Here is a 139,827-nt window from a genome sequence, read left to right as displayed (position 1 = left end):
AACTCCATAATCACCCAAAAGTGAGCTGGTAATGATAGTAATGTGGCAAGTGTAATGAAAGGCCAGGGCAACTAGGAACACCAGTTAAAAGAAGGGTTGAAACTAATGACCATGGGGTCAAGGCCGAAGAGTAAAGCAAATGAATCTGGGAAGGGCCTGAGATTCTGGGAGAAGACAGATGGGTCAGCTGGCAGTATCTCTCTCTTTCTGTCTTGTTGCTAAGCTTGAGAATGGTAGGAGTCACATCTGATGTTCACAGTTGTCTGCTTGATGTCTGACACAGTGTCCAGCACATGGTGCCTTTGCTCTTACCTTCCCTTTGCCTGGAACACTGTTACCCCATGTTATCAGTCAGGATTCTCTAGAGAAACACAGCCAGTAGGAAATGTGTGTGTGTGTGTGTATGTATACACACATATATGTATATATTAATGAGTATACATACATATATGTATACTCACTATATATATGCATGTATACAGTATACACATACATATATGCACATATGGTAGCACATACACACATATATAAGGTATACTAAGAGATTTGTTTCAAGGAATTGGCTTCTGTAATTGTGGCAAGTCTGAAATCTGTAGGCAGGTTGGAAACTTAAGTGGGAGCTAATGTTGCAGTCTTGGGGCAAAACTTCTATCTTGGGGAAACCTCAGTTTTGCTTTTAAGGCCTTTCAAGTGATTGGATGAGGCCCACCCACATTATGGAGGGTAGTCTCCCCCTTACAGCTTGTAGATGTTAACCACAGCTCCAAAATAGCTTCACAGCAACATCTAGGTGAGTGTTTGATTAAATAGCTGGGTACTATATCCCAGCCAAGTTGACACATAAAACTGACCATCATATCCTGGAAAGTCTTTGCTCAATATTATGTTTTCATAACATTTAAAATTGCAGTCCTTCACACACACAGCCTTACATTCCCCACTCTTCTCTTCTTTTTCTAATGTTTCCCTTAGTACCTATTATCTTTGATCCATTGCCCTATTTTTGATTTCTTATGTTTACTGTCTTTCTGCCCCTTGTAGAATATAAGCTCCACAGGGCAGGGATTTTTGTGTGTGTTGTTTACTGATGTATCCTCAGCACGTTGAATGGTACCTAATGCACAGTAGGCCCTCAATAAATCTTTGTGAATGACTGAAGGAATTTTGAAGGTGGCTACTCAGTAAATACTTGTGGAATACATGGAGGGTTTCATCCTGAAGTATTCCTGAACAGACTCTCTTGAAGGGTGGAAGGATAGTAGATTGCAGGAAAAAAAGGAATAATTTCAGAGTTCATATCTAGGAGGTGGAAGAAGCAGCAGATCAGGGTGTGCATTCCCTTTGCCCTGTTACTTAGCTGTGTGACTTTGGGCAGGTTATCTAATGTCTCTGGGTCTCAGTTTCTTCATTGGTAAACTGAGAATAATAATACTTAGTACACAGGGTTCCAATAATGAAGAATTGATGTAATAATAGGTTTAGCCTAGGACCTGCCACATAGTGAGCAGTAAGAGGTAGCTGTTGTCAATATCATCATTATTATTCAATATCAAAGTGGAGACATTAATAAGAATCATTGAAGTAGACTAAAAGTAAAATTATTGGAATTTAAAAGACGAAGGGCCTGTGAGGTTGGGATGCTAAAGTCTGCAGTGATGTTAATACACAAGTTTGGGTCTTGCAGAGAGGGGCATAGTTCACTTTAGGTCAGGGTCCTTTAATTTTGTTTCAAAACAGAATGAACATCTTTCAGTGTATGCAGCCTAGAAAACAGATTAATTGACACCAAACCCTTCAGTTTGCCCCAGGCTGCCATTTTAACTGCAGGGCTAATTGGTTCCAGGTCAGAGGTCCCATTCATTTGCTTCCTACTGACACTTGAGAGAAAAATGTACATTTTTGCTGCTGACGTTTTGCTCACCAGAATTCTTTTGTTTTCTCCTGAGGTTCTTGCTTTGGGCAACAAGAGAGATGGTAGATTCCAAAACAGCTTTCTATCTACCCTGACCCAACTCCACCATAATTATTACCTTATACAGCTAACAGGCGTTTTTAAAAAGATCCAAAGGAATACATTGAACCCAGTGCATGTCTTGTGGCTTACCTATTGATACAAACAGAATTTCTAGTTTTGGTCCCCTCTGATAAAACATAATAGTTTTCCCGATATGTGGGTTGTGTGTTCGTCAGAAAAATACTAATTTTGAAAAACACAGTGTGGACCTGGTCATTCTGTGACATCATGTCTGATTTTAGCTTCTTGGGAGGAAATATTTATAGTCACGAAGACAAGTAGATTTCATGTAGAAGAAAGATGAAGGCCGGATGTTTGAGGTTTTTCTTCTGGTCTTTCTGCTTCCCATAGTATCTGACTACAGCTACAACGTTTCATGTTTGTTTAAGGAGTGGGCAGATTGTGAAAAAATAGACAGTTGGCTGCAGCATTCTGAGCTATGTTTTTGCTTCTTGATTTCTGCTTTGCTCCGTTGTTATAAGAAATAAACGGGAGTGAGAGCCACGTTTAAGAATGATAGATTCTTTCAGCAGTTCTTTTTTTGACCCAAGGTCATTTCTTCACATAGAGGACTGTGGAATTTGGAGTAACATTTTTTTTGAGTGTCATCCAGTTGTGGATGGCTGGACTTTGGTGGGGAATAGTGGTCACCTTGACCTTCCTTCAAGATTACAAGATAATTTCTTGTCTAACTGTTAGGGGTGGGTCAAAAAAGGATCACTGTTCTGTGCTGCTTCCCAAGTGAAAAAAAAAAAAAAACCCACTGATATAAATGGAGTTCCTCCTTGCTTTCCTGTGTATTTTGTTTGAGACATGCTCATAATAGAGAATCAAAACAGTACTTTCACATTTATTATTTTCAAATTAAGGATAATCAAATGTCAGTTTAATTCAATGTCAAATTAAGACTGATTGATGTCCTGTCCAAAGCATTAGCATATCTTGATAAATCCTTTTCTAATAGGAATAACTTTGGATGAGATTGGGTGGGACTTAACACTTTGTTTTGTTTTCGTGGTAGGTTGTCCATATCTGTATCCTTTCTGATAACTAAAGCACCTAGCAGAGATGGAAGCCTCACCTCCTGAGTTAACCTTGTTTCAAAGCCTCAGGCCTTTCACTGCATAATCCCAGGAGGTGTCATTCACATCAAACTGTGAGTTTTTTTCAAGGAGGGGACCTTGATGACTTATTTCCATCATTTTCCTAAAAGGTGGATAATTGATGTTCTATTTTTACCTTGTTCTTTTCATTCCTGAGATATGACAGTTGTGGTCACTTTTTGAGTGAAATTGGGATTGAGTTCCTATGGTTCCCTCCACTTTCCAGGGACACTCTGGCTCTGAGTGTTTGTTCTTACCCGACTCACTATCTCAGCCTCCATGGAAGGACCCTTTGTTTTATCTTGCCAGATTTTCACCAGACATCTTTTTTTCGAACTCTTGCTTCCTTTCCTGTGTGTGGTTCCCCTCACCTTTCCAACTCACATGGAGTCCAAGGTTTTACTTCTTGGGCCTCTTTTCATTTAGGCTCTCCAAGGAAATTAAAATTTTTGTCTTTAGCATACAGGGCAGTTTAGCCTTACATGCCTACCTCATATTTGGACTTTATGTTTGCATATCCAAAAATCATATTAACGTGTCCTGCTCGCCAAGGTTCATCTACCCGTCAGTACTGACAAGAGTTTCAAAATTTTGAGTCTTTTCTTCCTTCTCTATCATTTATTTTAAGTGGATACGAGTCTTACTTTCTAGCTGATATGAATTATAGTTCCTTAAAAATAAGACAAGTAATTTTTTAAATTTAAAGTACTTTTTTTAACCCAGCTAGATAGATTATCCTGTTCATTATTTAACTTGATAAATAAATACTGGACCCCTATTAGGTCCCGGGCAAAGATAATAGGTATGGGAATATAACAGTGAACAGGACACAAGAAAAGGCCCTTCCCTCATAAAGTTTACATTCTAGTGAGAGACATACAATAAACACATTTACAGATTATATAATGACGGGCAATGGTAAAGGATTAGAAAATGATGGTACTGTTATTTTTGATAGGATGCCTAGGGAAAGTCTTTTAGAGAAAGTGTCGGGTTCCAGAATAAAGTGAGGAAATGAGCCACACAAAGATCTTGGAGAAGAACATTCCAGAGAAGGACATAGCAAATCCAAAGGCCTGAAGCTGGAGGGAGCTGTGGAACAGCAGGGAGGGCAGAGTGACTGGCACACATGAGAGATGGCAAGAGTGCTGGGTGAAGACACTGCAGAGGAAACCAAGGGCCAGATCATATAGAGTCTTGTAGTCTAAGGAAGGACTTTGGATTTTATTTTAAGTGTGATGGGAAGCCATTGGAGAGTTTTGTGCAGGCGAGTAACAAGATGTGGCTTATACTCCGTATTTTACTTTTGTTGAGATGTATTTCATATATGGTAAAACCTACCCTTGTAAAGTGTACGATTCAGTGGTTTTCATACAGTCACGTGATTGTGCGACCTCCGCCACTATATTATTCCAGAATCTTCTGTCATCCCCCAGAGAAACCTCTTAGCAGTGCCGGTGAGCAGTCACTCCCCATTCTCCTCCCCCGGGCCCTCGAAACCCCTAACCTACTTCCTGTCTCTATGGATTTACTGATTCTGGACATTTCACAAAGGAATCGTATAACATGTGGTGTTTTGTGTCTGGCTTCTTTCACTTAGCATAATGTTTTCAAGGTTCACTCATGTTATAGCATGTACCAGTATTTCATTCCCTTTTACAGCTGAATAGTATTCTATTATATGGATATACCACATTTCATTTATCCAGTGATGGATATTTGGGTTGTTTCCACTTTTGGGCAATTATGAATAAAGTTGCTATGAGCATTTGGGTATAAGTTTTTGTGTGGATGTGTGTTTTCACTTCTCCTGGATAATATAACTAGGAGTGGAATTGTTGGATCGTGTGGTGACTCCATACTTAACGTCTTAAGGAACTGCCAGACTGTTTTCCATAGCAGCTGTGTGAGGGTTCTCATCCTCACCAATACTTATTATTTTCTTTCTTTTGATTATAGTCATCTAGTGTGTGTTAAATGGTATCCTATTATGGTTTGAGTTGCATTTCCCTAATAAGTATGAAAAATGAAGTTGCGCTTCTTTTCATATGCTTATTGGTCATTTGTTTATCTTCTTTGGAGAAACGTCTATTCAAATGTTTTGCCCATTTTTTAATTGGATTATGTCTTTTTATTGTTGAGTTTTGTCCTTTATATATTCTCAATAATAGACCCTTGTCAGACATGTGATCTGCAGGGTTTTTCTCCCCGTTTTGTAGGTTGTCTTTTCACTGCCTTGGTAGTATATATTGAAGCAAGTTTTTAATTTTGTTAAGTCCAACTTATTTATTTTTTCTTTGATTGCTTGTGCTTTTGGTTTCCTACCCAAGAAACCATTGTCTAACCCAGGGACATGAAGATTTATATCTACGTTTCTTTCTAAGAGTTTTATAGTTTTAGTTTTCATATTTAGATCTTTGATCCATTTTGAAGTAACTTTTGTAAATAGTGTGAGGTAGGGCCCAAATACATTCTTTTGCACATAGATATCCAGTTGTTCCAGCATCATTTATTTAAAAAACTATTTCTGGGAATTCCCTGGCAGTCCAGTGGGTTGGACTCGGCACTTTCACTGCTGTGGGTCCAGGTTCAATCCCTGGTCGGGGAACTAAGACCCCACAAGCCACACGGTATGGCCAAAAAAAAAATAAAAATAGGGGCTTCCCTGGTGGCGCAGTGGTTGAGAGTCCACCTGCCGATGCTGGGGACACGGGTTCTTGCCCCGGTCTGGGAAGATCCCACATGCCACGGAGAGGCTAGGCCCATGAGCCATGGCTGCTGAGCCTGTGCATCCGGAGCCTGTGCTCCGCAACAGGAGAGGCCACAACAGTGAGAGGCCCGCGTACTGCAAAAAATAAAAAAATAAATAAAAAGGCTGTTTCCCAAATTGAATTATCTTAGCACCCTTGGCAAAAGTCAATTGATCATTGATGTGTGGGTTTATTTCTGGATTCTTACTCTCTTCCATTGAGCTATATATTATCCTTATGCCAGGGCCACACAGTCTTGAAAACTGTAGTTTTGTAATATGTTTTAAAATTGGGACATATGAGCCTTCCAACTTTGTTCTTCTTTTTCAACATTTTTTTGGCTATTTTGAGTCCCTTGAAATTCCACATGTATTTTAGAATCACCTCATCAATTTCTGTAAAAAAGCCAACTAGGATGACTTATGCTTTAAAAGTAACACTATGGAGAACATACTGTAGAGAAACCAGTTAAGAGGTTACTTTTAGTAGTCCAGGTGAAGGATGATATTGGCTTGGAGTGGGGTGTTAGCTGTAGAATTGATAAGTGGTTAGAGTTTGAAGGTATGACTCTCTGGGTTTGTAGATGGATTGTGGTGTGAGAGAAAGAGAGGAACTGGGGGTGATTAAAGGTTTTGATATAGGCAACTGAGTGAACACTTTTGCCATTTACTGATATGGGGAACCCTCATGAAAGAGAGCAGGTTAGAGGACAGAAAATCAAGACTTTGCTTTTTACATGCAAGTCGGAGATGCCTATTAGAAATCCTTATAGAACTGTCAAGTAAAAAATTATATGTGTATAATTCTGGAAGAGATCAGAGCGGTAATATAAGTGAGTGTGCAGATAGTATTCGATATCTTGGGACTGAATGAAGTGATTAAAGGAAGGAGTATGAATAGAGAAAAGAAGAGTTCTGAAGATGGATTGCAGTGTTCCCCAACTTTGAGAGGTTGGAAAAAGGAAGAAGGTCCAATAAAAGAGATGCAGATAGCTGCAAAACCAGGAGAGTGTGTGTGTGGTATCTTGGATGTGAAGGGGAAAAAGATGGAGGAAGTGATTAATTGTGTCACAAGCTGTGAGCATGGGTAAAATGAGGACTGAGAGTCGTGTGTTGGAGTTCACCAAAGAACTTGATTCAGCAGTGTTGGGGATAAGAGTTTGGAGTGAGTTTGAGAAAGAATGGGAAGGAATGAAGTGGAAATGGAAAACTCTTTCAAGGAGTCTCTCTCCCCCCCCACTTTTTTTTCTTAATTTGTTTTACTTACAGACACTTTCATGAACAAAAGTAGCAGGAAGGGAGACTTTCACTTCTAGCCAAGATGGAATAACAGGGACCATTTTTACTTTCCTGCATGAAACAATTTAAAAATGGACAAAATATATGAAAGAGTGGTTTGAAAGACTTTGGGCAACAGGCAACAAAAGACAATGATGCCTGAGAGGCAAGAAAAAAAATGAGTGAGACATATGACTGCTACAGCTTACTGCCTTAAGAGAGTTTTCGGGTCTCAGCACAGGGAGGGGGACAGAGCCTGGTGGACTCCATGAGTTGAGGAGATAGAGCTGAGAGTCTAGGGAGACCAAGGTGGCTGGAGGTCACAAGACAGAGTACTGGAGAGAAGAGAGCACTGAGAGAGAATTTCAAAGATCTGCAGATGGTCCCTCTTGATTTTTTATCCGAATACTCATCTGAATATGGTCCCTCTAAAATGATTAGCAGAAACAGTGTCTGGTGCTCACACAGTATTGGTAACAGTGCCTTTTTCCTCTATCCACAGTGGAAAACAGCAAGATTCACATGGCATTTGGTACTGTACCCAGAAGTTTTTGCCTCAGTAATGAGACTAATTAGCCATAGTTGGAACATTTCTGTGCTCTTGCCTGACAAGAACAAGATCTTAAAGGCAAGATCCAAAAAGATCAAATCATTTCCAAGTATCTTAACATCGCAGGACAAAGCTCAAGAATACTTACAGGAACACTTTTTGTCATATTCAGCATTGTACTGAAGGTTGTAGAAACAAAACTGTCTTTATTTGCATGTGACATGCTTAACTATATTATCTCTGTTGCACTACTCACCTTTGCCATTGTAGTGCCAAAGCAGCCATAGACAATATATAACCAAATGAGCATGTCTGTATTTCAGTAAAACTTCACTTAAAAAACAAGCGTCAGACCACACGTGGCCCATGGGCCGTAGTTTGCAACCCTTGGTCTATGTAGAAAATCTCTTGGAATCTACAAAAAAGTTACTAGAACTAGTGAAGTTAGAAAGGTTGCAGGATACAAGACCAATACACAGAAACCAATTTTGTTTACATACATGAACAATGAACAATCAGAAATTGAAATTTTAAAATAACAATTCCATTTATAATAGCATCAAAAATATAAAATATTTTGGGATAAATCTGAAAAAGATGTGGAATATCTGTACACTGAAAACTATAAGACATTGCTGAGAGGAAGACCTAAGTGTGTGGAGGATCCTTATTCAATGGCATACATATATATGACTCAATATCGTTAAGATGTTAATCTCCTCAAATTGGTCTATAGATTTAACACAATCCAGATTACAATCTCAACAGGCTTTTTTGTAGAAATTGAAAAATTGGTTCTAAAATTCATGTGGAAATGAAAGGACCTAAAACAATCAAAACAACTTTTATAAAGAAGAATGAAGTTGGAGGCCTAACGCTACTTGATTTCAAGGTTTATTATAAAGGTACAGTAATCAGGACAGTGTAATATTGTCATAGACAGAGACAAATAGATCAGTGGAGCAGAATAAAGATACCAGAAGTATTGCCACAGACATATGAACAATTGAATTTTCAACAAAGGTGCAAAGGGAATTCTGTGAAGAAAGGATGGTTTTTCCAGCCAGTGGTGCTGGAACAATTAGATACCAAAAAAAAAAGAAAAGAAAAGAGAAAGACTTCAATCCATATACCTCACACAATATACAAAAATTAACTCAAATGGATTATAGACAAATATGAAACCTAAAACTATGAAATTTCTAGACGAAAACATAGGATAAAACATTTATGACATTGAATTTGGCACAGATTTCTTAAATACAACACCTAAAGTACAATGCATAAAAAAATTATAAATTGTACTTATCAAAATTTAGATTTCTGCTCTTTAAAAGACACTGTCAAGAGAATGAAAAGACTGCGATAAAATATTTGTAAATTATGTCCAAGAAAGGATATATATCCAGGATATTAAAAAAAAAACTCTCAAAACTCAACAAAAAGAAACCAACTCAATAAAAAATGGGCAAAGATTTGAACAGACGCTTCACCGAAAAAAAGTTTCTGGACGGCAAACAAGCACATGAAAAGATGCTCAACTTCATTCGTCAGTAGGAGCGTGCAAATTAAAACCACAATGAGAAACCACAACTATTGGAATGGTAAAAAAAATAAAATCTGATTACATCCCAAGTGTTGATTAGGATGTGGAGGGTCTGGAACTCTCCTACACTGCTGGTGGGGATGTAAAATTGTACAAACAACCTGGAAACAATTTTGCATTTGTTTTGAAATGATCCAGCCATTCCATCTAGGTATTTACCCAGGACAAATGAAAGCATATCTCTATACAAAGATTTGTACATGAATGTTTATGGTAGCTTTATTTGTAATAGCCCTAAACTGGAAGTAACCCAAGCGTCCATCAACAGGTAAACGGATAAACCGTGGTATAAATAAATAATACTCAGCAATAAAAAGGAATGAAACATTTGTACATGTTGCAACATGGATGAATCTCACAAGTATTAAGCTATGTGAAAGAAGACAGACCAAAAAAAAGGAGTACATATTGTATGATTTCATTTATAAGAATTCTGGGAAACGCAAATGAATACATAGTGACAGAATGAAATCAGTGGTTGCCGGGAGTAAGGGGTGGGAGGGAAGGGATTTCCAAGGGGCATGAGGCAACTTTCAAGGGTGATATGTTCACTATCTTGAATGTGGTGAGGGTTTCATGGGTATATACATATGCCCACTGTACATTATTAAATCGTACATATGAAATACATACAGTTTACTGTGTGCCAATTATAGCTTCAGTAATTTTCAGGATTCTGCTATTCTCTTTCAGGGAGTTTGGGGGTAAAGGGGAATCAAGAAATGCGGCGTACTTAGAAGGGGATATGGGATCAAGCATGGATTTTGGTTTTTTATTAAGTTGGGCTATGTTATAGCATGTTTATATTCTGATGAGGGGAGAGGACAAACAGATGCAAAAGTAAGAGGAACTGACAGAATCCTTGAGTGGGCAGGAAAGTCTGGGCTGGTATCCTGTGTGCGAAGGAGGCATGGGCCTTGGAGAAGAGGACAGCTCATCCACAACGGGAGTAAAGACAAAGGCAAGAGTGAGGCTTGCTTGATGCGCCACACTGGCTCTTTGTTAGTAATGATGATAATATCAACAATTACAACAATGAGAACAGTTAGTAGGCGCTGTATTCATTAATAAAATGAGTCACACAAATTCCGCAGTAATTGATTTTCTTTGATGATGTTTTCAACCAGGACACAAATGAGCATCTTGTTGGTACAGATTTCTGGGTGTCTCCAGCTGAGAAGGGATAATAATGCCTGCAACTCCAGCTCTCCTTTGAAGCAATGCTCATTTGGTCTGAATTGGAGTAATCAATTGATAGAGAGAATGGAAAGCCCTCTGCCTGTGTATTCAGTGTAAAATTTTACTGCCATTCAAGTTTTTCAGTGTTAGTAATAATTTTATAAACGAAAACCTCTGTTCTCCTGTCCCCTTGTCGCTACCATCACCGTCACTCCCAGAACCATTGCAGCAAAACTAGCAGTAGCTACCAAAGTGGTGCTAGACACGAAACGACTATCTCACTGCATCTTCGCACCAGCCCTGTGGGGCAGATGTACCATGAGCCCCTGTTAATAGTTGTGGAAAATGAGTCTCACAGAGGTTAGATTATTGCCTGAGGTCACATCTCCGAAGTAGCAGCCAGAATTAAAATCCAAGTCCGTATGACCCCAAAATCCTTGCTCTTAACAAGAATTGTATGCTGTACTTACCTCCCCTTCTGAATGAGAAGTTTCACTGGCAAGAGTAGATTATATGGAATTTCCCTCCAATTCTTATTCATTGCAGGGACCACCTTTTGACAATAATAAAGGAACTCAGATGAATGAAAATAATTCATTTTCAACATCCTGCCTCAGCAACTGTTTTCATCTTTCTCCATTTCCTTTCGATCCTTATCCATGTGTACATATTTCACATAGTTGTAGATGCAATGTTATATTCTGCTTTTATGGTTAATGTTATACCAGGCATTTTTCTTGTTGCTCTTTAGTCTTTAATGGATACATAATATTCCACTTTGTTAATGTGCCGTGATTTAATTAACCAAATCCCCTTGATGAACAAAAGTTGTTCCCAGTTTTTCAGTTTTATAAACTATGCAAACTGATTTATCCCCCATCTTTTGTAATTTTTTTCAAAAGAATAAATTCCAAAGAATGAGATTACCAAACAAGAATTTGAACATGTTTATGTCTTTGGTACTTTAAAAGAGAGTGAAATTAGGAAAGTTTGTACCTTGGATGATGGTAGATAAATTTCATAACTGGCACAAACAGATGAATAGTTTAATTATTGTTCAGGAAGACCAAAATTGAAGACAAATGGGGAGTGACTGCTCAAGGGTACAGGCTTTCTTTTTGAGGTGATGCAATGTTCTGGAATTAGATAGTAGCGATGGTTGCACGGCTTTGGGAATATACTGAAAACTGAATTGTATGTATACTTGAGAGGGGTGAATTTTTATGATATGTGAATTTTATCTCAATAAAGCAGATATAAAAAATTAAAGACAGTTTCAGATATTCCGAGTAATTGTTTCAGCCCTTGCTAAATTACTATCAGAGTGTCCTGTATTTGTTTTTATATTTGGAAGCAGCGTTTCACAGTGCTTAAGATCATCAGACTGCCAAATGGCATCACCACTTAGCAGCTGCGTGACCCCTGGTGAGTGCTGTAGGTTGCATCCTCCGGAAGCCTATCCCGAGACCGAGTTTGGGGTGCAGGATGTTTATGAAGGATCAGGACTTAGGAGGGCAAGGCAAGAGCAAGACTGGCTGGAGGAAGGGATGGAAGTGAGATGCAGGTCTGACACAGCCTCAGCCAACCCCGACTGTCAGTGTCCTGCACTGGACTGAAATGGCCAGGCCTTTTTTACAGGGAACTTGTGCAGAGGTTTGGTGTGTGCTGCTCCAGAGGGGGAGGGCTTCAGGCCAGGGGTGCGCTGCACCTGCGGCCGACTCTGAAGGAGCTGATAGCAGAAGGCTGACCACTCTGCTTCCCGCAGGTGGGCAGCAAGACCGGACACCTGGGTGCAACATCTCCGTGTCAATCACAAGAAATTGCTTTAACCTCTTTTGCCTCAATTTCTTCACCTGTTAAACTGAGATAATAATACTATCTACCTGTTAGGATTGTTAGAGAACTAAATGAGGCAACACATAGGGGACACTTAGAACAGTGCTTGTCATAAGTGTTCAAAAAATACTAGCGGTTATTATTTTATTATTCTATCATTATTTATAATACTATATATTATTAAATATAATTTATAAATATAATTTTATAATAATAAAATTATTAAATATAATATATAAATACTATCTAAGTATATTTGTTACTGTTGTTATTAATGTTATTAATATAGTCAGTTTTTAAGAATTGTAATGTAGCATATACCCTGAGAAGGCTCTGAAGACCTCTTTTATTTTTTTATTTTTAAAAATTTATTTATTTAGTTTTGGCTGCGTTGGGTCTTCGTTGCTGCGCGCAGGCTTTTTCTAGTTGCGGTGAGCGTGGGCTACTCTTCGTTGCAGTGCGCGGGCTTCTCATTGCAGTGTCTTCTCTTGCTGCAGAGCACCGGCTCTAGGTGCGCGGGCTTCAGTAGTTGCAGCACGTGGCCTCAGTAGTTGTGGCTCGCGGGCTCTAGAGAGCAGGCTCAGTAGTTGTGGCCCGTGGGCTTAGTTGCTCTGTGCGTGTGGGATCTTCCTGGACCAGGAATCGAACCTGTGTCCCCTACACTGGCAGGCGGATTCTTAACCACTGTACCACCAGGGAAGTCCCTGAAGACCTCTTTTAAATAGACCTTATTTTTTAAAGCAGTTTTAGGGTCACAGCAAAATTGGGCAGAAAGTACAGAGAGTCTGCCCCCCAACACACGTACAGCCTCTCCTACGATTCTGAAGGCTTCTGAGGAATGACATCTTTCTGAGATGGCTTATGTATATTTTGAGGCCGGGCTGGGCAGGCCTCTCATACTACAAAGAATGAGTTGAATGATGTTCTGAAAGCTTCTCTGCCCAAGATTTCCCTGTGATCTGTCTCCTTCCGACTGATATTTCTAACCCATTCAGTCATTCTTGGTTGTTAACACCTCCACTGGTGAGATGGGTTACTGGATCCTTCCTGCTCTGGTAGTTAGCTGAGAGCGGAACCTCATGTGAGGGAAATGAGTTCTGATAAACAGTTGTGGAATGGGGGAGCTCCCCAGTGCAGGGGCTCAAGGGCAGTGGGCCTGGATGTTGCACACAGCAAAGTCTGTGCATTTGTGGGGAGGGCAGCATGAACCCATGGGTTCCCTGCTTGTGGTTTGGGGCGGGTGTGGGGAATCGGGAGAGGAAGACAGATGCTCGGAAAGGGAGGAGGAGGGTAAGAGGAGCCTTTGCTTAGTCACAGCTTTACCAAGGGCTGACCCTTGGGTACAGCTCTGCTAGAGGAAGAACGGAAAGACAGCTTAGATTTTTTTACTTTTTAATTTTGGAATCGATTTCAATTTTATCCACATTGTGTAGGAGAAAATTTCTAAGTGTTGAAGTAGCTTTGCTTTGAAAAAAGAATCATCCTACAGGTAAATGGACTTTGTATGAATGTTAATAAATTCATGTAACCAGCTGCACAGTCAGCATACAGAACAATTCTACCATCACATAAAATTCCCTGTGCTGTATCTCTGTACTAACACTCACCTCTGGCAGCCATTGATCTGTTCTTCAACACCATAGTTTGAGACAGCTCTGCTTTGAATAATTTTGCCTTTTATCCTCATGGAGTTTGCGAAAACTGTGGGTTTTTGGGTCAGAGAGAAATGTTACCTCTTCCATTACTAAGTATGTGATTTGGGGAGGTTAACTTAATGAGACATGAAAAGAAGAGGTAACATATTTATAAGGTCCTGCCCGCTGAGGATAAGTCTGTCTTTGCCATCTTGGTATCTTTGCCTTACTCAACAGATCAGAGTGAAGTTAATGGCTGGTGGCGTGGGGATGGGGTGGTCTGGACTAAATGAGATAATATATGTGAAGTACTTACAACACTGGTTGTCATATAAGAAACGTTCAAAAAATACTAGCTGTTATAATTTCATTATTATTCTGATGAAAAATACAGTCGGTTTTGTCCAGACTGCTGAAGAGTTGTGATGTAGCATATACACCAAGAAGGCTCTGAAGATGTTTTTAAAATACTGAGTTTATTTTTTAGAGCAGTTTTAGGTTCACAGCAAAACTGATTTACAATGAACAGGTAGAAAGTTACTTAAGTAAAGAAGATAAAGGGTTTGGGAGATGAAATGAGATGGGCAAAAAGTAAAAGATCCAGCATAGGGTGTGTTTGAAGAGAGAGATTTGTTCTGTTTTGGGGGGACGGGGTTGAGACATGGAAAAAAAATGATTGGATGTAGTTGAATGCTGTGATCAGTAGGGCTTTTTTGCTGGATGAGGAGGATGTTATAGACATTTTGTTGTGTATTATAAAGGAAAATTTCTATGGCATTTTCAAAAGATGATATAAAGTTTTAAGTTGCTTTTAAATTATTTTTGGATATAATTTACTTATGTGTTCTGTTTTTTGTTTTTTTTTTTTTTTTTTTTTTGCGGTGCGCGGGCCTCTCACTGCTGTGGCCTCTCCCGTTGCGGAGCACAGGCTCCGGACGTGCAGGCTCAGCGGCCATGGCTCACGGGCCCAGCCGCTCCGCGGCATGTGGGATCCTCCCGGACCGGGGCATGAACCCGCGTCCCCTGCATCGGCAGGCGGACTCTCAACCACTGCGCCGCCAGGGAAGCCCTGTCTTCTGTTTTTGAGGCAGACCTTGAAGCAGCACAATAGTCTTTTTTATTTATTATATTATACTTATTGTGATATATATTTTAATAAATGTGATGTATACATGCAGATTTAATAAATACTATGTGCCAGGCACTGTTGAAGTGGCCTTATCAACCTTATCTCATTTAATCCTGAAAACAACCCTAAGAGATAGGTATTGTTATCAGTATTCCCTTTTATGGAAGAGGAAACAAAGATTTACAGGGGTTGAGTAACCCATTCAGAGCTATTAAATGGATTTGAACGCAGGCTTTCTAACGGCAGAAATCAGTCGTCTAGCCATTATGCTATATTGCTGCCACTCAGCTTCAGATTTCTCATCTGTAAGATAGAGAATAATTCCTAACCCATAAAATCATTCTGAGGCTTAAATGAGATCATTATAACCTCCCTGAACGGTTTATTCTCATTCTTCTTTGATTCCAATTGTCCATTACCGTGCCTTGCACATAGAAGAGATTTCAATAAAAGCACTACCATTTTATGACTAAACTTATTCCATACCGACTCTAGGTTTTACGCAAGAAATTATTGAGTTAATAATTACTGTGTTACCACTGGCGATACAAAGGTAAATAAGACAGTCCTTGCCCTGAGAGCTCAAAGTCCTGTGGGTTAAAAACACACAAAGAGATCATTCCCAGATATTGTGGGCAAGTGCAGTTAGAGCAGAAGTACAGGTGTCTGGTCTGCCTGAAAGCTGTTTTAAAGGATAATTTGGAGTTCAGAGGGTAGGTGAGTAGAAAAAGGTGGGCTTAGGAACGCAAGACACCGATGGGAGAGTGGAAAACCAGTGGTATTTGGTGTTTGTTGCTGAAGCATAAAATGCCAAGCAAGAGGTGGCAAGAAATGAGGTTGGAGAGGTGAGCACCGTGTGTGCCACGTGGAAAATCGTGGACGCCATCTTGTCAGCCATTGTTTCCCAAACAGCTTTTCCCCACTCTCTTTAAATTTTTGCCATATCCGTGTTGTCTCTATAATATTATTTAATACTAAAATCAGTTCATTTTTACTTAACCTTGGCCTAAGCAGTAATATCCCCGAAATCACAGTTTTGTTATACCAGCTTTATTTTTCTAATACACTTTACAATAAATGCATTACAATTACAAACTTAGAAAATATTTATCTATGGATCACTTAAAATCATCTCAGATACCCCTGAGGGAATGTGTACCATGCTTGTTCAGGTAAGCAGTGGGGAGTCCTTGAAGGGTTTTCAGCAGAGGAATGATTCAGTTAGATTTATTTTCTTTATGAAAAAATTTTACATAGGAAAAGAATGAGCAAATAGGCATTTCTCATTACAGAATGTTCTCTTTAAGATTTAGGGTTTATATTCCCATCTCTAGTCTATGGATCCCAGAGAAAAACTAGTTTGTCAGCTTAAGCCACAGTACTTCTTTTAAGAAGGTCCAAATGAACAAACACTTGTTTATTTTCCTAAGCAAATACAAAGCACTGTATTTGCTTAGAAAGTTTGCTCATCTGCATGATTTTGTGAGCCTATTGTTTTTATTTTAAGAGTTTTGTCTTTTTCTCTTTTATTCAATTTTGTTTTATAATCATGCTTCCAAAGTAAAATCTACAAAACAAAGTTTTTTTCAGAGAAATCTAGTTTCTACCCTTCACCTCTAACTGGTTCCCTCAATCTAGGGAATTATTTTTTCAAATTTATTTGTGGTTTCCTGATACTTTTTTTAAATTAATTAATTTATTTATTTTTGGCTGTGTTGGGTCTTCGTTTCTGTGCGAGGGCTTTCTCTAGTTGTGGCAAGCGGGGGCCACTCTTCATCGCGGTGAGCAGACCTCTCACTATCGCGGCCTCTCTTGTTGCGGAGCACAGGCTCCAGAAGCGCAGGCTCAGTAGTTGTGGCTCACGGGCCCAGTTGGCTCCGCGGCATGTGGGATCTTCCCAGACCAGGGCTCGAACCCGCGTCCCCTGCATTGGCAGGCAGATTCCCAACCACTGCGCCACCAGGGAAGCCCCTGTTGCATTTTTTAATCGCCTTGGCACCTGGAGCCATGGAGGAAAGACCTGAACCTTCTCTGAAAAAAAAAGTTTTTTGTTTTTTTTTTTTAACTTTTGTGACTTTGGCAACAGGGCCTGAAAGTGTCACAGGGAGAATAACTTTGAGCATTACTACTTTAAGGCAGAAAATCATTTTAGCTCTATTGTTACCAGCTCAATCCTGTTGGGGTACCCAAAGTATTATGTTTGTAATCGTGCAGGAGCCTGTGAATTCAATTAAAATCTGGTGTGACTTCCTGAAAATCACCATTTAGGATGACTGAATTCCTTTAACTTGATTGGGCAAGAGGGCACATGTCCTAAAACGTGCTGGAGTCTCTTCCTAGCACCTATTTCTTACCACCCAGAGTCCAAGAAAATAGTCCTCACCTTATGGTCATTAGTATTTACTGCAGACCCTCGACTTCCCCTGTGTGTTTTCTCAGCATCCTGTGCAAGGAGCAGGTTGGGTTTGAATGTCATGGTTATTGAGCAAATTTGAAAATAAGTGGGTTTGTAGGAGTCAGAGTGAGAAGGGTAGCTGGTCTCGTAAGAGGAGTGAGAAGTTAACGGACTGTGGGAGGGATGAGTCATAGCTGCTCTGAGCTTCAGAAACAGCTCAGCGCGGCCAGCTGTGGGCACTCAGCCTTTTAGCAAGTGACTCTCTCTGTCCTCCCCCAAATGGGCTGGGACACAAATGAGTTGGGAGGTCCTGAAGAGGAAACTCCACATTTGAAAACTGTACCTTAGCCTCTCAGTTCCGCACAGGGACGGTCTTTGAAAACTGGTCATAAGTCCGAGCTCACAGGAGTGACCTGAAGGAGGTGCTGCCAGGGTGACAGAGGCTGCAATACACAGAATCTCTCTCTCTCTCCCTCTTTTTTTTTTTTTTTTGCATGGGGTTAAGCGGAAGGATCTGCTGCTATTGCATATCCAAACCTAGGCCATGCCTAATGCTTCATCGTCTTTCTCAGTTCCGACAAAAAAAAAGTTCGCGTGTACATTTACGCACCGCACCCTAAAAGGTGTTGGGAGGAAAAAGTTTGCAATAAAAAGAGGTACAGCAGTGTGGTTAGGTTTCATTTGCACTGCCCTCAAACTAGTGATCTCATTGGAAAGAAGCTCAGAGACGTCAGAGGTGTAGAGGGAAGGAAAGGCAAGTTGCTCCAGGTTGGATCAACAATTCAGCATAACCATTCATCAGGAGTTGTCCAGGGAGACTCCTGGATCCGGCAGCTTTGCTGCCGGAAGCTGTGGCCCGTGACTTTGGTGAGGCTGTGAGGTTAGGTACAATGCAGGGGCGTAAATGAAGGAATATTCCCTTTCTCCTCTCCATTGCTCTCCTTCTTTCCTGTATCCTCTTAGTGTATCTTACAAGGATCCCAAATTGTAATTCCCTTCGTGGTTGAAGGACTCTACTGTAAAGGGCCCTTCAGTTTTTGGGCAAACACAGTTAAGATGAAGGCCCTCCACTGAGGCCCCTGAGTCACAGCTCTGAATTAAAAGACATTTGCTCTTGGGATCCTGGTGTCCAACTCTGCAGGCTTCAGTACTACTGTGTCCCTATAAGGGAACACAGATGAATACTATCCAGCATTCACCTGAGAAACCCCAGCATGGTTGGCTTTCTCAGACCCACAGCTTGTTTCCTGTGGACATTACAAGATGACAAATCCCAGAGTCTCTTCTGAGTAAGGTCCTCAGGTTTGGGACAAGGACAGAGAAGGGGTCAGCTTCAGCATCTCTGTGTACTAAACCCTATTGTGTAACTTTGTATTCTAGGCCCTAAATGTCCCCTCAATCAAGGACATCTTGTTTCTGTGGAGAAAAATTAAATGAATACATATGACAATCCAGTGGCAAAAACAAAACCTTGACATTTTGTTTCTATTCTATTTTTATGACGGAAAGAAAGGCAAGACAGAGGGGTTGAATAGATAACAGAAGGAAATGATAATCACACCCATTATTTCTTTTCCTAATTCTAGAATCTATAATCATTACCCAAAATTCCTCCAGAACACAACTAAATACCATTAGGTTTGCACTTATTGTTACAGATACTTGGTGCAAGTATTTGGAATATGACCAACTCTAGTGTGGTCAATCCTGAACAATCTAAAAAGAAAAAAAAGTAATAGCCGAGCAATAAACCAGCGTTTAATGTCTGGTCCTGAAATGCCCAGATAGAAAAGGACATGGGATATAAGTGAAGTCTGCCAGGATCTCTCTGATCCCGTTAAGTGCCAAGCCAGGTTCGGGTCCACTGATCTGGCTTGCCAGGCGGATATGCACCTTCTCCCTTCACCCATCTGTGGGTGCCCCTCCTGGAGCGGTGCTACAACCTCACAAGCATGTATTTTTAGAATTTTAAGGAAAAAACTCGAACTCAGACTGATGGAGTTTTGCAATGTTAAAATGTTATTAAAATTATGGTGTTCACTACTTAGTTCATTCAACTAACATGTATTGTCTATACGCTATACACGCTGCTTGTTAGTTAGGCACTCACTTCTTGACTGTTAGATGACAGCACTGAAAAATCCACAGACCTTTCTCTCTCATTTTGCCTGGAGGGAATGAGGGCTTTGCACCCCTGCTGCACGCAGGTGTTTCCTTATTCAGAAAGAGGGCCGAAGGCTGCTCCAAACAGACAACTCTGTCATCTCAAGAACAGTTCTTTTTAGAGCAACTCTGCTGGCTTGCTGTCCTTTCTTCTCACATTCAAAACTGACTCTGTAGGTCTGGAGCTTAATTGGAGAAATATTTTAAATTCCACTGATAGGTGGCCCTTCACTGATTCTTGGAAGTGGAAAATATTTTGCTTTGGTCTGAAGCAGCTCCAGAGACAATGCACAACATTCAGGCTCTTGCACGGAGTGGTCAAACAGCTGCAGGTTATTACAGGAGCTGGAGAGCGTTCAGTATTTAAAATGAAATCTCTACACCTGACAGCAGCTGCAAAATCATCTATGCAGAAGGGAGAAATGGTTCCCATGAACAAGGGCCGTTGAAATGTTACACACCAGGACAAAGCCCTCCTGCTCTAGGGCAGGGTAAATTTGCCTGCATCCCACAATCATGCCATGTGCAATCTCTAATTAAATTTACTTATTTGGGTCTCCAAACTTTTTGTGTGTGCAGGCACAAGGGTTGGCTTGCCATGCACCTACTCTTGCTTTTGAAAAAGGCAGTCATGTGATGAACCATAAGTATTAATGAAGATACTCATTAAATAAAGTAATATATATTTAGAATAGTCATCGCTTCTGAACTTTCCTACATTAGCATCAAAATGCTTAGAAGGATAAAAAGGCATGAGAATTCCAGATAGGGCTTTAATTCTAAAGCATAGAAAAACCAAATTAACTATATCCCCAAGGCACTCGAGGGCATATTCCTCTTGCCCAGCAAAAACATAATCTTGGTTCCTAAGAATCATACCTGACATTTCTCTTGATTTAATTGATGCAAAAAAGGAGCAAAGCCACATTTAAGTGAATGAACATGAATGCCTAATTATTATTATTATTATTTCTGCGGTACGCGGGCCTCTCAGCGTTGTGGCCTCTCCCGTTGCGGGGCACAGGCTCCAGACGCGCAGGCTCAGCGGCCATGGCTCACGGGCCCAGCCGCTCCATGGCATGTGGGATCCTCCCGGACCGGGGCACGAACCCGTGTCCCCTGCATCGGCAGGCGGACTCTCAACCACTGCGCCACCAGGGAAGCCCCCTGCCTAATTATTTTTATTGCAAATTATCTGCATGTTTTCCTTACCTTTGTGTGGCTTGCTGAGCCTTTCACAGTGTTCTTACCTGCATTATCTTATTTGAATTTCTCAGCAATCTTGTGAAGAAAACAGGTGACAGAAGTGACTATCATCATTTTGCAGGTGAGGAAACTGGGGCTCCAAGGTCTCAGGGCTGAGAACTGGCAGTGGCACTCTGCACCAAAAGTAAGGATTTAATCTTTGCTGCCTTCCAGAAGGAACCGAGGCTGTTTGTCAGTACAGCCGATACTTGTGTGCGTGCCTTGGTATAAGTATGGAGACGAAAGGTAGCTGGAAGATTAAAAAAGAAAAAAAAAAAATATGGAAAATGGACTAAAGGGGGGTGAGAATAACTAGAGAAGTTATGGGAAAGTGTGGTTCAGTGCCGCAGAATCAGCCCCATGTGCCATAGGGTGAAAATATGAAATGAACAGCTATAATATGTGCTATGAGAATTCTTTGGTTGACACCCTAGCTAGTTGCTAGGCATTGCTTGTAGCAGATATTGTAGTTAGTACATGGAGTAACAATAAGACACAACTTTGAGATAAAGTTAACCTCCGGGACTCAATGAGGAAGTATCAAAAGATAATGAATGTAGTCAGTAAATTATTGCCTGAGGAGATAGAGATGCCCTAAGCTAATCCATGCTTTATATCAGGACATCTGTATGAAGTTTTCTGAGGCTGAACATAATAGGTGTTATCAACCTGGAGGAATACAGCCAATCAATTGTGTTTGCTTTATCTAGGAAAGAATGACTGTCAATAGGAGGCGGATGGCTGAACACCACCCTCTCAAGCAGGAATTCGGCAGTAAGGGTGGGGGGAAGGTGAGGGGGTGGGAGAAGGAAGTAACTGGCAGTCACTGAAATCCCCTATTATGGCACGGGATGCTTCATCAGGTGTTCCGGGGCCTGGGCATCCCTGTGCTCTGATTTCATGCTCATCCAGCAGCCTCTAAAGGGACCTGGAAAATGAGAAGGGGCTGCTGAGGTTGGAGTAAACAGTCTGGAAAGACCTATTCCCCCTTAGCGTACAGTAGTAAACTAGCATTCTGCTTTAGATTTCAGGTCTTTGGGTATAGCTGGTGTGAGTCTGTCCTCCCATGATGCAACCAGTTCTAGGGTTTCTGCATCAGCAAAGCAGAACCCTGATCTTTAAGTGTGATGGGCATACCAAGGCTCTTTGCCCGTTTTGACCGTCCCATTCTGGTGGAAGCCAGCATCCTTGGATCACAGCTCTGCTGATCTCCCATAGTGACAGTGCACGTGGTGCTTTTTTCTTTTATTTAAATGAATAATTTACTTGAGGCATGTAGGGCAGTAGTCTGGTTCAAGGGCAGTTGCAGCCACACACTGGGACTGGAGAAAATAGGGGTTCTTGCCTTGGTGCTACCACTAGGCACATCTTTGATATTTCTAACTATTTAACCTAGGTCTAGGTTTCCTCATCAATACGTTGAAGGGATTTCACTATGTGATCTTGGTAATTTGCCCAAGGTCACTAAGCTGATCAGTGACAACTGAACATTTACCCAGTTACCCTCCTCCAACTTTACTTCTCTCTGTGTAAATTTGGGAGCAGAGTGTGGGTTAGTGAGGGCAGGGAGAGTCCCAAGGGAATAGTGAGATAGTCTGAAGGGGATTTTACTTCTCCTTAACTGGTTGGAATCAGGGTAGATTATGCACAGAATTTTGTTACCTATATGAAGTCCTCATAAATCAAGAACGATTTCAACCACAACACAGTCTCCCAACCTTCTTCATCCCACTGGACACATATAGAGAGTGATGATGATAGAAAATTGTACTTGTGTAAATGTGTGGAGCTGCACGTGGCCACCCCGAGGGATGAGGGACTCAATGTTTTGGCCCTGCCTGTAACCCATGTGCCCAAATACACTGTCTGGAATGCTGTGTCACGGGCCCTCTCAAACAAGGGTGCTACCAGGAGTAAAACTAGATTAAGTTGTCTTCTCTCTTGGCATCTGTCTCTTATTGGTAGGATAATTTCTCCTCACCCAAAACTGGAGATGCAGGTCACAACCTCCCTTTGCGCTCCACATACAGTGATGGTTTATTGTACAAGGGCTGCAGGTAGGAGAGAATATGCTTCTTTGGTTTGGTGTCTCTCTGTAAAGGGAGGACCGTTGGCTTCTACACTGTTGCTTATTTTGTTCTTGCTTATTTCTACATTTATCATGACTATTGTCTTCTTTCAGCATGATTTATTTAATGGTATAGTACGCTTTGTTCCTTAATGATTAACATCCTAACAGCTGGTCAGGAAGCCAACTTCCAGCATTCAATACATCCTCTCAGTCTTTCTGTATGTACCATAAAAAGCAGAGTCATCCTTATAACGTCTTTTCTAATAATATACTCAAATTTCAGGTCCCATCTCCAAATGTCATAATTTTGCATTGTTAATAGATAGTAACTCACTTGAATGCTACCGTTCTAACAGCAGAGATGTAAGATCAGTATGCATCAGTCTAGTTAGTACATTTTTTTCTTGCTGTTTATTTTATTTTTTGGCCGCAAGGCATGTGGGATTTTAGTTGCCCAGCTAGGGATTGAACCCGTGCCCCCTGCACTGGAAGCGTGGAGTCTTAACCACTGGACCGCCAGGGAAATCCCTTGTTTACTTTTTAAATGAAGTATAGATTACATACAGTGAGTGCTAGCACATGTTTTGCACCACCCCTTCAGCAGGTATTTTTGGCATAGCTCTCACGTGTTAGGGCCTCTACTGGACCTGCTTTCTCCTCAGTTTTTGTTTCTCACCTAATCATCTTTATCTCCTCCCTCGGTACTTCTCTGACGCTGTATCTATTTTTTGGCCCATTTTCTTTTAATTTCCTCTTTTATCTTTTCTTCCTTTTCTCTCTTCCGTCATTATTTATTCTGTATTTCTCTAAAACATTTCTTTAGATTTCCATAATGTGATACTTTGTTTATAATAATTACACTCATTACTCTTCCCCACATTCACAAGGGGTTGCTGAGCTTCTGATCTATCGAGGCTTATCGTTCCCACCTCGTGACAGGTGAGGAACTTCCTACTTTGCTGGTTCCACATCTGATGGCTGAGGTTACTGGGGGTGGATCTTGGAGGTATTCCTAGTGTCGGCGTCTGGGGTATGGGGATCCCTAGTCAGTGAGGGACTGACTAGTCAGTGGTTTTCCTAAAGACCAAGATGAAAAGGGCAAACAACACTATGAGAACAACAGGGTGGGGAAACTTTAGCGACTGAGATGTAGGTGGGAGGTAGGATGGTAGATCTGGAGAAAGTCTGAGAGCTCATGAGCAAGACACCAAAACAGCTGTTTTTATGATCCCTGTTCTAGTTCCCTGTTGCTGTGTAACAAACCGCCCCAACTTCAGTGGCATCAAACAACAAAAATCAGTCAGTGCTATTACCTCTCAAAATTGTGGGGTTGACTGGGTTTTGGCAGGCGGTTCTCAGTTGGGGTCTCTTATGTGGATGCAGTCAGGTGGGGGCTGGTGCTGGAATCTGGGGTTAACGCTGGCTGTCAGCTAGGACTTCAGCTGTAGCCGTCAGTCAGTACTACATGTGACTTCTTCGTATATCTGGGCTTCTGGACGGCATGGTAGCTGGGCTCTAAAAGCAAGTATTCAAAGAGAAATCCAGGAGGAAACTGCACTGCCTTTTATGATCTACCCTTAGAAGTCACAAAGTATCACTTCTGCTATACTCTGTTGGTTGAGGTAGTCACAAAGTTCCACCCAGGTTCAAGGGGAAGAGACGCAGACTCCACCTCTCAATGGGAGATGACAAAATCACATTGTCAAAGGAGCATGTGGGAAGGGAGATTCTGTGGGGGCCGTCTTCGGGTGATCCAGTCTGCCACAGGCTGCCCTCTGCCACAGTGACTCACACCCCTTCCCCTCCCCAAGACCCTCAAGGACTGTGACTCTCTCTGTCCTTTCCTTTGATCAGAAAGAGAGAGTTTCTCTTGCACTTTTTCCTGTGTGTGCAACTTAAGCAGTTCTGAGTTCCAGGTTGTCCTGCATCTTTGCCAAGAAATGTGGAAGGAGAAAAACCCAGGACACTCACCATCTTACTGGACCTTCTTGGAGTTTTGATTTCCCTCCCCAATCTACCTGCTATTATTTCCTTTCAGTCTTCATTAGTTGCTTTATGTGTTCTGTCTAGGGTTTATAGATGGAACCAGTGGGAGAGAGACCGTGGAGTCTGCTTACTCCATCTTGACTGGAACCAGATCCAGAAGCCATTTCTTAATTTTAGATTTGCTTGTCATCTGAGAATGAGAAACAATTTTATCTTCAAACTCAGCAAGACCTGTCACCTTTATATTGAAGTGTTTGTTCTTTAGCTTATCTTTACACCCTCTCATTTTAATGTAGGAGTTGGAAGAGGCCAGGTGGCACTGTCAACACTGTGCCTGGACGATTTTGCGGCTAGACCACGTGGTTCATCGGTACAGTTTCTATCTTCCCAGTTACCATGGATGTCAATGTTGCTAAGCTTCCCACCGCTGCATAAAAATGTCTCCTTCATTCCAGATTCCAAGAATATTTTCCTCATGTTTATTTGAGCCTCCACCGACAGACGTTCAAGGCCAGTCCCAAAGCCAGTGCACGTGTCTTAGGTTTTCATTACAGCGTCACTCACTCTGGTTCCAAATTCTGTATCAGTTAAAGTTTGATCAGAGTTGCAAAACCACTTTAAGCAAAGTAAGGAATATATTGTGGGGATTAGAACACACATGATTATGGGAGCTGGTTATGCAGTCTGTGCAATCTGTCCATGCTGAGTCAAGACCTGGGTCTGAGTCAGCGGGATGGACAAGTTTCATGGGGTAGGTGGGGGGGAGCGGGGCAAGGATGCTAAGTGGAGAAGTGAAGATGGCAGGGGCAAACTGGAACCTGTGTGGATGGATGAATGGGAACCCGTGTGTCCCACCTCAGTCTCTCATGCCTCCAATCCTCCAACTTCGGTGATGAAGGCGACCTGCAGAAGAGCTGGTGCGCTTCACTGTGGAGTTACACGCAAACCTAACCAGGATTTGGAGCTGCTGCCCTCCGTCGCCAGGTGAGCCAGCGGAGGCACCGCTGTGCTGGGAGCTGCCGCGGCACCTGACCCCACGTGGACCTTCTGACTTTCTGCAAACGCTGCTCCCATCTCACTTCTGCCTTCCAAATGTTGCTCAGGTTTCTGGGATCCATAGTTCCAGCTTAGCTACACTGACATTGTACAAAACCACCACAGTCTCCAAGCTGCTGGCCAGGGATTAGGGGTATAGCCTGAGAATGCACAGGAAGCGTTTGTCTCTCTGTAATGGCAGAGATTGGCCACTTGAGGATGTGTGTGAATCACGTGCAAACAACACATGTAAAGGTAGGAAAGTTCGTATTTATAAACCAGTGATACTACAAAACTAGCAAATAAAAATGAATAAATGTCCAGAATAAATTTTAGTAAAACTATTAAAGTGATGATTAATGCTGTTCCAGCATATACGAAACTGATCATTAAGATGCTGATAGGTTTTCTGCATTAGTCTGCTAGGGCAGCCACAACAAAGTACCACAGACTGGGTGGCTTAAACAACAGAAGTGTATATTCTCACAGTTCTGAGTCTGAGATCCAGGTGTTGGCAGGGTTGGTTTCTTCCAAGGCCTCTCTCCTTGGCTTGCAGACGGCGCCTTCTTGCTTTGTGTTCAGATGGCCATCTCTCTGTGGGTGCACCTGTTGGTGTCTCTGTGTCCTAGTCTCTTATAAAGACACCAGTCATTGGATTAGGGCCCACTCTGATGACTCTACTTTAAGTTAATTACTTCTTTGAAGGTCCCATCTCCAAATACAGTCACATTCTGAGGTACTGAGGTTTAGGACTTCAACATATGAATTTGGAGTGGGGGACACAATTCAGCCCATAACATTTTCTGTAGTACAGTAACGTTTGAGCAATACTACATGCTCTGTTTTCTTCTTGGAAATCCACAAAGTCTATTTGTATATGAAAGATTATACAAAGTCCTGAAAAATATCTAGTATTCATCTTTAACACACCCCACCATTTTATACATTTGTCGATAATCCTAAACCATCTTTTGTCTCTTATACATTGGCCAGTAATGTTGAACAATTGCACGGTGATCCTACCTGCCAGCTGGTGGTGGCAGTCAGATAAGGAAATACACGTGAGGCGGAGGAAAGCAAGTACAAACTAGAACGCAGGTTCAACTCTCATCAGAACCTGTGCTGCTCTTTCGGCCCCTCCAAGCCTCAAACTTTGAAGATGCTTGGTGAGTTTCTGTAGATCTACACTGAGAGATCGCTTTGTAAGGGGGCAAAAGGGTTGGCCTTTGCCACATGGAATTGCCTCTTCCGACTGTACCAAGGGGATCTTCCAGACTGCTAGGGACCTGGAGTCTCCTTGCTCACCTGTAGCTGCTGGCCTTTCACCTGGCCCAGCCTCTGCTCACTTCTTTGTTTTCTTGTTCTTTGCAGGTGAGGAAAGGAACAGAGCTGTGGACACCACTGGGGTGTGACAGGCAGCTGGGCAAGGATCCATCCAGGAAGGTGAGGCCAGGTCTCAATGGGTGGGGATGGGTGACAAAGGTTACTGGCTTGCACGGGCAGCTAGTTGTGCAGTGGCGGTGGAAGAAAGAGTCCCTGGCCACAGCCCAGCTCCAGAGGGCCCAGTCAGCCATCTAGCTGTAAATACCACTTGCTCAGGCCTCTCCTGGTCCGTGGCCTACTTTCTGCTTCCTAATCTTACCTTTCCAGCCTAATGCTCATTTCAGCTAGAGTTCTTTCCCTGGGCCCTGCGTCCCATTCTGAGCAATTCCTGTGGCTCTGGCCTTGCAGGAATTATCTGAGTCAGACCCCAGACTCACTCCACACCTCGGCCAAGGGAGGACCCTCCCCGCTACCTTGGCACCTGCGGAAGCAGATGGTTCTTTCTGTTCTCGTCGTGCTCTCATTGTGAATCATCTCCAGGCATTGCAGGTAGAATTTGTCAGCTTCTAATGTCAGCTAAGCTTTCGAAGTGGTATCTTTGCAGCCTAGTGAGGATGATATGATTTTAACGAAGTGTGCATCTCAACAGCGACTGACCCGGCTGGTTAGCACAGTAATAACAGCTTTTGTTTGAGCAGGGCACGGTGCAAGTTGCTTTACATGCAGCATCTCTACTCCTCACAAGAGAGCCAGTTGTCCCAATTTTACGGAGAAAATGGGCTCCCAGAGAGCAGCTTCTCATGGCTAGAGCGCGTCAGAGCATCAGCTTGGGCCCCTGGCTCCCGACTCCAGGGCCCGGGCCCTCACACGAGCCTTCACAGACATACTGGTTTATGTTAAAACAGCCCTTAGCACAGCATTGTCCTCACTGTCTGTGGAATTACTGCATTTCCCTCTAAATCCCAATTCTGAGTGAGTGCCTCTCCTCCCCCTGCCATAGCCTCTGTCAGAATGCTCCCCTCGGAATTCAGTACACTCAGTTCCATGAAAACCATTCGTACCCCGAGCCCGGTTCGCTGGGTTGCTTTGGGAAATATACTGTTTCCAAATTAAAACTGCCACATAAATGTGAGGGGAGGTATTGGTGCATTTCTCTTCCTGGCTGGTCGCAATCTGTTACGTCTGCACCTTTTCTTTTTCAGAATCTCCCTTTCTCATCGCTGCGTCCAGCAACGCCCGCCCTCCATCTCACAGAATGTAGTTGCATTTTAAGCCAACACCCCTTAAAATCTTACACACGTCTTTTCTTTTTATATTTTAAGAACAAAATAATACATTTAAGAACATACCAATTTAACCAAATAGGCTTAATTGTGGGGCTGTCACAGCGGTGTGTATTTGGTAGAATTTCGTGTTCTCGTTTCACCGTATTCAGAGAGGATGAGTGAGAGACTTTATGTTCAAGTCATAATTTACAAGGCAGTTTTACAAATGTTTTCTCACTGGCCCCTTAAGAATCTCTCAGAGGCTTAGACAAGTTGGTATTTCACAGAAGAGGGAGAGTGACTGTCCGTGATCCTGCAGCTGATGTGGAGAGAGAAGGCCTTCTGGTCTAAGAGCTGTGCACTTTGACTCCACCTCACACTAAATTCAGGTCCTTCTTTCTCTTTTTTTATGAACATATATCCCCATATCTCCTCCCTCTTGCGTCTCCCTCCCTCCCTCCCTCCCTATCCCACCCCTCTAGGTGGTCACAAAGCACCAAGCTGATCTCCCTGTGCTATGCGGCTGCTTCCCACTAGCCATCTATTTTACATTTGGTAGTGTACATATGTCCATGCCACTCTCTCACTTTGTCCCAGCTGACCCTTCCCCCTCCCCGTGTCCTCAAGTCCATTCTGTACGTCTGCGTCTTTATTCCTGTCCTGCCCCTAGGTTCCTTTTTATCCACAGGGTGACTGACTTCTCCTGTGGACCAGGGCACTGTGATGAAAGAACACCTCACCCTCCTTCCCCTCTTTACACAGTACGCCAAGAGTTCTGGGCAGTGCCCAACGCTTCGTTGGCTATCGTCTGACAGGGCCGGGGAGGGTCTCTGAAGGCTCCTCTGTTCCCTGGAGCCTGGGAGATGGAGCTCATCACCATCCCTTCCTGCAGCTCCGTAGGCTCTACTTTGCAGGTTAGGAGCATCCATTCACACCGACTGCAGGAGGGATCACCAGCTCAGTGCACTTCGGAGCCTGGCCTCCAGAAAGCTTCTCCTTTCCTCGCTGCTGCCAGAAAGGAAAGAAGGAAGCTTCAATCCACCCTCTCTAGCCAGGGATCCTCTTGTAGGTAAGAGATGCGGTCTGATAGTGTATGACCTTCTGCTGGGTTTGCCCATGTTAAGTGAGACCTCATGGAACAAAGCAGCCATGCAAAGAGCTGGAGAAGAACATTCTAGGAAGAGAGAACAGGAACTAGAAAGCCCTGAGGAGAGAATGAACAGGGTGAGTTTTAGAAACGGGAAGGAGACCAGTGTGACGAAAGCGGGGTTCAGCAAACTTTTCTTGCAAAGGGCCAACTAGTAAATATTTTAAGCTTTTAGGCCAGTCAGTCTTGGTTGCAGCTACTCTGCTATTGTAGCACAGAAGCTGCCCTGGACAATACATACACGGATGAGCATGGCTCTGTTCCAATAAAACCGTATTTGTGGACACTTAATTGAATTGCCTATCATTTTCACATGTCACAATATAGTGTTCTTCTTTTGATTTTTTTCCCAACCATTTAAAAATGTAAAAACCATTCTCAGCTCAGGAGCTGTATGAAAACAGGCAGTCGGCTGGGTTTTGCCCGTGTGCTGTCATTTGCTGACCCCAGGGCTAAAGCATGGGGAGCGAGTGGGAGAAAGATTAGTCCCAGACGGCGTGAGAGAGAACGAGGTGGGCGCAGGCCAGACCCCATGCAGGGGTTTTGTAGGCCATGGAAGCGAGAGAGGATTTTATTCTAATTGCTCTGGGGAATGCCTGAGGGGCTTTAGGCAGGAGTGTGACGTGATATATTTTAATAACACTCTGGTGCATCTGAGTCTAGAGTGGACCGCCAGGAGACAAAAGTAGAAGCAGAGATACCAGTAATTTTTAGGAGCCTTCCCCATCAGACCAGGAAGAGATGACAAAATCCTGGAATGGGAACTAGATCCCCAACCTCACAGGGAGTGGCCTACTGGGGGGATAGGTGTTTAAGCAGAGCACCTGCTACATAGCATGTTCTCAGTAAATGTACGTTCCCTACACTTTCCTTCCTTCTTTGGTGATAAAAAGGCTGGAATATGGGTTTGGTCCAAATCTCTCACAACTCTCAGAAAAATGAGTCATTCTACTAAAAATAAGTCAGATAATATCATGAAAAGTGAGTGGACACACACTTAAGTTTTGTTAATGACTCTGTGATAGGTTATGTGTATATATGTGTGTGTGTGTGTGTGTGTGTGTGTATTCATATTTTTGTTGAGCCACATGGAATAGCTAAAATTTTCTACTGATTAAGGTTTATCGAGATCACTGGCCTTATTGGTGCTCTGAAAATACATTTAGTTTTAATCTATTTAGTTGTCCTCATTAAAAGTATTAATATGTAAATCAAACCATCATGCTGTATGCCTTAAATTTATATAATGATGTATGTCAATTATTTCTCAATAAAACTGGAAAAAAGAATTAGTATATTGAAAAGGTTTTTAAAAATTATCCTTAAGTACCGAGAGAAAAAAACAAACTTGATCCTTTTGCCAGAATTAACAAAAACCAACCTTTATACACCATTCCATGTTCTCCCAATCTCTTAATCTTACCTGACATTGAATCAGCATAAAAATGTAAGAAACACCAAAGTCACGAATTTGCCTGATATTGGCAAATTATCAACTTGAAAAAGGGGGATGAATCACCCTGGATCCCTTATGGGACCACATAAGACCACGAGGTTGAGATGAGGTGTGATAAAAATCTAACCAACCCAGAATCTGGGCATGAAGTAGACAGTTGTAGGGTTAAAGATCTTAGACCTATTTGATTTTATGTACTTAGAAAGGTAGAGGTGGTTAATCAGTAGTTATTAATATTATATTTACAGCAAAGCATACATACGACCGGAGTTCTTGGCCCAGGACGGCTCTGGGGAGAATCCTTCCTCGCCTCTTCCAGTTTCCCGTGGTTCCGAGCATTCCTTGGCTTTTGCAGCTGCATCACTGTAGTCTCGCCTTTGTGCTCACGTGGACTTGTCCTCTGTGGCTGTGTCTTCTTCTCTTCTTTTATAAGGACACTTGTCTTTGGATTGGGGGCCCACCAGGATGGTCCAGAATGATCTCATTTCCAGATCCTTAACTGATGACAAGTCTGCTGTCATCTTTATTTATTTATTTATTTTTTTGCGGTACATGGGCCTCTCACTGTCGTGGCTTCTCCCGTCGCGGAGCACAGGCTCCGGACGCGCAGGCTCAGCGGCCATGGCTCACGGGCCCAGCCGCTCCGCGGCACGTGGGATCTTCCCGGACCAGGGCACGAACCCGTGTCCCCTGCATCGGCAGGTGGACTCTCAACCACTGCGCCACCAGGGGAGCCCCTGTCATCTTTATTTTTGTTCCTTTTTATATAATACCTTTTTCTTCTCTGGCTGCTCTTAAGATTTTTCTCTTTATCATGTGTTTTCAGAAATTCGGTTATGATTTGCCTCACTGTGTTTTATTGTTTGTTTGATTGATTGTCTTGCTTAAGGTTTGTTGAGCTTCTTGCATCTATGGGATTCATCAAACTTGGAAAATATTTGGTCATTATTTCCTCAAAGATTTTTTTCTGGCCTTCCCCCACTCCTGTTTTCTCTTTCTGGGATTTCAGTTAAATATACGTGTGTCAGATTGCTTCGCATTGCCCCAAAGGATCACTCAGTCTTTATTTTCATTTTCTTTCAGTCTTTTTTTTTTAATCTCTGTGCTTCATGGTGGATAGATTGTATTGCTATCACTTCATATTCCCTGGCCTTTTTTGCCTAATCTGCTGCTATTCCTATCCAGTGAATTTTTTTGAAATACACTTTTATTTGAGAAGAGTCTTAGATTTACAGAAAAACTGCAAAAATAGTACAGAGTTCCTGTATACTCCTCACCCAGTTTCCCTTATTGCTAACATTTTACATTATTGTGACACATTTGTTACAGCTAATGAACCAACGTTGGTATATTACTATTAACTAAAGTCCATACTTTATTCAGATTTCCTTAGTTTTTACCTAATGTCCTTTTTCACCTCTAGGATGCCACATTACATGTAGTTATCATGCCTCCTTAGGCTTCGCTAGGTTGTGACAGTTTCTCATACTTTTTTGTTTTGGATGCCTTTGAGAGTTTTGAGGAGGTATTTTGCGGAATGACCCTCAGTGTGGGTTGGTCTGATGTTTTCCTCATGGTTAGACTGAGTGTATTAGTTTTTGTTTTTTTTTTTTTTTGCTGTGGTAATAAATTACTACAAATTCAGTAGCTTAAACAATACAACACAAATATATTACTTACAATTCTGTAGGTCAGAAGTCCGACATGAGTCTCACTGGGTCAAAATCAAAGTGTCAGAGGGCTGTATTCCTCTCTGGAAGTTCTGGGGGATTGTGTGTCCTTGTCTTAGCTTCTAGAGGCCATCTACAACCCCTTGGCTGGGGGTCCCTTCCTCCTTCTACAAACCGAGCAACTCTCTCTGACCTTCCGTCTCTGACCTACCATCGTCACATCTCTCTCTGTCTCTGGCGACAGGACAGTAAAAGGTCTCCACTTTTAAGGACTCATGTGATTAGACTGGGTTCACCTGGATAATCCAGGGAATCTCTGGATCTCAAGGTCCCTATCCTTAATGTCATCTGCAAAGTCTCTTTTCCCATAAGGTAATATATTCTGGGGTTTAGAATATGGACATTTTGGGAGCCATTATTCTGCCTACCACATTGTAGTTATGGAGTTTTGATACAAAGGCCACTGAGTCATTTTCATTACATCATATTAAGGGTTCATGCTACCAACATGATTTATCACTGATGACGTTAACTTTGATCACTTGGGTGAGGTAGTTTGTCAAGTTTCTCCACTATAAAGTTAACTTTGCCTCTATTTCCATACTATTCTCTTTGGAAGGAATTCACTAGGCGCATCCCACACTTAAGGGATTAGAATTATGCTCTGCCTCCTTGAGGGAGTAGGACCTACATAAAATTATTTGAAATTTTTCTATATGCATTTATTTATTTATTATCATTGATTTTTATTAGTATGGACTCATCAATATTTATTTTATACTTTGAGTTATAATCCAATACTTTTTCTTTCTTCTTTTTTTTTTTTTTTTTTGTTCAAACTCTCTCAGCATAGGTCTTTCATTTGGCTCCTTTGTTCCTTTGACATGCCTCCCTCATTTTGTTTTTTTGAGAACTTTCTTGCTTTCTGTATATTCTCTGCCCCAGCTCTAGAATCTCATTTCTCCAAGAAGCCCTGGTTTCTTTTATTGGAGAATGGATTTAGTAACCAAGATCTGGTTCTGGGTTCATCCAGTTAAACTTTCAGATGGTGTACTTTTTATCTTGGAATTTTCATTTATTTCTTTTTGATATCTTCCTTTTCTTTTTCTCATTAGGTTCATATTTTCCTTTAAATATGTGTTCACAATTATAAGATCTTTAAAAAAAATCTTTGTCTTCTACTTCCATCATATCTGGCTTTTATTTGTATCTATTCCTATTGCTTTTTTTTTCTTGATTATGGGTCATGTTTTCTTACTTCTTGGCATGTTTAGTAATTTTTTATTAGATTTTAGACATTGTGTATTTTATGTTGCTGAATGTCTGAATTCTTGTTTGCTTGATTTTTCATTTTTAATGAGTTTTTGGATTTGTTTAGGCAAATAGTTTTACTCGCATTTCAGCTTTATCCCTTCAAGACCTGATTTTAATTTTTCTAAGACATATGGAGAGTAGCCCCACTCCAGCGTTTGTTCAGCCCTACCAGAGAGGCATAAATGGCTTGGCATCTCCATTCTGCCTGTGGGGAATTTGATCATTTCCAAGGTCTGTGTAAGCTCTGGGAATATTTCGTTTACCATGCCCCAGTCATTCTTTGTCCAGCCTTTTGGAGTTCTGGTTTCCACGTGCCTAGTCCAGAACTCAGCAAACGCTAGAGGGGACCGTACAAATTTCTGGAGCTCTTTTTCTGTGTAACTACGTCTTTTTGGGAACTCTGCCTCACAACTTCCATCTGTCTAAGCTCCTCTGATGTCTGATCTTTGTTTCCTCAGTTTCTTCCCTGCTTCTATTTGGGTCCCCCCATCCCTGCAGCTGCAGCATGGAAATCACCTCCAACAGAAAGCCCAGGGCTCACTTCATCTGGTTCCCTTTTCTCAAGGATCATTGTCCTGTGCTGCCTGAAAAACTGTTGTTTCATATGTTTTGTCCAGTTTTCTAGTTGTTCACTGCAGGTTGTCAAGTCTAGTCCTTATTACTCTTTCATGGCCAAACTATTCCTTCCTTTCTTAATTGTGATGATGTCTTGATACAGATCTTCACATCATATCTTCATTTACATATTGGGTTAGACATTGGGGTGCCTTTTAAATTTGGCAAATCATGTCCCTCAAAATTTCCTGAGGAACTTTCTTATGCCTCTACTAATTTCCTGTCCACGGTTATCTCAATTCTCATCTTCTAAAATTTGTACTAGATACTGGATCTCTTGCAGTGAGTACCCATTTGTTATTTTTTTTTTCCTATTGTCCATTTCTTTATTATGCTTTATATTGACTTTATCTTCCAGTTATTCTATAGAATTAAAAAAATGTTCCATCATATTTTTAATTTCTAGGAACCCTTTTGTATTCTCTAATTCTTCCTTTTAATATCATTTTTTTCTTCTTTTGTAGATGTAATATCTTCTCTCACATCTTTAATGACATTAACATTTTTTGACATTTTCTTTCCTGCACCATCTTTGTTTCCTCTGAGTTCTTTGTTCCGTTTTTTTCTTCATCATGGTTATATTAGAGTGTCTCTTGGCCCTTGAGTGTTCACTCTTAAAAGTAAGGCACCAAAAAGCTCACCTGACCAGAAGCTCAGCATACATGTGTTGGTCTTATACACTGGTGGTCTTCACTGAGGCAGATCGGGGGACCAGTTGTTGTTTTTACCGAGGCCCTGCAAATATCACTGTTTACAAGTATTTTCTCTGGGGTAGCACCCTCCAGTCTCCTCTCTTGGAATTTTATTCTGGGTGTTGGTGTTCTGGGTCAGAGCAGTAGAAAAGAAATGGAGATTTCACTCTTCCACACACAGACTCCCTCAATTCTCTTGCTTCAGATGGAATTCCACCTCTGCTCACCTCAGAGTCTGGGGGGAGAAGAGAGGTCAACAAACTGCTTGGGAACTGGGTGGGGGTGGAGAACTGGGGGGATCAATTTAATCCTGCTGCCCCCTGCCCAGTTTTTCCCATTCCTGTGCTTTTCTGGGTTCTGTATGGAAAAAGCAGCTCACTTCTCAACTCCCTTTGCAGCCACTAAGGTTCGACCTTCCTTCTCTCTGCTTAGTCTTTGATATTCATCTTTCCAAATTCTCTCTCCATGTACTGTGGGCACAGACATCTCCTAGTTTCCGAATGATGGATATGCATATCTGTTACCTGTTTTCCTTGATGTTTCTTGGTGAATTTTGAGAGAAGGTGGTTGGGTGGGTATATCTTTACTCTGTCATTCTGAAACCAGATCTCCCACATTTTTGTAGCAGAAAACAGCACTCTTATAATTCCTTTATTTTTGTTTCATTAAAGCCTAAACTTGGAGATAAATTAAATTTTAATCTAATCTGAGCTTTATACTGGCTAACAGGAAGAAATGAAGTATATAGAAAAAGGGTTAGAGGTCATCAAACATCTAGATAAATACTAGCTTAGTGCACAGGTGTTTTGCCTACGTGACCACAAGCTAAACATCTGAGCATTAGGTTTTTTCTTCTTCAGTTTTCACCAGCTGTCTGGTATCATGGAATCATCATAGCCATGTAATTAAAGTAACTTGTGAGCGGAATGCTGATTTAACAAATAACTTGAGGCTACTCTTCTGTACATGCTGAACGTGGCCATGGACAGATCCGGTACATTACATCAGCCCGTCCACTGATACACGCCCTAACCTAAGAGCGTCCAAGGAATTCACATCTGCAGGCACTCATCTGGTGACTGTCACCTTTCGCTTTCATTCCATGGAATCAGTTAAAGTATCCCAAGGAAATAGTTCTCAGCCTATAGTTTTAGAGGCCAAAGAGCTGCCTTAGCGATCTTCTTAAATGCACATGTTTCTTCCACATGTTGGATGTAGGAGTCTTTCTGCCCCCATATCCACTTTTTAACTGAAAAAACTAGTTTCCTAACTATACCAATATATTTAATGTATAATTCAACAAAATCCCTTCGGCCTAAACACAGAACTGGTGTGGACTGTAGGACCAGATGAATTTGTTAGATGGGTGTTCTGTGTGGGATGAGAGGACGTTTTAAAGTCCGAAAGCTTCTGTGAAGGATTTTTAAAGCTGGCTATTAAGTATATACACACACACACACAAATCTATTTTTAATTTCTCATTTATTTATTTATTGTGTGAGCATTTTATTTATTTTTATTTTAATTTTTTTTATTGGCGTATAGTTGTTTTAATCGCTAATTTATTTTTAACCTATTCTTTAAGGTACAGCTCAAATCCCACTACCTGTAGGAAGCCTGAGCCGTTCTTCGGTATCCTTACTATGCTTCGTTGTTTACCATGTGGAATCATTTATTTTTGTGGTTGACTGATGAAGGTGTCATGCTGATGTAATGGACACCTATCACTCGGTGAATAATCCTCAGAATAGGTACAGAGAAAACTGGACTAAGGTCCCTACTTCTCCTGAGGCCACTGAACTGATATCATGGACATACAAGTAATGTTGAACAGAAACGCACACAGCACCTTCTCAAAGTGTATTCAGTGGGCCAGACTCCAGCAGCTGCTTGCTTCCCTCCAGTGAATGCATCCAGCCTGCCTGGAGGGGAAGCCGTGTTGGTTCTGTAAAATGCTGTAGGGGAATTCATCAGGGTGAAGCAGAGAACCCTTAACAAGAGCAGGGCTCAGGCTGGCATGAGGCTGGCATGAGAGCAACAGCCTTTATTCCCCCAGCTTTACACTTCAGGAAACTCCTCCTTACCTTTCAGGTAGCAGATATACACAGAAAGGGCCACGACGGGCCTTTCCCATAGGGAAAGCAGGAGGCTTTTATAGGGAAGTGAAATGCCAGCCTGCTTAAATGTGTCTCCATCGTGGGTCTATTAGGTGGCTCTGGGTTAAAGCACTCTTACCAGAAGGGCCCTGAAGTGACATAAACATAGTGGACACTCAAGAAGAGTCTATTGGGCTTCCCTGGTGGCGCAGTGGTTGGGAGTCCGCCTGCCGACGCAGGGGACGCGGGTTTGTGCCCCGGTCTGGGAAGATCCCACATGCCGCGGAGCGGCTGGGCCCGTGAGCCATGGCCGCGGAGCCCGCGCGTCCGGAGCCTGTGCTCCGCAGCGGGAGAGGCCACAGCAGTGAGAGGCAGGCGTACCGCAAAAAAAAAAAAAGAAAAGAAAAGTCTATTGATAATTATCAAGGGCAGTTTCTCTCTCTTTTTCTCTCCTTCTCTCTCTCTGACACACATATAATACCAAGCAAAACAGAAATCAGAAATCAAAGTGATTTTAATCTTTCTCTTTAGTCTGCTCTGTATTTCCAAATTTTCATTTGTTTTAAAATTAGCATCTTCTTCCTCAGTACAAAAATAAATAAAGAAAAAAATTAGTAGCTCACCTGTCCTTAAGGTGACCATTATTAACAGCTTCATATCTACACCTTTATCCTTTCGAATTCAAACTTTTTTGGGGGTGTCCACTGTTGTCTTTGCAAAAAGGAGATCAAAATAGGAAACTTTCTTTCCATCTTGATCTTCATTCTTTATAATACATCCTGGTCCCCTGTCCAGAACAACAGATATTCTTAATTTGTTCTTTTTTATTGGTGCATAACATCCCACAGAATGGATCAACCCCAGTTGATTCAATCATTCAGTTATCAACATTCAAGTTCTTTCTGATTTTGTCACTACAGAGAAGTCTGTATTGCTCTAATATTCTTCTATAATCATGTATTATTTATATTAGAAAATATCATTTAGACTATAAAAATAGAGAGATAATTACTATAAAGTCAAGAAACAGATGCTGAATGAACAGATAAATGAATGTATTAAAATGTTACCTGGGAGTGGGGCCACATGCCATTTCTACTTTGAAATAATCATCTTTGCACTGTGGGCCCTGACTCCCAACGTGGACTGCAAATGCCTCAAGATCAGGAAGCAGGCCTCTTTCTTCCTCATCGCCTCCAAACTGCTGAGCACGGTCCTGCAGAGGGTGGGCAGCCGCAGGCCCACATAAACGCACTGAGCCCTCATAGTGTCTTTTGAAAACAGCTGTCTAGATTTCAGAATGCAAGTTTCCCACGTGTACGATGTTATAAAATGGTGTATTCCCGGGCCAGCCCACAAACTCCTATTTTAACCCATAATGAAGGAAAACTATATACTTTTACCATCATGGTTTCTTATTATTTCTGTGGGAAAAATGTTCTGAATTGAGTTTCTGCATGCAGAGAATCCTCCTCTACTGTGTGTGTGTGTGTGTGTGTGAGAGAGAGAGACAGAGACAGAGAGAGAGACAGAGACAGAGACATCCTACCCTTTACTGCCTTCAAATGAGTTGTTTTCTCTCCCTTCTGCCAATCCTGTTATATGTGGAAGTTGAGCAAGTAAAATAGGAAATATGATGACTAAATGTGGAAGTGCCAGAAAGAAGAAAGGCAAAAAAAGAAAATATTTAACATAAAATTTTGATAATTTGCTTAGAGTCTTCATTCATGTTTGAGATCTAAGAATTTGAATTTGATTGCTAAGAATATAGTAATATTCTTGCATACAAATGAAATGAAACTACAAGTAGAAGAGATTCTTTAGTTGTTACAGATTTCTCCTAAGTCAAACTTTTTCAAACGGCATATTTAAAACATGATGTGAATCAAAGCAAAAGCTTATTTAAATATTAATAATGATTATGGAATGTATCACTTATTAATAGCCATTGATCTGGACACACGTTAGTTTGTTTTTATATGTTCCTTTGGAGAGTCCTGTTTGGAGGGTCATTAAAAATGAATATTTTGATAAAATTAAAGACTGGGAGAAACTATATAGCATTTGTAGGAAAAAATTATCTTCTACACAGAGATTTAAAAATTCTTATAAGAATGTAGTGTAAAATATAAGATGTATTAACCAGTGCTTTGTTTTTTGAAGTCCCATGGATAAAACTAGCTAAAACTTACAACTCAGGCTTCCCTGGTAGTGCAGTGGTTAAGAATCCGCTTGCCAATGCAGGGGACACAGGTTCAAGCCCTGGTCCGGGAAGATCCCATGTGCCATGAGCAACTAAGCCCGTGCCCCACAACTACTGAGCCTGTGCTCTAGAACCCGCGAGCCACAACTACTGAAGCCCGCACACCTAGAGGCTGTGCTCCGCAACAAGAGAAGCCACCGCGATGAGAAGCCCACGCACTGCAACGAGGACCCAACGCAGCCAAAAATAAAATAAATTAATTTTTAAAAAACCTTACAAGTCCTTTACATAAAAATCATAAGCATATCAAGAAATAATTTTCTGAAATCACCTATAAAAATATATTAAAATGTTTACATTAATAAAAGGAAAATCTATTCTTAAAAATGTTAATTTTTCAAAAGGAAAAAAATCACCCATAGTTCCATCTCTCAAAGACAACCACTATTAATGTTTTGATGTAGTTCCTTTTCACCTTACTTATATGAACATCTGTAGGGTGACCTTACTGTACATATAAAACTTTGTTTTCCTTTTACCCTCAATGGAACATAAATTTCCTGCTATCTTACTTAAGTTCATCATAAGGAGAAATACCAGTAAGAGTGTATATGTGGTAAAATATTTGTAAGCATTGTGGAAGATGACAGGGCTAGGGTAGTGTTCCTCTAATTTCTCAATGAGGGAAAAGGCTTGGTCAAAAGTGTCATATAAACATGACATCAACCACATACATTGTGAAACGAGTTGTCATGAATCTGTTGGTTCTGCATCCCTGAAAAGATGAAAAGTTCTCATCAAGGTAGGAAATAAAAACAAGGAAATATGGAGACAACCTGAGCAACTCAAGTGAGGGTGAACCTACAATGTTGGCCCCTTCGCAGAGGCTGGCTCCGCCCAGCCACCCAGAGTGAACTCACCCATCAACCCTCCCTCGGGCGTCTGTTCCTGGGTCTGCATATTTCTTTCTCTCCTTCAGTCTTAAGGGTCTTCACTTATGGTTTGTCGTGTTTTCTTTCTTATCTCCGGTTATAGGAAAATGAAGCAAAACTAACTTCCAGTAGTATTGGTGGCTTTTTTCCATTTTTTTTTTAAAGCGACAGAACCTTTTCCCCAAATGAAATCTTACGCAGAACCTCAATATGTAAAACAGGAAAGAAAGTGATATTTTTTTTGGTTGTCCGGAAAGAAGTGGTGCTAAAAACCCAGCATCCACAGCTGGACATTGACAAAATATATGGTGGGCTGTTTAAACCAACATTTGCTTTCAAATTACAAAACACCCAAGGCAAATCGTGAAGTTTTACTTACGCCGATTGTTCTGCCAACAAAAATTCAGTTTTGTGGAAACTATTTATTACACACAAGGGGTTTCTGATGGAAAAGAAATTTGAAAATTTTTAGAAATCAAAAAAAGAAATACATTTGAAACCATTAAATTTTGGAATGAATGTTGATTTTGTGGTGACACAATCTCTGAAAATTATCATCATTCACTCAAAACAGGAAAATAGCATGTGCCCGGAATCCACAGTTGAATATATCTTCTTTTTTTTTAAGGGAAGTTTTTATGGGGATAGGGTAAAAAGAATGAAGTAAAAATTTACTTCTTTTATTTGTGGAGATGAAAATCAGACAGAAAGTTAAAGGGAAAGAAATACCTTAGGAATGCCAAAAAGAAATGAAAAAGAAGATTAAACTGTTTCAAAATATCCCCAATGCATTGTTTCCTCAACAAATTCATCATGTAATGAACTGAGAGGTCAGTGCAAGAACAGTTACAAATTCTTCTGAGAAATACACAAATTAAGAAATCCTTGCATTTCATTGATGTTGAGGAGACAGTTGGGAAATTTATAGCGTGACCTTTTAAGACCACAGAACCCTTCAAAATCTTCCCATTGATCTTGGAATAAAATCCAAAGTCCTTGATCTGGCCTCTGCCCACCTGCCTGTGTCCTTCTTACCTTCATTCAGAACTCTTAAGTCACATTCACCTTCTTTTGGTTTCCAGAATATGCCAGACCCTTTTGCTTTTCATGGCCTTTGTGTTCAGTCTTCCCTCTGGCTCGGGGCTTCATCACACGATGGATATCAGTTACGTGTTGAAGTGTGTCCCCCTCAAAATTCATATATTGAACTCCTAATCCCCCAATATCTCAGATTGTCTTTGCAGATGTAATGAATTAAGATGAGATCATATTGGAGTATGGTGGGCCCCTAATCCAATAAGACTAGTGTCCCTATAAAATGGGGAAATTTGGATACAGACACACATCCAGGGAGAACACCACGTGAAGATGAAGGGAGAGATGGAGTGATGCTGCTACAAGCCAAAGAATGCCCAGGATTGCTGGCCAACACCAGAAGCCAGGAGGCAAGGAACAGATCCTTCCCCCATAACCCTCAGAAGGAGCCAACTCTGTGGACACCTTGATCTTGGACTTCCAGCTTCCAGAACTGTGAGGCAATGCGTTTCTGTTACTTCCACCACCTGGCTTGTGGTACTGTGTTATGGCAGCCCCAGGAAACGAATACAGTCTCCTCTCCTCCAAGTTTTGGCTTAAATGTCATTTTCTCCTTGAGAAACCTTCCTTGACCACCTAGATCCCCCAGTATTTTCTATCCAAAGTCGTGTTTGTTTCCCTCAGAACACGGATACAAATCTGTAACTATTTTCTTGGTTTGTTTGTCTGTCTGTTGACATCACCCCCACTAGAATGTAAGCTCCAGGAGAGCAGGGGTTGGTCTTGCCTTGTTCTTACCTGAGGAGCACGGCTAGGAAATGTCTTGGAGTTGCATCTCAGGAGAAGGAGGCAGCGCCGAGAGGTGTACGTGTGAATTGTCGTGCACCTTTTGGATGTAGTGGAGATGAAACTTTCTGAGGAAGTAGGAGTATTTAAAAATACTGTCAGTCCTTTGTTTTCTGACTCTTCTGTCTTTCTGATTGGCAAACTTCCAAACATTTTCCAATAGGATAAGGTGTGTTATTCAAAATGCTCAGAAGTTTTGGGACAAAGAGAACAGACTGAACATCATCAAGGTTCACATGCTGTGAATGAGGAGCTTATAGGGAAGTGGTGGAAGCTGTAACAAAAATTCTTCAAATATTCGGATTCAGTGAATCCGAATATTCAGTGGTTTGCTGAATTTATGTTACAAACTGGAAATTTATTTAAATTTTTATTTTATTTATTTATTTTTGGCTGCGTTGGGTCTTCATTGCTGTGCACGGGCTTTCTCTAGTTGTGGCGAGCAGGGGCTACTCTTCATTGCAGTTCGCGGGCTTCTCATTGCAGTGGCTTCTCTTGTTGTGGAGCACAGGCTCTAGATGGGCAGGCTTCAGTAGTTGTGGCAGGCGGGCTCAGTAGTTGTGGCTTGTAGGCTCTAGAGCGCAGGCTCAGTAGTTGTGGTGCACAGGCTTAGTTGCTCCGGGGCACGTGGGATCTTCCTGGATCAGGGCTCGAACCTGTGTCCCCTGCACTGGCAGGCGGATTCTTAACCACTGCGCTACCAGCAAAGTCCCTAAAATATTTTTAATACTTGAAACTATTATAGTAATTTTTTCTAAAGAACTTCAAGGCAAGGCTATAGGCACTTTTTCCTTCTGACTTTAAAAGCACTACTTTATAGTTTATTACCTTAGAGAAATAATGAATATTTCAAATCCATTTGGGATGAGACAGAGAAATTATAGCAAAAAAAATTTTTTTGAAGTTTTCAAATTGAAAGCCTTCCTTTTGGACGAGAAAAATTCACTCATCTCTCTCTCCCTCTCTGCCCCTATACACACACACACACACACACACACACACACACACACACACACAAACATCTTGGCACTTTTAAAGAGTATTTCTTCCCTTACGTCATCAGAAGAACAGGACAAAATTAATATTTGTTACTAAGGATTGGGCAATATATTGCTCAATTTAAATTCATTATTTTCAGAGAATAATTGCAACACAATGCACCTCATTTTAGAGTTTCTAGCAAAATGGAAGAAACTGTTACATGAGGTAATAGATAAGAATTTCTCCAACTTGATGCCTATGGTCCCTGAACTTTGATTGATGGCTTTTTCAACATCTTTGCAGTTCTACTGTTTCAACTGCAATCTAATGTGGCTGTATATTTATTCAGTGTGGACTTCACAATGATATTCTTTGCTTTATATTGGCCAACTGCTCTGGCAAGTGTGGAACACTCATTTTCCATGATTTTATAACCTCTGCTAAATTATAGCAGCATGGAAGAGAGCCTTGGTGGCCAGGACCGAAGTGGTACCAGAGATACTGTGGGGAAAATTAGGGCATCAACTGACAGACTGATGAGGGGGGCACTGATTTAATCACACCTATAAATACTTAATCCTTTAGTGAGCACGCCACCATATTCTACATTCATAACTTTAATATACAGTTGTAAAGACTGCGATTATAGATGGAGGTGATGTCCGAGTCATTACTAGGATGATACAATGGAAATTAACATTCCAATTTACTAGACTGTAAGAAAACTTCTTGAAAGGCAGAGATTTTCATTTGTTTTGTTCATGAGAAAAGTCCTTGGGCATTCAATAAATGATTATTACTTGACTCAATAAATGATTCAATAAATTATTATTACTTGGTTCAATAAAGGATTATTGCTTGAATAATTTTATCAAACTATTCTCATTTATCAGAAAAATAAATTAAAAACCCATTTGAGAGGGGCTAACCTTGAATGTATCTTTAAGCTTCAGTCATGGAGAGGTCAATTGCTGCATGGCCAAGTAACCTGTCCTTTCTCGACTCCCTTGAAAAGAAATGAGTTCTGATGCATCCAGGTAGACGGTCCTAGGATGTCCATCCTGCAGGTGAAACATAAACATGCCTCACTCAGGAGCTCACTCTAGTTTCAATATACTACACTGCTCAAACAACATCTGTTGCTTTAGACCAGGTGTTTGGTCAGATTTCTTTGGTATGGCCAAGGCCATTTTTTCCAGAAACTTTCAAAAAGGTTATATTTTGCTATACTGATCCGTTTTCCACAGAGATTTATGACTGTATGCATCTCATCAAAGGGCTAAAATATTTCTTGATGATGTATATCAATACACAGTGGATTTGGGGGTCAGATTTACATGTCTTCCAGCACATAAGAACCGAATGAAATTCAGTCTACGTTTTATGAGTTTAGGGGCCTGGAAATTGGAAATGATACCCATGCCCAGGGAGCTCCAGGGGCTCAGGAAAGGTGGGAGTTGGTGATGCCTCCCAGTTCCCTGGCTGGTTAATGAAGTGACAAATACAAGGTGGTGGGGAAAGATGTTATAAGTTTAGTTTTGGACATAACTAATTTGTTGTACCCGAGGAACATCTAGAATAAATGCATCCAGAGCTTAGAAATTATAGATTATGGAGTTATCACCAAATAGTGATTATCTGAAGCTTTGGATGTGGGTGAAAGCACTCAAAGAGAAAGCATGTAGAATGAGAAAATAGGAGGGGTGAGGACAGAATGTCTAGAAACACCATAATTTAGGAGGCTGGCAGCAGAAGGGGAGCCAGCCAAGAAATAAAACAGGAGAAGGTTGTCACATAGGCATCAGGCAGTATGATGGGAATTATTAAATGATACAGAGACACTGAGCAGATGAGGACTGGAAATGGCCCTTGAGAAAAATTACTAGAGGGACTTCCCTGGCGGTCCAGTGGGTAAGACTCCGTGCTTCCACTGCAGGAGGCACAGGTTCGATTCCTGGTCAGGGAACTAAGAGCCCTGCATGCTGCGTGGTGGAGCCAAAAAAAAAAAAAAAAAAAAATTACTAGAAGGAAACACATAAAAATATCATCAGGTCTATTCCTTACTGGTAAGATCGCAGGTGTCATATTTTCTTTTCAACTTTTCTGTACTTCCTGCATTCTGCACAATAGATATCGATTACATTTATATTAAAAATACTCTGATAAAGTCTAAAATATTTTTTGAGAACCCAGGGCAAGGAACTATTAATTCCCAAGTAGTCGAGTGCCTCTGTGCTGGACACCATGCTAAGGATAAAACAATGAACAAGAGGATGGCTCTGTTGTTTTACCAAAAGGAATGGAAGCTGGGTTGACAAGGGAGGGGTGTAGAGCTCGTGGGGCACAGTAGCAAGAGATGGGGCTGGAAAGGAAGTTTGGTGCCAGATTATAACGGGCTTTTTATGTCTTGTCAAATAATATGGACTTTATTCTGAAGGCTGTGGGGAGATTTTTGAGGGGTGGAGTTTGGGTTGCAATCGTGCTTCACCTGAAGTTGATTTTCTGCTTAACCCGGCTGTTAACCTGGATGAGCCCTAGTTCAGAAGCCCAGTTCTGAGGCCACTGCCATAGCTGAATAAAGGCGATGCAAAGGGGATGGAGGAGGGGCCAGGCCCAGAGAGATTTGGGATCAGCATCAACGGGTCAGTAGGTTACTACCGATTGGATGTGTGTTGGGGGGAAGGAAAACATTAAGGACTACTGGGTTTTTAATTTGGGCCCATGGGTGGTAAAGAGGGACAACTGTCCTACAGAGTTTGTATACAGTTACTCTAATCACCTATAATAGTCATTGCTTTACGAAATAAGAAAGTGGCTGGCTGGGTCAAATAGTATTCTATGAGGGGATAAGAAATAATGGTGCATGGGAAATCTATTTTTGAGACCACGGCCACAAAACAGAAGCGTAAACCCTCAGCTGTCTCCTCACCAAAAGCATTGAGATACTTTTCTTTTTCCAGTCCATAGAACTGAATACTTCTGTGACAAAGAGGGTGTTGGAGCTATGTTTTTAGAAAAGTGTTTACATATATGTAGCTCTGGCCTCTCAGGAAGGGACTTTCTGTGTCGGGGAGAGAAGTTTGGGAGAAGGCCAATGAAACTGCATGTGGGGGAAGAAACAGGTATAACCAGGTGAGAATCTATACTTTAAAACAAGGGACCCCAAAAACGGCAGGTCCCAAGTGAACTGTATTAGTTTGAGCTAACACACCTTGAAGGTGACAGGTGCTGCCCCCGTATTCTTGCATTCTCTCACTCATCCCCATTTCAAGGCATTGAATACTGAGGCGTTAGGTTAAGCAACTTGACTGGGGATGCCCAGCTAGTAAGTTAAAGAGGCCAGATTTGAACCTAGCTGCATGTACTACAGTATAAAACCCCTCTCCTGGACCAGCCACATTAAGACATCTTTCAGGAAAATTAGCTCTCACCCTTGCCCATCTCATCCTTCAGGGAGGGAACTTCTGTTGCACACTCAGTCTGGGAGGACACTGCTGGTGACTTACTAGGGGAAGGCCTTCCTTTTCGCCCCCAGACGGAGCTCCAGGCGGTGTCCCTGATGACAGCTGCCCTTCAAATGGTTACACGCTCAGCTACTGATAAGGGTTCAAATAAAGTTAAGGATGCGTTATTGGCCCAGTTACTGCTCTAGTATCTAAGTAATGCTCTCTCGTCAGTTAATCGCTCCTTGTATTCCTTGGAAGTGGGCAGTGTTACAAAGTGAATTTTTATTCACTCAGAAAACAGGCTCTAAACACGGCTGACACCTGCCCCACCAACTGCATGGCAAGAGCTTTGCCTCCCCGACACGCCCTCCTCCTCCCTCCTTCCCTACCTTCAGGTGACCCTTAGGATGGAGAGTCAGGTAGGTACCTGCGGTCCCCTCCTACCGCCGCCAGCTTACGGCCGGAACCCAAGCTCGCGCCCAGTACCCCACCCCCCGGACCCCCACTCGAGTGTGAGCGCCCGGGTGTGCGAGCAGCAGACTCACGCGCAGCCGCTTGTTGCTCCAGCTGCCGCGACGTGGGTAAGTGAAAATGAAATTGACTTTTCTGAGAAATGATGAAAGCGGCGCTGCCTGCCAATGAACAGCGGCGGCGAACTTCCGCACCTCCAGGCCGGGCAGCTCGCGCCCTCCCTCCGCCTCCACCTCCCAGTTGCACAAGCTTGAAACAAACACTGGGGAGGAAGGGCGGAGGGAGGAGGGCGGAGGGGGGAGCGAGCGAGGGACGGAGGGAGGGAGGGAGCGAGGCACCGGGAGGGCGGGGGGTGGGGGGATTTCCAGCCTCAGCGCTTCGCAGTTTCCTCTCCTTGTTTTGCTTTCGATCTGGACTGTTCTCAGGCAAGCCGGGGAGTAACTTTTAGTTTTGTTCCTGCGATTATTCAACTGACGGGCTTTCATTTCCATTTCACACATCCTAGCAACACTTAAGCCTTGCGGAATTGTATTGATAGCGTGAAAAAGCACACTGAGAGGTAACATTTTTCAAATAATAGTTGTGACTGTGCGTGTGTGTTTTTCTCGAGGGCATGTTTATGAGGACTGGAGGGGATATGTGTGTGCGCGCGTCCTGATGGTTTGACACGATGTTTTGCAGACGGAAAATGCTGAGGTTCATAAATATTAATACTGATTTTTGGAGGAACAGTCGGCGCTGTTATGGATCATCTGATTTTAGGGGAAGCAGGTTCTGCTGCTGTTGCTGCTGCTACTGGGGCTGCTGAGGCTGCGAGGAGGAGGAGGAGGAGGTTGGTGGAGGTTTAATTTCACTTTTGGATTTGCAGATGCGGAGAGGTGGCTCCATGGACACAGACCTGCTCTGTGTGATTCTGCGCCCCAGGTGGTGTGTGGGGGGTGCAGGTCCGCTAGAGTCGGGCCTCCTTTTCAAACAAAATTCTCGCGTGCATGTGTGTGCGTGTGTATGTTTACGGAGGCCGTCGCCACCAGGTCCGAAGGAGGGGAGCGGGTCCTTCTCCTTGCCCGCTGGCGGTGCCTCTCTCCAGGCAGCCTCTGGCGTAAATAGGCAGGAACCCGCAGTCCACCCTCAGCCTGCGCCCCGCGCCCGGGCCGGGAGAGGCGCCTCCCGCCGCGGCCAGAGGAAACTTGATGGGGCGCCCGGCGGCGGTCCCGGGGCTCGCCCGCCCGCCGGGCTCGGGGAAGAGTCGCGGGCGTCGGGTGCCAGCGGCCGGGGCCGGCGGGCGGGCTTGGAGCGGGGCTGCGCGCGGGGCCTGGCCGGCGCGCCCGGCTTCCTGGGGGCTGGGCCGCTGCCGCCACCGCCCGGGAGGCACGCCGCGTCCTCCTTCCCGCCGGCCAGCGCCCGGCCTGGCCCTGGGGCTTTGTCACTGCACTTGTCCCGGCGCGCGGGGGGCTCGGGCGGCGCGTCCCGGGAGGGCGCCGCGCCCAGGGGTCAGCGGCCCGGCCGCGGCCTAGCGCCGGGCGCCTCCGGGTCCCCGCGGGCGCCCCCGGGCCGTACTCGCGCGCTGGGCCTGACCCGCCTTGGCTACGGAGCGGGCGAGGTGGGGGCGGGGAGCCTCCGGGGACCGAGCGGCGCCCTGCTGGCAGGCCCGGGGCCGGCGTCCCCTGGGGGTCCCGGGGCGCCGGCGGCGGCGGGGTGGGGACGGGAGTGCCCGCCCCGCGCCCTCCGACCCCGCTCGGGGCGCCGAGTGGCATTCGCCCGCCGGCCGAACGTGGTTGGTGCAAAGCCGCGGCAGCCACTTCCTTTCCGCCTCGCGGGCCGGGCTCGCCCACCGAGCGATGCCAGTCGTGGCCGATCGTGGCGCCCGCCCGCTCGGGGCGCTACGGCCTGGAAGCCGGCCCCGAGAGGGCTCGGGCTGCCTTTCCAAGTTCAGAGGGTTTCAGGATGCAGCTCATCCCCCTACTGGGACGCGCCGGCATCTCTGTTTGGGCCCCAGGTGTGGCTGCGTGGGCCGTCCTCACCCCCTTACCCCATTAGAGGGGGAGAAGCGGAAAGGAGGCAGGCAGCCCGAGCCGGGCGCAGAAACAGCCTTCCAGGCACCAGGCGAGGCGCTGAGGTCAGTCGGTGTAGGCAGGACCGCTGGTCATCGTTGTGAATGTGACCCCCGGCACTAGCAGTCGAGGTTGCCACACGCGAGCGGCGTGGCTTTCAGTCGTTTTTGCCCCCAGAGTATAGTGTTTGGAACTTGGGGACATTTTACCTGCTCCCTCCCTCTTCAGCCTCCTCCCTGCAGTGTGGGCAACGGGTAGTGCGCCCTGTCCTTGGTTAAGAAAACGCAGAAGCTTCCTACTTGAGGAAGCGTGCTGGCATTTGCCTTCTGCCCCCGGCCTCCCAGTTGCTGTGACTCGGTCTGCTTTTGATGAATGGCGAGGGAGGGTGAAGGATAGTTACATTTCCTCTTGTGGATTTTCAGGAATCACCAAGGTTGCTGTCAAGCCTGCCTTCATTTAGTAGTTTCAGACCGACTGCAGATAACATTGGGATTTAGCAGCCTGCGCTTTTTGGTGCTTAGGGGCAGGTGCAGACAGGGGCCTGGTGACAGACCGAATGGGAAAGGTGGATGGTCTTGATGTTAGGCAGATGTACGCTCCTTGTCACGACTTGGAGGGGGACCCCTGTTTAACTTCATGCACACAGATTCAGGATTTTCTAGTTTTCTCACCCGCCCCCCCCCCCATCAGGGTGAAATCCCGGAAGAACTTGTGTTTTCTAAGGAAAGTTCAGCAGATGGAATATTTAGGACTTAACCTGGTAATTTTAAGGGGTAACCTTGAAAAATCTATTGAACGATGGGGCAGAGTCCAGAATTTCACTGTAATTAGTGAATGATTATAATTTATAACTTAGCCTGTTGTGTAAGAAGTTAGATTTTGGCCTCTTAGATCCGGGTTCTTGTCTGTTATGATTCGTAGCTGATTCTTAATATTAAACATTTACATACTTTATTCTCAATGAGTCGAGTTTTTTTTTTCTTTTGACCTTCAAAAGTTAGAGATAACTCTGCATATTTCAGACTTACTTACCTGTAAAAATGTCATCCTAATCGAAAGTAAGCATTTGTGGTTAAATTGGAAGCCAATTATGGCAAACAAAAGTCCTGACAGCTCAGTGAACCATGACCCAACTTTTCTGTTCCTCCACTTTCCTGCTTTATTAGGCAACTGTTCAGTATACCAAAGCTAGTTAAACACGTTTAAACCCAGTAGTGGAAAATTTGAAACTTTGGATGTTTAACATTTGGATGTTTGACATGCATCGATTTTCTCTTGTTTCCAAGGACACTGTACTTTTATTCTTAGTATAATGGCATATAAGCTCCCTTGTTTTTAGAGCATTTTTACACAGTTTCCTTTTGATAGAGAACAGACCAGTGAACTCTAAATGGGGTATCTGGGACATGGTTCTATTATGTTCTTTATACCAAAAAAGGCTTAAAGCAGATAAGGGAGTTTATTCATTTAATAACTATTCCTAGAACATTCACTATGCCCCAGACACAGTGCTACGTTCTGTGGGTTCAACTGGGAACAGGAAGACAGTTTCTTTACCCTCTGGGGAGATTGCATTCTAGTTGGTGAGCTGACAATACCCAGCTAAAAAATAAAGACAGTAATTACCTTTAGGGGTGAGTGCTATGGAAGGCGATAATAATACTTAACTGTATATCTGATAGGGTTGCTTTTGGGAACAAATGAGATACTGTTATGAAAGAAGGTTGCATAAGTTATAGCAATCTACAAATGTGTAAGGCATTCACTTTCAGAATTTTATCAGATTATTCTTAACTTGAAAAGCCAGGGAATCATGACTGTGGATTAAGCACTGACTTTCTCTTATAGAATTTTCAGCAAGAAGGGATTTTACTTGTTCTGAGAGAAAATAATAATGGTAAGAAATTAAACACAGCATAACTATTTTATGTAAAGCATTAAAGTATTTAACAGTGACATATGATATTGTCAGTGAGTTTTTTTTCTGTCAGAAGAGAAGATAGATGGTGTCCATGGAGACCAAATGATATGGAAATAAAAATGATTGGACCAATGTATTTTCCCTCTTCATATCAAGAAAAAACCTTCCCAAGCTCACTTTGCTGTAGTCTGAATTTTCTTCATCATTGCTGAAGACTCTTCATTATCTGTTATTAATTGTATGCCCTTAACTGATTTTAGTTTTTGCTGTAACATCTTTAAAGGGACTCAGTGAACTTGCATTTATTGAATGCTTACTATGTACCTAACACTATATATGTGAAAATGATATGTGACAGCATATGTGAAAATAAATATAATAGATAGTATATATTTACAAGAGATATAAAATACATAAAGTGGTATATAAAAATAACATAAATTGCTGTGAAATAGTTATTGTTAACAATAAAATCAGTTCTTCTTTTGGTCTGTATGGGACCCCTTCTCACACAGGGGTAGGAAGTTAGGGCTTTCTGTCCCTGTTGGCCCCATTCGTGCCCTACTTTTGGCCTGAGTCTGATCAGTATTTGGTTGTAATGTCTGCCCAAGGCGGGGTCAAGCAGTGGCCCTCACGGTGGAGGGGTGCTGGTGGGCTTGGGAGTGACGAGATTTGATTAAACGTTGATTTTTTTTCAGCAAAGAATGGTAAGTTATCTATAGGGTCCAGATTGAGACCTGAAGTCAGTATTTTATATAAAATACCAAGAGAAATACACAGGCAGGAAGAGTCACGTCCACAGGCACCTGAGGCTGGGCTCTGACCCGTCCAGAGGACGCACAGTCACCAGCGTTTTGCCTTGAGAGAGCCTTTTAAAATGATTTCCCCTCTCCCCAGCTCCATCTTTTGACAGATGGTCTCTGAAACAGATTGTGTGTAGTTAGGAAGACTTCATATGCCCATTTTTATTACTTAGAAACACGTTAGACTTGCAGTCAGAACTCCTGGTTGACTTGAGAGAGCCAGCATCAGCAAATCTAGTTGATCTAATTCCAGCCCAAAGTAGAGAAACTTGACGTTGTAGGCAACCTGGGCAGCCGTTTCTTAGATAAGCTGTTAGACCTATTGGGCCTTCTGAGGTTCTAAAACTAGTTACCACCTTCCCACTCCCATCAGTAACTTTGAGTTCTACTGGGGATCCAGGGACCCCATGATATGAACCATTGCAGTAACTCAGGCGATTATTTTATTCAGTGAACGCAAACACTGAGTCCTTACTTCATTTATTTATTAAATATTTGTTGACAGACAGCTATGTACAAGGCTCTGGGTAGTGGGAGGTGCATGAACTCAAGAGTCCAGAGGCCCAGAGTTGACTCAGCTCTTTCATTAACTCTCCAATCACTTCTCCTTTCTGGACCTTAGTTTTCACATCTATAAAATGGGGTTGCATGGTTCTGTCATCTTTGAGGGACGGGACTTATGTGTGTGTCAGAATCATGGAGAGGAGGGGGCTTTTAGAAACCACACAGAACCTTCAGACTTGAGACCGTCTGCAGCCCCCTCTTCTCTTTGTCTCTCCCCCGACCCCGTAGTAAGCCTCTCACGTTCACCAGTGTATCCTGGATCCCTGTCACTCAGGTATGTGGGCCAGAGCAAAGGCAGAGAACCACTGAGTCAAGGATCTCTTCCCAGGGCCAAACCTTTTCATTGTTTCATTGAGGCCAGGCTATGCAGGAAAACAAGCTGATGGAACTTGTTCTCCACCTTTTAGGCAGTGCTTTGAATAGGGAATCTGTGGTCCCTCCCTGTTGGCTCTGCCCATGTTGACCTTGCTTGTCATACAAAAATGGGATTCGCGGTACAGTTGTGATACTTTGAATTTTCCATTCTGAACAAGCAAGAAGGACTTTGTTTCACGAGTGTGTCGCTCTCTAGGAAGGCCACAGAGTCATGGGTTTGTTTTTTGTTTGTTTCTGTTTTGACTTATAGTCCACTTTATCAATTTAGTATTCAGCTTCGATAAGCAAGAAAGAACAAGAGGCAAAGCAAAAAATGTCTCCGTATGTCCCGTGCCCTGTGTGCATGCCTTGTAGCCCCATGTTTATGAGAAACAGAAGGCTGTGCTGTTCTTTCTGGTGATGGATTCTAAGCATTTTTATATCAAGGGCAAGACCAATTTAGTTCAACAAAATATCTTACTTCAGGGTTTTGTGTGATAAAAGCCTATCCAGTTTTTCTTTTCACGTCTTTATTGGAGTATAATTGCTTTAAAATGTTGTGTTAGTTTCTGCTGTACAACAAAGTGAATCAGCTATATGTATACATATATCCCCCTATCCTCTCCCTCTTGAGACTCCCTCCCACCCTCCCTATCCCATCCCTCTAGGTGGTCACAAAGCACCGAGCTGATCTCCCTGTGCTATGCGGCTGCTTCCCACTAGCCATCTATTTTACATTTGATAGTGTATATATGTCTGTGCCACTCTCTCACTTCGTCCCAGCTTCCCTTTCCTCCCCTGTGTCCTCAAGTCCGTTCTCTACATCTGCGTCTTTATTCCTGCCCTGCCACTAGGTTAATTGGTACCATTTTTTTAGATTCCATATATATGCGTTAGCATATGGTATTGGTTTTTCTCTTTCTGACTTACTTCCCTCTGTATGACAGACTCTAGATCCATCCACCTCACTACAGATAACTCAATTTTGTTTATCTTCATGGCTGAGTAATATTCCATTGTATATATGTGCCACATCTCCTTTATCCATTCATCTGTTGATGGACACTTAGGTTGCTTCCATGTCCTGGCTATTGTAAATAGAGCTGCAGTGAACATTGTGGTACATGAGTCTTTTTGAATGATGGTTTTCTCAGGGTATATGCCCAGTAGTGGGATTGCTAGGTCATATGGTAGCTCTATTTTTAGTTTTTTAAGGAACCTCCATGCTGTTCTCCATAGTGGCTGTATCAGTTTACATTCCCACCAACAGTGCAGGAGGGTTCCCTTTTCTCCACACCCTCTCCAGCATTTATTGTTTGTAGATTTTTTGATGATGGCCATTCTGACTGGTGTGAGGTGATACCTCATTGTAGTTTTGATTTGCATTTCTCTAATGATTAGTGATGTTGAGCATCTTTTCATGTGTTTGTTGGCAATCTGTATGTCTTTGGAGAAATGTCTATTTAGGTCTTCTGCCCATTTGATTAAACATTTTTGAGAGTTAACTACTTGCTCTGTCATTTTCATAAATAATTTCTTTTCCAGCGTCCTTAGCAGTCTGTTGCTATCTGTGTAAGAGCATTTGATACTCACACACCTAATGTGATCAAAGAAAAGATGAGCTTCCTATTTAATTTGTTCTTTTTGAGCTTATGGATGTCAGGTTTTTGTAGGAACCAAAGAAATACCTTCTAGATAGAAGACACTGTCCTGGCCCCATAAACTTAGAATCCAACTGATTTTCCCATCTCATGAGGTTGACATTTTGAGTGAGAAGAAAGTGCATACAAATAACTTTGTTTCAAGTAATATCTATCATGTTATTTTTGAAGAGAGCTTTTCCTGTTCTCCTTACCCTACAATTATTGAAGATGATGAGAAAAGTTACAGTGGTGGACCAGAGTGTCCTGGCACGTGGTTAAGATGTTAGTGGGTGTGTGGGGTGGTGGAATATGAGTGGGGAGGGTGTTGGAAGGTGACAGTTGGGAGAATGAGGTGATGAAAAAAGAGACTAAGGTGGAGAGTAGAATAATGCCTCCTGAATTCTTGAATGGGGGACAGGAGGGAGTCAGGCAGGTAGACCCTGTGTCTGCCACAAATGTCATTGAAGGCGTCTTGAGGTAGAGGGGACAGATTGCTAGTTAATTGGTAGTGACTGCAGGACAAGTTGAAATGAAATGCCGGAGGACCCTCCATTTCTGACTTTGAAGTCTGGCCTTTTTATCTGTGTGGGGGGGTGCACTTAATGTCTTAAAATTTTTGAACTCTCTGCTCCCGTAATTCCACTTCTAGGAACCTACATATGTGAGGTAATGAGAGGTGGAGTGAAGATTTATGTACAAGGATGTTTAACTGGTAGCTTCTGTAATAGTGAAAACTCGGAAACACCCTAAACACCCAACAGGAGGAGCACGTTTAAATGAGTTATGGCACAATCCACACACTGAGTATAGAGAGCCGAGGAAATTTATGTTTTTGTATTTAATAATGATGGGAAGATGTTTGTGGAATATGCTGAGTGGAGAAGAAGAGGATATTCAGCTGTGACCCTAATTTTATCTTTAAAACGTGTGTGTGTATCTGTATACACATCATTAAGAAAAAACTGGGAGGAAGCATTTCGATGGTGTGATTATGGATTTTTGGCTCTTTTTTCCCCCTTGAAACACTTGTATTTTCCAAATTTAATACAACAACACAGTTACTTTTATAACCAGAAAAATATTCTCAAGACAGCTCTGCGGTGTGCCCTCTGACCTCACGTCTGGTAAACATAGGCGGAGGACAAGTAAGTTGGATGTTGCTAAGGAGGATGTTGGCGTGAACTTGGCCCTTCCTGGGCCCCTTGTGCCTTGATGTGCAGAGCCAGGCTCTAGAATCAGGGCCTTCCCAGCCAGTGCTGAGAGATGCCCTTGTCCCCATTCATCTGTTACTCCTTGAAGACACTGAGATTGATGGCTCCGTGCTGAGGTTGGGACACACTGTTTTCTGAAGAGCTGTGGAGGGTCTGAGATGTTACCCCACTTCACAGATATGTCTTCTATGTATGTGAATACTGCAGAGGCCCCAGACATGGGGGTTGGAGGAAAGAGTTCTTTATGGAGCTCTACAACCAGGTCAGTGGCCAGAGAGATGTTGCAGTGTTGGCCCCCCATACCTAGTCCCTGAAGTGGTTAGTGATGCCATGAAAGCTGATGGAATGTGGGTGTGGTACGGTTAGAGCAACCATCCCCCTCCTCTGCCAAAGGAGGGGGCACGGGGAGGTGGGGGAGAGAGAGAGAGAGAGAGAGAGAGAGAGAGAGAGCGAGAGAGAGCGCCTTTGCTCCTTTGAGCCAGCGAGGAAAGGATCCAGGGTTTCCATCCTAACCTTTTGGAAGGTCTGGGCTAAGGTCTGGGCTTCTTCCCTTTTGAAATGTACATGCTTAGAGACATAGGTCTTCCTGGGACCCTGCAAACTTAACCCAGGGACCTAGTCAAGGCTGTAACCATTTGACCCTCTTGTGGAGATACGAGAAGTTTGATTATCCTTCTGGATCAGAGCAATTAATTTAGACAAATGGCTACGGATCCAATTCTCATGGTAGGTGAAGAGTAAAATGCTTCTAGGGGAAGTGAATGCAAACATTCACTATCTTTCATTCACTATCTTTATGTTGTGTTCATTCCTGTGTCTCAGGTGGCTCAACTGTTTTACAGGAGCACTGAGGAATCCAGGGAAGTTTTATTTTCCCCACACAGCAACCTTTACAAGTCTCCACGGGAGAATGACTTCGTGTGACTCAATCAGAGTGTGACTTCTGAGTTTCCATAACTGAAGAAGCTTCCAAATCCTGAATTTGTGTCTGAAAAAAATTTTAGAATAGTTTTGATCCCTTTATAGATCCGGGAGACGTTTTTTTGCATTTGTTATGAAACTAGGGCTGGGCGTAACCGTAAGGACTTCAGAGGCAGAATGCCAAAGGGCAGCGGAGAAAAATGAGTATTAATTAGGACCGCACTGTCCAGTACAAACAGAATGTGAGTCACAGGTATAATTTTTAATTTTCTAGTAGCCACGTTAGAAAAGTAAAAACAAGTAGGTGAAGTTAATTTTAATACCATTTTATTTAGCCCAGTGTGTCCAAAATATTATCATTTCAACATAAAACAGATGTAAAAGTATTAATGAGATTATTTATGTTCTTTTTTTCATACTGAATCTGCCAAATCCAATGTATCTTTTACACCTTCAACACATCTTAATTCAGTCTGGTCACATTTCAAGTGTGCAGTAGTCATGTGGCTGGTGGCTATCATATTGGGTGGTGCAGGGTTAGGAATTGAAGCAAGGTGTGAAGAGAGATACAGAGAAACATTGTAATACAAGGCTAAACCTAAAAAACCCAGAGGAAAGCAGAGGTGGGTCGTTTGGTTATAACTGCATCTCACTGTGCCTCCCCCAACAAACCTTACCTGATCTCATCAGCTTAAAATAATAAGATGCTCTGAATCTCTTCAGAAGCAACGCACTGTGTGTGCCATTCCTTTGGCGATTAGTCACAAACATCTTGAATCTTTTCCACCCTCTGAACTGTTGTGAAAAATGTCGATTCCTTGGATTTTCCCGTTTGCAACACCTCCACGGGCAGGTTATCTGAGAGCTGGGATTGTGTCGTATTTCCTTGCATTCTCCCCTAGTGCTTGATACACAGTAAGCACTAGATAAATATTTGTTGATTTGATTTTCAGCCCTAAAGCAAAGGTTAGCTTCAAAGGCTGAATTCCAGCTTGGGACCTATGGCCTAGATCTCCTTTGTGTTAGAAACCTAATGGTATATGTATTGAGCACATAAACATTGGGATTTGTCACTTTGCAATAGGATTTGTCACTTTGTATTAGGCGTTCAACATCTAGAAGGTGAAAAAATTGTTCGGTTTTCTCCTTTTTACCGAGGGCTTAACAAAAGTCTTATCAGTCTATTCCTTTGACATTTATGTCCCAGTGCTGATAGTAATACCTTCCTGTACATGTAAATAAGCTGTATTTGCTGATAAACCCAAGGTATACATTTGGGAGCTGCTACTTTCTTGGTGGGTTAGTTATTAACAATAACTTCGTTATTAACAAACACTCAGCCCGTAACTTATGTGCAGGGAAGTTCTTTTGAAATCAAGCACCGGTATCTTACAGTTGCCTTCATCTGTTCCCTTTGACTGTAATTGCTGGGGAGAAGCAACAGACTTATCCACAGAGCCCAGGCAATTTATTTTTACCGAAGCCTACCTAAGAACTGCTTAGGTAGCTTTTCTCTGTGAGATTAAATACGACCTTCAACTGAATCATGTTAGCAGGGCCAGCAGCTAGAAAAATAAAGACTAAACCAAACCTTCAGCAAAGAAATTCCCAGCTGCTCAGCAGGTCAGAGCTTTCGTGATTGCTTTCTTCCAATGAAAACACTGTAGATTAGTTTTAAGTGAATTCTAGTGGGTTTGGGGATTTGCAACTGACAGAAGAACAGGAAAGTGTAATCTCACTTTAAAATCGTAATCCTGAAGGTAAACCTTTATTGACTCTTTGTGGGGATGTTGGGATTTTGTTTATATGGGAAAACTTAACTCATATGCACTGTTGAGCTGACCTGGAAAGTTAAGGTCCTCAGGGATGAGGGACAGAGAAGTGAGATAAGGAGCCGGTGCCCCCAGAGAATGCCCTGGGCACGTGGGGTGCTCTAGGTAGCTCCGAGCACCGACCCAGATGGTCCCCTTTCTTCTATCCGTTACAAAAGCGAAGTCCAAAGGCCCCAGGAGGGAATGTGGATGAACTGCTATTTCCACTTTTGGGTGTGGCTCTGTTGGTGATTCAGGAAGTCGGGGTGAGTTTAAAATATTATAGGAGAGGATTTATTTATTTGCCTCTCTTACAGGTGCTTTGAATGCATCAAGATTTTTTTTTTTTTTTTTAAGTCAGGGTGCAGTTTGGGCTGCATTCTGGGCCCTGAAAGGAAACAGTGGACAACTCTGATCATTCATTCAGTCGTCGCTTACTTAACAGGTGTGTACTCACCTCCATGTGGAGGGAGTAGGTCTAAAAAGGTGGCGAAGTCCTCAGCTTGGAATTGAGTGAGCTCGGTAGATGATCTGTGCTCCCTGCAGTGAGGGGCCTTCGTCTGGGCGGCTGAGACCTCAGTTCCAGCAGTGATTTTTGGTGTCTGAGCATCCCTTTTAGAGGCCTTCTTCCACCCCTCAGTGGGCCACAGGGGGTTGTCTCAGATTGTAGGGGAGGTGACAGTGCTAACATGGCACGTTCTTGGGCCAACTGTGTACATTTTATTTTCTAAAGGATAGAGTCTTCGTAAATCATATAATGGGTATAAAACAGCATCTTGTTTTGTTGTTCTGGCTGTTTCTCTACCGTTTTCTCCCCCTCTCAGTTTGGCACTTCGAATTCAGCTGGCTGCCTGTTGTCTGGTGTCTTTTGTCACGAAGTGGCTGAGTCTCTATAGTTATCTCCACTTTCTGCTTCCCTTTCCCTGAGGGGAGATGGTAACTGGAAGTACTGCTGATAACAGACGGCTCTGAAGCCCTCCCTGGAGGTTTGTGCTGGGAGAACCTCTCCCTTCACATACCATCCGGGAGAGGCTTTTCCCTCACACGGCTTGAGATGGCATCGCCATGAAGGGGAAATTGGCCCTTATTTAATTTTGAAAATCTGTCCTCTCCCTCTGTCTCCCTCTCTCTCTGTGTGTGTCTGGAGGGGAGGGGTCAGTAAGTTACCTTCAAGTTACCTGGAAGTAAAGAGTGATTTGTCCACGGTAGGACTCAAAGAAACAGTGACAGCAAGTAGTGAATTCATAAATGCGTGTTTGTCATTCTTTTTTTTATTATTATGGTAAAAGTTACCTAACAGAAAATTTGCTCTTATAATCATCTTTAAGTATCAAGTCCAGTGGCAACAAATTCACTTACAGTGTTTGCAGCTGTCACCACTACACTTCTCTAGAACTTCTTTTCATCATCTCAAACAGAAACTCTGTACCCATTAAACAAGAGCCCCACCTCCGAGGCTTCCCTGGTGGCGCAGTGGTTGAGAGTCCGCCTGCCGATGCAGGGGACACGGGTTCGTGCCCCGCTCCGGGAGGATCCCACGTGCCGCGGAGCGGCTGGGCCCGTGAGCCATGGCCGCCGAGCCTGCGCGTCCGGAGCCTGTGCTCCGCAGCGGGAGAGGCCACAACAGTGAGAGGCCCGCGTACCGCAAAAAAAGAACCCTACCTCCCTCTGCCTGGGCAAGCACCGTTCTACTCTGTCTCTGTGAACTTGACTCCTCTTGGTGCTTCATGTAAGTGGCATCAGACAATATTGGTCCTTTTGTGTCTGGCTCATTCCACTTAGCAGAATGTTTTCCAGGTTCATCCATGTGGGAGCATGTGTCAGAATGTCCTTCCTTTTAAAGACTGATTCATATTCCTACATTTTGTTTCTCCATTCATCTGTTGATGGGCACTTGGCTTGTCATTACCACTGGCTATTGTGAACCTTGCCGGTTTGAACACTGCTGTAAAAGTATCTGTTTTGAGTCCCTGCTTTCAGTTCTTTCAATCCAGTGGATCATACGGCGATTCTAGGTTTAACCTTCTGAGAAACCATTTTCCACAGAGGCTGCACCATTTTACATTCCCATCAATAATGCACAAAGGTTTCAATTTCTCCATATCCTTGCCAAAAATTCTTTAATTTTTTTTGTTTTTGGATAATAGCCATCCTAATTGGTGTGTGGTGGTCTCTCATTGTGGTTTTGATTTGCATTTCCCTAATGGCTGGTGATGTTGAGCATTTTTCCATGTGCTTCTTGGCCATCTGTATATCTCTTTGGAGAAATGTTTATTCCAGTTCTTTGCGCATTTTTTAAACATCTTTATTGGAGTATAATTGCTTTACATTGTTATGTTAGTTGCTGCTGTATAACAAAGTGAATCAGCTATACATATATCCTCATATCCCTTCCCTCTTGCTTCTCCCTCTCACCCTCCCTATACCCATTTTTGAATTGGTTATTTGTTTTTTTGTCGTCGTTGAGTTGTAGGATTGAGTCATTCTTTTTGTTGGTTCCAAAGTGACATACAGATATGGTCTGAAAACTCAAAAGATTCTCCATTATTACTGTATGTGTAGCGTGTGGCACAAAACCATTTTCCAAATTTTGAGATGTTACAGAGTTGATCAAGCACCTATTGAGGAATTAAATTATACTGAATTAAGTACATCAGAGTGGAGTAGAAAATGGGGAATCAGCTAAAGGTACTTAGCCTTCTCAGAGAGTACTAGAATTGGAAGTTTTCCTAGAGATTATAGTCTGTTCCTTCATTTTTACAGCTGGAGAAATCAAGCAACCTGCCCAGGGTCAGGTGGCTGGATTAAGTACTTAGTACATTTTGTTGAACTCTGTAGTAAACAGTTAATTTTTTTTTTCTGTTGTATTTTTGAATCCTAAAATTTCTGGTGAGGGGAAAAGCATAGCAGTGCTTGAATATGGTAGTGAATTAATTGTAGCAGCCTCTCATATGGTACCTTCAATACTTGGGGCTCATCAAAAAGCCCTAGTATTGCGGTATTTTGGGATAAAAGTGAGTAAAAGCAGCCTCCCGATAACATTTGGGGGCTTGAGAATTTAAACATGATACATTCAGTAATGGTTCAATACTACTACTTGAGTAGATGAAACAAATATTGCTGTAATAACAGATCTCTTAGGAAAAATGAATGAAAGCATTTGTGTATTTATTGTGAATAACCAACAGAAAGAGAAGCCATTTATTTCTCCTTATACGAGCTATAATAGAGGAAAAAATGCAGTGAGACATCAACTTTACAGTAGCAAATTAATTGTTGGTTTACTTTTATGCTCTGCTCAAAATTTTCACTTCACTCAATTCTTTGGAGAAGTTGGTCTTTATTGCATAAGGTAGCCTGACAAGCTAACATACAGATTATAACTAGGAGTCAGTTGTAAATAATTGGGAAGCAGATAGATAACTGCAAAAATTTGTATTAAATTTGTATTCCCTTCAGGCTTGGGGCCAAAGCTTTTATTTTATTTTTTTTAGTTAATTTATTTATTTTTGGCTGCGTTGGGTCTTCGTTGCTGCGCACGGGCTTTCTCTAGTTGCAGAGAGCCGGGGCTACTCTTTGTTGCGGTGCATGGGCTTCTCATTGCGGTGGCTTCTCTTGTTGCGGAGCACAGGCTCTAGGCGCTTGGGCTTCAGTAGCTGTGGTGCAAGGGCTTAGTTGTTCCATGGCAAGTGGGATCTTCCTGGACCAGGGATCGAACCCGTGTCCCCTGCATTGGTAGACGGATTCCTAACCACTGCGCCACCAGGGAAGTCCCCCAAGGCTTTTAAAAAGTCTGTAAAATTAGCCTCAAGTAATATGAAAAGAAATGTGATGATGAAGTGAAGTTGAAGACTCCTTTCTGCAAACAAGTATTTTAAAATACAACTCTCAGAAGAGTTAATTCCTTCAAACAGATGTTTCTGGACTGCTGGTGTGACGCCTGGTGCGTGGAGATGCAAACTAGACAATTTCATCTTCTCACAGAGCTTATCATTTACTTAGAGAGACAGGCAGGGACATCTATAGGGACAAAAAGAATGAAATATATGCTTAATAGAAGCACAGCAGCAGAAGGCTACGGGAGGGAAGAGGAAGGAGCTCTATCTTTGGCCAGGGATGCGCTTCACCATGAACTCCCACCTGTGGTAGGAGGAGGGCAGGGTCAACTGGTGGCTCATGGGTGCTCAGGGCATCTTTGGTCGAAAGAGCAGTAAGAGCGAAACCATGAAGGGTTGGAGATTCCTTATGCTCTTGGAGGATGGAGAGTTCTCTGGTCTGATGGGAACAGGCAGGTCAAGGGAGTGTCAGGGACCGTTCCTGGTGGCCACGAAAAGTTCCTTCAGTGCATGTGTTCCTGTGTTTTCTAGCAAGGAAAGGCTTTATTCTGAGCATAGAGCAAGCTTTTGGGAGGAAGGGTTATTGAGGATTTGGAACATCTACCTCCCTTACATTTTAGAAGGTGATACGTAATGACTCCTAGCAGCTGGATGTGGCAGAGCTGTGAACCTGTCACACTTAAGAGGAGCTATGAGAAGGTGTAAGACTGACGCATGCATTTCATTCATAGACACATGGGCATCGCAGGAAGGACCAGACTGTGCTTTTGATAATAACCAGACCTGTCTTTGAGATGCTTTCATACGTTTGTAAGAGGAAGTGATACACAGGTACAAAAATATTTTTTGTACCCTCTTTTGTTTGTTTTGATTTAGTTTATAAAGAGAGGGAAGTTATTATGAATAGGTTTACAATACTTAAGTGAGGAGGAGGTAGAGACGGCTGCCGTTAATACAGATGAGAAACCCAAGTTAGAGGACCAAGACGACGGCAAGGTGCCCCCAAACAACAGCTTCGCACAGCGGAAGTGTTTAGGACAAGGCATCCCCGTGGCTCTGAGAGTGACTGGATCTGCTGTCATCTCAGCAGTGAGACTGCCAGTTGCGGTAGGACATGTGGTGTGCTTGGCCATGTTGTCCGAGAGACACCGTGGAAGACCCTGGAAGGGCTGGCTTATGGAACCTTAGAGTCGAGCCTCAACTACAGGGACTTAGGAAGCCTGGAGGGAGCCGGGAGTGTTGGTGCACCAGGTGGGGCTTCTTCCCATATGCATCCCCCCAGCATGACCAGGTGACAGTGGCACCACCATCCGGTATGAAAGCCATAACATGGTTGATGGCTGCATTGATGGCATTTATTGGATATTTGCTGGGCTCTTCACTTAGGTTTGAAGATCTTATTCAAAGGCCCAAGATATTTCTGTGTTATATTTCAATATATCATATGCTCTGCATTTATTATCAACGACTGCCTTGTTGACCTGATTGTAAATTTTGGAGTGCCGTTATGTGAGGGCTCAGTAAAATGACTTGCATCTACCCGGTGCTCAAGAAATGTTGGATGAATTAAATTGTAATGATTGACCTGGTTCTGCATCTGTAATTTCCTCTCCAGACAGACTCCTTGGTAGGACCTTAGAGGTAATGGGGCTCATGTGCTGGGTTTTCTGGTGAGAAAGGAGGACAAGACAGCAGGTGGGAGGCACCTTAGCCACGTGTGCATGTGCCCTGGGGTGTACAAGGGTGTTTCCCCTCATCAGTCGGCAGGGACCCTTGTTGAGGTGCAAGGACAAATGTCTCTCTGTTAACTAGCCAGCCTTAGTGAGCCTTCCATTTGTTTCTCTACCATATCCGTCCCGTTTTCCTGGGGCACAGCTTTTCCGTATTGCTAATGGTTCAAACCTGCTATCACACTTCCTCCCTCTTGCCTTTGTTGTTATTCTTCCTTTTGTTTGGAATGTTTTTCCTTCCTTTCCGCCTGAGAATCCCCTACCTTTCCAGGCCCACTTCAGACGCCCCCTCTTCTTTGAAGCCTTCCAGTGTTCTCTCTTCCGGGCTTTGACATAATATAGTAAAACTCCCCCGAAATGCCTTCCCAAAAACTCACCTATATAAAATGCAGGGTCCTTTGATTGGGAGGTTAATGAAATGATTGGGGTGAGTCCGATGCAGAGAATGAACCAAGAAACAGTTGTGTTGAAAGCCTGAGTTCAAGAATCGGGCTGTATTATAGCATCAGCCACATCCTGGATGGTTTTACCATCTGTGATTTGTTTCTCTCGTATCACCTTCAGAACATGGTGCCTAGTTTTCGAGCTGGTTGTGTAGGTTCCAGCCTCCATCGTTACCACGTAAACTTTTTGAGGACAGAAATCACGTCCCCATCATCTTTGTACCCACCACAGAGCTTTTCACAGGACTCAGCTCCATAAGGTTTTTTGAATGAAATGCTAAATAAATGTAATTCAAAAGTTGTTAACATACTTAACTCGACTCACCTGGAAAATGTCATAAAAATAGTGAAATTATTCTTCTTTGGGTTGCATGCTTTTTTGCAGTCATTTTTCCCCCACGTGTTTATTACTTGTTCATATTAAGTTTTATCCATCACAACATATAGTTCATGTCATCTGCCTTTTCCTCCCCTTTCCCTGTCCCCAGAGGGTTCTCCAGGAGGGATTATCCACTTTCTTATCAATAAATAATTACTACATATCATTATGTGCAAGGAGCTTTACCTGATGTTTTGGGAGTTCTGAAGACGAGTAAGATGTGATTCCTGCTCACAAGGACTTTAGCCAGAGCTCGGCCTATTTTCAAGTACATGAAGCTGTGAGCTCTGGTTGAGTTTTAGAAGGTGGAGGAATTGGTGGGATAAGAAGTTAGAAAGGTGGGACGGGGCTGAGTTTTGGTGGCTGAGAGTCCAGGTTTTATTCGGTGGGCACTGTGGAGCCCCGGAAGGGTTTTGAGTCAGGTGATAAGGTGTTTGGGAAGATTGATCTGCAGGGTGGAGATGACACTAATATTCCAGAACATGGACCCTGGGCACCGTCCTGCTCCTTGTGAGAGATTCTGGCTGGGTCCACTCTGCTATGAGGTGAGGCACTGGCTCTACTCTTCGGAATTTCTTTGGGGAACTCGTAGCGGAGACCAAAGCAGTCGTCCTATACTTTTCCTTTTACTAGAAGCTGCCTTTTTGTTGTTGTTTTTGTTTGTTTGCGGTACACTGCCGTGGCCTCTCCTGCTGCGGAGCACAGGCTCCGGATGCACAGGCTCAGTGGCCATGGCTCACGGGCCCAGCCGCTCCACGGCATGTGGGATCTTCCCGGACCGGGGCACGAACCCGCGTCCCCTGCATCAGCAGGCGGACTCTCAACCACTGCACCACCAGGGAAGCCCTAGAAGCTGCCATTTTATCTATTTCTTCCTCACAGTAGCTCTGCCAAGTTGCTATTAAGGTCTCTGTGTGTAGATGAAGAAACTAAGATTCGGAGAGGTTACAGGTTGTGAGTGGTGAGGTTCCAGTCAGGTGTGCTTGACACCAAACCTGAGCTCTCTGCAAGCACCTTCTGCTTCTGCAAGGAGGGGGAAGGAAACCAGTGTGGTCATGGGAGGGGTTGGCAGAGAGGGAGAAATGCTAACATACAGTGGATGCCAAATCCAAGTTTCAGGTACCGTTGGGAACTTGGCTAGTGGCATTAAGTATCTTTCAAAAATATTTGAAGACATTTATGCAGCTTGTAGAGGAGAGATGTGTTCTTGAGTCAGAGGTCTTATTGTATCTAGGGTGGCTAGCAATGCTGGCTGTCATTTCCAGGTGGAATTCATTGGTAATCAGGATGCCTTATTGTAGGAATAGAATCATTAGTGTATACGGTTATAGTTTGTGTGTTGGATCTCAACCTGATTTGAACAAAAAGAGCTGAATTGAATGGCTCTATAATATTATATAATAATAAGTAGTAGAATAGGAAGAAAAAGAAGAAGAGGGAGGAGAAGGAGAACAAGAGGAGGAGAAAAAGAAGAAGCAACAGTAGAAACCTTACCGAGAGTTTACTGGCTGAGGGGACAACTCAAAGGAAATCCCCAGAGGAAACATGGCAGCAAGAAGGAAGTTGTCGGGGACCCTGTGGATGTGGCATGAGGGAGGGAGTCATTTATTCTTATCCAAGGGAAGAGATAGACATTGCCCTTCAGTGCCAACCCTTTTCAGAGCAAATTATTTTCAGGCAACCATCTTAGGGGAAGCATCGGTTTTCAACATCATCGGCCAGTAATGGATTTGAAATCAGATGGTAGCAAATAATTTTGCCATTTTATGCAAATAGGTTTTCTTAGAAGTTTCCAGTATGCTGGCCTTTCTAAGAATCCCTGATATATGACTTTTCAAACTTAAGTAATGAAAGCATTGCCATCTCCTTTTTCCTCACATCCCCTTGTCTTTCCTTGTGTTCCCTGTGAGACAAAATATACCCATAGTATATATATCTTAGAGTTTCATAATTTAGTTGTATCTGGAAAGTAATTTATCTGTGTGACTTCACACAGCTTTCTCATCTTTTTTTTTTTTTACAAGAAAGAATATTACATTTGTATATGTAACATACATATAGATTTAGATCATTGTAGTGTTTTATTGTTTATTTATTTATTTTTAATTTTTTTTTTTTTTTTTTTTTTTGCGGGGGATATAAACAGCTCAGAGAATTTAGGTCCTGCCCATTTCCTGCCATGTTCCTCCTTCCCAAGCTACTTTGTGTGTCTCAGTGATTCACTCTGTGGTCCATAGTTTTCTCACATGCACCATCTTATTTAACTTTTCCTGTACTTTCCCCATGTACTTGAGGACCAAGATGTCTTTTCTGGGCTTTTGTATTGCTGGCTTAGCTGGATGGCTCCAGGGACACCCATCTATTCATGGAAGGAGGGACAGTCTGAAATGAAGTCCCCACTTAACTGCCAAAAGGAGAAGTCGTGCGTTTCACTTTGCTTTACAGCAAAGGCAGTGCTCAGAGGACATGCTGATTAAGGGAAAACTAGGGTCGCTTCTTTTCCCATTTTCCATATGGAAAGAAGGTTTGAACGTGCAGTATGAGCCTGAGTCCATATGCTTTGAAATCTGTCCATGATTCTTGCTTTGCTGAGCTGCAGGATCTGATGCCATCTAGGTACTTGGGTCTGGGGCCAAACACACCCAGTGGTCCCACCATGATTTCAAATGTATGAAATATTTTTTAAAAGTCAGTCTACGCTTTTAGGTCCTCACTGCCTTCCATGAGTTCTTCTAGAAAATACTCTTTTAGAAGGTGATGGATTTTTAAAAAATGCTCTTAGAGTTTCATAATTCAGTTGTATCTGGAAAGTAATTTATCTTTGTGACTTCACACAGCTTTCTCATCTTATTTTGTTTATAAGAAAGAATATTACATTTGTATATGTAACATACATATAGATTTAGATCACTGTAGTGTGTTTTTTGTTTATTTATTTATTTATTTTATTTTTTTTTGCGGTACGTGGGCCTCTCACTGCTGTGGCCCCTCCCGTTGCGGAGCACAGGCTCCGGACGCACAGGCTCAGCGGCCATGGCTCACGGGCCCAGCTGCTCCGTGGCATGTGGGATCCTCCCGGACCGGGGCACGAACCCGCGTCCCCTGCATTGGTAGGCGGACTCTCAACCGCTGCGCCACCAGGGAAGCCCGGTTTATTTTTTTAGAAAACATGTTTCACACATGGTTAAATCGTCTAGGAAACATTTGACCCATGGCTGGGTCAAAAGGTATCCTTTAAAATTTTTGATACCTGTGGCCAAGCTACTGTCTGGAAAATTTGTAACTATTTGTACTCCAGCGCATAGTACATATGAGACGTAAAGCACTATTCTAGATGTGTTACAGGGTTCCTTATCTAATCCTTGCAAAGCTCTTTGGGAACAGATAGGGTTGATAACCTGCCTAAGGTCACACAGCTAATAAGTGATAGAGCTGGGATTTAGAACCAGGCTGGAGTTCACACTGTTGCCTTTTCTGCTCTGTTACTGCCATGGCAGGCCTTGTGAGGAAATTAACCAAGGGGTGCTGTGATGAGACTCTTTCTTCCTTCTGTGAGTCCTTGGGTGTGGATAGAAGCTCTTCTTTAACCCTTATAGTGGATGCATCAGATAAGAGAGGTGCAGAGTGATTTTCCTGAGGCAAAAACTTTGGTCTTCACATTCTTTCAGAAACTGTACACAGACAGTGTTCTCAAAGAGAGATCTTTTGAAATCCAGCCCCTTTCCTCAGCTCTTCCTTGCCCCCTTGTTCTGCTGGCTGCAGGCTTAGACAGTCAGGAGACTGTTAAAATCTTACCCTTATGACCCTTTTTTCTGCCTCCTTCTCCCTCACGGAGGTGTTGGTAGGACCCATCATGGATGCCTGTTGGGAGGCTCAAGTGGTTGCCAGCATCCCCCAGGGGGCGTGTTGAATAGAGGTGGGAAGGTTTTGCAGAGTTTTGCTCGGGGACTTCAGCTTTTAAATCCTTGCTTCTCTTTGCTGCTGGATCTGGTGAGACAGATCTCGGGGGCGCGCACGCGCGGGCACACACACACACACACACACACACACACACAGTATTTTCACCAGTGCAGCCCTGGAGTCATACAAGGTCAAAAGACTTCCTCTTTTAGGAAAAGCCCCAGACAGCTCCCTGTCTTCTTGTTCCATCCTTGTTTGTGGGTGATTTGTATTCTTAGTTGCTCCGCCCTCAGAACAGAGACCCAACAAAACAGAAAGTGTAGGGAAACGCCACCACGACTCGGCTCTGCGTTTTCTTTCTGGATCTGTAGGCCCGCAGGACTTAAACGTTCATGTTCCTGAAATGTTCCTGACGTGAGGAAGCAACTGTCAGAACTAGCATGGTGTCCACACACCCGTTTTCTAGTGTGTATGTTTGAGAACCCAAAGGGCACGTGTAGAGGAATCCTGTCCACTCAAGGTTGAAGCCTGTCCTGGATGCTGGGGTCTCATGATAAAGGACCTCAGCGATGGAGAATCAGCTTTAGCAGGGGTTAAGCCACGGCTTCCTCCTCTGAAAATGGAAATAATAATAATAGTACCTACCTCGTAGGGTTGTTGTGAGGGGTAAAGGAGATAATGTAGAAAGAGCGTAGAGTTTAATACCAGGTACATATCATAGTCGTTGCCATCATCATGCCACCACCATCTTTACCTGCTGAGGAATCAGGAGAGCATTTTTTTGGAGGCAAGTTCGACTTTTTCAATGCATATATTTATAAGCAATTCAATTCAGTGCATGTAAATGTAATCTCTGGTGTGAGTGCCTTGGCCCTTTTGGTGGGAGGTCTCTGGGGCTCCTTCACCTTGACCAGCGTTAGCCTTGCTATGTTTTCTTTCTTCACACTGCCAGGAGGAAGTGTGTGTGCAAGGATCTCTGAATTGAATCTCTACCCAAGTGCTGCAGAACTGAAACAGTTCAATGTACGTTAGACATCTCACGTGGCAATGATATACCTGTGCTTTCATTCAAAATTATTTTAATTGTAAGAGTTAAACTTTCCAGACAATTCCTTGAGTGAATTTACATTTGTGCCACTTGGAGTATTTAGTCTTCTTGTATCACGTGCTGGTTTCCACAGAGCAGTAGGGCTTATAAGAAGTGGGAGGATGGTGTATGTACCCGTCTCAACAGATGACGCAGTTCTCACGCTGCATAAACTATAGTGAACAGCAACAAATAAAAGTGACTTAACTTGATACCCGTGAAAGTATTCTTCGTAATACATCTAATTTTTGAAAGCAAATATTTAAAATGTAGGAAGAGGAATGATGTCATTTACCGATGTTATTGTAAGGAAAGCTTAGGGAGGATATTTTAAAGAAATTTTCAATCTTATTTAAAGCTTTTCTTATATTATAAATGTCTTTTTTGTATTAGATTGGTAAAGAAAAATGTATATATATTGCTAGGTAGAACTACTGTAAAGGCAGTAATAATTTTTAAATGGCTACCTCAGATGTCAAATTAAAAAAAAACATTCAGCAAAAGTACTTCCTCACTTTTTAATATGCAAAAGCAGTTTGCATCAAAGTTTTCCATTTCAGGACTAAAAATGTGCCGTTATTCACTAACTCAAGCACAGTGCATGCCAGATTAATTTATAATGTAAGTACAATTTAAGGAGGAAGATGCTGATTTTCTTGTATAACATGGGAACAATAATATATTCCAAGGATAGAAATAACTTGAAATTAATTACAGATCCCAAATCCCTTCTTTGCGATCCAAACAGCCCTGAAAACTGAAAGTTTTTATCATGACTCACTTGTCAGTAGAGTCTGCCTCGAATTGGCATGAAGCTATTTATAGCTTTTACTAATCCCAATCTGTGTGAATGTTCACGTTTTACTGCAGAAATATTACTGTATTAGATTAAGGGGTTCTGCTCTGGAGGTTGCTGGGGATGTTATGTTCTATATGGTACAGGCACCATATTATCTCTCGAAAATCCCCAGGCTGCTGAATTCTGAGACATATCTGGTCCAGGGATTTTGAATAAAAGAGCAGTTATCTCCCATGACTTGAACATCCCCTCATCCTGGTTTTTCCAGGGACAGTTTCTCTTTACATCTGTTTAGAGGAAAGGTATAATTATTAATAAGGCCCCATTCACGCTCAAAAGTGTTCCATTTTGGACGATAGGTGATTGGTCACCATGCTGACCATCTATGCATTCTGGGTAACGGAATGCTGATGGGCTTCAGTAAGTTTCTTGTGAATTTCCATATGTACAACTTTGAAATAAGCTTCCAGATTATATCTTGAAAGCCTAAAATACTGTAAAGCAGTGTTTATAAGAAATAATTTTTTAAATGTAAAAATACATATCCACTGCTTTCTTCGACGAATTCTTCATAGTATTTAAATATACACTTTTTGTTTTCTTAAGGGCAAATCATCATTTTCCTTATCATAATTGCTTGTGTACCAGCCTTCTTTTACCAGGCTGCAAGCCCCCCTCTCTGTTCCCCTTCACATTATCTTTGATGCCTGGCATCCACAGTCAGGTCCTAGTTTATTAACTTAGCATCAGTCTTTGCCATACTCTTGGGCCCTGGGAACAGAGTGGTGAGCAGGCAGAATTGGTCTTGGGCCTTGTGGAGATTCTTGTCTAGGAAGGCAGACAGATTTGAGGCCTGGCCTGGCCTGCCAATGACGTGCTTTTGAAGCTAAGAGTTGAACAGTGTGAGTCAGCCAGTGAAAGGCGATGCCCTTGAGGACGGCAGGTACAGAGGCCTTGGGCTGCCCTGCTGGCCGGAGGGTCAGGGAGTAAGGCCAGCAGAGGGAGGGGAAGCTGGAGCCAGCGTGGGCGACAACAGTGGGCTCTAAGCAGATCATGTTTATGCTTTTACGAGAGCGTTCTGGCTGCCTGGCAGAGAGCAGACCGGGGTTGGGAGGTGGTGGGGAGACGTCAGAATGGCTGCTTGGTGCCGGCTTCGCTGAAGGAAGGAATTGTTCTGGAGCCGCTGGTTTCACTCTCTATTCTTACAGTGTTATAGCGACTCTCTTGGGAAGCAGTAAATACGTGCTCTGCTTGTTACTTGGAGGCCAAAGTGGTTACTGAAATGATCAGCCAAGTGGGAGCAGGTTATTCAGGCTTCCGTTTTCCCCAAGTTGAGGAAGAGTTGTAAATAAGAAACAAGAAGCAATAAAATAAAATTCAAGAATTAAAATTAAAAAAAGAGGAATGTACCACAGTGCTCACTGCAGCACTATTTACAATAGCCAGGACATGGAAGCAACCTAAGTGTCCATCGACAGATGATTAGATAAAGATGTGGTGCCTATGTACAATGGAATATTACTCAGCCATAAAAAGAAACAAAATTGAGTTATTTGTAGCGAGGTGGATGGACCCAGAGTCTGTCATACAGAGTGAAGTAAGTCAGAAAGAGAAAAACCAATACTGTATGCTAACGTGTATATATATGTAATCTAAAAACATAATAAAAATGGTACTGATGAACCTAGTTGCAGGGCAGGAATAAAGACGTAGACATTGAGAATGGACTTGAGGACATGGAGTGGGAGGGGGAAGCTGGGACGAAGTGAGAGAGTGGCATGGACATATGTACACTACCAAATGTAAAATAGATAGCTAGTGGGAAGCAGCCGCATAGCACAGGGAGATCAGCTTGGTGCTTTGCAATGACCTAGAGGGGTGGGGTAGGGAGGGTGGGAGGGAGGGGATATGGGGACATGTGCGTGCATACGGCTGATTCTCTTTGTTGTACAACAGAAACTAACACAGTATTGTGAAGCAATTATACTCCCATAAAGATCTGTTAAAAAAAACAGAAAGAAAAAAAGAAACAAAAAGCAAAACCCTTATTCATGGTGGGCTTTTCTTGAGCCAAGTGGTGGAAAAGCTGTGGGATCCGGAACTATTGTCATGAAAGAAAATGAAACTATGCCAGGAATGCCAGCTTTGGGGGCTCTGGTGACAACTCAGACTGGCCTGAAATGCCCTACAGAGAATCCTGTGGCGTGGGGCCTCTGAAGACTGAATATCTAAACCCTGCGTCACTGGCAGCCCAGGGACCCGTGCTTATGACTTCTTGCTTCCGCTGCTAACTTAACTTACGAGGTGAAGTAGTGTCACTTGGAAGCCAACCTCATGTTTTAGAATCTAAATAACTTCATGTAAATATTAGTTCAGAAGTTTAACTGGAGGTAAATCTTTGATGCAGAAATCTGAGAGCCTTCTCTAAGATATGCAGGCGGGGGACTTCCGTGGTCACGCGGGTGGTTAAGAATCCGCCTGCCAATGCAGGGGACACGGGTTCGAGCCCTGGTCCGGGAAGGTCCTACATGCCGTGGAGCAACTAAGCCCGCGAGCCACAACTGCTGAGCCTGCGCTCTAGAGCCCGTGCTCCGCAACAAGAAAAGCCACCACAAAGAGAAGCCCACGCGCCGCAACGAAGAGTAGCCCCCGCTCACCACAACTAGAGAAAGCCTGCGCCCAGCAACAAAGACCCAATGCAGCCAAAAATAAATAACTTTATTTTAAAAAGTAAAATAAAATATGCAGGTGGGCTTTTGGGTCATCTCACTTTTTGTTTTCTACACACCCGACACTTTAAATGACTTGTGGACCATCTTCCCCAGCAAATGAAGCTTCGAGGTTCCTTGTTCAGTTCATTGTCGCTTGATTGCGTGGCCCCTTATGGATGGACGGATAAAGTGATTGACGCGTGTACTTAATACAGTCGCCGTGCCTGGATTGAGAAAAAACTATCAACAGTTTAATTTAAGCACCACAGGGGGAATTTGCTAGAGTTTGTCGTATTTGCAGAAATGCTGTCGTTTCTCCCTCTGGACTGTAAATCACTTGCATGCTTCACTGTTGTCTTTCGTGCCAAGTCTTTTTCTTTGCAACTAGTTTAAGACTGCGAAAGTTGCAAAAATATTTGTAAAGAATTTTTTTTTTCTGAAACTCTGGAGAGTAACTTGCCAACTGAAGTCCCATCACTCCTGAATCCTTGAGCGTGTCTGTCCTGCAGACAAAGGCACACTCCACGTGACCGTCAGAATCAGGCATTTGACATGAGGACCATCTAACCCACAGACCCCATTCAGGTTTTGCCAGTTGTCTCGATAATGTCCCTCGTAGCAAAAAAAATCCCATCCAGGCTGAGGTGTCATGCCGTTGTCACCTTTCCTTAATGTCCATGAATTTGACATTTTTGATGATTATAAGCCAGTTATCTCATAGAATGTCTTTGAGTTTGTTGGTGGTTTCCTCATGGTTAGATTCAGATTATGCATTTTCTGCAAGGATATTTCAGACATGATGCTCTGTTCTTTTTGTTGCCTCCCCTTAGGTGGTGTATGTCTTTGACTTGTTCCTTTTTTGGTGATGTTCATTTGATTGTTTGAATACGTAGGTATCTGTCAGGCTTCTCCATTGTAAAGTTACTCTTTTCCCCTTCGTAATAAAAAATATTTTGTGGGAGGTGCTTTGAGTCTATGTAGCTGTCCTCTTCTCATCAACCTTTCACCCACTGGTTTTAACATCTGTGATGTTTCTTAACTGAATAATTACTACTTGGATCGCTGCCAGAGGCCATCTTCTAGTTCCAGCGTCTTTCTGTGGCAGGCACTGCACCTTGTGGAAAAGCTTCCTCTTCTCCCTATTTAGTTTTTCCGTAGATCCCTATTTCGTTCAGTGGGCTATAACACAATTTTATCATTATTTCAATGCTCAGATTGTCTCAGATTTGGCCAGTGGGAGCCCCTTCAGGTTGACTGCTATGTTCTTTTGACGTGTTCCCGGCATTCTTTGATCAGTTCCTTACTTTCTGGCCCCCAAGGTGGTTCAGGCTCATCTTTTGCTTTCCCTGCTCTAGCCCCGGAATCAGCCATTTTCCCAAGAAGCCCTGATTCCTTTTAGTGGAGACTGGTATTTAGAAACTAAGACTTGGGCATTACATGTGCTCATCACCATTGGTGTATTGCTGTCCCCAGACCCTCTTAGTGGACAGGGTTAGGGAATATTTGTACTGTTTATATGTATACTTACACATACACTCACTATTTACATCTATGTTTATTTCTGTATTTATGGAGATATATGAAAAACCGTGAAATTCAGTCCTATTCTAATGCAACACCCAGGGTTAGTCTCGTTTTCTTTCTGTATTTAAACTTCCTTCTCCCATAGTGAGCAACCTGGGTCACATTATCCTTAATGTATTAGTTAATCTACTCAACTGCCTGAACGTTTCTGATCTCATGTTCCCACGGCTGCCCCACCTCACTTCACTCTGTGGGTTCCTGTAATTTGGACTAGACAGCTGCCGCCCTCCTGTACAGGAGACCCTTCCTTCTGCTTGGGCCCTGAACCCCGCTCTGGGCTGTCCCTCCCTCCTGCGCCCATCCTCACTGCCACACATGGGCTTCAGCACTCCAGGCCTCCTCCCACCCACCTCTTTGTGCCAGTACTCCACACTGGGATGCTTCTGCCCTGCTTCCCTAATGTCTGCCATATTAAGTATGTTAGGGCAGCCATAAGTACCAACAGACTGGGTGGCTTAAACAACAGGAGTTTATTGTCTCACAGTTCTGTAGGCCAGAAGTTCTAAGTCAAGGTGTCAGCCGGATTGGTTCTTTCTGGGGCTCTAAGCACAAGTCTCCATGGGGAGAAGTTTCTCCTTAACTCTGGTGATTGCTGGCAATCCTGGACTTGTAGACGCATCAATCCGATCTTCAATCAGTCCAATCTCTATTTCTGTCTTCGTTTCACTTCTCTGCCTGTGGGCCTTTGTCCAGATTTCCCTCTTCTTGTAAGGACATCGGTCGTATTGGATTTAGGGCCTGTCCTATGGCAGAATGACCTCATTGTAACTTGATTACATCTACAGAGACCCTATTTCCAAATAAGGTCACATTCACAGTTTCCAGGTGGACATAAATTTGGGGGAACGCTGTTCAATCCATTGCCTCTGCTTTGTTCAGTTCCACCTAATGTGCTTTTGGGAGGGAGGGAGGAAAGAAGGGTAGAAGGAACTCTCTTAGTAGTTTTGAAAAGAATGTTCTCTGTTGACATATTCTTATTTTCTAAGCTAAAATTAGGGCACTCTGCTGACATCAGGACTCTTGGAAAACGCCGGACTTGGAGAGAGCACAGGATGGCACTCACTGTCATGTCGTGGGACTTTACAAGTCCCCACGGGGACTGCATCCCTCACGATACCTTTTCTGGAAAGCATTGCAGCCCGTTACTCTAACTGTTCAGGAAGCTTGATATGGTGCTGCCTGGGGTTGGGGTGCCCCCTCCCTGACCCCCTGTCCCCTAGCTGCCCAGTTCCAAGCAACAGTGTCTTGGTGCCCCTTGTCAGTCCCATACTAGGCGGTGCTGCCGGCTGTGTCTGAAGAATCGCTGGAGCACTTGGGAAGGGTGAGCCCTGACTGTCATCAGCACCTTCCAAGAAGGGAGCATTGTCAGTGCTGGGACCCAGGAGCCTGGGGAAGCCACCCCCGCCCTGGAAGTTTGCTGCCCCGATGCTTGAAAACCGACCCCACTCCCTGCTTCTTTTCACTTATTACCTTGTATTATATTCTGAGTTATCTTAACTTATATATTACTTATATAGAATACATTAAAATCCATACATAGAATATATAATTATGATTATTAACTATATCAACATATATATTCTGAGCATTTTCCCATGCCAATGAAATATTCTTCCATAGTTACAGTATTCCATGATTTGAGTCTACCACATTTTATTTAACCATCTTCCTACTGTCTGATATTTGGGTCAACTTAAAAATTTTGCTACTGTAAATAATTCCATCAAACATCCTTGACCTTAAATTTGTGTCTGCAGAAAATATTATTAAATAGCCACTATTTTTTTAAAACATCTTTATTGGAGTATAATTGCTTTACAATGGTGTGTTCGTTTCTGCTTTATAATAAAGTGAATCAGCTATATATATACATATATCCCCATATCTCCTCCCTCTTGCGTCTCCCTCCCACCCTCCCTATCCCACCCTTCTAGGTGGACACAAAGCATGGAGTTGATCTCCTTGTGCTATGCGGCTGCTTCCCACTAGCCATCTATTTTACGTTTGGTAGTGTATATATGTCCATGCCACTCTCTCACTTTGTCCCAGCTTACCTATCCCCCTCCCTGTGTCCTCAAGTCCATTCTCTACATCTGCATCATTATTCCTGTCCTGCCCCTGGGACATAACCATTGTTTTAGATTCCATATCTATGTGTTAGCATACGGTATTTGTTTTTCTCTTTCTGACTTACTTCACTCTGTATGACAGACTCTAGTCCATCCACCTCACTACAAATAACTCAATTTCGTTTCTGTTTATGGCTGGGTAATATTCCATTGTATATATGTGCCACATCTTCTTTATCCATTCATCTGTTGATGGACACTTAGGTTGCTTCCATGTCCTGGCTATTGTAAATAGAGCTGCAATGAACATTGTGGTACATGACTCTTTTTGCATTATGGTTTTCTCAGGATATATGCCCAGTAGTGGGATTGCTGGGTCGTATGGTAGTTCTATTTTTAGTTTTTTAAGGAACCTCCATACTGTTCTCCATAGTGGCTGTATCAATTTACATTCCCACCAACAGTGCAAGAGGGTTCCCTTTTCTCCGCACCCTCTCCAGCATTTATCGTTTGTAGATGTTTTGATGATGGCCATTCTGACTGGTGTGAGGTGATACCTCATTGTAGTTTCGATTTGCATTTCTCTAATGATTAGTGATGTTGAGCATCCTTTCATGTGTTTGTTGGCACTCTGTATATCTTCTTTGGAGAAATGTCTATTTAGGTCTTCTGCCCATTTTTGGATTGGGTTGTTTGTTGTTTTGATAATGAGCTGCATGAGCTGCTTGTAAATTTTGGAGATTAATCATTTGTCAGTTGCTTCATTTGCAAATATTTTCTCCCATTCTGAGGGTGAAATAGTAGACTGGCACTTTGCATGTCTTGTTTAAGCATTGCCACAAACACTAAGGAAACTATCCCCATTTTACAGATGAGAAAACCGAGGCATAAGGATCTTGGGTTCTGCTACCCTCTGCATTTGGTTCCTGAAGCATTGCCCTGGGGAGTGGCCTTAGGTACTGATGGAAATACTCCCAGACCTGGACGACTCCTACAGGAGTGGAGATAGTGGCAGAGACTAAGGAGTTTCTGAAGTTTTAGGGGAATGGCACATCGATTTCTCATTTAAGGGCACAACTACCCAGTCCTTGTCTCACATAAGGTATGGTGATAAAGTGGCAGTAGCCACAGACTCACTCCTTGCCCAGCTGTGGTGGACACAGGAGCTGCCGAGGTCATCCCTAGTCTCCACCTACCTGTGGATGGCCACGCTGTCCCAGAGTCACAGTGGCAGTCGGACCTCCAATAATGTCCTGCATCTTGGCCACCAAGTTAAATAAGGACAGTGCTAGGCCCTGTGGAGATCTAATCACTTATTCAGAAGTTCCAGGTCAAATTAATTAGCTGAGTCAGACAAGATCGATTATCATTAATATCTAGATATTTCTTGGGGCTGTCATATCAGTGTGAACAAAATGATCCTTGTGGTAATAGTTGAATCTGCATTGGTCAGGGAAAGCTTTTTTGGAAGGGTAGATTTAAAACTGGCCCCCGAATTCCAAGAGAGAAGTGAGCTGGTGTAGAGCGTGTAGGACACAATGGCGCTGAGAGATTGAAGCTGGTTGGAGTGGAATTGTGGACTGGGGGTTTGGCACTTTTCAGAGGTCCTGAAACTAAAAATGAGGGAGAAGAAAAAAGGCCTCACAGGCAAGTGATTGCTCTTCATACACACGGAAGGGTGTGGAAATTGACAAACACTAGCACTTTATTGGTTTTCAGTACCTTACAAAAGTATTCCTGTGAAATTAACTCTGAGATGGTGGACCATGGCTTCCATGGGGTTTAATTGTGTTCCTGAAATAGTTCTCCAGGTGAATCAATAATAGGCAGAGCCAGGCAGGATGCACTTTCCTCCTTGCCTGGTTTCATAAGACCCCTCTAGGACCCAGGTGGCCAGTGCTGGGGCCAGGTGACCCTGTTTTATGGCAGAGGCAGAGACTAAAATGAAACAACTGGAGAACACATCCAGTGACTCAAGTTAAAAAAAAAACTCTAATTCTTTCCTGTTGCTTCCTAAAGAGGGGATGGAAGTAAAGGGCTAGAGAGTGGAAAAATATTTTTATTTTGGAGTATGGGAACAGAGAAATACTGTTTTCCTGGTACCAATTACAAAAATAAAGCTCCAGCTGGACAGGATATGCAGTGCGTCTTGCTGATTTCCACCAGCCAGGAAGGTAGTAAAAGGGGCAGGAAGTGTGCATTGAAGGGGGTGGACTGGGTAACCAGGTTGGGACGCTGCTTTCTATTCATTAGGCCCGGCGAGTGCAGCCTGAGCAGTGCTCCCGCTGGTAGGGCTCCTAGGGTGGGTGCTGGGAGAGACTGGGAGGCACTGGGCTCTCAATGCCTCTTTATGTGGTCCCCAGTTTGACTTCATGGTCCAAAGGCTAAGTAAGGGCCTAAGACTCCTGTTTAAATCTGAGCTCTACCACCTGCTGTGAGCTTGGACAAGTTATTTAACCTTATGTGCCTCAGTTTCTTAATCTATCAAATGGGGATTTTAGTAGTACCTACCTTACAAGGTTGCTGTGAATCAAGTGAAGTAATACCCCTGGCCAGCTTAGAACTTGCCTAACCCTTCATCCTTGTTATCTAGTGTTAGTGTCACGGTGGTGTGGCATGGGATACTCTGGGCAATCCCTGTTTTCCAGGGCTTGCAGGTCTAGGTGGGATAAGGATGGCTCACACAGAAGCTCCCCCACTTAACATCAGGCTGGCTTCCCAAAGTTAATTCAGCTTGCTGAGGGTAAGTCAGGCTTTTCAAACTGGCCTGACTAAAAACTCAGAATAGCGCAGTTTCAGGTGGGTAACTTGCCTTTTCAGGAACCCCACAGGGGTGTCTTCTGAAGATACTTTGTTTTTACCTGGCACTGGACAACTCACTGTGATTTGGAAAGACTAGAACCGGCCTCAAAACTGTGTGTCTATCTTTGGGAACAAATGGTTCCCCATTCACGCCAGCCACATCTCGGGTGTTCGGTAGCAGTGTGTGGCCATTGGCTGCCTTGCTGAGCTGTGTGCGTATAGAACATGTCCAGTATCGCTGGATAGGGCTGGTCTGCATTTATTGGCTAGCTGCTGGGTGCAGAGTGCAGGGCTGGCTAGTTCTACACGTTAACATGTGTAGCGGTGTTAACAGGTTTGTGTCAGTGGAGAAAAGGCTCATAAAATAGCAGCAAAGAATGTGAGGCAGCAGAAGACGCATGTTAGAGGCAATGTGGGTTTTGTTTTTTGTTTTTTGTTTTGCGGTACGCAGGCCTCTCACTGTTGTGGCCCCTCCCACTGCGGAGCACAGGCTCCGGACGCACAGGCTCAGCGGCCATGGCTCACGGGCCCAGCCGCTCCGTGGCATGTGGAATCTTCCCGGACCGGGGCACGAACCCGTGTCCCCTGCATCGGCAGGCGGACTCTCAACCACTGCGCCACCAGGGAAGCCCAGAGGCAGTGTGTTTCATGGATTCAAGGGCAGTTGTGAATTGGCCAGGGTGGGCTTTGTGGAAGAGATGGCCTGTGAACTGTCTATAAAGGGGTCCCTGAGTACTGCCAGGCAAGACCTTTCTCCTGAGCTCTGGCCTCAGATATCTAATTGCCCATCCAACGTCTCTTGGGCTATCCCAAAGATATCTCAAATTCAGAAGTCCTGAAACCAATCTCAGTATTTCTCCTCTCGTTTTTTAAAAATTGAAGTATAGTTGGCTTACAATATCATGTTAGTTTCAGGTGTACAGCAAAGTGATTCAGCTTACATATATATATATATATATATATATATATATATATATACTTTTAAAAAATTCTTTTCCATTATAGGTTATTACAAGATATTAAATATAGTTCCTCGTGCTATACAGGAAATCCTTGTTATCTGTTTTATATATAGTGGTGTGTATGTGTTAATCCCAAACTCCCAATTTATCTCCCCTCACCCCACTATCCGTTTGGTAACCATAAGTTTCTTTTCTGTGTCTGTGAGTCTATTTCTGATTTGTAAATAAGTTCATTTGTATCATTTTTTTGGATCCCAAGTAAGTGATATCATATGATATGTGTCTTTCTCTGTCTGACTTACTTCTCTCAGTATGACCATCTCCGGGCCACTTGCAGCAACATGGATGGGCCCAAAGATGATCATACAAAGTATTTCTCCTCTTAAACCTTCCACGTTCCCTGTTGCAGAGTGGTTTGAAGAAGGAAGGGAGTCAGACATTCAGAAAGAAGAGTGGTGGTCTCTGTTTTTTTCTCTGGAGCTGGAGACAAGATCATTTGCTGGGATTGATGAGCGTGGAAGTGAGGTTGGAAAAATCTGAAAGTGCTCCCATGGGGAACAGGAAGCACTGATGAGGGAGAAGAAGAAGAAGAAAAAAAAAAAAAAGACCTGCAGAGACTTTTTGAAAGCTCCGGTGAGGTGATAAACCATAAATCTATAATGGTATTATTATTATTATGACAGGGTACTATTCAGCCCAGTCCTGAATTTTTGCCACCGGAGCAAACAAGAGGGAGAGACCCATGTGTAGTAAAGTGGTTGGGAAGCTGTGTTTGGGAAGAGTGGGACCAGAGAGTGGACATACTAGGGAGAGGAAGCGGGGAAGTGGAGCCTGAAGGGCAAAGATGGACCCTCTCTTGGAAAAGTGCACATATGCACAGATGCAACGTGTGCCATATATTTCTAAGGCTTACTCCCTGGGTCGAGAACTTCTGTTCTCTTTAGGCTGCGTTGAGAACTGTTTTCTAGAATGACCGTTGGCTCACCTGCAGTACTGAAAGCCAGAGATATTTTGGTGTCTTTCTAGCACACGTGTGGAGGCCATAAGTCAACTTCTCTGTCAGCTTATGGTGTGATTCAGAGGCTAAATCGTACTGTTTCAGGTACCAGGGTAGACTGTGGTCAGAGACAGGGAAATTTTTGTAAAGGAGCTATGGTAATGTCTTCTAAAAGGGTATAGAAAACATGCCTAATAAGAAAATTGTGGGTAGAATGGCAAATATGCAAAAACTATAGTCTGGGTGATTCTAAGTATGGGAAACTGTTTCTGTGGTATTTAGAAGTATTTAGACTTTTAATTTCATATGCATTTATATTCCATTCATGGTGAAATCTATTCCCCATCGGCCTCCCTGTTTTCCCATGACTCAACTGGAGATATTCATGAGACATACGAGACCTGGAAGGCCATTGGTTAATGGTACTAAATGGCAGTGATACCTACACTTAGCCGCATGACAATTATCCTAGGATAATAAAAAATAACTGATTCTTAAACCCTGGAGATTCTTATTCAGTAGTTCTAGGATGGGGCCAGGGAACCTTTTTTTTTGATCCCCCAAGTAATAATGCTGCACAGGCAGTTTTGGGATGCTGGTATAGGTGAAAAGAAAGTATAGCAAAGTATGCTTATGATATACTGAGCCATACTGGGTTATGATATATTGAGCTATTTATAGCAATCCTGCCACATCATTCAAGGTTGGGTTCCTGAAAAATCCATATAATAAGGGAATTCATGGTTGAATTGCTTAAAACCTGAGAAACACGGGGCTAGAAACTAAAATACTTAAATGAATCTATGACGTGTCTTTTTAACATTCAATAAAGTAAAACAGTAAGTGCATGAAATTATATCCGTGATACAATGGATAGCATACAATTGATTTCCATTACCTACTAACTCTCCTGAAGTTTAACAAAACTTTAAAATTGGTTTTGCATTGGTGTGGATAATATTATGCCGAGAGGCAAGCTTTTTTCTGCGTCGAGCGCTCCATCCAAATGCTGAATGTCTTTCTGATTTCCTGACTGCTAATTGTTGACTTGGCCCTACGGTCCCACCAGAGTATGTAGCGTGATTTGAATATTGTAGGCAGAGAAGTATTAAGTATAGCCAAATGGGTAAGTCTCAGACCCCCTCCAAAATGCACAGAGTCCTTTCATCTTAGCTCTGAGCATGGTATTTTCATGCCAAGCACATGCTGTTGAACTTCGCTTGTACATTTCACTTCTGTCTCCTGGGAGTCAGTTACCGCTGTAAGGGTTTGCCGCTTCTTCTCTTCTATTTCCTTCTCTTCCGTTTTCTACTTTCCACCATGACCTCTGCCTCCCCCACCATCCACATGCTCACACACATCTGTACACACAGCTGGGAACCAGTCTAGCTCAGTACGATGCTTTTTATACTTTTTTGGCCACAGTACCAATATAATAATATAAAGTTGAAACAAAAGTTTAATGAAACAATGCTTACTGTTATTTGGGGAACCCTCATAGTTTCTGTTCTGTAGTCTCATACATTAAAGTGCTTATCGTCATCCTGTAATTCAGATCTTAATCCAATAAACTGATTTCCTGACCCTCTAATGGGTTGCTACTGGATGTTTGGAATAAAAACTGTTTTAGAGGTTTCGGGCATATTCTTCCAGTCAGGAAGATCTGGGTTTGAATCTTAGCTTTACCACTTGACAGCTCTGCATCTTGGGAGGTAGCTTCATTTCCTCATCTGTAGAGATGGAGATAAGATACTATACCTCGTACAGATTGTTTGAAGATGGAATGAAATAATGCATGAAAAGCATTGGTATCCCATTCTTAGTAAGGGCCTGAGCCAATGTGACGGGGTTAAAGAGAATGATGATGATGAGAATGGTGGTGGTGGTGATATTCAGTTTTCAACTACAGCTTCCTCTCAATTCACATAATTTTAAACTGAAATTCTTATTTTTTCAAAAAGGTACACAAAAGTCAGTGTGGGGAGTGTAGGATGTTATGTAAGAGGAACTTATATTTTGGGAAGGATTACTGCATATTCAGGAAAAATCACCACTAAAAATTGCTATTATATTCCTACAGATGTATTGCCACTTGTGCGTGCGTTTTTCTTTTCCTGCGTGTTCCCATAGCCACCATCCTGGACAGAGCTGCAGCTCTGGCTACCGGCTTCCTTGCCTCCACGTGTTCCTGCAGAGAGTGCTGCTTGGTTCACGATGAAACGAGGCCATTCAGAGCTTTTTAGTAGCCCCTGTAAACAAGCTGAGTATCTAGCTGGGCATTGGAGACCCTCCAGAAAGACCTGGGCTCAAATCTTGGTTCCCCATCTGGGGGCTTGTGTGACTTGGACACTTTTTTCTTTTTTTAAAGTTACCTTTTCAAGCTATCCTTTTTCTCATCTCTAGAATGAGGATAATAATATTTAACTGAGTAGGGCTGTTGTGAGGGTTAGTGATGATATTTGTAAACTATCCAGTCTGTGCTTCTCACACGCTGGCTGGCTCGTATGAAGCTTCCCCCATGTTGGTACATGCATCAGTTGCTCTGCCCACATCAGCAAAGACATCTTCCTCAGTTCTGCTTTGGCCATTAGTACCAGCCTTTACCTTGCCTAACTTGGCCTGCAGCCTTTTCTCTGCCGAAGTGATCCCTCCCTACCTTATAAGCTCTTCCTTTACCATAAAGCTTTCGCTGATGAACCCATCTAATAATGATTTATGAACGAGTTCACCTAGTTGGCAGTTAATCATATACTGCCTTCGGATCTCTATTGCAGTCTTTTATTATTATAATTATAGTATTATCAGTTAGCTTTATATGATTTATGTCTCATGCCCCCAGGTAATTTATTAATTCCTTGAGGGTAGCGATACTGTCTTACACGTCTTTGAATCCTCCACAGCACTTAGCACAGTTCCTTGTAATAACGTGTATGTAATAAATATTTGTTGGTACACTGGATGACTGGATACTGCAGACAGCACATCCACAGGAGGATTGGGTCCAGTGCTTAGAGTTGTGAGAGAAGGTTTAATGGATGAAAATAGACTTGAGCTGGCTTTTGTTGGGAGGGTAACATTGATGTAGGTTGATACGAGGGGTGGTGCATGGCTATGTGGGGAGAACTATTAGGTGACAGGAGCCTGCACAGGCATGTTTAAAACAAATGATGCAGCTGCAGAAGAGATGGCACTGAGCACTGCTGTGATTGGCTTCTGTGACACAGCCTCAAAGTTAGGTCCTGTGCTTAGCAACTCAGCTCCCATCCCTTTGCTTTCCCTGTTGCCCGGTTGTGGCTTATCTCCTGTGACGCTGTAACTGGGAACTGATGCGCTGTGGGGCTTCTGGTAGAAATTCTCTACGTTTTCCTCTGAGTGAAGATGCCTTTATCTCCTCTTCATTCCCAAAGGAAATTTTCACACTGTATATAACATTTTAAAATAGCAATTATTTTCTTTGGGTGCTTTAAAGGCATCTTTCCATTGTCTTCTGTTTTCCATTGTTTCTGTTGAGGAGTCACTGTAAGCCTTCTGGGTTTTGTGTTTTTTGGTTTTTGAAGGTCATGAGCCTGTTTTTCCTCTGGCTGTTTTTAAGATTTTTCTCTATACTTTTGGTTTTCATCAAGTGTGCCCTACAGTATGCCTAGGTGTGGTTTTATTTATAGTTGCCAGTTTGGGGTCTGTAGTGAGTATTAAACCTGTGGTTAGGTGGTCATTGATCACTGTCTCTTCAAATTTTGCTCCTGCTTCATTCTTTCTCTTATCTTTGTGGAACTTCCAACTACCCATGTTTAGACCTTTGTAGGTCTAAAATACAGTCTATGGATTTTATGGAGTCTGTTTTTACATGTTCCACTTTTTTGTCTCAGTGCTTCATTCTGTCTGTTTCATTGTGACCTCTCTTCTGGTTCACTATTTCTTCCCCTAGTGATGTCTAATCTATTGGTGAACCCATCCATCGAGTTCTTAATTTTAATTATTTATACTTTAGTTGTAGAATTTCTATTGTTTTATAGTCTCCAGTTCTCTGAAAAATTTTTCCATCTTGCCTTTTATTTCCTTGAATGTATTAGGCATAGCTGTTTTAAAGATTATGTCTGGAAACATTTGCTATGTGTATATTCATTATATCTGTATAAAATCTGTGTATGTATCCCTATTGGTCCATTTCTATTGTTCATTACTTCCCTTGGTTTTCTATTTTCTTGTCTTTTAGCCTTGTATTCCTAGCTGTATTGATTGAATGCTGGGCATTGTATCTGAAAAACAGCACAGAGAATATGAATCTTAGGATAATGTCATCTTTCCTCAAGATATGATTTAACTTAACTTCTGGTAGTTCCAGATCGTTTTAATTTGGTCAAGGATTGAAATTAATCAAAGCTGGGCTTTAGTCTTTGAGGTTAGTCCATTTCCATTTAGTTTTATCCCTTACAAAGCTTGCATGTTTGGAAAGAGGGAGGTTTCCAGGACTCCCTTTTCTTTAGCTTCAATTCTTATCCCCCTAGTCACTGAATGTGTCAACAGCTCTGCTCAGCTTTGATGCCCTAAAGCCTCCTCTTCTGGATTCAGCAGATGCCCCTAGGCTAGGAGAAGAGCTGCCCCAAACATCAGGCTTACCATCCTGGGTTTCTTTCTTCTCCCAGATCTTGCCCTCCTAATTCTTTACTACCATCTTAGTTCTCTGATGTTTCCAAATATATTTTTTAAAACACACTTTGTGGGACTTCCCTGGTGGCTCAGTGGCTAAGAATCCGCCTGCCAATGCAGGGGACACGAGTTCGATCCCTGGTCCAGGAAGATCCCACATGCCGCGGAGCAGCTAAGCCCATGTGCCACAACTATTGAGCCTGCGGTCTAGAGCCCACGAGCCGCAACTACTGAACCCACGTGCCACAACTACTGAGGCCCGCACGCCTAGAGCCCGTGCTCCGCAACAAGGGAAGCCACTGCGACGAGAAGCCCGCACACCACAGTGAAGAGTAGCCCCCGCTCGCCTCAACTAGACAAAGCCCACGCACAGCAACAAAGACCCAATGCTGCTAAACAAAACAAAACAAAACAGAAAACACACACTTTGTTTAGGTTTCTTAGTTATTCACCAGGAGAGTTAGGTCTGAGTTACCTACCGTGCCATTACCAGAAGCAGCACCCTGTCAGCCAAGGATTTTATTATCTAAAATCTAGCAGAGATGTTTAGAAGTCTGTAATACAGAACACTAACATGATTTAAGTGGTATTTTAGGATGACTGATACGTCAGTGGTATGCAAAACAGAGAGGGCTTGGGAATACCTCCATAAGTAGAACAGTTAAAAGACCATCATAACTGAATACTTTCTGAAGTGAGAGGAAGACAGGCATTACGGTTTCTGAGTCTGGGGATTTGCAGACAGACCTGAACGAGAGTCTGGGCTCCCCTACTGACCAGCAGGTTGCCTTTGGGCAGTTCCCCAACCTATCCCCTCATCTGAAATATGGGGTAGTAAAGTCCCTGCCTCCTAGGGTTAAAAGAGAAGTGAGAAGCTCCCAGAAAACCCTGGTTTTCTTGCGTGGCATATAGGAAGTACTCGGTAGTAGTAGCCATTGCTGTTACTATTCCAAGACCCGAACCTCAGTTATTTAAGTTAGAATTCAAGATCACTGTTAATGACACTGATCAGGACCACAGTTAGCATAGTCAGCTTCATGGGGGATGCGATTTATGTCCTGTGTATCACAGTGAACAGCTCATGTGCCTTTATGGAGCAGCCCTGGTGCCAGTAATATTCTAAATACTTGCCATGTACTGAATTGATTTGTAGCAATGCCATAGTTTTGAAGATGATCCCAACCCGAAATCTCCAAGATGTAAGGATAGCTGATTTTCCAAAGTCAGGCTTGAGGGTAGAAGCTTCATATTTTAGGTTTATAGAACCATAAATTTAAGCATTTCACTTTTAAAAACAGCACAGTGTACAAGAAATGAAGCTTACAGAAAAGATAGATCAGATTATGAGCCTTCATGTTACCAACGGATTCCTAGAATCACAGATAACCTAAGAAATTATCTTTGTGAAACCTCTCCTTTTTCTAGATGATCAAAGTATCCACCAGAGAGATTGAGTGACTGGCCCGAGGACACACAGTGGTAATGACAAAGCCAGGACTGGAACACGAGCATCCCGATTTCTGGTGTATTTTGGTCCTCATGGCAAAAATAGCACCTCTTTGTCTTCTCTACCGAGTTCCATGCCTTCTTCAGCTCTGTTCAAGCAACGCTGGCCTGGGTGTTGCTGCCCATGGGAAACTTGCCTTAAAGAAGGAAGACCAGTCTATCATCTTGAATTTCACTGATAGAAGCTAGAAAACACATGCCACGTAGGCATGAGTTTCTGGTGCTGGCTGCATGTAGAATTCTACCTTTCCTTTCTTTCACCGGAGGATGCATACTTGAGCGTCATGAGAAGTCTATGTCAAATGGCAACCTTTTTATTCTGGGTTGTGTGGCAAGACGACTGGTAATTCATTACCTGTTCAGTGTGTTTGTCGCAGGGGGCGGGGGAGCAGGCTGTAAAATCAAGTAAGACAGAGGAAGTGCCTCCAGGTAAAAGGGTTACCTTTCATTGTGTATCATCGGGGATGTCCTAGCTGTTAAAAACAGCAACACCATAGAACCTGAAATAAGTGAAGCCCTTGATAATAGAGTTTTCCCTACTCGGATCAGATATTTGCTATATTTGCTTTTCCTAAAAATCTGCTTGTAATTAATGACAGCCCTGATGACTGACTTAGAACAGTTTTTACACGTGTGACTTCCGTAGTGTTTTGGCTAGGTGAGCGATAAATGTTGAGGTTTGGCTGAGCTGCATCCTTGTTAGAAACACACAGGATGGAAATAGGGGCTGGGCCAACGGGTAGATGATACAGCAGCACCTGCCACACTGAGGCTAGTAGAGGAGGCCTGTCTGCCAGGATGACCAGACTTCGTAGCGAGTCGCAGAGGAGCCAGGTGAGTCTGGATCCTTGTTCCGTGGAGTGTGGTCCAAGGACCTAGGAGCTTGTTAGAAATAGAGAATCCCAGGACTCACCAAAACCTGCTGAATTGAGATTTGTATGTGCGTTAATGTCGGTGAAGCACTGGTCTAGGTTTTGTAATCAGCTCTTATCTTTGCTCTTAACAACACTGATCATCGGCAGGCCGACTCTCAACCACTGCACCACCAGGGAAGCCCTAGGCTTTAGTTTTAAAGACAGAAAGCTTTTTGAACTATTACAGGTGACCGTTGTTTCCAAATGGGTTGTCTGTGAAAAAAAATAGGGGAGGGGGCTTCCCTATTTTGAGAAGTCCGCCTGCCGATGCAGGGGACACGGGTTCGTGCCCCGGTCCGGGAAGATCCCACGTGCCGCAGAGTGGCTGGGCCCGTGAGCCATGGCCGCTGAGCCTGCGCGTCCGGAGCCTGTGCTCCGCAACGGGAGAGGCCACTGCAGTGAGAGGCCCGCGTACCGCAAAAAAAAAAAAAAATAATAGGGGAGGAATATATTATTATAATGACGGATTGGAAGCAGGGGCGTGTTTCTGTGTTGCTAAGCTTGTCATCTTGTCCCCTCGGAAGCGCGTGTCACTACGTAGCTACTCTTCCTACTGCCCTGACTTAGCTGCGCCCTTTCTGTGTCTTAAGATCTTCTCAAGGAGGAGGATCTGATCGGATTGACTGGGCAGAGCCCAGTGCACACTCGCCCAGTGCATCTAATGTGGGCAGCTTTTCCTGACGCTCCCAGAACTCTCCATAACTCCTCTTATCATCCTGGACACAAGATGCTCCGTGGGCTGTGGGAATTATCTTCTCCCCTGTCTCCCGCTAGACTGGGAGTCCCTAGATGGCAGGGACTGTCGTCTTCTTCCTATTCCTGGAACATCACTCTTGATATATGATCTTTGAGTGGGTGGGTGAAAGAGTGAGTGAGTGGAACAACTTGAGACCCACTCAGAGCAGCTGTGTTGGGGGCTCCCTGTGGCCGTTCCACGTCCTTTTGGACTGTCCCTGCAGTTCCTGTCACTCCTGAAGACACCAGATGAGTGGGCGGGGCCAGCCTGCCATGGTGACGGCACCTTGCCTGATCTTCAGAACTGGCCCGGTCCTTGTATTGCACATCTCGCGGGGGCGGAGTGGGGGTACGGCCGCATTTAGGCTTTCTGGATTAGCCAAAGACCTAGAAGAGGTAGAGCTCTTACTCCCAGCGAATTTACACTTTGGTTAGGAAGAGAGGCTGAGCACAGCTGAAAAGTTTACATTTAAGATAAGAGTTAGATAAGAAGAAAGACAACATTGGAATAGCTGCCCTGATGCAACGTTCGATTTTCAAATGAGCAGTTCAGGATCCCTGGGTATTGTGGGGCCTGGAGGGGGACGGGTTCCTTCCGCTGGAGCGTCCAGGGGACGGGCCTCGTGGTGGAGGAGGGCGGAGGCTGCGTCTTGGAGCACTGCTGGGGATTGGCAAGGCCAGGAAGGAGGAACAGAGAGGCAGCGGCAGGCGGCGTCTGAGACAGCGAGTAGGTCAGAAGTGGGGCAGAGGGCCAAGGGAAAGGCAGGGGCTAGGATTTAGCTCCAGAATTGAATTAGACTCTACAGGCAGAGGGTGGGGCCCCAGGTGGCAGAGCAGCTGCACGTAGGGGAGATGGGAAGGCCTTTGTGAGCTGGACGAGCAGATTACTGAGACTTTGACCATCTCAGCCTGAAGTCATCTGGATAGAATATTCAGAGCTCGTTTTCGGAGGAGAAAATGAATAAAGGAAAGATGAGGCAACCAGGGGTTGGAAAGAGGATGATGTCCCACTGTGCACGAAGTCCTGTGGAATGGATACTTGGTCGCCATTGCCTCTGCTTTTGAATCCTGCATCGAATTTAAACTTCCGTGTAAACAGGCTGAAGATGAGTGATAGACGGCACTGTGTTAGTGACCCCGCTCTGGGTGTATTTAGGTGGACAAGGGAAAGACTGTATAGAAATGCATCTGGAAGGAGGGGAGAGAGGTGTTATGTGGGCTGGTGGAGGACAGGTGACCCCAGGCCAGAGGAGGCGCATGGCAGTGAGGAAAGACCCTGAGGGAACACTCCAAATAAGAGATGCTTTCGGGCTTCCCTGGTGGCGCAGTGGTTGAGAGTCCACCCGCCGATGCAGGGGACACGGGTTCGAGCCCTGGTCCGGGAAGATCCCACATGCTGCGGAGCAGTTAAGCCCGTGTGCCACAGCTACTGAGCCTGCGCTCTTGAGCCCACGTGCCACAACTATTGAAGCCCATGTGCCACAACCACTGAAGCCTGCGTGCCTAGAGCCTGTGCTCCACAACAAGAGAAGCCACTGCAATGAAAAGCCCTCGCACTGCAACGAAGAGTAGCCCCCGCTCGCTGCATCTAGAGAAAGCCAGCGCACAGCAACAGAAGACCCAACGCAGCCAATAAAATTAATTAATTAATTAATTAATTAATTAAATTAATCTTTTTTTTTTAAAAAAAAGAGATGCTTTCACATCAAAGCGATGCTGAAGCCAGAGCTAGAGGCTGGTGCACTCTGCAGGGAGACAGACGACATCAGGAGGGGTGGCCAGTGGGTGAAAGGCCTTGGAATCGCGTGAATTGATTCCGTAAGCGCTTGGAAGTGCCCATGCCGGGGCTTCGACACACGTCTGTTACCCAGATACCCTCGAGGAATGACATGGTTATTCTGTCCACCCTCGGCTCTTGGAAGGATAATACCCAAAGGTATTTGTCAGGCCCTGGTCCTCTGAGTACCTGATACACTGAAGGTACCTGCCGTAAACACAGCCCAGCGTTAGGTGTCCGGGCCCTGTGACTGGCCGAGTTTCTGCGTCATGGGACCCTCTCAGCTGAGAGCAGGGGTGGCCTGCACCACCACCCCACCGAGACGGCCCCTGGGGAATGAGTACCGCACTCAAGCAGGGGCGGGGGGCTCTAGGGCAAAGCCCCTAATAAGCTCTCAGGGCCCCCCCAGCCCCCATGTACACATAAGCTGTGCGGTTTTGAGGAAGAGGAAAATAGAAGAGGGTCAGGCAGGGGTGTCAGACTTCACGGTGCAGACATGACAGTGGGTAGCAGAAATGCCTGACGTGTTGCTTCTCTTCTGCAGAAGGGCGCCATGCCGGTGGAGAGGATGCGCATGCGCCCGTGGCTGGAAGAACAGATCAACTCAAACACAATACCAGGGCTGAAGTGGCTTAACAAGGTAAGTGCGTGTGTGCGCGTCTGCTTGTATGCGCATGGGTTTGTGTATCTGTGTGAGAGAGACCCTCACTAAGCCGGTGCCTGTGGATCACCGCAAGTGAAACTGTTCTTCGTGTCCAAAATATTATGCTTATTTACAAAAAAACAACCAAGCAAAAAGGATCATGAAAATATGAAATTATCATACAAGGAAGACTTACCATCCTCTCAGACTGTAGCCTCGACCCCGAGGTAAGGCTCTGGTCTCGTGGATGACTGTTGATGGGAAGCTTCTTGCTGTATTTCTGTTCAGTAATTCTTACCCTTTTCCTTCTCTAAATTCCTTTCTTCTGGTTTTCGAGGATTAGAGGACATGGAAACTGTAGGGCTTTCTGCTGGGAATGGAGCATATTGATTTTCTTTTCAGTATTCTTTATGTAAAGAAAACTTTTGTTTTTGTCTTAAAAAATGGTTTTATTTTTATCATGAAATCCTGTTTGTGTGCCTACCTGTCCTAAAAAAGCAGTATTGCATCATTTACACCCCCTATCTATACATAAATACTTCCTTACTTTTATCAACCTGAAAACTCTCAGTTTACTTGATCCTGCCTCTCATGGCGGAATCAGGAAGACATTGGATGTGAAAGTAAAGACCACCTGAAAACATTTAGTTAAAATCTAGAAAAGCAACGAATACATCATGCTTTCTCTAAGATGGCCCGAGAGAGAGATTGCTCTCGCACTACCAGGAATTGCAGTTCTTCGGAGCAAATGTCGTCTTCCTCTTCTGCCTCCCCTCTGCGTTTTTAATCTTAAGGACACGATGAATAATTTAGCAGGTCAGCTCCAGAGCTTCGAGCCAGATTGTGGCCGCTCCTAACAAGAGTACAAAATATTGCAGCATACTTTTTTTTTACTAATGTTACTCCTTGCTTCATTTTATTTTTTCAGTTGTCTCTCAGATCTTATTTCTTTTTGTTCTTTTCCCCTCATTTACCTATTTTTTCACTTATTTTAAGTGTAACAGTGTATGTATTTGAATGGATCTGAGTCCCTTCTGAAACAAGATGGGGTAGAAGTAAACAGAAATACTTTAAGTAAAGCGTATGCTCACTTCACGTGACCTGTCATATATTTTAAGGTCTAATGGCAAACAATATATTTTTCCAGGCTTGCAATGTCTATAGTGTTTTAGGTTTATATCCTGGAGGGGCTTTGTAATTAGCCTGTTGCAAAGAAACAAACGACAAGTCAGGTTGCCCCTTGTCCTGCTGGGTTAGCAGGGGCGCATGCAGAGGTGTCAGTAAAGGGGAGATGATAGTCAAAGGAGAGTTGAAGAGACATACGGTCCTCAAGAACAAGAATAACGATAGTGATAATGATCATAATAAAACTAATTTGTGAAGTGCAGGCACTTCTCTACGCCAGATCGTGCGTTCACTCCCATAATCACCACTATGGGGTAGATGCTGTTATTTTTTCCATTTTGCAGACAAGGAAACCAAGGCTTGTAGGTTTAGTAGGATTCTATTTTGAAGAACAAAGTAACATTGCCTATTATTGATTTAGGGTGTGAAATTAAAGCAGATGTTGCTGATTTCCGAAGAGAAGTAAGTTTGGTCTTGCTTTTTCTGTTTTTAAAACCCACCCACCCGTTTTGGCTGGCTCGATGCAGTGGCGCACGCACAGTGTCACTGCGTCTCCTGTACCAGGTGGGTGCTTGATGTGCTACAGTTTGTTCTCTGTAGTAGGTTGAATGGCGGCCCCCTCAAAAGATAGGTCCGCATCCCGAGCCCCAGAACTTGTGGATGTGAACTTATTTGAAAAAAAGAGTCTTGGCGGGTGTAATTGACATAAGGATTTGCGGAGGAGATCATCCTGGATTATCCCGCTGGGCCAATCCAACGACAAGAGTCCTTACAAGACACAGAAGAGGAGACGCACATCCACGGAAGAGGAGGCGGAGACTGGAGTGATGCAGCCACAAGCCAAGAACACCTGGAACCGCCGGAAGCCGGAAGACGCAAGGGAGGATTCTCCTCAGAGCCTCTGAAGGGAATGCAGCCCTGCTGCCCTCTTGCTTTTGGATTGCTGGCCTCCAGAACAGTGGTAGAATCCGCTTCTGTGGTGGTAAAGCCGCCCAGTGGGTGGCAGTTTGTTACGACGGCTGTAGGGAACTTATACATCCTCGCAGGGTAGCTTCCTCACCGGTACTCTGCACTGAGACACCTTTTCCTCCCGCCACTGTGCCCATGTTTTTCGGATAGAGGACCAGAAAGTGAATGGGTGCCTCTTGGTGCAAGTGAACACTTGACCCCTCTCCGGCTCTTGGCTCGTGAGTTCCCTTCCCTGGTACAGAGGGACAGGAGACCGTCCCCTTGTCCTCTGCTGGGCTGGGTGTGGGCCAGGCTGAAGGAAGGAGGGTGTGCTGTGGCTACAGTACACGGCACCACTCAGGACGGCGCTGTGCCAGGAGCTTGTGGGCTGCCTGAGCGCCCAATGCGGACAGAGCTGTGCCTGTCCCTGTAGACCTCAGGTGGCCTCAGGGCATTTCCTCTCAGTACCCACAGCTCCCCAGGGCGTCTATTTATAGGTTTCTGCCAACTCAGGCTGGCTGGCGTTCGTCTGTCCACAGAAATATTTCACTCAGACCTTACTGTTATTTCCTGCCCATTCATAAGCCTAAGAATCCCTGTTCGTGGGCTTCCCTGGTGGCGCAGTGGTTGAGAGTCCGCCTGCCGATGCAGGGGACACGGGTTTGTGCCCCGGTCTGGGAAGATCCCACATGCCGCGGAGCGGCTGGGCCCGTGAGCCAATGGCCGCTGAGCCTGCGCGTCCGGAGCCTGTGCCGCGCAACGGGAGAGGCCACAACGGTGAGAGGCCGGCATACCGCAAAGAAAGAAAAAAAGAATCCCTGTTCGTGTTTTGAGTGGTTTGAGGCCATTCCAAATTCTCTTCTCTCACTGGAGCCTGTTGTGACTCCTGGAGCACCTGTGCTGTCTGCGGCACTTTGTCATTCACTTGTGCTTTAGCTATGTTCCAAGTGTCAGTCCTCATGGTGAGGCACTCCAGGCTGGCCGTGCCAGAGGGCAGGTACCAGGGCTGTCTTGGTTGTCGCTGTGAGCTCAGTGCCAGGCCTCGTGCCCGACACCCAGGAGGTAACATCGTGCTGAGAATGAATGGATGAATGATGGGCGCTTGAAGGGGAGGAACATCAGTGACTCTGTTTTTGTTCTGTTAAGATAATTAGACTTAAGAACACGGGGTTGGCAGCTGTCACGTGTCTCTCAAATGGGGGCGCCGTCAAACCCAGTGCATTCTTAGCAAGAGACAAATAGGTGGTTAATTAATGCCTTAAATTTGTTTCCACCTCCTCCTTTCAATACATGAGGGGTGGAGGGTGATGGAACGGGTCCTCTGGGTTCCTCTGGAGGAGTGGTGAGGAAGTTTGGCAAAGCAATATTAGAACTAGTTCTTGAAAGGGGTCGTGGCTTGGGCCAGTTACTTTTTATTATGAACATTTGCAAATAGACATAGTGTGCTTGAATGATCTAATGACTAGGAAGAATAGCGCAGTAAATTCCCATCTAGATTTGAAACTCACATCTAGATTGAACAATCATTAACATTTAAAAAGGATCTGTGGGGTGTGTGGTAAAGCAGCTCCTTGACACTGTACATCTATAAGATCCAAGAAGGTTTCTTATAGAGCCACAATACCACTATAGGTAATCGTAAATTAATCGTAAGTAATCGTCACTTAAAATGTCATTACTGCCCTGTTCATATTCAGAATGCCTTGAGTATTCCCCAGGTATCTTTTTACAATTGATTTGTTCAATCAGAATCCAAAGAGTGTGCGCAGGTTGTGTTTGGTTCCTGACTATGAATGGTGCGCTCTCCCTTTTTTCCGTCTCTCCATTGGCTTGTTGAAGAGACCAGCTCAGTTCTGGATTTGTCCTCATTTTTGCTTGTGGTTTCCCTGGGCTGTTTTTTGAGGAAGGAAGGAGGTGGTTGCATTCAGGTTCACCGTTTTTCTCGTCGCTCCGATTGATTCCCACCCTGGTTTTTTTGTTTTGTTTTGTTTTGTTTATTTATTTCTGGCTGCGTTGGGTCATCGTTGCTGCGCGCGGGCTTTCTCTAGTCGCGGCGAGCAGGGACTACTCTTCGTTGTGGTGCACGGGCTTCTCATTACGGTGGCTTCTCTTGTTGTGGAGCACAGGCTCTAGGTGCACGGGCTTCAGTAGTTGTGGCTTGTGGGCTCAGTAGTTGCGGCTCACAGGCTTAGTTGCTCTGCAGCATGTGGGATCTTCCCGGACCAGGTCTGCATGTCCCCTGCACTGGCAGGTGGATTCTTAACCACTGTGCCACCAGGGAAGCCCCCCAACCCTGGTTATTGACGTTCTTATTTCTTACCGGAGATCTGCCTGGACCAGGCACCAAGGCCCCTCCCCAAGCCTGGGAGATCATCAGGTAGCTCCCGACCTTTTCCTGCTCTGCACTTTGAGAGCAGGCTTGTGCTTGTGTAAATATCAGGTCATCTCGGAACAAAGTAAGAAGTCCAAACAAAAGTAGCAAATGACATCGGAACATCTTGTAAATATTGGGGGAGTGAAGAGGCACAGGGAGATAAGAGGACTAGTTTCCGTTTGGGGCCAAGCTGTGTTTGCTCTGCTTTGCTCAAGATCATCTCGTCTTCTCAACTCGAGCCGGGCTTCTCTCTCCTGCCTGCAGGTGGGCAGAGGTCTCTATGTATCTAAACATGAGTAGCTCCGCTACTGCATTTAGTCCTTCCGTGCACGCTGTGTGTAGACACCAGGGGTGGGGACCCGGCGCTTGGGATTCTGATGGCACAGCCTGATGTCACAGAGTCTACACAGAGCAACGCCCTCCCTGTCCCATACAACCAGAATGTTTGCTGGTCAGAATCTCTTTCAGGTTTAAAATGAGTTTTGCCATCTTTATCTTTCAACGTAGTTCTGCAATTTGAAAAACTAGTTAAAAGTTACATGTAGCTTTTTAAAAAATTTACCATTTAAAACGTGCAATCCAGTGGCATTCAGTACATTCACAGTATTATGTAGCCGCCGCGACCGGAACTTTTTCGTCACCTCAGAGGGAAGCACTGTGCCATGAGGTAGTCACTTCCCACTCTCCTTGCCCTGGTTCGTGGCAACCACTGATCTGCTGTCTGTCTCTTTGGATTTGCCTTTTCTGGATATTTCATATAAATGGACTCTTTCAACATGTGGCCTTTGGTGGAAGGTGTCTCTCCCTTAGCACAGTGCTTTTAAAGGTTCATTCCTGTTGTAGCACGTATCATACTGTGTTCCTTTTTGTGGCTGAATAATATTCCATTTTATGCATGTATAACACATTCTTTTTCTGTTCCATCAGGGGGTGGACCTGTGGGTTGTTTCAGTCTTTTGACTCTTGTTGAATAGTGCTGCTATGAGCATTCATGTATAAATGTTTGCATGGACAGCTGTTTGTAATTCTTTGAGTGAAATTATTGGATCATGTGGTAATTTGTGTTTTGGGTTTTTTTGGTTTTTTTTTTTTTTTTTTTTTCCTTCGGTACGCGGGCCTCTCACTGTTGTGGCCTCTCCTGTTGCGGAGCGCAGGCTCAGTGGCCACGGCTCACGGGCCTAGCCGCTCTGTGGCATATGGGATCTTCCCGGACCGGGGCACGAACCCATGTCCCCTGCATCGGCAGGCGGACTCCCAACCACTGTGCCACCAGAGAAGCCCTGTGTTTAATTTTTTGAGGAACAGCCAAGCTGATTTCCAGAATGGCTGCGCCATTTTCCGTCCCCACCAGCGATGTGTGAGGGTTCCAGTTTCTCCGCATCCTCACCAGCACTTCCTATTTTCTGTTTATTTTTTTAAAAAATTCTAGCCGGGGCTTCCCTGGTAGCGCAGTGGTTGAGAGTCCGCCTGCTGATGCAGGGGACAAGGGTTCGTGCCCCGGTCTGGGAAGATCCCACGTGCTGCGGAGCGGCTGGGCGCGTGAACCATGGCCTCTGAGCCTGCGCATCCGGAGCCTGTGCTCCGCAACGGGAGAGGCCACAACAGTGTGAGGCCCGCGTACCGCAAAAAAAAATAAATAAATAAAAAAAATTCTAGCCTTCCTAGAGGATATGAAATGGTATCTTGTTGCTGTTTTGACTTGGCATCTGCCTGATGATTAGTGATGTTGGGCACCTTTTCATGTGCGCATTGGCCATTTATTTATCTTCTTTGGAAAAAGGTCTATTCACATCCTTTGCCCATTTAAAGAGGATCCACGGTGGATAATTGCTAGGTTCAGTCATTACTTTTGTGGTTTCATGGTTTGAGCATGGTTTCTGGGAAACTAGTTTTGGGAGGTGTGTGCGTGTGTGTGTGTGTGTGTGTGTGTGCCTGCAGACACGCAAACGCTTGAAAAGATCTACTTATAAAATCAACTTTGTGTCTTAGGAGATAGATTTCAGATTGTGTCACCCCAGATCTCCTTTGTCCTAGAAGAAAGTACACCAGCAGATTCTTTAAGGATCTGTATCTTTAAGCATAAACCTTTAGGTTCTGGTTGTGTAGTTCAGGAAAAGTTCTTTCACTGAGATAAATTCATTTGCACGTTTTCCCCTTTCATGTGAACGTCAGACACTGCATTAAGTGACTTTGCCCTCTTCTTTTCATCTACAGTAAGAAATAAAGTCTCACTCAGCCCTCTTCTGATCACTGCCCTTTTGAGTCTGGCCAACCTGAAACCCTGCCCTCTCTCAGTGGATGCTACAGCATGAACCAGGAGGGAATTACGAAAAATCTCTCGCTTTCAGTTCTTCTTTACTGACCAAGTTTTAAATACATAGAATGTTCCCTTTTAACAGTTCTGAGGAGATCTCAAATGTTCTGACATATTTTCAGTTCAGGCTTTGCAATATGTTCTGTGGGGAGGGCCAAGTCCCTTTTGGGTCGGTGGGGACCGTTTGTATCTTGCATTGTGTGAGACCAAAGTGGTGGAAAATCCCTACTGACATTTTCCTTCCTGCTCCAGTGTATTGTGCAGAGATCTGCATACCTAGAGATTATCAGACCTACCTTAAGAGCTTAAAAAAATATGGTTTTCCTGGGTTTTAATCTCCATGGAGTCCAAGTCAACAGATCTGTTGAAGGACAGGAAATCTTCTAAATCTAAACCCTGGGAGACAACGGGTGATATGAATAAGTGACTGAATATGGGATTACACGACCTCGGTTTTGAATTCAGATACTTACTACTGTAAGTTCCCAGTTTCCTCAACTGTAAAGCGGAAAAAATAACATACGCACAGCTCGTTAGGGTGTTGCAAAAATCAAAACTGAGACCACGTGAACATGCCAAGTGAACCAAGTTTCACATAAGTAGTTTTACTACAAGTGTGACTTTGTTTCCAAAGCACTGGTTTCTAATCATATGTTTGCCAGGATTGATTCTAAGCAATTTTGAGTTACCTCTTGGGATATAAGAGAGATGGAGAGGGTCTGCTATAAGAACAGTACTCGAGGGACTTCTTTCCAGAAAAGGAGTATCATCTTCGTATAATTGGTACATCTTCGTTTGCATTTATTGCTATTTCATGCAGGGTAGTAGACACATAGGGATTAGAACAAAATCTTTTATTTCTGTTGGCTGCGTGAGCAGATTGAGATAATTAGTCTCTGTGACAATGGCCTCAGACACCCTCAACTTCCCTTTAGCGGCAAAGTGAGTGTTCATTTGGAGAGTTGCCTAAGTTTTAATTTACCTAAGGCAGAAGGAGTTCCTCTTTACCAAGTGATGGGAGTAGATGATAAGACTAAGCATTAGAAATTTCAGTAAATGGCCAGTTACCTGTGTTCCTAGAAAGGAAAGGAGGCACATTGGCATTTCCCAAATCATCACCGTTGACCTTGGAATTTATTTTTATCCTACCAGACTCCACTTGCCTCTCAATCTCACCTGGTAGACTGTCAAGGTTTGGGGCCCAGTGGGGAAGTGGGTTTGGTTTACAGTAGATACTCAGCAAACCCAGTGATACTTAGCAGGGAATCTTCCTAGCTAGAACTAGCTATAATCCTCTGCCATGGTGGCCTGAAACCCAGGGCTGCAGTGCTTATTGATTTATTTTTTTTTCAGGAAAAGAAGATTTTTCAGATCCCTTGGATGCATGCAGCTAGACACGGGTGGGATGTGGAAAAAGATGCACCGCTCTTTAGAAACTGGGCCATCCATACAGGTATTAACCCCGCATTGTTTATAGAGCCCGGCACTGTTGCTTTTTTGTGGTTGTTTTCATGCCTTTAGGTATAAGTGACAAATTAGATTGCAAAATATTTAAAGTGTACATTGTTTTCTGGTGACAATGTTTAAGTTCTACTCTCTTGGCAAATTTCAGTTATACTGTAGACTGTTAGCTATCGTTTATTTTTACTACATATATAAAATCTCCTGGCAAAAAAAAAAAAAAAAAAAAAAAAAAAAAAAAAATCTCCTGGCTTATGACTTCATGAAAATAGCTCTGATAAACCTGGGACTTGTTCCCAGGCACATCTAGGACATGTGGGGTACAGCCTGCATCACTCAGAGGTGTTGCTCGGGCTTTCCTGGTGGCGCAGTGGTTAAGATTCCGCCTGCTAATGCAGGGGACACGGGTTCGAGCCCTGGTCTGGGAAGATCCCAGATGCCGCGGAGCAGCTAAGCCCGTGCACCACAACTACTGAGCCTGCGCTCTACAGCCCGCAAGCCACAACTACTGAGGCCTGCACGCCTAGAGCCCGTGCTCCGCAACAAGAGAAGACAGCGCAATGAGAAGCCTGCGCACCGCAACGAAGAGTAGCCCCCGCTCTCTGCAACTAGAGAAAGCCTATGTGCAGCAACAAAGACCCAATGCAGCCACAAACAAACAAATAAATAAATTTATTTTTTAAAAAAAGAAGTGATGCTCAACCCATTCCATAGAAAACTTAGTCCTTAAATTTCCTGTAAATGTGGTTTTCTGATGAAGTTCCCCAGGTGTGTACCAGGGGAATATAGAACTTATTTGTTTTGTGTCATATAAACTTGGGTCAAATTTATCTACCCCAAAGGTAGTCAAGATTATATTTATTTATAACAAAATTTAACTAGCCAGCTATTTGCAGGAACGGACTTTTACTTAATGTTTGAGAGTCAGATGAAAAAGAGACCTTCCAGTTGCCTGTGCTTGTCGGTCTACTGGCCTCCTAGCTTTGTCTCTTCCTTACCTTGATTCTCCGTTCTTCTACCATTATAATTTTCTCTCAAGCTGTTTCGTAGAGGCAGGGTGACCAGTTTGTCCCAGTTTGCCTGGAACCGTCAGGTTTTAAAACAGAAATTCCTGCATCCCAAGAACCTGCTCAGCCCCAAATAAACCAGGAGGTTTGCTCACTGTAGGTGTGGCCTAGAATTAAAAGGGTTCTCTGTACTACCTGCCAGCAATCCTGTCTCCAGACATTTTTACTCTAGAAATAATTTTCCCCCTCTTTTTCTTAACCTTGATTCTTTCAACTATTTTGTTAGGAAAGCATCAACCAGGAGTAGATAAACCTGATCCAAAAACATGGAAGGCGAATTTTCGATGTGCCATGAACTCTCTGCCTGACATTGAAGAAGTCAAAGATAAAAGCATAAAGAAAGGAAACAACGCCTTCCGAGTCTACCGAATGTTGCCTTTATCTGAACGACCTTCTAAGAAAGGTGGATAACAATATTTACTGACTAAAACAATGATCGCTTGATATACCTTATAGTGCCTTTGTGATTTCTTTATTTCCACATCTGTAGTCACAGCAAGGATGCAACCCTCGTTCCCGTTGTGGATGATAATTCTGCTCTTACCTGGCTGGGGAAAATGACTCTCAGGGCCCCCCCAAAGCAGTCAAAGAAGCATTTGGGATCTTGGCCATGTACAGATTAAAGCAATAAGTTCATTGAGAGTTTCAGAAAGAATTTAACTTAGGGAAAATGCCTCTCTGTTCTTCATGAATTAATCCAGAACTATTTTTGTTGCCACAGGAAAGAAACCAAAGACAGAAAAAGAAGACAGAGTGAAGCACATCAAGGTAATCTTTGTTCAGAGAGGAGGCCAGAGTTGTGATCATACTACTGATTCATATTCTGTCTCATAAAAATAAGTGATGTGATCTCTGTGAAGTATTTAATCTTGCTTCTTTTGCTGTTGTGTTTCATGTGCTTTACACGTCTCCTCTTTGGCATGTACCCACTTGTAGACTCAAGTACACACATCCCCTGCTTCATCCAACTTCCCTGAGCAATTTATGAATGAACTCACAAATCCAGGCTGAGCTTGACAGTCTCAAGCCTCCATCTGGTCCCTGCAACTGTTGCCAGCATGTCACTTAGTTCCAGCTAAGCTCCAGCAACCATCTGATGATATTAAGTAGATTTTCAGGCCATTAAATATTTTTTAAAGTACATTAAATAGTATATACTTACATTAGAATGTATTACCTATATTTATATATATGTATTGTGTTGGCCAACTTTTTGGCCAACCCAGTATGTGTGTATGAATGTATGTATGTATGCATATATTCCAAGACAAGCCATTAGTTTGGGGACACAGAGGTCTGTTCAAGCCCTCTATTCGTGTGGATCTCAATAGTTTTTTTTCCTGCTGTACTATAGAACCAGCTTTCATAACTTCCAAAAGTTTTCCGTAGGGATGCGTTTGTGTGTGTGAGCTTTTCAGTGGGCTGTGTAGTCTGAAATCCACTGCAGTGTGAGGGTCTTTGTGTAGATTAGGTGGCCCTTGTTCAATAGCCAGAGAACTGCCAAATATCCCATGCAAAATCGAGGGTGAGCTCAAGTTGCTAAGCGAAGAGCAGACACTGCAGTCCAGACTCATAGACCATCAGAGAGAAGATTGTCTGTTTCACCGTGCCCTGTTTGCAGATGAAGAAACAGAGGCTCGAGAAAGTTGAGTGACATAGACCCAAGGGCAGTGGAACATGTGGCCAAGTTCGCACGGTTATTTAGAACTGAACTTAAAAGAGATGCCAAGCATTCTGGTTTCTACTCTAGAATAACTCTTGAAGGAAAAACCAAATTGCCCAGACAGCACAATGTTTAAAAGCAAGCCACTTAGTCAAAATAATCGGAAAATAATACCCAAAAAATGTACTTCAGTTTGAATTGTGAAGGTAGAGGGAAAACTTAGGTAAATTGTTAAAGTTTTAGACACATTTACTCCTGCAACGGAAAATCAATTTTTTAGCTAGAGTGTTTTAGCAGTGAGACCTCCAGTTTCCACTTCCAGTATTTTTAGTTGGTGACTTATTTGAAATATAGCATAGTATAAGCCTCATTTTGTTATAACTTTTTATTATGGAAAAACTTTATACAGGAAGGAGGCAAGTGAGTCAAACGTACTTCATAGACCGTCACCCTGATTTCAGCATTAATCAGCTCGTGGCCATTTTGTCTCATTAGTACCTCCCTCCACTTCCATACATCCAATATGAAACTGCAGATGTTCAACCATTTTTGACTTACAAAAACAATTTCATATGGTTCAGCCCAATATTTTAAAGCAGATTCCAAACATCTTATTTCTTTCATGACTACGTCAGTATATATCTTTAAAAGATAGACACTCCTTAAAAATAACACAGTATCATTATTGCATCCGAAAAAATTAACAGTAGTTCCTCAAAAACATCAAACATCCAGTCAGTGTTCAAATTTCCAATTTGTCTCATAAGTGTCATAATTTTGATACAGTCTGTTTACTTGAATCAAGATCCGTATAAGGTCCACATGTTGTGATTTTTGGATATGTCTCTTAAGTTTTTTTAACCTATAGGTTTCCCCTAGATTACTTTAAAAAAATTTATTTTTTCTTGGAATGAAAAAAACCCTGTTATTTGTTGTAGCAAGTTCCCCACAGTTTGGATCTTTTTAGGCCCTACATTCTGATTATTGTTGTTTAGTCAGAAAAGTGTAACTTCCACAGATATGTGATTTTGAAGAATCTGCTATAATCTTAAGTACAACTGTACCATATTTGCTGCTAGTTTCACAGCATCTAGCTCAGTGCCTGGTACAGAACAGATAATTAATACATATATGATCACTGAATAGATGAATGAGTGTTTGTTGACTAAATAGATGCATAAATAAATGTAATATATGGGGAGGAGGGAGTGGGGGGTTTAGAATGCAGATTTAATTTTGCAATCTCAGTTAATGGAGAAATGAAAATGGAGTAACAGATGTTCACTTTTCAACCAGCTTTGCTCAAACATAACCACCAGACTTCACTGAATATCAGATGCCATCGATTGGAAGATGCACCGTTATTTTATGTATCTGTAAGCAAGAAAAAACTGCTTGCAGTGAAATCATGACACAGAATTGATTAGAGGGCACGTCCCATTTCAGGGGTGTGGAAATGTGAGGAATGTGCTCCTTAGAATTGATGACACATGGTGTTCTTGTAAGTAAAGGACATCTGCAGTCACATCACCGATGGCAGTGTTTTCCACATGGCCAGACACCGCACTGACCCAGGGAAGCAAGTGAGAGATTTCCTCTTAGGTGCAGCCATGTGGGGCCCAGCAGAGAGTACAGTGAGAAATCCTCCTGTGATGTAGACATGGTCAGTGTCCAAAACATGGCCCTCATAGAGACATTGTTCCTTCAGCAGAAGACAGGTGATTTTCATCGGAAAACTTTTGAATTTAAATCTACTCGCATCTGTCCTATGATGAAGCCTCAGAACGTGGATAAGGCGAGCGGGCTCCCCAGGTTCTGTGGTTCATGACTGCACAGCGTTCATGTTTCTGTAGAGTGGTTCAAAGTTAATTCTCTAGGTTGTCTGGAATTATATATATAAAGGACCTTATCCTTACTGAGCTATTAATACATTACTTTTTATTGTTTGTCAAACACCTAAGCTCTGAGTTTTCTGTTCTGTGCATATATATATATATATATATATATATATATATATATATATATATATGCAACTGGGTAGACTAGGTTGGTTTCTTCCGCAGAGAAAGTCTGTCTTGTATGTAGTAACTAGGTATGAAAATTTGCTATTAAAACAAGCTCTTCCCAATCTTCCTTTAATTCAAGTTGAATTTTTTTAAGATACCTGAAGAAATCCTAATCTTTTTTTAATTAATTTTTTTTATTGGAGTAGAGTTGATCAAGTTGAAGTTTTAACTAGCAAAGGACGTTTAGAGCACGCAGGCCCACTGTCAGAATATTTCTTGGGCTATTCAGGCAATTTATCTCTGTGCTCTTTGTCTCCTCCCTAAATAGCTTCCCTGAAACTGGGAGACCCAAGGCTCCTTGACCATGTAATATGTGCAGAAATGCTGCCCCTATATCCCCTGATGTTCTCTTTGGGAGTATATGCTGTGCACTCAGTGAGCCATCTTTTAGTTGAACTAAGCCCTGCCTGCGTGGAGGTAACTGGCTGTCTAAGGAAATAAGAGTAAGAAACACAGTAGTGAGCTGTATGAGATGGGACATCATCAGAGCATATTGGTGTTTCAGAAAATGTCACAAGGCCAAGATCAGTAAGGACAGAGGTGGATAAAGCAGCAAGGTGGTGGCTGACGTTTTGGAGCCCCTACCCGGTTCTCAGCTCTGATTATTATCTCATTTAGTTCTTCCTGTGATGGGCAGGGTTTCTCTCTTTTGCATACGTGGGAATGGAGGCACAAAGATGTTGAGTAATTTTCCCAGAGTTGCTCCGCTTTATGGAATTGGGATTTGATTCCGGGTTAGTCCAACCTCAGAACCTGTGCTCTTTCACTGCCCTCAGTGCCTCTCAGCCTCTCGGAAGCTGTGGGCTCTGATCCAGGCCTCGGGGGACTCTCCAGTGTATTGGTGGACATTCCCCAGCACCAGATCATACGTGAAGCCCTGGAGATCAGAGCTACTGTTTGGTCTTCGCTGGATGAGTCAGGACACCGGCTTCATTAGAGCCAGAGCCTGAGTGAGGGTACAAGGGGAAACAGAGGCATGTAGGTAGGGAGGATTCGGAATTAATACTTCCTGCCTCAGAGGATTGTTTGCAGAGGACATATGCGTGCTTCGAAGCTGTGAAGTGCTTCCAGATTAAAACATCGGTGTGATGATGGAAAACATGATCAGGGACTGTCTCTAATGTCACTTGGTAAAGACTAGGACTGATCTGTATTAGTTCTGAGTGCAGGCCTCTGGGTGGAGGTTACAGAAAAGCAGGTATTGGCTGAGCAGAACTTTCTAATAGAGCTCTCACCGCCCACAGTGACTTGAGCTGGAATATGCAACAATATGCTCCCTGTCACTGTCCAAAGACAGGCTGAATGACCGACCACCTGTCAGGGCTGATACTGGAGTGATCTTTCCATGGGTTGCAAGGGGTCTTCAGTTTTTAAGCCTCACGCCGGCAACCCACCTGAACTTTCAAGAGATGAAATCAGAGCTGCCCTGGAGGGAGCAGGTGGGGGGCCTGCCCTGCCCACTCTGGTGCCTCGCTTTCCTCCTGGTAGCTCTTGGGAGGACTGCTCAGAGCGCAGTCTGCAAACTGGTTGGCAGAGTAACCTCCGTGGATGCTTTTGTGAGATAAGGCACAGCTGAACTCCTTGGGAAGGCTCTGGAGCATGGAGGGGTTGATATTTAAGGGAGGTTTTTCTCACCGTGATGGGAAGCAGCAGATGGGGGGCAGAGACTGCAGTAGAGAGTTTAGGTGAAGATGGTGGCAGTTGGAATGGAGAGGAGACATTTCCCTGGAAGAAGAGGTGGGAGGAGGAAGCCAGGTGTGGATCTAAGAGGTGGCCCTGACTTCTCAAGCTTCCTGGAGGGGATGTTGGAAGTGGAGCATGTTTTGTGGAGAAGAGGGTGAGTTTAACTGTGGACGTAGTGGGCTAGAAAGGGCAGAGGGCCCTCTAAAGCAGACACCAGGTGGACAGTGGGATCTGACAGGCACCGAGCTCGGGTGAGTGTTGGACGCCAGGTGTGTGGTCATTTGCCCAAGAACGATGTTGGAGGCCGTGGGAACAGATGCCTTCTCCAAGAGGGAAGCTACATGAAATGAACACGGAGACCCAAGGAGAAAACGAGGAGAAAAGCCAACCAAAGAAAGAAGTCTAAGGGGAAGTTGCAGTGGGAGCAGTGAGGAAGAGAATGAAGACGGCCTAGTTCCAAGGGAGGAAGGTGTCCTAGGGCTGGGCAGGAGGCCGCAGCCTGTTTCAGCTGCACTCCTGTTCTTAGTGGCCTCGGGGCCTCCGAGGTATAGAGTGTGCAGTTCCCCGGGCCGACTTTGACTTTCATGAAGCCCAGCTGTCAGCCTGAGATTTTGTTGGTAGAGAGACCTAGAGATGCCCTTAAATTTGGCTTTCAGGAGACTGGCTTTGCACAGATGAATTAGGGCCTTTCTGGAGGTTGGGGATGGGAAATGGTCTTACAGCCATTATATTTGGCCTCAAAGGAGGGGACATGTAGACAAGGGCTGTGGCAACAGAATGAGTGGCCTTGGTTGTCCTCTATTCGGCCCACCCCCAAGCTCCTCCAGCAAGCATGGCTTTGAGACCAACCAAAGGAATATTATTTTAGAGGTCTAAGGAAGGCTGCCCCTGCCCCTGCCCCTGCACGCTCTCTTGTGCTGGTTTGCTTTTGCCTAAAATCCCTTAAACTGTAGAACAAACCTTGGATTCTATAATGAGAAGAAAGGTTCTTGGGCATAAATATTTGGCAGAGTTAATAGATCATGGAGCGGTCTGAACCCAAGTACAATCTGTTTTTTGGTTTTCTTTGGGGCAAGGTGATTTACAGGAGAGCCTATATCTAAAGTAAGAAAGGGAACAGAAAGAGGAGGCTAGTTCAGGATTCACCAGGACAGGTCATGGTACAGCCAGGCGGGGGACAGGGCAGGAGTGGGCATCACAGAGAAGCAGAAGACGCTGTGGGCAAAGGCCGTTCGTGACCTGCAGGATCTCTCTGTACATGTTCTGTAGAGAAATGTGCACCCATTTTCTTAATTTGTGTTCCTTGCTTTTTAAAAAAAAAAAAAAAAAAAACATAGTTTAGGTTTCAATCTTCCTATTCTAGTCATTTCAAAAATTTCAACTGAGTGTAGTGAAGGTCCCTGGTTTTCTGCACCCTGGATGGAGACCTTTCAGGGAGGTGCTGGCTACATTTCAGTATACAATCTGCTATATTGTCCTTCTAAAACCAGTGAGAAGGTTTGCACTGAAGACTTGGAGATCGGCAGGTTATTTTGGAAGTGGGGATGGGAGGAGGTAAAACAATGTTCAGAGTAGTCCAACTCAGTCTCCATTGGTAGAGTATTCTGTTTCGTTGCAGGAGTGCAAGAGGCAAGGTGGGGATCTGGGGAGTAGAACAATGTTGAAAATAGTTCAGTCTCAATCTCCATTGGCATTAGTACAGGATCCAAGGGTTTATTAAGACAGAAGCTACTGGAATTGGACCATGTTGCCTGACCAAAGATGTGAGTTCAGTTCCTGTATCTCCTCAGAGTAAAAGCAGTGTGGTCTTGGAAAACTAATTTCATCTATGAGTCATAGTTTTCTCAAGTGTAGTGTGATAGAAGTATCACTTGCCACTAATTACACTGTAGATCATGTGAAACTCTTTTGAAGTCTCCAACTGAGAAATCAGAATAATTTAGGTTTTTAAATATATGCAAGTCTGACTCCCTCATTACCTTTATAAGAAGCCTAGAAGCAGAATGAGTGAATAATAACTTGGCAACAAAAGAAACCCACGAAAACGAGCAGTTCTTTACATAATTCCTTAAAACGTTCTTAGTTCCTTTTGGGGATTGAAGAGGTGGAAGGGAGAGAAGATGACACGTGGGGCATGATGGGGGGTGGGGTGGGAAGGGGGCCATTGAGGAAGCCAGGGAGAAGGATGCCATCAGAAAGGTGGAGAAACAGATTTTGTTGCCAAGGATGGAGAGTACAGGCCTTCCTGTTGGATGTCAGAGTGTGGGGTTGAGGGAAAGAGACTTGCGCAAAGGTCACTGGATTTGGGATAGTAGCGTCTTATCGGTGACCTTAGATAATAGGTGCCAGGTGCATATTTATCTCATTTAATCTTCCCATTATCCCTATGACGTGGGTCCTGTTACTGTCCTCAGTTTACAGCTGTCCGCAGCATCCTAAGAGATCACTAAAGAGGCTAAAGTCCTATAACTAGAGGAAGACTTGGGCCCCAGGCTCATGTGACTCCAAAGCCAGGCTATCTCACCACCCCAGCCCCAGGAGCTGGGAGCTTGATTCCACAAGTGGAGTGGCAGCCAGACTGCAGGCTTCATGGTGGTGCAGTGAGGTGATGCTGGGAAGGCAGGTGCACAGTCAGGAGTTTGCCTCTAAAGGAAGAGAAAAGTGGTGACTCAAGTCACAGGCAAGGGAGTTTCTTCCCAGAAAGGATAAACTCTTCGGAATTTGTCAAAGAGATGCTGCAGGAGAAAGGGATAAACATTCTGTCCAGTGGGGCTGTCCTGGGCCCTTCCTGGATTCAACCTTTGGTACATCTGGTCAACCCTGCCGTGTATGATTTTTTGTTTGTTTATTTTTTTGAGAACTGAGCTATACAGTGAGGTGATGTCTTTGAAGCCGTGGTTATCATGGCGGCAATTTGCCAGGTGGGATTGGGAGGGAGGATGTAATTTCCCCCTCCTTCCCTAAGATTTGCTGAGGGGGTGGGGTTCATCATTGGTTCCAAGCAGCACATAAATTGATAAGAACACCCAGCATGCCTTGCAGCATCCACTCTAAATTTTTCAGAGCACAGTCATATCCACCTCACATGATCTCCTGCTCCTGTCTTCTATTCTTTCCGCCTCTCCAGTTTGGTCTCCCCAGGAGTTGTCACGTGTGGCTTTTTTTGTCTGATTCTGTTGCTGTCATAGACGCCAGTGTAACCTCCCCTTGAGGAGAAGCTCTCTCATCAAAACGCTGAAAGTCAGTGTGTACTCCAGCGCTGGCTCTCCCAGAGCTGTTGGCGCGTTCAGAGGTTGGAGGGCTCTGGTGCACTTGGATAAAGCAGAATTGAGAGCCAAGCTTAGGAAGAGGAGTTTGCTCTCCTAGTTTCATTAATATGAATGTGTAGCCTCTTGGGCTGCATGGGCATTCGGAAGGCATGCCTGCGGAGCCATGGGTGTGGGCTGTTTCACTGGACTCCACGGGGTGACGGAGGCTTTGGCTATGAGTCTGGCCCGTGTGACCGGCCACCTGCCCCCGACCCTGGGGCAGGATGCTCAAGTGGCCAGAATCCAGAGCAAACCCTATCCAAGAAGAATTCATCCACCACGTCCTCTGGATTTCGTCCTTGGGCTGATAGTTGAGGCAGAGCTTTTCCTCCGAAGTTAAAAAAGAGGTGGCAAGATTCCTCCCTTAGAGAGAAAGCCAGGAGCTGAGTCTTATACGCACCCCTCCCTCAGAGAAGGATGAGTCGGGATCTCAGCAGCAAGGTGCTTTGCCTAGGCAGTAACACAGCTCCGCTTAACCCCAGGGCTGCCTTGTGCAGGGATAAGCATTTCAGGAGGGCAAGCCAGGTGCACGGATACCGTCTCCTCCAAGGAAAAGGAAAGAAAGGGAACCCTTGGCGAGACACTCTACGCAGAAATGTGCTTCTTAAGCTCCAGGCTGATTTAAAACACGTAGGGACTGCGTTTGGGAGACGAACGTGACCTTGGCATTAAAGAAAGTGGACGGAGGGTAGAATTTAAGCTAAGCACAGGGAGGGAAAAGGAAGTGTTCTCAATTCTTTTTTCTTTTCTTCTTCCTAGCAAGAACCAGTTGAGTCATCTTTGGGGCTTAGTAATGGAGTAAGTGATCTTTCTCCTGAGTATGCGGCCCTGACTTCAGCTATAAAACATGAAGTGGATAGTACGGTGAACATCATAGGTAAACTGTTTTGACATCTCATTTTTTTATACGCACGAGTAGCTCCCTGGGGTCGAGAATTTGTAAAACGTGATTTGAAATAACGTAGTCAGCGGGAGGAGGTCTTGGAACCATCTCAAAATGCAAGTTCAGGCCCCCAGATTTCAGGACTGAAGACTAATAAAGGCCTTTGAGGATCAGGTAAAGGAACTGAGGCAGATCCGCCTCAAAAAAATAGGCAGATGAGATGGGGATGCTCCCCCCAGCGGCTAAGGATTAGCGGTTCTCAATCGTTCAATAATTGGTCACGTGGACAAAAGTGTTATTTCTTTAACTTGGGAACAAGGAGGGGGGAGACTGTCCCTATGAGTCCTCTCAGCATCTGCTCCAAGACGGGCCTGCCACAGAGGTGGTGCTCATCTCACAGACGGGGGAACAGAGGCACGTGGCCAGAGGGCATCCTGTGATCCCACAAAGAGTGTTGAGTGCCTTCTGTATACCAGACGTAGCGCTGTGAGCCAGAAACAGGTTGGGGAGCAAGGCGGGCCCAATCCCTAGTTTCATGGAAGAAGACACATAATAAACAAATAAAAACTGCACGTAACAACAGCATTACCGTGTGTGATAGATGTGCCAGAGGAAGAGTGGAGAGATGAGATGACACCAGTGGCTGAGGACCTGCAGTGTGGGTCCCGATGCAGGAACACGCTTGAAGGACTAGAGGGAAGGCCGGTGCTCGTGGGGAGGGCGTGTGAGGTCCCTCAGAAGGGAGGCGGGGCGGGCTTATGGGGACCTTCGAAGACCCTGGGAAGGAGGTTGGGTTTTATCCCCAGACTGCTGGAGGGTGTGGGGTTTTTTGTTTTCTTTTTTTTTTTTAAGTTTTAAAAAATTGAAGTATAGCAGATAGTAAAGTACCCAAATGTTTTCCATACACACACCATGGAAACACCACCCCTGGAGGCTTTTAGGCAGGTGGGTGACAAGTGTAAATTATATCTCAATGAAGTCCCGCTGGGATGCTGCCAAGCACGGATGGTAGGGACTCTTTGCAAGCGTGGAAGAGGCCCAGACTTGACCTTGTATTCTGACTCCAGCCCTGGAATCCAGAACCTCGGTTTCTTTGCCCGCAATACCTTTTGGTTCATTACATTTTGTTCCATTTTGTAAACAATTAGGGCTTCTGATGCCGGTAAGAACAGGAAAAATCCTGTTCCAAGAGCAGCCCTCACATCTGAGGACCTTCATTTGTGGGTTCTCAGCTGAGTAGGGACAGGAGGCCGCAGCCTCCTCTCCTTCCCCTGGGCTTTGGAGTTTGGAAGTAGAATCACATGTGCAGGGTCTCCAGCAGCGTGGAGCGTGAAGAAAGAATGAAGCCTGGGTTGAGACTCAGCACGTGCTGTATCTCATGTCAGGATGGCCATGGCTTCCTCGCAGGGCTCACGTCTGAATGGGGCACTTTTGCCTAGAGACAGATGGCCCTACAGTCATTTTGAGCCGAGCGGACTCTCCGAGAGTATCTTTCTCACTTCCCCTCTGGAGTGAGGCCACTTGCCTGACCGGAAGCCCAGCTCTCCTCCCTCCTGGGCCGTTTTTTCCACGGCTGAGGGCTGCTTCCCCAGCACCTGGGTTTTTATCATCCCTTTCTCAGCAGGCTGTCCTCAGAAAGCCTCTGCCCACTGAGCCCTTTTTAAAAAGGAAGATAGTTGCCGATCTCCCAGGCGCGCTTTCTTAAGATTCAGCTTATTTCGAGGCAGCTGGCTGGCTTTTAGAGCTCCCCTTCATTAAGGAGGTGAACTCAGCCTCAGATAAAATGCCAAACAAAAGCCAGAATTGGACCAGTTTTCTTTACCTTTTTTTTTTTTAACATTTTGGTTGAGCCTTCGGTAGGTAAATTCTCTGCCAGGTCGATTGTTCATTGCCCTTATGGTATGATTGGGGCTACATGGTGTTGGTACTAATTTAATGAGTCATTATCCTGGGGCAAAGACAAAGGCCAGGTTTGGTTAGAGAATCACCTACTGGATTAAATGAGTCTCTTCCTAACAATAAAATCATAATGGATGGCAGTAAAATGAGTTTGAATATCTCTTTCTAATTAGTCAGTGACCCTTGTGAAGGTATGTAACGATAGATGAAGTGGATCTATGCAAGTATTTTAAAGGAGTGGGTAATTTGTGATTATTACTAACAGTAGCCCTAGCTCGGATTTTAAACCCTTCGCAGAGCTTTGTCTACACTCTCCCAAGTGACCAGTAATTAGCCATCCCAGCCTCTGCGATGTGTGGACCGAGATGAGAAGTACAGGGGTTCTGATTCCAAGGCCACTGTGGCATTTGAGAGATTCTCTTTCGGGCTCTCTTTACTTTTTAAAAAATGCTTTATTTAAAAACGAAACCATTTCTTACTTTCCATTCATTTGTCTCTAAACCCAGAGTTCCGGCCAGTTTTGTATCCAGGCACCAAGATGAAAACCTCAAGATGTTTTCATTCTACTCTTATAAGCCCATGTTTATAAGATTAAAAATGGGAGCTGAAACGAGTCCTTACTACAAGAGCATTTTTCTTGTTGTCAGTAGGCTCTGTCACTAGGGAAATAGATTGAAAATCAATATCTTAATCCCTTGGAGGCCAGCCACCCAGTACACTTCTATTCTGGAGGAGGGGTGCTGTTTGGTAAGTGAATCCAGTAAGGGTGTAAAGCACGAAATGTCCTTTACCCTGACAGATGAACTCCTGCTGGATTGCTGCTGTGTTTTACTTTTATTTCTACGGCAAATCATGGCAGGAAAACACACACACACACACACACACACGCATGAGTGTGCACACGCCCATGGTCAATGGGCAGTGTCCTGGTCTTGCCTTCTTGTCCAGAACAGCTGAATGTACGTCCAGATTTAGCAGGCTGTGTGCTTCAAGCAGGAGGGCAGCATCTCACTGCTTAAACCAGGTCTTTTCACGTTTCATCTCTCCCTCCTGTTTAAATGCACAGGTCAGCACCTCCAAAGATCTTCCCTGCTATCCCTTTAAGGGGAGGGAGAAAAAGACTCATTTTTATTTTTACTTTTCTTTCACATTGAATTATTTTGTGTGTGCGGCAACTTCTGTTTTTAGGAAGCGGAAGAAGCCAGCAAACATGTTGGATTGTTCTGATAATACCCTGCTGGCCTCTTGCCCAGGTCAGCAGGGCCTCTGCTGAGCAGTATTGAAATCACCTCCAGGCCAGTGTGAGAAGTTAGCAGGTGCGGACATTCTTTCTCCCTGGCCTAGGCGGGGCTTCATAACCCCATTGTTTCTTGATAAAAGGTAACCCCACCCTTCAAGAAAGCAAAGATTACTGTGAAATGAGGGAGGCTATTCATGACCCTGAAGTAAATCAAGCTGGCCTTAGGTGACTAGACATAGACAATTAGGAAATAATGTAATTTGAATTCTGTCGATTTTGGTGGCCCAAAATGCACCTTCTAGGATGTACCTTTTTCTAGTAGTTACTTCCAAATTTGACCAACTTTATCTAAAGTAAACCTTAAGTAGCTTTTTTTAAGCCAAGCTTAGAAACTTGAATATCGACAGGAGCAGAACAACAACAAAAAAGTTAAAAAAAAAAAAGGAGCAAAACAGATTCACAACTAAGAGACCAAACTTAGGGTACCCCCAGGGCCTCACGGTCATAACTCAAGCCTGGCAGCCTCTGGTACCAGAATTCATAGTGACTTGAGGATGGCCAAAGGTGATGCCAGGCTGTAGAACTGTCTTCAACTTTTCCAGATCCTTTGTTCCCTGTTTTGTTTGCTTGCTTTTGTTTTTTGCCATTTTCTCTGGTGCTTAAGATATGAAAAATTCCATCTACAAGATAAAAAGTAGATTTGGGGTGGTTGTTTAGATGGAAGGCACCCCTCTTGAGAAGGAGCGAGTGAAGGCTTTCCATGCTGGTTCATCCCTCAGGAGCGGGGTCCAGCGACAAGGCATCCAGTTTTCTCAGGACCCCTAGAAAACTCTTAGCAACAGGAGAGTCCATGTGAGGTGTGAACCCAGATCTCACAGTAAACCCAGACACAACCGATAATACATCTTGTTTTTCTTCGGTGAACTGGACCTTGGAGAAGCCAAGGTCACAGAGGTGAGGCTGCATGGGATGTGCCCTCGGTCACCACGTGCACCGGCAACCCTGGGCAGTGGACATGGAGGTTTTTTCAACTTTTAAGGGGTTTTTATTTACCCAAGAAAGCTGCCAACTTTTTACGAGGCTGTATATATTTTTCCGCCTTGACACCTCCACCTTATTTATAATTAACTATCGAATCCTGTCTTCCCCTGTCCTATTCCTCAAATCTGTCCCCTTTCTATTTCAGATGCGACTCCCAGTCACCTTCGTGCTTGCCTCAGCTCTGCTTCCATGCTGCCCCTTCTCCAGACACAGTCATTTGTTTAAAAATGCCAGTCTTACCATGTCACCTTTGCCCCCAAAGCCCCCAGGACAAAGACCCGCATGTCCCCAGTGTCCTGGTGACCTGGCCCCTGTCCACTTCTTTTATACCTGTTTTTGAAGTCGAATTACTCTGAACAGTTGGACTTCCATGTGCCTATCCAGCAAGAAAGAGAGGTCTGGGTTGTGGGTTTTGTTACTGTGGGGTAGACGCTATAGCTCTGTCAACCCAGCAGAGTAAGGAAGGGGCGTTCGGCGGGTCCGTCGGGAGGGGTACGCTGCCAACCCATGAGGTCTTAGGCAGGTATCTGCTACCAGACCATTGACCCTTGAGACACGGTGATGAACTCAACTGAGATTTTACTAGAACATATTATATGCCCCCCTTTATAGCAGAGCAGCATGTGATGATGTTTCCTCGTGTACCACACCCTGCACCCATGTCGACCTGTCACTGTTGAGGCAGGCTGGCCCCTTCTCTGAAAGTACTAACCCCGTAGAGACTTGTGTCTCCCACCATCGCCCTTGGATGCCTAAAGCGAATCATGGCCAGAGTTTATTTTAAAAAAGAAAACAGAAAGAGCACCAGATTAGAAGTTAAAAGACTGGGGTTCTAGACCTAGTTCTGCAGGGTTTTATTTATCACGTGATCCTAGGCAAACTCCCTCACCTCTCTGAGACTCAATTTCCTCGTTATCTAAAGTGGAAACGAGGGGACTTCCCTGGCGGTCCAGTGGTTGAGACTTCGCCTTCCAATGCAGGGGGTGCAGTTTCAGTCCCTGGTCAGGGAGCTAGGATCCCGCGTGCCTCGCGGCCAAGGGACCAAGGCGTAGAGCAGAAGCAGTGTGGTCACAAATTCATTAAAGACTTTGAAAATGGTCCACATCAAAACAAAATCTGTAAAAAAAAAAATTAAATACAGTGGAAATGATAAAAACTGATCCCACCTACCTCACAGGATTGCTGTGAGGACCAAATGAGTGTAACAGAAAACTCACTGTGTGGTTAGAAGGTGGTAAAATTAATATTATGATTGTGGTATTATCAAATCATATTAAAATATATTTGATTAAGAGACATTGCCCCTGTCTGTGCTGCGTCAACAGGGCTGGTATTCACAGTTTAAATTCTCGAAGTTTCAGATCAGGGCGAGAAGAAATTTCTCTCCATGGCAGCATGCAGATGGCCGGCTTTTATAGGCTTTTATCTTGACCCTGCAGCTGCCTGAGTGACCTTGGCAATTTACCCAACCTCCCTGGGTTTCAGCTGCAAAGTGATAGGACCAACCCACCTTCACAGAACTTTCCGGTTCCTAATAGCCTACTTTTAAGAGCTTTCTCTGAGGCTTGGGGGCAAGTACTTTCGCAGGTGGAGCCCTGCGTTGTCAACAATTGTTAATAAGGTAAGAATGACCTTTTAAGGAATCTAACCGGTTCATCAGTAACCAGCCATGAATAATATTGTTGTAAGTCTCAGCACCGAGGTCCAGATAAAATTACATGCCTGCGGGGGACTCTTCCTGATGCGCTGTCCTTCATAATCTGGAGAAGCTTAGTGGATTTCTAGTTCCCTAACCGTTCAGGAATTTCCTTGGCACCCAATATAGAACTGTTGAAAAGCAATTTCACTATTGGTTATGAGCCCAGAGTCTTATTAAGGTGAGATTTGAAAGGTTTTATCCTAAGAGGGGCTTAGAAAGCCCAGGGAAACTCAGTTTGAACTTCCTTAACTCTTTCTTTCAGGGAGACGGTGCTGTTGAGAGGGAAAGCTGAATTTGCCTCCGGAGGCTGCCACTTTCCCGCTGTCTGACCTTGAATTAGTCCTTGAACTCTTCGTTAGTTATTTAACTCTCCACGATGCTTTTCCTCCTGTCTAAAATGGGGTGATAACTGTGTCTTCCCCGTGGAGTTGTGAGGTCTGGCAGGTGATAGGTCAAGGTGGGAAAGACAAAGTTCGGGGCCCAGGAAATGCTAGGTTTTGTTATTATGGGTTATCAGTCATGAGGCTCTAGCACCTAGAGGGCTCCCACTTCTGACCTTATGTGCTGTAGCAGTTTGCTAAGCTTGCTATTCTTGTGACTTTTCATTTGTTAGGAGTCAGTGGCACTGTCTGTGTTGTCCCTTAGGGCAAAGTTTGGTGGTTCAGGGGAAATCAGCTCTCATCTATCTCCATAGCTGGATAAAGAGAGAGCGATGGATTAGGGCTGGTGCGTAAAGCCCTTCCAGAGAGCATCTCACATGTTGGGATTTCCCAGCTTCTCTCTTGGACTTGCGACTTACGAGTTCAGAAGTTTCTAAAGCGCCCTCAGTCGTGCTCAGACGGAGAGCAGCGGTCGTCCTGTCCCAGGCACAAAGCCACGTACTCCTAGGGCAATGTCTGGCCTTAGAGATCATGTAATATTAACTGGGTATCTAGATGTAGCCCAGAAAACTAAAACTTATTTTTCTATCCTGGTCACCAGCATTTGGGATACACTTAAAATTTGAACAGAGATGCTCATCTACTTTTTGTCTTAAGGCATGTATGTTAAGTGAAATACCGTAAAACTAACCCCCTTTAGGTGTGCAGGTCTATAATTTTTGACAGACGTCCTCAGTGGTGTGACTACCACTACAGTTAAGACATAGGACATTTTCCTCACCCGCAAAAGTTTCCTCTCCCTCCTTCCAGCCCCTGGCGGCTATGGCCTACTGTGTCTTTGTCCCTTCACCTGGGTTTTAAAAAGCCCGCTTGCCAGGAGTCTGGAAATTTTCTAGAAAACGTTCGTCATTCCATTTGGTATTTACAAGCGGTCCTGAACTCCTGCAGGCCTCTGGCTGCAGTCTGGGAGCCCTTCTCTGTTTATTCATCTCTTTACTCAGCAAAGATTCACTGAGCTGCTCTCCGGTACAAGCCGTGAACGTGTGCTGTGACTTGAGACAAAAAGTTCTAACGCAGGGTCTCAACTCTCTCGGGAGCCACAGTGTGGCTGGGAGACAGCACGTACTTATAAAGAGTTAAATAAAGGGCCGCTGCATTAACTGGGCACGCGAGGCCGAAAGTGAAGGCACGTCACAAGGTCGCGTCATGCTGTCGTTTTGGCCAAGCCATGGGGACAGCAAGCGAGGGGCCCGCAGGAAAGAGAGGGCAGTCTGTTCTGGGGGGTCAGGAAAAGGCCCCCCGAAAGCAGAGGCATCTGACTCCTGCCTGCCACTCACCCTCCCCTTCCGCCCACCGCGCTGCCGCCTCACCGAAGCCTTTGATTTCCTGTAACTGGAAAAAAAATATCCCACTTCCTGAACTTTCATCACGGGCCCTCCGCCCTCCCCGCTTTTCCTTTTCACTACTGTCCTCAGTTTATTCTCTAGATCATTGTGTGCTGGCCTCCAGCCCTACTGGACTTCTTACAAACCAGATCCTGGACTAGATTACACTTCCTCTACCCTTCCTACCTGACAACAGTGCCTTGTACAAAGAGGATGCTCAGGAAATCTCTGTTAGTTGAATGGCTGAGTTGGGACTTATGGGGGAAAACACTGAGGGAGAGAATTCCTGGTCAGAACAAAAGGACGTAATTAGGAAGATGCTTGAATGGCTGCCATAGTTTATACTCCCAGGAATGACAGTGCAAGGGAGAAATGAATTTTGGAGGATTGGAAGTTAAAGGGGCCTTGATTTAAATCAAATCTGTATAAGATCTTCATTTTCTTAGTATGTAAGGTATCAGTTTTATCCACCCCCTCATCAAACACACACACACACACACACACACACACACACACACACACACACACACGTCCTGTTTGGTTTCTATCTCCACCCACCAGTTTGGGAAAGGACAGGACCCATCTTGTTTTCCTGCCGTCTTATTTTACTTGGGAGAGGAGGCAGAAGAAACTTGAGAGAGGTCAGTGTCAGCGCTCAGTCTGTGTCTGGTGAGCTGCATAATTGATGCTCTCAGGCTCAAGTAGTATAGTCCAAAGGATAAAATAAGAATTTGGGAGTCTGCCTGCCATATTTAGCCTGCCTTCCTTTTCTTTAATTTTATCCCCTCCAGGAAAACCCACGCGGCATCCAGTTTCCCTTCCATTCTGTATGCTGTGGCTTTGTGGAGTCTTTTATCACATCCCCAAATCTCCTTTCCCAGCCTCTTCGGTGCTTTTCTTTTCTTTGCTAGAAAATCCATGAATTCTCACTGCCTTCTAAAACCTTACCTGAGTAGAAATCAGGTAATGTTCTCCCTACCTTACTGCTAGTCACTTCATCACCCCCCTTCAAGCAGTTAAAACAGAAACCCACGTATAAACAGAAATACTTGAGTAATCAAAATATTATACTTTGAGCAGTGAAAACAGGAACTGGCCCATGATGCTAACTTCTCAAGGAGACTGGAATGTGGCCGCCTTCCCGCCTAATCTGAACATTTTACAGGTGGCCGGGGACGTAGAGCACAGCCCATAATCCACGCTGTGTGACTTTGGACAAGCTACTGTACTTCTCTGTGCCTGACACTCTTCATTTATAACAGGATAATGATGCTTTCCCTGTCATTCCCATGTGTTGAAATGTTAAAATAACTTATACAGGCATGAGTAAAACATTGATTATGAGGGCAAAGTGCTTTGAGAGAGGCCCTTGGGAAAACATTGTTGGTCCCATTTGTTTATGGGTGCCAGTTTTCAGGGATATTCCATCCAATCAATTGTCAACAGAAGTATAAGGTCAGCTCTGTTTGAAAGTAAGACAGGGCATTAGAGGCATTCAAATTAAAACCACGATGAGGTATCACCACACATCTATCAGAATGACTAAAGTCAAAAAGTAGTGACAGGGCTTCCCTGGTGGCGCAGTGGTCGAGAGTCCGCCTGCTGATGCAGGGGACACGGGTTCGTTTCCCGGTCTGGGAAGATCCCACATGCCGCAGAGTGGCTGGGCCCGTGAGCCATGGCCGCTGAGCCTGCGCGTCCGGAGCCTATGCTCCGCGACGGGAGAGGCCACAACGGTGAGAGGCCCGCATACAGCAAAAAAAAAAAAAGAAGTAGTGACAACACCAAAAGCTGGCTAAAATGTGCATAAATTAGCTTGTCCATACATTGCCGGTAGGAACGTAATATGGTATAGCCACTCTGGATACTAGTTTAGCAGTTTCTTGTAAAACTAAACATATAATTACCATGTGTTCCAGCCATTGCACTCTTGGGCATTTGTCCCAGAGAAATGGAAACTTATGTTCAGATAAAACCTGTGCGTGAATGTTCATAGCAGCCTTATCCGTGATAGCCGAAGAATGGAAAGGAACCTACAATTCCTTCGGTGGGTGAATTGAGTTGGGTTCCTCCAGTTGAAGGAACCTACAGTTCCTACTGATACACCCAAACACTTGGATGAATCTCCAGGGAATTCTGCTGAGTGAAAACAGCCCATCTCAAAAGGTTACTGTGTGAGTCCATTTGTGAAGCATCCTTGAAATGACAAAAATTATAGAAATGGAAAACAGATGAGTGGTTGTCAGGGGTTGGAGACAAGGGGAGAAGGCTGAAGGAAGGTGGATACAGTCGCAGAAGACGCTTGTGATGATGAGACTGTTTGGTGTTTTGACTGCGGAGGTGGGTACGTGAAACCGCGCACGTGATGAAATCGCACAGAGCTAAGTACACACACACGAAGGAGTACAAGTGAAACGGAGGAGATCTGAACAAGATGCGTCGATGGTCAAATGTCAGTATCCTGATACTGTATGATAGTTTTGCACATGGGTAAAGGGCACGTGGGATCTGTGTATTATTTCTTACAACTGCACGGGATCTCGGACTGAAAAGTTTAATTAAAAAACAGTTGCGTCAGGATTTCAGAGGCAGGGTGGTCACAATTCATATTATCAGCGTTTTGAGGAGTTGATGCTCCGAAGGTGTGTTAGAAAATTGGGAAAGCGTTCTTTTCCATTGTTTTGATATGACATCCATTGTCTGCAGAGGAGGAGGCGGGCTGGGAGTATGAATGGATCATCCCACAGCTAGAAATGGCACAATAGGGTGGATTTTGGTGGTCCTCCCTCATTTTTTTTTTTTTTTGCTGTACGCGGGCCTCTCACTGCTGTGGCCTCTCCCGTTACGGAGCACAGGCTCCGGACGCGCAGGCTCAGCGGCCATGGCTCACGGGCCCAGCCGCTCCGCGGCACATGGGATCCTCCTGGACCAGGGCACGGACCCGTGTCCCCTGCATTGGCAGGTGGACTCTCAACCACTGCGCCACCAGGGAAGCCCCTTCCCTCATTATTAAGGTTTGATGATGTCTCTTTGGACCCCAGGACCCAGAAACTAGCACAGCAGCTGCCTTTAGAGTGAGAGCAGAGAACAGAAATGGGTCAGGTTCAAAGCACTGTTTATCTCTCTGGCCCTGGGGCTAGGTCTGGATGCAGCTCTCGTCCTGCAGCCTTGGCTGTGGCCGGGTTGAGTTTGGGATGTTGCCACGCGTAAGCACCATTGGCAGGCACACTGGAAATAGCCCTGGCGAGCCAGGTTATTGGCAAGTTGCTTCTCCAGAGACATTAACCCAAAGCTAAGGCTTGTTTTTGTTTCATGGCAGATGACATTTGGTGACCAGGAATCTGACTCTTGGCCTCTCTTGGGGGGAGGTTTCCTTTCTCGAGAGTGTGTGCTAGGATTGTGAAGGCAGGTGATGTTGGTGCATGATGGCTGTCTTTTCTTTGAAGTTGTAGGACAGTCACATCTGGACAGCAACATTGAGGATCAAGAGATTGTCACTAATCCACCAGACATCTGCCAAGTTGTGGAAGTGACCACTGAGAGTGATGAACAGGCGGTCAGCATGAGCGAGCTCTACCCCCTGCAGATCTCCCCCGTGTCTTCCTACGCAGGTAAGGCGGGGGCGGGGCGGGGGTCAGAAACTCTGGAACTGAGCAAGGAACCAGGGAGGGCGGTCCTTTAGTCTAGGGTCACTCACTGGTTTCACCAACATAGCAGAGAACCTCTCCTGTGTCCTAAGGATTATTCTGTCTGGAACTAGTCTTGCTTTAATGTCCTCAACCAACATCTTCTAGGATATTTTTGTTCTCAATTCGAAGACCCAGTCACAGCATTTCACTTGATCACCCGTAACATGTTCACGCATGACTAACGAATAAGAAGATTTCTCTGGGGAAGTAGTTCATCTGAGTCCATTTTATTTGCGCAAGTTATCAGAAATTCGGAAGGATGTTTTTAATGGAATCTGAGTTTGAGCCAGCTGGATAGGACCTTAGGGATCACCTCTTCCGGTTCCTTCGTTGGAATAGAAGGGATTCCTTCAGGCCACACGGCTAGTAAGTGTTTGGGTCAGGACTCAAACTCAACCTTCAGACCCCAAGTTCCATTCTGTCGTTCACCAAGTTTACTTGTCACTTCCACGTATTTTCCTCTTCTTTTTCAATTTCATACAGCTTCTAGCTGGGCCAGGGACTGAGCCCACTGCAGATTCCCCAGGGAATGGCCACAGAATGGCAGGAATTGGCCCCGACAGTCACAGGGTTAGCAGCGGGTTCAGTGGGTTCTTCCATCCTTACGGGATAAAGTGGCGGCTCCTTTTTCCCACCAACATTACATCCCCTTATACACTCCTTTTCATGGTCTCCACTTAACTTTTGGTGACTCAGTTATAATTCTGAAATATAAGTTCTGAGTCAGGGTTATTGCTTGCAGATATTACAAATAAAAAGCAGAGGCCCTATCATGGGTAACCAGAGTCGCTCAAATAAATAGTTCAGGAATTCTTCCCAGTGTCCTTTATGTGTTGCCAAATAGCGTGTCCTTCAGTCAGGACGCCACCGCAGTGAGCGGCACAGAGTCCGGATTAGAATTAGGTTGATTCAAATGACAAGTTGTCTGTGAATTATCCGCCCCTAAATTAACCTCATACTTCCTGAACCCCAACTTTCTTTCATTTTAACTTATTTTTTTCAACTGTGGTAAAATACCCACAGCATAACATTTACCACTTTTAGCCATTTTCGGTACACATTGCAGCAGCATTAAGTGACCTAACATCGTTGTGCAACTAGCACCACCCTCCGTCTCCAGAACTTTCTCATCTCGCACAACTGAAGCTCTGTGCCCATTATACAATAACTCCCCCTCCCCATCCCCCAGCCCCTTGGCCAACCCCCTTTTACTTTCCGTCTCTCTGAATTTGGCTACTCTAGGTACCTCGTATAAGCGGAATCCTACAACATTAGTTCGTTTGTGACGGGCATATTTCACTTCGCAGAATGTCCTCGAGGTCCTGACTTTCTTTCGTGCTGGGAACATAAAAGGAAAGTGAGAACGAACCTTGGCTACAAGAAGCCTATGATCTTGTCAGACAGGATAAGCTTGTCATCAGTTATTTATTCATGAAACATATTTTGAACTCCTGCGTGTGCCAGTCCCTCTTGCATATCTGCCAGTCCTCGTAATAATTACTATTTGTTGCATGTTTGTTGTACCCAGGGTACTATGCTAAGTGCTTGAAATCGATTGGCTTATTTAATTATCATGAGAATAACGCCGTCAGCCTGGGTACTGTCATTATTCTCTCTTTAAAAGTTAGGGGCTTTCCTGGTGGCGTAGTGGTTGAGCGTCCGCCTGCCGATGCAGGGGACACGGGTTCGTGCCCCAGTTCCGGGAAGATCCCACATACCGCGAAGCGGCTGGGCCTGTGAGCCATGGCCGCTGAGCCTGCGCGTCTGGAGCCTGTGTTCCGCAGCGAGAGGGGCACAACAGTGACAGGCCCGCGTGCCGCAAAAAAAAAAAATAGATAAATAAAAGTTAGGTATTGGGGGCTTCCCTGGTGGTGCAGTGGTTGAGAGTTCGCCTGCCGATGCAGGGAACACGGGTTCGTGCCCCGGTCCGGGAAGATCCCACATGCTGCGGAGCGGCTGGGCCCGTGAGCCATGGCCGCCGAGCCTGCGCGTCCGGAGCCTGTGCTCCGCAGTGGGAGAGGCCACAACAGTGAGAGGACCGCGTACCGCCAAAAAAAAAAAAAAAAAAAGTTAGGTATCGGGCTTCCCTGGTGGTGCAGTGATTAAGAATCCGCCTGCCCAAGCAGGGGACACGGGTTCGAGCCCTGGTCCAGGAAGATCCCACATGCCGCGGAGCAACTAAGCCTGTACGCCACAACTACTGAGCCTGCGCTCTAGAGCCCGCGAGCCACAACTACTGAAGCCCGTGTGCCACAACTACTGAAGCTTGCGCGCCTAGAGCCTGTGCTCTGCAACAAGAGAAGCCACCGCAATGAGAAGCCTGTGCCCCACAACAAAGAGTAGCCCCCGCTCACTGCAACTAGAGAAAGCCCGCGTGCAGCAGCGAAGACCCAATGCAGCCAAAAATTAAATAAATGAATAAATGTATTTTTTTAAAAAATGTTAGGTATCTGAGGTCAGTGGGGTGAAGCAGCGTGTCCAGAAACAGACAACCCGTAGCACAGTCAGACCCATACGTGGCTGATGCCAAAGGCCTGCTCTTAGCCCCTTGACTGCACTGCTGCCCTGGAGGACCGTGTGGGGCTCTGCCATTCAGAACAGTCCACCTCCCAGAATCTCAAGGACCAGCCAAAGGAGGCAGAGCAGAATGTTTATGCCCTAATTTTACAGTTGAGATAACTGAAACTTGAAACACTAAGCCACTGTGCTTACATTTCACTGACAAGGGCTGGAAATGTGTGACTTTCCTCTATATCATGCTGCTGCAGGCATTATTACACCCCAAGTGTTTTTTTGTTTTTTTGTTTGTTTGTTTGTTTTTTTACCCCGTTTTTGTTTTTTTTTTTCTTAAGGGCTTGGAGCTTTAGAATAGACTTTTCTATTTATCTATTGAGTTAGACTTTTCTGAAGTCTTCTTGGGGATTCTGGAAAGGCGTCTTCTTGCTGTTCTGCCAGCACTGGCATTTTGCTTTAGCAGAAGAGTCCCAAGAACAGCTGATTCATGCAGAGAGAAATGAAAATCTCATTACCCTTTTCAGGACATTTGCAAGATTCGAAAAGAAGGATTTTGGTGCCAGGCTTGCGGGCAGTGCGGGTTTGGTTGGAGCCTGATGTCTCAGCCTGGCCTTTAGTTCTTTCTATTGTTTTCACTGTCTGAATTTTCTAGAACCCTGTGGAGGGAAGCTTCCTGGATAGAGTCAAGACAAGTCATCGCTGCTACTTTTCTAGAGCCTATGACACATAAGAAACTTATCTGTTACTGACCATGGGTAGCTAAAATCTTTCAGTCAGGGATCCCATAGCTTGCTACTAGGAAAGGCAGCTCTTTGGTGGTATTCACTTTCTAACTTTACGTTCCCCACGAGAATAGGCTGTTTGCCTGTTTCTCATGACAGGGTCCCTTTGTGTAGACTACTGAACTGAATTGCAGCCTCCTCAAACCACTTCATTCACTTAGAAACCGGTATTTGGAAGCGGTTGTTGGCTATTTTTCCCTCCTACTGATCATTGAAATATAACCCCAGTAGTATTACAAAAACCACATTCATTTTTGCAAGTCTGTCGTCTCCATGGTCTAAATATTACGGTGAAGCAAGAAAAGGGACAGTTCCTTTGAGTGCACGTACTTGCATTGGATTGTTTTAAGACAACATGAAATTCTAGTTGGATTCATAAAACTATGTCCTGGGGAGGGATGTCCCAAAGCCCAACCTCGGGAAACTCTAGAGACGAGTCATTTTTATTTTTAAAGATCTACCGCAAAGTGGCCTGTTGCCTGCTGTGTGGCACCAGGATTTTATTAGGTTGTGGGTGGTTTAGTGAAAGAAAGCCACAGTGGTATTTTGGGGAAGGCTGGACGAGAGTATGGAGAAGAAAGTATAAGACGAAGGATTGATTGGTGACAACTGAGAGAAGGGAGATTTCCTCCTGACCAGTGACCAGCGGGAAAGACTTTGGGTCCTTCTGGAAACCATAGCAGGCTTGCATTTTGTTGGGTGCAGCAAAGATAGAAGTGCTGTCAGAGGACTCTGATTTGAACCTCTTCATTGAGCCTTCTAGGGAAAGTAATTAAGGAAATGATTGAGGGAAAGGAATCGTTGTCAATCTTATTAATAAAACTTGTTGAACAAGAGCCTTCCAGAAAATGTACCAAGATGTCGTAGTGCAAAAAGGCTGTGACAGAAGACGTCTCCCTCCCCGTCATGTTCCTGAGATGGTCTGACGATTAAAAAACGGCTAAGTGGAGTGTGAGCCTGAGACTAGCATCACTGTAAAACTGCAACTCTGGAAGAAGCATCTTTGGGGTCATCTAATCCTAACCTCTTCCTTCCCTCTCACCCCAGTCGCTTTCCGGGAAACGGAGACCAGAAAGATGAAGCAAACTGCTTAGGTACCTGTTATTACTCTGTAAACACTTGCAACTTACTCAGACCGTGCTCGGGAAGCAACTCCAAAAATTTTTTTTAAAATTCCATTCTACTCAAAGCAAATACAAATCCAAAGTAATCAGAAGGAAAAATGAAACAACTAATGTTGCTGTGTCGGTGGTAACATAGATCTGGAAGCAGGAGCTGCCATGAATTCATTTGTTCTATAAGAACCGATCTTGAAAATGGCAATGATGGAGTAAAACCAAGAAAACAGAGGAAAATGGGCATGAGTGTCCCCAACAGAGCACCCTGAGCCAGTGACCCAGGGGTGGCCACGAGCACCACTGTTACTCTAGAGAGAAGGGTTTGGGGTCCTCAGGCTAGAGCTTCAAGCATCTCTGCTCCTAGGCTGAAGGCGCTCAAGGCCATTCTCTTTTTTTTGTTTTTTGGTTTTTTTTTGCGGTACACGGGCCTCTCACTGCTGTGGCCTCTCCCGTTGCGGAGCACAGGCTCCGGACGCAGGCTCAGCGGCCATGGCTCACGGGCCCAGCCGCTCTGCGGCATGTGGGATCCTCCCGGAACGGGACACGAACCCGTGTCCCCTGCATCGGCAGGCGGACTCTCAACCACTGCGCCACCAGGGAAGCCCCTCAAGGCCATTCTTTTAAACGATGAAAATGAGAACTCCCAGTTTGCTTATATGGAGAGTTTTCAAAACTACTTCAGAGGCAGTTGATCTTCCTTTAGAAACGGTGCTCTTCAGCCACCGTTTGTGTCAGCTGAAAACAGAAGTTCAGAGCATGTGAACTTGTCTTGTCTCCGACTATCTCCCTGAAGTTGAAAACTGGGTGCTTACAGGCGATTAGCATTCTGATTCTGTTCATGGTTCGTGCCAGGCCTTACCAAGGAGTCTTCCCCAGGGTCTGCCTTCCCACCCCTCCCACAACTGTCACTCGGGCTGTGGAATCCCAGAACCTTGGTCTAACCTGCTCGTTTTTGCCTATTTCCAGCGCCCAGAGCAAGCCTGGTGGCACCTTGTTTTTATGTGAAGGGGAGAGGAACAGAAGATGATGGTGTTTATGGAGGGTGATTAGGCGTGAGGGGGCCTAGACCTACAGGAAGGGAAGAGAAACCTTGGCTCCGGAGCTCTAAGAAAGCGAACCATAAAAATGGAAAGGGGATCTTGAAGTTTCACCAGAGGCTGGAGCAGCAGGAGAGCTTCAGCGCCCGGGGCCCTGGAATCAGAAGCTTGCTTTGTTTTCCCTCCTCTGTGCTGACTCAGTCCACGACGACTTTGGCTGGTTTCTCAACATCTCTGTTCCGCATTTTTCTTGGGAGTGGCTGCGCTGATTGCTGCCTCCTCAGGGTCCTGGGCTAGCCTGAAGGTTGAGTGGAGGGGCATTTTCCCTTGCTCTTGTGTATAATTTGCTTTTGTGTGGAAACCTCTCTTGTGCCCGGCGTTGCTGGTTTGCCCTGACAGCTAGGGTTGGGCCTTCTCCGGGCTTCTGCTGCCCCTGATGGGGATGCTTCGGGAAGTCGGCTCAGTCTGAGGAGTGGACGGGCCCGTCTTCTAGTTGCTGGGGGTTAGGTTTATCGGCAATCGCTTGTGCCCAGGTGAAGTCACTGGAGAACGGTGGCCGAGAAACGTGCATAGAGACCCCAGGGTGGGCCCCGTGTAGTAACTTTCAGTTTCTTTGTTCGAGGAATGAATCTGTGCCCCAGTTTGTCCGTTTGTTCCTTAGCCTTTAATTCATGGAGGGCCTGGTCTGGGCCTGGTGCCCTGGGTCGTCAGAAGGACTCTATCTGGGCTGGGAGCCACCTGGCCACAGCTGTGCCACCAGCAAGGCGTGAGGCTGGAGGCCAGTCCCTCTGTAGGTTTGGGATGGAAGGGGTAGAAGGCACAAGAACACATAAGGCCTTCTGCACAATCAAGGGGTGACAGGACCTGCTCCCTGACTTAGAGACTGAACAAGACCTGCGTGCAGAGCACCGGCCCACGGGCCCCAAAAACGTTCACTAATACAGCTTCCCTTCAGGCCATGTCTGCGAAGTGAAGGACCCAGACTCAGGGCTCTCTAAGGGTCCGTGTATTTTGGAAGTTCCACCCACTGTGTTTCATTTTCTCAATGCTGTGAACCCTGAAAAACGGCACACCATCAATTCTGTACTTAAATCAATTAACATTTTTCTACTTAAAAAAAAAATTAGTTTGCTTTAAAAAAAAAATCAAAATTTTTTTTTACTTAAAAGAATCTTGTATTCTGTGTATAGGTGATGTGTAATCGCTAGCTCTTGAGTGTGACCCTGTCACCCTAGCGTGTGGTGCAGATCCCCTGTTGAATGAGGCTCAGGACAAAGGCGCACCCACGTTTACTGGGTGTGGGCTGTGTTCCAGGCCCCGTACTAGGCCTTTCCCTTACTCATCACGTAATCCTCTTTGGAAGGTGTTTATACTCCCATTTTACAGATGGGGAAAGTGTGCCTCAGTGAAGTTAAGTAACTTGCTCTGTGTCTCACAGGCGGCAGGATGAATCAGGATGGTAAGTGAGTTAGTTATCTATTGCTGCGTGACCCTATAACCACAAACTTAGTGCCTTAAAACAACACACACTTATTATCCCACAGTTTCTGAGGGTCGGGGGAGCAGACATGGCTTGGCTGGGTCCTCTGCTCAGGGCATTCTCTGCACAGACCAGCAGCTGAGGTCTGGTCCAGGGCTGCTGTCTCATTTGAGGATGGGATCGGGGAGGATCTGCTCCCAGGCTCACAGGGTTTGGGGCAGAATGTAGTTCCTGGCAGGTTGTCAAACTGAGGGCCTCAGTTTCTTGCTGGCTGTTGGCTGGAAGCGGTCCTTAGTTGTCTATCATGTGAGCCTCCCCGCCATGGCTGCTGGCTTCCTCAAAGCCAGCAAGGGAGATGGTCTCCTCATTAGACAGGTTGCAGGGTTACATAACGTAATCACGTGCATCCCATCGCCTCCACTGTGTTCTGTTGGTTCAAAGCAAGTCACAGGCCCCGCCTGCCCTCCAGAGCAGGGAACCCCACAAGAGGGTAAACGCTCGGCAGCTGAGCCACCCTAGAATCTGTACACCCACAGTAACCCAGGGGGAAGGTGCCACTTTATTAACCCAGGATATAAGTACAGAAGGGCTGTGAGGGAAAGGAGGGATCTGAGGAGAATGGGGCTCATCTGGGGAGGCTGGGCTGGGACTTAAATGAACCAAATGCCGTGAATGGGAAAAGACCAGTGAGCGGCTTGTGATGGTACAGCTATGAGGAAAGGGCCTGACGTGGAGCCAGCAGAGGGCCGGGGGGCAGGGCGGGCAGAACACGGATGGGCAGCCCGGGGGCCCAGCACCCCGTCCTGGGAAGAGAGGCCATGAATAAGCATAGCCTGGCCGTGGGCAAACGAGCCACCCTTCATCTCTAAACTGCTCCCTGGCATCTCCCAGGCACACGCGTTTGACCTGACACAAGGGGACAGAGGTTATGAGTTTAGTGATGCATTTCTCTTTTGAAGAAAGACGTGCTGATGTATTGTTTTAAACACTGCCTGGGCCTCGAAACAGTTTGAGTGGCACGAATGATGGGCCTGTGTTTTTCTCTCTGTGAACAGAAAGCGAAACTACCGATAGTGTGCCCAGTGATGAAGAGAGCTCGGAGGTAAGCATGGTGGCACCGGGGCAAAGCCTTCCCAACTGGCACGTTGGTTTCCCCGCTGCTGGTGAAGTTTTTCTTTTGAGCCTGAGTTTCACTTTTGGATTTTTTTTTTTTTTTTGGTGATGGTGGTAAAGTATACGTCACGTAAAATTTACAGTGATTTTGACTTACAAAATGAAGCTTTGGGAAGTAAATGGGAGGGAAGGGGGTAAGATGTTACTGTGAGAAAGGAGGCTATGACGGCAGGAAAAGGCCAAGAAACACTGATATGCTTACCACCGTAAACATCCTAATTCACGAGCAGAAATAGAAGGTCCAAGTGGCCCAAGGCAATGATGAGAAGTCAGTGTCAGAAAGTGCTAAGCAAAAGTAGCTCCCCAGATACCGGGAGTGTCCCCTCCCCCCCAGCCCGCCCTGTGATCCCTGCCCACGGGCCAGGTATGTGTTCAGTCCGGATTCCAAGTGGCTTTGCTTCTGATCTCTCTCCTCTTGGCTAGGCTCAGACAATGGCAGGAAATGGCTGGAACTGTGAGGGGAAGCATTCCTGCGAAGCCTGCTTTGTGTCTGTGTTTGAGTGAGACAGACAGACAGACAGAGACTGACTACTGGTTGTCTGAATTAGTAATTTCCCAATCTACCAAATACTTTAAAGTATAGTCCAGGAATTCTGAAAAGACAGTGGGTGTAGATGCACACATACGTTCGGAACCTGTTTCTTGAAGGTCAGAATTCTAGCTCCTTCTCTGAATGACGCCACCCTTGAAGCCAGCTATTTGCATGCACTCTGGAGCTCTAAGCTGTACCCGTTTGAAAGCAATCCAGGGGCGTTCCCTGTCTTTTATTGGGTTCCTCGCTTCCGGCACTCTGAAAATGCAGCTTGACTCAAAGATCAGATGGGGCCATCTGTGAGGACTTAGTCGCCGTGACACACCAGCCATCCTGGCCCAAAGCTACCTAACCATGAGGCCGGGCAGCTGGAGTAGAGGGGAACCAGAAACCAAGTTGCTGCCTTGTTTTCCTGCCTTCATAGAACAGCCTTGGCTAGATTTCTGGGAGGTAGCCAATGAGCATGGATTAAAAAGGGAAGAGAAACTGTGCTTGGGGCATGCATGGCTGGGAATGGATTTCAGTTCAGGGGTGTGGAGTCGCTAAGAAATTCAGACACCAACACATGGGAAGAGTGGCACATTGTTTAAAAAGCCATTCAAGAGAAGGCAAAGGAAATGTATATCATGATTATTTTCTTTGAAAGGGCCGACCACACTGGCGGAAGAGGAACATTGAAGGCAAACAGTACCTCAGCAACATGGGGACACGAAGCACGTACCTGCTACCCAGCATGGCGACCTTCGTCACTTCCAACAAGCCCGACCTCCAGGTCACCATCAAAGAGGAGAGCTGTCCCGTGCCTTACAACAGCTCCTGGCCCCCGTTCCCAGACCTCCCCCTCGCCCCCTCCGTGACCCCAGCGCCCAGCAGCAGCCGGCCAGACCGGGAGACCCGGGCCAGCGTCATCAAGAAGACTTCCGACATCACCCAGGCCCGCGTCAAGAGCTGTTAAGCCTTCGACTTCCCCTGGTGGTTGTTGGGATTTCTTGGCTTTGTTTTATTGTTTGTTTGTATTATATTTTTCTTTCTGACACCTGTTTTAGACGAATCTTAAGGGAAAAAGCCTTGACAATAGAACTTTGATTGCTGTGTCCAACTCCAGTACTGGAGCTTCTTTTTAACTCAGGACTCCAGCCCCTTGGTAGACGGATATCTCTAGAGCCTGCTGGATCTCCCAGGGCTGCTCCCTCAAGTTCAAGGACGTCATAGGACCAACACCCACACGGGCAGTGAGGTGCTGCATTGCCTGCGGTCAAGGCCAGCATGGTGGAACGGATGCCTCTGAATGGAGGAGAAAATGTGAACTAGCTGGAATTTTTTATTCTTGTGAATATGTACATAGGGCAGTACTAGCGACGTTGCAGTCTGCTTCTGCACCTTATCTTAAAGCACTTACAGATAGACCTTCTCGTGACCCTGCTCTGTTTCATAGCACAGTCAGCACCCCTCTTCCCTCCTCCCCTCCCCCCTTCCCCCCTTCCCATCTCCTCCTCTTGCTTTGCAGCCCCTCCCCTCGTTTGCCTCCCCTTCATCCCACCCCCTCCCCTCACTCCTCTCCCCGGCCCTCCTATCCCTTTCATTTTCTTTCCTCCTTTTCCTGCCCTCAAAGGCTGTGTTCCACATCCCTGAGGAGGAGAAGAAAATGAACTTCTCCACAGATGTCCCATTTTAAAAGACTGCTTTAAAAAACAAAACAAAAAAAAAAGAAAAGAAAAAAGAAAATCTTTCTAATCTGCTATGCTTGAATGCCACGCGGTACAAAGGAAAACTATCTTGGAGAGATTATGCAAATTCCCAGATTTGAAGAGAAAAATACTCTAATTCTAACCAGAGCAAGCTTTTTTATTTTTTATACCGGGGAATATTTTATTCAAGGTAAAATTCTAAAGAAAATATAATTGTTTTTTATCTTTTCTACAGCAAATTTATAATTTTAAGATTCCTTTTCTTGTTTATCGGCAGTTGTTATTACATCCTTGTGGCACATTTTTTTTTTTTTTTAATTTTGTAAAGGTGAAAAAGCTTTTATGAGCTCATGTAGCAATCAAATTATCCTGTGGATTGATAATAAATGAATATGATATATAGTTAAATTTTTAATGGGCATCACGCCTGGCTTTGTGTGTGTGTCCCTTAGAGCACAGTCATGGGATTGGACTGGTGCGATATCGTTTCTTCTGGTGGACCAGAACTTTCCCCCTTTCGACCCTGGAGGTTTCTGTTGTGAGATGGCTTCCTCTGTTAGGCACTCGCCCGGGGCTGGACGTTGTGCTGCGTGTCTTACATGATGATTCCACTTGTTCACTCATCCAGGTTGTGCAAGGGATAGAGATTTATCTCTGTTTCACAGGGAGGAGATGGAGACTTAAAAGGAAAATGCCTTTACTCAAGGTCACATAGGTAGTCATAATCCAAGGCTGGTGTGACTCTGGAGGAGTGTTTTTTCCCCTTTCCACTACTCTCTACTGTCAGCAAATTCCACCCACTTCTGTGTTTATGTCACGTACCGGGCTCACAGATAAGATGTTTTTGAGAACAGGAAACATTTGTTGGGTTCCTCGTCAAAGTCAGTCTTCTTTCTGAGACCTAGGCCCTGCCCTCAGAACTTAAGGCGTGTCTTTTCTAGTGACAGATGTGAATTCCACACCCCAGACTCCTGCCACCACCCAGTCTCTGACCTTGGGAAAGAAGGCCGCGGCGCTCACCCCTCATGCTTCCACGATGTCCAAATAATCAGCCTACGAAGACTTAGCCGCCCCCCTACTACCTCTGGGGGCTTATGGAGGAGATTGCTAGGTTAATATTTGAAAAGGTTCCTTCAGTGAAAGGACAAAGGGCTAATTTTAATGCCTCTCTCTGTGGGTGGCTGCAGATATAATTAGTGGCCATAAAATTATCCAGCCCTGAACAAAAATTAACTGAAGCATTTTACTAGTTGCTGTGCTGTGGTTGAAATGCCAGGGTTGATGGTTGGCTGCTTCCGCGAGGAACACCCTGGTGACTCTGGGTTTACCTGCGCTTCACGGAAAGCCTCGCTTTCTGTGCTCTTCACTGGAGACCTACCCTTCTCCCAGATCCTGAATAAACAGGTCCAGTTCTTTGCGACTTGTATCTAAATCCTTCTACTTAGTCATCCTGTTTTAGAATAAATTAGAAACCAATAATGGAAGGTGGCTCTCCATCACATGGCCTGGAGATCAAAGGGTTAAAGCCAGCTCCTGATTCCTGCCCCCCTTCCCTCTTCCAAATACAGAGGGAACCCCCAGCTCACTTCCTGACCCCTGTCAGCAGCTCTGCAGGGCCCAGACGCCGCCTCACGTGCTTCCTCCTACACGGTTATGACCGGAAGTACAGCATCTTACCAGGTGAGAGAAGATGGGGGATCTGGAAATGCACCACTGAGGGACTGAAGGTGACCATCCATTGCCAAGCAGGCCACGGAAAACAGAATCATGTTTAAATTATTTCTGAGAAAGGCTGTCATGTTTCTCAGTGTTACTTGCGAGGAGTGTAGGAAAAGAAGCTAGTCAGCCCATGCCTAGGCTTGGCCTGAGGAAGAAAAACAAATGAGATGGGGCGACTCGGGGACTGCAGCCTCAGACCTCATTGTCTGTTACAGGAAGTGCTGGGGACACGTGCTGCTTTCGTCTGGCATCTGTGTGAGCTGATATGCTCTTATGATGGGCTTGTGTGTGTGTGTGTATAACTAGCAGGTTCAGCGTCTTGTTCTCTGCAGACAGCACCTAGGTCATCCCTTGGTAAGAAGGAGCCGGTACAGATGTGAACTGTGAATCCAGTGACAGGAACTTACGCCCACTCAGAAGGTTGAGAGAACCCAGCACATCCTGAACCACAAAGGGCTTCCAGAACGCCGTTTGCAAGTCTCTAAATAAATCCATACTCAACCATAACATTTTTTCCATGTTTTGATGAAGTAACTGCCAAAGGAGGTGTTTAGTCTATTTAAATGTATTTATAGAGAACAAGAAATACACATGGAAAAGAAATGCACACAAATCCATTGGCCATCAGGACCCCAAAATAGTGTCCTTTTTTACCCCCCTCCCAAATCTAAAGTGTACTAAACTATCAGGTAACCACTACTGAGATCAAAATTTTAGGAATGAGGAAGGCACCTGATTGGGTTTCAGGGTTCTGAGTTTTCAAATTTGAGCTTTTGGAAGTATTTTGCATGTGAATGAAAACGATGTTAAGTCCCAAATGGCCTCCTGCCCTAATGGAACATTAGACATTCCATTTGCTTGAGGCCATTCTTTGAACATTGAATTCATTAGGTTTTAAAAGCCCCCCTGTTATTCTAGCTATGGACAAACAGACCCAGATAAAAGGTGAGAATAAGAAGCCCGCTATTTTGCGGAATCTCTACTGAGGCAAGACAAAGAAAGCACACTAGGAAGAATTTTGCACACAGGTAGCTAAAATGGGTCCTGGCGTGCAGTGCCGGGTGCCCTGTCTCAGCAGCAGTTTTGGTTTACAAAGAGAAAGGAGGCAGAAACTGGTTTTTACCTGATGGTGTTCAGCCATCTCATCTTGAAATGCCACACCCTGGCGCCTCCAGGGCCAGGATGGTCAGAGCCAGTGGGACCTGAACCTGACCAGCCAAGGGGGCTGGGAACCAGCTCTCCATCTAGTTCCCAGGCTGCAGTAGACCCCTCCCTGAGGGGATCCCAGTCCGTGGGACTGGAAGCTTCTCAAGGTTGTGTGTCAGTCACATTTGCATCCCACATGTGGAAGTTAGGCAGTCGCCCCCAGGATCTCCTCCCCCTCCCCTGGGATCCACATACCAGTGTCAAAAGAACAGGGCCTGGCCCCTGGGCTGTCCCCCTTTGGAGCGTGGCCAGCCACAGACCTGGAGAGGAGCGCCCCAGGTTGTGCAAAACTTTGGGTCAGGGGACACAAGAAGACGGTGGGTGAGATGTTCCCTCCTGAGGCTGCCTGGCCTCTGGGCCCCTGCCGGCCCTCTGGGCCCTGGCACCATCCCCTGCCTTGGCTTGGGCAGTGCTGGCCATGCTGGGGTGGACAGACAAGGGTTTCTGAGGTTTCCTTCTGTGGCCACACTGACAACAGGTGCAGGGGCTCTGCTACCGAAAATAGTGCCTGGAAGGAAGGAAGTGGCCCGCCTAATAGCCGGTGTGAGCAAAAATGTGAAGTCTGTCCAAGAACTTGAGTCATACCGTGGAAGGATTGGAAGGATCGAGAAGTAGGACATGTCAGAGTTCACACAGTCAGAAAAGAGCATTTTCTGGAGTCCTTTAGGCAATGTCTTAAGAAGAAACGCAGCATGGGTGCTTCTGCCTCTCCAAGCAGCTGCCCTTGGGAGGCTTGGTCAGTTTCTCTGTATCTGCTTTGTAAACACGTTCAGACAGAGCTTGCTGGCTCTGAGGAATGCATTGTGCTGGATTGTGCAACTCTGCCTCCATTAACCCCTCACACACACACACACACACACACACACACACACACGGCCAGAGAAAAGCCACCGTCACGTGCAACAGTTGATTTTAGTAACACAACTGTTTTTGCATGTGCAAAACAAACTCCAGGGTGATCGCATCACTAAGTTTTGGTTTTGGTTGAGAAGAATATTTTAAAATCTAAACATCCAAACATTCAACACTGTGAATCATCAGGGAAAAAGAATCTCCAAGATGATCCATCTACCGGAAGCTTGGGTCGTAGATCTGAAAATGCTCGTATTCTCCAACTCTGTCTAATGCACCAGATCAAAGACATTGTTTTCAATCCACAAATTATACTTGAATGGGCTGTCTGAAGTTTCAGGATAATGTTAGCGCTAGAGAGTGTGAGTTCTTTATGGTTCGTGATAGCTAAGCCTTTATTCATCCCTAGAATTAACGAGATTATAAACAGATTTCTCTTGCCTTCCCTGAAGGATCTAGTGCTATAGCTTTTCTCTGGGAAGCTCCTGTATCATGTTTTTTCATTTAATTATGAAATATGCTATTAATTATATTTCACATGCTGAGCTGTAGCATATTCAACATATAGCCAAACAGGAGTATTAGTAAAAGTGTAGAATGCAGGCCAAGGCCATTGCTCAGATTTCACCCTGAGGGCTTCAGGGATCATTTGCAAGACAGCTGTGACATGGGAAGGAAACCACAGGCTGGTTTAAAAGATTTGTGTCTGCAAACTTCTATTTGCGAGATTGATTTAAAATAATATAATTCCAAATGCCTTTCTTTAGCACCTCATGAAGTTAACTAGGGAAACTAATTGTCTTCGGCTGCCCAGGACTGCTGAGGTTCCCAGGATGTGGGATTTTAGTGCTAAAACTGGGAGAGTGTCCGGCAAACCAGGAGGAGTTGGTCACCCTAAATTTAAGGCTGAGATCCAGAAAACACATATCATTTTGTGTTCATTGAGGATTTTCTGAACCCAGGTGAAAGCTTCATGAGGAGGCGTTATTGAGGGTATACTGTTGATGCCTCTACTACTAACATATTAATTTGGTAGTAGTGTTCTGTTAAGAAAAGTAGACTCACTCATTCCACACTATTTATTTATTCCCACTGTTTGTTAATAATTTTCTAAGTGTTAGAGGGCTGTACAGAAGTGAATAAAACAAAGTCTTTGTTTGAATAGAGATTAAATTCTAGTAGGGGTGGGCATCCAACCAATAAATAATCTTTCAGAGGCAATAAATAGTCTGGAGAAAAATAAAGCTGGGTAAGGGAGACAGGGAGTGATGGAGATATTCAAAGCTCTTATTTTAGAGGTTAAAGGATCCATCGAAGGGTTGACAGTTGCAAAGGCCAGCAGTTAGTGGGAAAGATGGGGAATGGTGTGTATCCGCAGGGTTCAGTTGCAGGAAACAGAACCCACTCTGGCTCTTTTCAGCAGAGAGGCATTGACCAGGGAGAAGCAGGTGTCTGCATGGTTGGAAAGGCTGGAGGGGCCGATCGCAGGGCTGCCTCCCCCTCTGCCAACCGTGAAGGTCGGAAATTGGGAGGCTGGCACTGGAGGCATTGATCGTGAGGACAAGCTGCCTTAGCTGAGATCTGAGAGCCAGGAAGTCCCTGTCAGCCCCACCCTAACTATCTCTCAACACCCGTTAAATTAGTGACTGAGCCTCGAGGATGCAGCTTTAGAAAGTCCCAGTGTCGCACAGTGACTTTGGCCAGTGGTTACAGGTGAATCCGCGGGAAGGTGGCTTCTGCTTCCATCCTGACTCCTAGTCTCACGCAAGCACAGATAACTAGGGAAACCTAATTCCCAGTTAGAAGCCCCAGGCAAGAAAGACTAGGAAGCACGGCTCTCAATTTATAGGAAGCCAGACGAGCAAAAGATGGGCGTGGGGCCTGCTGAGTGCCTATTTGGGACATGCATGCATCTCAAGGAATCCGCTCTAACAATAACAACAAAGGAAGTAAAAACTCCAAAGTAAGAACACCCAGAGAACAGAATCTTCATCCTATACTCCCTAGTGTATGTGGGAAGGCAACATGGTAGACTGGAAAGAGATGAGATTTTTGAAACCAGATGAACCTGGGTTCAGTTCTCACTTGCTGATGACTTTTGGGAAATCTCTTAATATCTATAAGAAGCAGGGTGTTTGTATATAAAATAGGATATTAACATCTTATTTGCAAGAATGCTGTAAGAAATAAGACCATGCTATTAGAGTCTGGGCTGTGTTGTATGCACTCAGTTTTATCAAGCATGTAATCTGGATATAAAATAGCTAGGATCCATATTATGGAGCGCTGCTTCCAAATTACCCAGCCGCTCCCAGACTTACATTAATTCAAGAATTTATCACTAAGGATCTGAGAGCTCAGACATGTGACCCCAATTTCTTTCTTTTTTTTAATGAGTTTTTTTTAAAAATAAATTTATTTTATTTATTTATTTTTGGCTGTGTTGGGTCTTCATTGCTGCACGTGGGCTTTCTCTAGTTTCGGCGAGCGGGGGCTACTCTTCATTGCGGTGCGCGGGCTTCTCATTGCGGTGCGCGGGCTTCTCATTGTGGTGCGCGGGCTTCTCATTGCGGTGCGCGGGCTTCTCTTGTTGCGGAGCACAGACTCTAGGTGCACGGGCTTCAGTAGTTGTGGCTTATGGGCTCAGTAGTTGTGGCTCGCGGGCTCTAGAGCGCAGGCTCAGTAGTTGTGGCGCACGGGCTTGGTTACTCTGTGGCATGTGGGATCTTCCCGGACCAAGGCTCAAGCCCGTGTCCCCTGCATTGGCAGGCGGATTCTTAACCACTGCGCCACCAGGGAAGCCCGACCCCGATTCCTATGTAGCTAAAATTAGCGGGTCTTGGGCTTCCCTGGTGGCGCAGTGGTTGAGAGTCCACCTGCCGATGCAGGGCACACGGGTTTCGTGCCCCGGTCCGGGAGTATCCCACATGCCGCGGAGCGGCTGGGCCCGTGAGCCATGGCCGCTGAGCCTGTGCGTCTGGAGCCTGTGCTCCGCAACGGGAGAGGCCACAACAGTGAGAGGCACACATACCGAAAAAAAAAAAAAAAAAATTAGTGGGTGTTTTTTTCACCCCTAGATCCTGGGCCATTCTTTATTGGGCAAAGCTAATTTTATTATTGAGTGGGCTTAGAAGGAGCTAAGAAAATATTCCTTCTTGTAGAAGTTGAAGGGGATCAGAATCTGCTGGTAGTGACTTTTATTTTTAACAACATGGACTCAAACACATTTTTAAAAT

General features: G+C 44.4%; 1 protein-coding gene and 1 long non-coding RNA gene across 14 annotated transcripts; one reads left to right on the top strand and one right to left on the bottom strand.

Annotated features, from left to right (window-relative positions):
- Window positions 1-29,131: 29,131 nt before the first annotated feature.
- On the bottom strand, window positions 29,132-47,690 carry LOC116746661. Of its 11 annotated transcripts, none has more exons than XR_004347830.1 (6): window positions 47,384-47,690; window positions 44,478-44,609; window positions 40,489-42,635; window positions 38,175-39,191; window positions 31,427-31,663; window positions 29,132-29,566 (listed from the first exon to the last, which is right to left on the bottom strand). It is a non-coding gene; the product is annotated as an uncharacterized LOC116746661 (long non-coding RNA). The 11 variants fall into 11 exon arrangements; XR_004347829.1 differs by having other exon boundaries at window positions 29,132-31,663; window positions 40,489-41,128; window positions 42,520-42,635; XR_004347828.1 differs by lacking the exon at window positions 29,132-29,566 and adding an exon at window positions 46,980-47,144 and having other exon boundaries at window positions 31,038-31,663.
- A 155-nt stretch (window positions 47,691-47,845) lies between these two features.
- IRF2 (interferon regulatory factor 2) lies at window positions 47,846-133,229 on the top strand. Of its 3 annotated transcripts, XM_032618164.1 has the most exons (10): window positions 47,846-48,024; window positions 48,147-48,297; window positions 92,167-92,262; window positions 100,380-100,479; window positions 101,781-101,957; window positions 102,276-102,322; window positions 111,034-111,151; window positions 122,248-122,412; window positions 130,477-130,523; window positions 131,773-133,229. In XM_032618164.1, the coding sequence occupies exons 3-10, from the start codon at window positions 92,176-92,178 to the stop codon at window positions 132,079-132,081; spliced, it is 1,050 nt and encodes a 349-aa protein (XP_032474055.1). In that variant the 5' UTR covers window positions 47,846-48,024; window positions 48,147-48,297; window positions 92,167-92,175; the 3' UTR covers window positions 132,082-133,229. The 3 variants fall into 3 exon arrangements, with proteins under 3 accessions (XP_032474055.1, XP_032474054.1, XP_032474053.1); XM_032618163.1 differs by lacking the exon at window positions 48,147-48,297; XM_032618162.1 differs by lacking the exons at window positions 47,846-48,024; window positions 48,147-48,297 and adding an exon at window positions 88,516-88,539.
- The last annotated feature ends 6,598 nt before the right edge of the window (window positions 133,230-139,827 follow it).

Source organism: Phocoena sinus, chromosome 21 (genome assembly GCF_008692025.1).
Source record: "Phocoena sinus isolate mPhoSin1 chromosome 21, mPhoSin1.pri, whole genome shotgun sequence".
In the NCBI taxonomy this organism is placed as follows: Eukaryota; Metazoa; Chordata; class Mammalia; order Artiodactyla; family Phocoenidae; genus Phocoena; species Phocoena sinus.
Note: the sequence above shows the minus strand (reverse complement) of the source record. Positions and strands in the feature narration are given on the sequence as shown.

Coding starts and splice junctions, on each gene's coding strand:
- IRF2 (XM_032618163.1), top strand. CDS start 92,176: ATGCCGGTGGAGAGGATGCGCATGCGCCCGTGGCTGGAAGAACAGATC. Junction 101,958..102,275: donor TGAACGACCTTCTAAGAAAG/GTGGATAACAAT, acceptor TTGTTGCCACAG/GAAAGAAACCAAAGACAGAA. Junction 122,413..130,476: donor CCCCGTGTCTTCCTACGCAG/GTAAGGCGGGGG, acceptor CTCTGTGAACAG/AAAGCGAAACTACCGATAGT.